This window comes from Mchenga conophoros, linkage group LG8 (genome assembly GCF_057382185.1).
Source record: "Mchenga conophoros isolate Kocher_MC1m ecotype Shallow Benthic linkage group LG8, M_conophoros_male_GT1.1, whole genome shotgun sequence".
Taxonomy (NCBI): Eukaryota; Metazoa; Chordata; class Actinopteri; order Cichliformes; family Cichlidae; genus Mchenga; species Mchenga conophoros.
Window position 1 is genome coordinate 18179783 of NC_140533.1, and position 144179 is coordinate 18323961.

Below are 144179 nucleotides of genomic sequence, written 5' to 3' on the forward strand. Positions count from 1 at the left end.
CACTGTGTTCTGGCTCTGCCCCGGGGCGTCCTCCTGGTGGGACATGGCTAGGACACCTCACCCAGGAGGCATCCTTGTCAGATGCCCAAAACCCTCTCAACTACTTGGGATGTGGAGGAGCAGCAGCTCCACTCTGAGCCCCTACCGGTTGTCCAAACCCCTCAACCTATTTCTAAGGGAGAGGCCAGCCAGCCTTCTGAGAAAGCGCCTTTCTGTTGCTTGTATCTGCGATCTCGTTCTTTTGGTCACTACCCAAAGCTCGTGACCATTGGTGAGGGTAGGGATGTAGATTGACCGGTAAATTGAGAGCTTCACTTTTACGCTCAGCTCTCTCTTCACCACGATGGACAAGTACAGCATCTGCATCACTGCAGATGCTGTACCAATCTGTCTGTCAATCTCCTCCTCCCTTCTCCCCTCACTCATGAACAAGACCTAGATACTTAAACTCTTCCACTTGGGTCAGTAACTGGTCTTTGACCCAGAGTGGGCACTCCACTCCACTCAAGGACATTGACAGAGTGGTTGCGAAGCCACTCCTTTGTTATCTTGGCTGCTTGCTTAGGGTCAGTGTCATGTAGGAAGTTGAACAATCACCCTAGTTCAAGGTCCGGTCTGTGTGGCAGGTTATCATCAAGGATGTCTTTGTGCATTGCTGCATTTATCTTTCCCTCAACTCTGACTCATCTACCGCTTCCTGCTGGCGAAGAACATCCCACAAGATGATGCTTCCACCACCCCGCTTCACTGTAGGGAAAGTATTGGCCAATGGATGAGCTGTGCCTGGTTTCTTCCAGACATGACGCTTGGGATTCAGGTCAAAGAGTTCAATCTTTGTTTCAACCGACCAGAGAATGTTGTTTCTCATGGTCTGAGAGTCCTTCAGCTGCCATTTGGCAAACCCCAGGTGTGCTCTTTCATCTCACTAGTTTACCATACAGGCCTGATTGGTGGAGTGCTTCAGAACTGGTTGTACTTCTGGAAGGTCCTCCTGTCTTCACAGAGCAACACTGGAGCTCTGTTGTTGATCACCTCCCTGATCCCTTCTACCTCAGTCACTCAGATGTAGGAAGAGTCCTGTTTGTTTTAAACTTCTTCGATTTACAGATGATGGAGGCATTTGTGGTCTTTGGAACCTTCAATGCTGCACAGGTTTTTCTGTACCCTTTCCCACTGAATCTGTTCCTTGATACAATCCTGTCTTGGAGGTCTACTGACAATTCCTTGGACTTCATGTCTTGGGTTGTGCTCTGATATCCACTGTTTGCTATGGGAGGTCATATAGACAGGTATAGGCCTTTCCAAACTATGTCAAACCAACTTTCTTTTTAATACATTTGCAAGGATCTCAGTCAAACTTTTTTTTCACTTTGTTATTATGGTATATATTTTGTGTAGGAGTTTTGAGATAAAATAATACATTCTTATTCCAAAAATTGAATAAATGTAACAAAAATTAAGGCAAATGTGGAACAAGTGAAGCGCTGCGAATACTTTTCACTGTAACTCCAGCACAATCGATCCATTTTATTAACCACTTGTGCTATTCAGGTCACACGGCACAAAGTATTGGGAGAAAAAAAAACAAAAAACAACAACTTACTGGCCGGTCTGTATTTTGGGGGTGGGGGAGAAGTACACTCCAAAACAACTCAAAACAAAGTGAATCTTGTATGTTATTTATTTCATTTCAGATTTACAAGTTATTTCACATTTCTTTAAAAAAAAAAAAAAAAAAAGGCTAGCAACTCTCCGGTGTTACAGTTAGCAATAAAACAATGCAAGAAAACAACTGCATTTATGGTACAGCCTCTTCAGAAGTGTAGCCTCTCCAATCACGACCACCCTCAGCAAGCAAAGTCTTGAGCTTTTATTATAACAGTCTCACCCAACTCCCTATTAAGAATAACCAAAGCCACCTCTACACCTGGCATTACAATGTGATCTGCAACTAGATAATTTAATGATGGGAAAGTATAAGGAATGCAGGTGTAATTTTATGCACTGTGATTGGTATGTAATCAGACAATCCAGGGCACATTTAGAGGTGCTTGGCTTGCACTCTGATTAGATCTGTTAGTGTAAATGCAGTTAGAGCAGCCTAACAACATTAAGTTAAACAAAATCATCTACCCTTCAAGTTCTGCCTCTTCCTGCTCACATCATTAAACTGAAATGTTAAGCAGAACCTTCAAAGTCTTCTATCTCCTCTTTCCAGAAATAGATAATATTAATTTCTGGACACAAAGATGGCCAACTTGCAAAGATAAAAGATCCATCTTTAACTTGGGAACTAACCAACCAACCTGCATATAGAGACAACGTCAGGACACGGTCAGATGATTTTATACAAGGGCTAACTGCTAACTCCAAAATGTCACCTGTCACTATCAAGATAACTTACACATGCTAATGTCAGGTGCTTATGCTGCATTACGACAAAAAGATTAAATCGCTCTACCATTTGTAATTTAAGGATTAATATTTTTGGGTACTTTTTTTCCCCCCACTGAATATAGGCAAATGACAGGAGTAGAAAACGTGTGTGCATATATAAATATACATATTCTACACACACACACAAACACACGCGCGCACACACACACTCCAACAATTCCAACAACCTCAGCATCATGCTTCAAAATCATTTATAACAGCATTCGATCATCAGAGAGATGCTAAAGATCAACAGGGAGGCGGACAGACAGAGAAGGGAAAGACAGAGAAGAAGTAGTGAGGGATCTTGGGAATTCCCTCTAGCTTATGATTTGCTTTACAAAAGTTCCTTTAATCAAACGGGATGCAGATAATCTCATCTGTAATCTCAGTGTGGAAGTGGCGAGTGGTTCTGCCCTCTCCTGCCTCTCTGGCTTTTTGCTACATGCTGTCCTTAAAATGATGTTCAGGGCTCGTTCACCAAGTTCGTTTTTTCTTGCTTCTTAGTTGCCGCCGCAGCACCGGCTGCTGCTGCTGCCCTGAGGGTTAGTTTGTTCTAGATCTACTCCTGTCCTTGTCCGCCCACCTTGTCCAGCTGTACCCTGGGGCTCGCTCTTCGGTAGCTTCTTCGCTACAGGGACAGGGGAACAGATATTTCAAAATAAAGCTACGAAACACCAAAACAGCACCAAAAGGTGACAATAAAACAATACAGGTTTGTTTTTTTAATCTATCACATATGTTAGGTTAATTTGTGATTCCAAACTGGTCAACTGGAATATGTGACTAAATGCATTACTTACCTATAGCCATGAAAATTTCATTGACATTCATAGCGGTCTTGGCTGAGGTCTCCATAAAAAGCAGACTGTTGTCATCGGCATAGGCTTGTGCCTCCTGAGAACACGATTTAGATATAAAAGTTAATCAACAAATTCAAATGAAACCTCTAAATATCAGATTTTTTGCTTATATTAAGTCCTCTATATGCATCTTTATACCTGAAACTCGACAGCTCTTTTGTTTGCGATGTCCGCTTTGTTGCCAGCCAGAGCGATCACTATGTTGGGACTGGCCTGCCTTTGAAGCTCCTTCACCCAATTTTTCGCACGATCAAAAGTGTCCTGAAAAACCAACAAACTTAATTTGCATTTCCCCAAAGTATTTAGCACTACAGCTATCTTTAATGTTGGTCAAACATGTTTTCTTTTTTTAAATTTCATACTAGCATAGCTGATGTGACCTCAAAAAGCCCACAAGCCCATGAACACACACACACACACGCATATGTTTAAAATTAACTTACACTGAGTCAAAGCACACCCTCTGTCATGTATGTAAAAATAATCTTAAATATTAGGTAAATACAACTGCAGGTGAGAAACAACACACAACATGTTACACCGTGTTATTATTTATTTAACTAAAATGCAGAAGCAGTGTGTAAAAAAATTAAGCACACCTCATCTTCTCTATGATGTTATCAGTCTCTCACATCACTGTGGAGGAATTCTGGCCCAGTCTATATTGCTTTGCATATGCAATGCTTTTTAAGCCCCTACCACAACATACAATGAGGTTGAGGTCCTGACTTTGACTGGGCCATCGAGGCATCTGAGTTCTTTTCTTTTTCCAGACATCATTATTATAGATCTGCTGTTGTGCTGGGAATCATTGTCCTGTTCCATGACCCAATTTTAGCTATTTTTTTAACTGTCAGAAAGATGGCCTCACATAGGACTCTAGAACAGGGGTCCCCAATCCCAGTCCACGAGGGACGGTGTCCCTGCAGGTTTTAGATCTCACCCTGGGTCAACACACCTGAATCACATGATTAGTTCATTATCAGGCCTCTAGAGAACTTCAAGACATGTTGAGAAGGTAATTTATCCATTTAAATCAGCTGTGGTGGATCAAGGACACACCTAAAACCTGCAGGAACGCCGGCCCTCGTGGACTGGGATTGGGGACCCCTGCTCTAGAATAATTTGGTATACTGATGAGATCATAGTTGAATAAAGAACCGCAAGGTGTCCAGCTCCTGTAGCCGCCAAAAGCCCAAATCACCCCTGTGCTCTCACTTGGTATGAGACGTTTCTGCTGATATGCTGTGTTTGGTTTTCACAAAAGTGGTGCTGTGCATTATGGACAAGCATCTCCACTTTGGTTTTATCTATTCAAAGGACATTGTTCCACACATCTTGTGGTTTGTTCAGTGCATTTGCTGGAAGATTAGAAACTGTGTTTAATGTTTTCCACATGTGAATATTAGTTTTACTGAGAATAATAAATGTAATTTGTTTGGAAATGACATTATGACCCTTTAAAATCATCGCTGATGTCTTTCCTCCTTGGCATTGTAAACACACACCCGAATGCTCCAGACCAGAAAATTGAAAAGCACCTGCTTTTACAGACGTGCTCACACTTACTAATGATCAACTAAAGTGCCGCTATTTACACTCTTAATTCCTATGGAAACAGTGAGGATGTACTTAGTTTTTCACACATTGCTTTTTCATTTTGGCTTAGTTTTAGTTAAATGAATGTATCATGTTTTGCTATTTATCTGAGGTTGTATCTAAATCATAGTTACAGGTTAATTGCAAAAAACCAAACAAAAATAAGTGAGGATCTTGAATCCTTCAGTAAAAGCCAAAACACACCTTAACAATTGTAACTGTTTTTTCAGTGATTTTTTAAAAATGATCACTGATTATCAGCATATTTTGCATTCTTCCACTTTTGGGAGCAACAAAACAATGAAACAAATGAATTAAACAAAGCAGTATCTGCAAGCATCATACAGTATGTCACGAAACTGAGTACACCCCTCACATTTTTGCCATTATTACCTAAACCACTGGCAACAAAAATGAGTAAACCCCTAAGTGAAAATGTCCAAACTGTGCCCAAAGTGTCAAGATAGATTTTGTGTGGCACTAACACTGCCTTAACTCTATTGAGCGTGGAGTTCACTAGAGCTTCACAGGTTGCCATGGAAATCCTCTTCCACTCCTTCATAATGACATCATGGAGCAGGTGGATGTTAGAGACCTTGCGCTCCTCCACTTTCCATTAGAGGATGCCCCACAGATGCTCAATAGGGTTTAAGTCTGGAGACATGCTAGGTCTGTCAAGCAGCTTTACCCTCAGTTTTTGGAGGTGTGTTTGGGTTTGTTATCATGTTGGAATCCTGCCCTGTGGGATAGTTTCTGAAGGGAGGGGATCATGCTCTGCTTCAGTATGTCACAGTACATGTTGGCATTCAGGGTTCCCTCAATTATGCGTTCCTCAGTGCCAGCAGCACTGATACAGCCCCAAACAATGACACTCCCACCACCATCCACCATGCTTGACTGTAGGCAAGACAAACTTGTCTTTGTACTCCTCACCTGGTTGCTGCCACACACCCTTGACACAATCTGAACCAAATAACTTAATTTTGGTCTTATCCTTGTCCTTAGTCTGCTTGTCTTCAGCAAACTGTTTGCCGACTTTCTTATGCATTATCTTTAGAAGAAGAAGAAGCTTCCTTCTGTGAGGACATCCATTTGATGCAGTGTGAGGCGTATGGTCTAAGCACTGACAGGCCTTAATGCCTTCAACTTCTCCAGCAATTCTGGCAGCACTCGTACATCTATTTTCAAAAGACCACTGGGTATGACGTTGAGCATGTGCACTCAACTTCTTTGATCAACCATGGCGAGGTTTGTTATGAGTGGAACCTGTCCTGTTAAACTGATGTATGGTCTTGGCCACCGTGCTGCAGCTCAGTTTCAGGGTGTTGGCAATTAGAGCAGGGCGATATGGCCAAAAATATTTATCACGATATATATTTGAAAATTTGCGATAACGATATAACCGACGATATAATTGATGCGAGACAAAATACAACTCCACAACATTACTAGCGCAAAAAGACAACCTTCCATTTATTTTCACTTAAACAAGAAGCTGGTTTTTATGTACATTAAAGCTTTATAAAAATGTAACAGTGCAAATGCAAATTCCTTGCTGAAAGTTTAACCAAAAGGCATTTCCAGTAGAAATGGGCTGACACATCCTGAGCATAACCATGTATAATATCCACTGAAGTTAAAAAGAGGTGCTTTGCAACATTAAACTGCAGTGTGCAGTACGTATTTTTCGGACCATAAGGTGCACAGGATTATAAGGCACATTAAGCGAAACAAAGCAGTCAGATAAATCAAACTTTATTAAACTCATTCTTCTTGCTTCCTCCACTTCTGTACCATTGATTCATTAATGTTGAATTCTCTGGCAGCTGCTCTATTCCCATGTTGTTGCAGTATATTAATGACTAACCTCGTATTGTGGATGGATTATCTCAGTTGTTCTCCTGACTGAAGTTTGGTCCGTTTACAGCATCCTGCCATGCGATTGCATTTGTCTCTAACCATGAAGAACCTTCACGTTAACTTTTATAAGTGGAAAAGTGTTAGTGTTCGTCCTCCAGCTTCACTGTTTATGTTATGCTAACATAGCTGTGTCGCTAGCGATCACGTAGCACATCATTATATACCAGCTAGCCCAACTTCAGTAACCCTACAAACGTCACTGCTGTTTAGTTTCCTGTCTTCATTTATGTTGGAAGTGATAGCAGAGCTGTACGTTTGATTTTTTTCAGAAATCTCTCAGTCAGAACATGCAATATCATGCTTAGGTAACTAGCGAAACTAGCGAGCTAACTTCCGCTAGCTTCCTGCTAACTTCTAACTCCGTTAAATGTAATAACTTTTGTTTTCATGGATGCCTGGAAGTTAAACTTTATAGTTACACCTGGTAAAGCAGCAATGCTGATCGTTTTATTAAAGATGAAAGAATTTAGACAGTTTTTAACTCTAAGTGATGCTGCAGTGTTGTTTGACCTGAAGAATACGGAGTTTAGGACCCAGATTACTCCCAGATTTAAGAGCATCTTAGTCCGACAAATACGGGAATAACAACGGCCCGCTTGCATGTTCTGCAAAAAAATGTGCTTTGTTGTGTATCTGACGGACAAACACCAAACCAGTTCCACATCACGGAAGTTGCACCATTTTTACAAACCAATTCTGGTTCATCTGTTTCACTCAACAATCGGCCATGTGCGTATGAAAACAAAGGCACTGCGCATGCGCGTTTTACTCCCATTCTATCGCGATATTTCATTTTCCTATCGTTGCCTAACATTATACCGGTATTACCGTGAACGGTATAATATGGCCCAGCCCTATTGGCAATATTCTTATAGCCTGAGCCATCTTTATGTAGAGTAACAATTCTTTTTTTCAGATCCCCAGACAGTTCTTTACCATGAGGTGCCTAATAAACTTCCAGTGACCAGTATGAGAGAGTGTGAGAACAATAACACCAAATTCAACAACCTGTTTCCCATTTACACCTGAGACCTTGTGAAACTAATGAGTCACATGACACCAGGGAGGGAAAATGGCTAATTGGGCACAATTTGGACATTTTCACTTAGGGGCGTACTCACTTTTGTTGCCAGCGGTTTAAGCAATAATGGCTGTGTGTTGAGTCATTTAGAGGGGACAGCAAATTTTCACTGTTGTATAAGCTGTACATTGTATCAAACTGTCATATCTTCAGTGTTGTCCCATGAAAAGATATAACTAAATATTTACAAAAATTGGAGGGGTGTACTCAGTTTTCTGAGATACTGTAAGTGTTACCCTGTGGGTGAAACCTACTGTGTTGGTAATGTCATAGACCACAATCGCTGCTTGAGCCCCTCTGTAGTACATTGGAGCCAGGCTGTGGTAGCGCTCCTGACCCGCTGTGTCCCAGATCTCAAACTTCACAGTGGTGTCGTCAAGGCAGACAGTCTGAGTGAGGAAAGCAGCTGCAGAGAGAATGAAAACGTAAACAATAAATAAATGAAACACTCAATCTTCCTAGAAGACTATCCTGTTCACATCTGATCTGAAGATAAGTTAGGAGGCATTGCATCACTTCAGATTAGCTTGGGCACAAATTTATATAATTCTAAATGCCACATCTATAGGTGCATGACCTCTGTGTAGGATAACACGCCACATCACAAGACTCGTATCATCTCAAACTGGTTTCTTCAACGATCAGTTCACTGTACTTAAATGGTCATCACAGTCACAAATCTGAATTCAACAGGGCACCTTCTGGATGTGGCTGAACAGGGGTTTGCATCATACATATGCAGCTGAGAAATATGCATCACCTGTGTGATACTATCATGTCAATATGGACCAAAATCTCAGAGTAATGTTTTCGGCACTAGTAGAATCTATGCCATGAAGAACTAAGACAGTTCTGAAGGTAAAACGAGGCCCAACTTGGTACTAGCAAGATGCGCCTAACATACTGACCAGTGAATGCATGTTCTTTATGTGAACAGCTTTTATTTTGATGAAACATTTGCCAAATGTCAGCAATGTTATTTAAGGAAAGCTCTTCTACAGATGCTTGTTTTTAAATGACATTTAACATTTGGGAATACTTGAGAGGAATATGAAAGGCACATTTACCCATGTGAGTTATCAAACCTGATACAGCACTAAGATTCCTAAATTTCAAACAATATTCACTTAACATGCAGACAGCAACATAATCTACCTAGAGAAACACCTACAGCTTCCAAACAAAATCAGTTTCCTTCATTTAGAAGCGTGTTTCTCACCTCCAATGGTGCTCTCCTGGAATTCGTGGAACTGCCCTTTGACAAAGCGCAGCACTAAGCTCGACTTCCCCACCGCTGACTCCCCCAGCAGGACCAGCTTGAACTGGCAGATTTTATTTGCTGCTGCAGCACCATTAGGCCTGTTTGCTCCTCCACCACCACGTCCAGCCATTGACAGAGACTGTTAGGAAACAAACTAAATACTCGGAGTTTGAGAAGGGTTGGAAGTCCACGCACCGATTGTGAGCGAGGTCAGAAATCACACTCCGGGGCGACAAAAACAGCGGCGATCCAGGCAAGCCTGAAACATTTTTAGAAAAATAAACTGAACCTTTTTTGTGGGTACATTTTAGGAATACATATCTATAAGTGACTGATTTTTACGTTAGCTTGTAGATAACACTTGTTTTTTCATACCTCTGCTAGACTAACGTTTGTTTATCCCCGATTATAGCGTAGAAACAACGCAGTATCCATCATATAAGTTATTATTAATTACGTTATAAAGCCTGTCAGCTCTTCTATCAGACAATACCGAACTGACACAAAAGATTCAGATCAGTCGCTGTCATGTGAAGTTCATAACCATAGATCGACATGCAGTCTGTTCACTTTTTTAACTGCTAAAAGTACAGCTGAGCAGGTCTCCGCCACAGTTATCTGAAATTATTTGTTAGCAGCAGCAAATGTTGTTTGGTTAAAAAAAAATAAACACTTAAATGATAAAATGGAAAAGGGCACCACATACAGCCTTGAACTCTCAAACACTGATATCGATATCGGCCTGAAAGACCTAGTCTGGCATGTTAGTAACAGCTGACGAGTTAAGCTAAAACAACCTAGAAATGGCTCCATTCTGTTTTTAATGCTGTCTCACAAGCTGAAATGCTTCTGTAGTCAACAGGACACTAACAAACAATTTAAGTGTGCGTATTTGTAGTTATAAGTCCAAAAGCACCGGGTGAACCCGCTAGTCCTTTAACTTTGACCGTCTATACGGACAAAAACACCATCAGTCAGACAGTTAGCTCGGAAGCTAAAGCTCGTCTGTATTAACGACGATCAAATCAGTTCATAATGCTAATCAGCTAACAGGAAGTTTTGGGTTTCTTACCGAAAACGAAAAAACAAGATTCGCTGTACCGTGTGTAGAGTGACTTATAACGATGTTATTTCTCGTTAACAGCGTTTTCTCCCGTTCCACTAAAAGACTTCCAGCTTCTGTGGAATATATGCTTCCGCCTTCAGTAACAAAAATACTTCCTGGATTCGCTTGTCATGTGATGTGATGTCACAGCCAATCAAATACGGAGATTGCAGAACGTCAGCAGGAGCTAGCTCAGTCCTGTACTATTTTTAAAATGATCAATGACAGAAACACTTGCAATGACTTTTAGAGGAAGATTATTTCGCAGTGCTTGGGTAATTTGCAACAAAGGTTTAAATTCAAAAACTCATACTCCAAAAAAAAAAAAGAAAAAAAGACTTGATCCAACTTTTCATGACATAATTGACATTATTTATTATTATTATTATTATATCCTTCTGGATGTTTAGTAAGCTAGAAATACAATTAGATGTTATGCGATTTAAAAGACACATTTGTGTAGCCAAGGGATTCATTAATTCTATTTATATTTTCAGAGATACTTACACAATTAACGAAGTATTTTCTTCTTTCCTAATAACTGGTTGTGCCACCCTTGGCAGCACAAATTGCAGTCAAGCTTTTGCAATAACTGGTAATGATTCTTTCACAACTCCGTAGAGAAATTTTGGCCAACTCTGCTTTGCAGAATTGTTTTAATTCAGCTACACTGGCGGTTTCTTGAGCATGAATGGCCTTTAAAGTCATGCCAAATCATTTCAGTCGGATTTATGTCCAGACTTTGACTCAGTCACTCCAAAACCTTTCTCACATTTTGAAAAACAAAAACATTTTTCCTGTGACTCTTTAGTAACAAAGGTCATCTCTATGCAGAAACAACACATGGTTAAATGCCACATGGTGGTGCAATTGGAAAGCAAATAACATTCGGAGGGATTTGGAACACACTCAAAGATACAACCGTATTTTGTTTTGCAGAAAATGTAAGTTATTGTCTGATTTTGCTTTCTTTTCTCCCCTGAATTATAGTTGTATTACAATAAAGTGAAGTAATCTATTCTAAGGAACACCAGACTAACAAAGGATTTGCAGTTATTGATGGCCATAAAACAGTGTAAGTGTATAATTAGTTGATTTTATTGTGAAAATTGTATTACACAATGTGTGGGATTGGATTATTTATTCGCTGGAAAATATTGTGTATGATAGCCATTTATCTGTTGCACAGATCAGCTGAGCAGCAAGTGGCAGATGATACACCGGGCTGATTCATTATCCTGCAGTCATTTGACTTCATGCAACCTTTGAAATATCTGGGAGCTGTGGAAACAAGGAAAACAAGGTGGTATGAAATCATCTGTTGTAACTGATTTAATTTTGTTCTTTTTTTTCCCTGCACACTAAACCAAATGAGGGTTTTGACTTACTAGATCCTGCATAAATGATGGCACTGGTGCAGACATTGTTAAAGCCATGGCAGGTCTCCACAGAGTTTGGGCAGTGTCGCAGACCTCCACAGTAACACTTCAGAGCTTCACCTGGGAAAAAAAATAAATCAGGTTTAATCACTGTAGCAAAGCATTTTCACAGCCAATAATTTAAATACAGTAAATAGAACAGTAGCAGAGTCTCCCAAATGTGCCTCATTGACAGATATGGAAAATGATGCATATAGAAACAGGCTGAAGCTTAACTCACTCTGGCTGATGACCAGCAAAACCAAAACAGCAACAATCACAGTCTTCATGTCTTCAGGATGCCTCGCCTCACTGCACCAATCTCTGTATGAAAAAAGGGAATAAATGTGAGAAGATCAAACTCTTTAAGCTCCACCATAATCCACATATTGAAGGACAAACACATCCCACCTGATGAATGATTCTTCTGGAGAGTGATTCCTCAAATGTGTGACAGCTGGGTTTCCATCCTCCTTTTTTATTTGGTCTTGTTGTGCAAGCGTGCAGAGTGAAATATCAAGATCAGACTGTGATGCTGCAAAAACACACCGTGACACCACTTGACTCATCAAGAGAATGTGCAAATATATTTGCACACCAGTTGTTCTGTTTGTATAAGCAACATATGCAGCGCAAAGTAACAACATGATGTGAGGACACGTATAAAGCGCAATCAGCCAATTTGGACCAACACTGCAAATAAATAAATAAATAAATAGGTGAGCAAATTGTAACAGGGTATAAAGAACATGATAAAACCTCGTCAAATACAGAGAATTGTTTAGTTTGACGATTTGTTATTGATCTTGGAAATACCAGAGTGCAATCATAAGGGACATTTTCAGATCAGTGTGTCCCTGAAGAGTTCCAGTAAGAAATCAACTAGAGAAGTTGTTTTACAACATAAACAAACAGATGAAAAATGTCTGAAAAACACATCTTTTGAATACTAATAAAAAAAACCCTGAAAAATAACAAAAAAGGGTTTTAAAAATAATCATAAAGTGTTAATGTAGAACTGAGAAGAGATTTAAAAAAAAAACAAAAAACCTTTTAAAACACGATTTTGATTTTGTCAAAGTTGAAAACTGCCAAGTAAGCCCATGGAGTCTTTGTAACAAGACAATCAGCATAAACCCAAAAGGTCTTAGCATACATACAGAGCTGTGCAAAAGTCTCAAGTCACTTCTCTTTGTTTATGTTTTGTCAGGAAAATGTGAAAATGCAGACATATATGGAAATCCAGTATACATTTACAAAGAGTTTAATTTTCCATCAGGTTCCACTGAGATTCGAACTCAGATCACTGGATTCAAAGTCCAGAGTGCTAACCATTACACCATGGAACCACTTCTCAAAGGCTGGTGTCACTAAAAAAAACAGAGCTTTTATTTACTGAGTATTGGCATAATATAAAATGAAAAATAGAAGCAGTGTCACGTCACCCCTCATTACTTTATGTTTTCTTGGAAAATTGGAATTTGGTGCAGCGATTTATTGAAACATCTGAAAAGATAAATTAAAATGCAGCATTTAAGGAAAAAACAGAGTTTGTACAATTCTAACGAGCTTGAAAATCAATATTTGGTATGATCACCTTTATTCTTTAACACATTCTGAACTCTTTTAGGCAAGCGTTCTTGTAATTTCTTTAAATAGTCTAGCTCTCCAGGCTTCTTGAAGGACATTCAAAGCTTTTCTTTGGATGTTGGTTGCCTTTTGTTCTTTTCTCTGTTAAAATGATCCAAAACTGCTTCAAAAATATTGAGGTCCAGACTCTGGGGAGCTCAATCAATGACTGACAGTGTTACACTTCCCAACACCACTGGCTGAATTGCAGCCACAAACCATGACAGAGTCTCGACTGAGTTTCAAAGGTTTAAAGATTGCTGTAGACACTCTCACTACAACACATCTCCCTTGACCTCCTCTGGGCATAGTGATGATGATTTGAACAAAAAAATTTGTAATTTGGATTCATCTGGATTTGTTGATTTTCAGTCCAGTTCTTATGTAACGTGGCACACCTCAACCTGTTCTTCCTGTTTGCCTTGGTTAAGAAAGGCTTTTTGACAGCCAACCATCCACTGGGACCATTTCTGACAAGGTCTCAGCAAACAGTAGATGGATCAACTGAAGGGCCTGATGTATGTGTCAGGTCTGCTGGATTTTTTCTTACTTCTTAATGTCCTTCAGATACTGTTCACCTGCTGTAGATATTTTTTAGGCCTGGAACTTGTTCGGTCTTCTCTATTTGTCCAATTTCCCTCTATTTTAAGGACACACTGGACACCGTGCTGAGATATGTCACGTTTTCAGCTAATAGCTCTTTGGGATTTGCTTTGTTGTTGGGAAAATTCTAGTTAGTTTGCATTAACTTTGACATTTTTCATAGATTCTACTAAAGAAATGGGAACAAATTCTATGTTTGTGTGAAATGGATTTTTTGGTAAGTTGTCTGTTAGGTATACTGCCTTTTTATGATTCATAGTCAGCATTAAGTACAAGCTTACATCTGGTCTTGTCTGTTCTTTGCAATTTCTATCCCACTTAACTCATAATGTAATTTCTGTCAAGTAATGAAACCAAATGAAATCCTCTAGTGTTGGCTAATTAAATACAAACATATAACCTGTGTCCTTACTTTTACCATACCTCTTACACATAAGACTAATTCAGGAATATAACATACTGTGCATGAGGTATAGTATTGGAGTCAGTACATCATACCAACTCATTATGTTGCACTGTAAATATCAGATCTTTTATATCAGTGTTTTTTTTTGTATGTATTTATTTAAAAACATATATACAAACATCTGTAAACAGTCTCTTTGTGTTTGTGTCTGTTTTGATCATTTTCTTTGTTTAGTCGTTCCAGCCTTTCAGAGGGCTGCGGATTATTTAATTTTCTAACACCCATGTAACAACGCTTTGATGCATTTTCCCAATAAATGAATAACAAAAGGATATTAATAATAATCTAAATATAGCTTCCGTTTCTGGCTAAAGCATAACCTTTTGACTGACTGACAATTTTAAGTCACATTTTAATGTCCTCAGTGTTTCAGTTTTTTGGTTAGTTTCCTATAACAGCTTTTTGTATGTAAAATCAGAAATTATTACTTTAACAAACCACTGACAAACCATATTTCATGATGAGCACCTTTCTAAATTGGCCATAACAAACCTAGTTAGTGTTCAATAAATAACTAATAGTTCAAAAACATTAATGTAATGAAGTGATGTTGTCATTTAAGAAAAAACCCCAATTAATTCTCTAGAGAATAGAAAATAATACAAATAAGAACTGATATAAAAGCCAAAGATAAAATAAACTGCTCTTTATTATGAGAACACCAGAATGCACACTACATGACAGTAAACATGTTTACAGGCATTAGTATCTGTTGCACAGATCAGCTGAGCAGCAAGTGGCAGATGATACACCGGGCTGATTCATTATCCTGCAGTCATTTGACTTCATGCAACCTTTGAAATATCTGGGAGCTGTGGAAACAAGGAAAACAAGGTGGTATGAAATCATCTGTTGTAACTGATTTAATTTTGTTCTTTTTTTTTCCTGCACACTAAACCAAATGAGGGTTTTGACTTACTAGATCCTGCATAAATGATGGCACTGGTGCAGACATTGTTAAAGCCATGGCAGGTCTCCACAGAGTTTGGGCAGTGTCGCAGACCTCCACAGTAACACTTCAGAGCATCACCTGGGAAAAAAAATAAATCAGGTTTAATCACTGTAGCAAAGCATTTTCACAGCCAATAATTTAAATACAGTAAATAGAACAGTAGCAGAGTCTCCCAAATGTGCCTCATTGACAGATATGGAAAATGATGCATATAGAAACAGGCTGCAGCTTAACTCACTCTGGCTGATGACCAGCAAAACCAAAACAGTAACAATCACAGTCTTCATGTCTTCAGGATGCCTCGCCTCACTGCACCAATCTCTGCATGAAAAAAGGGAATAAATGTGAGAAGATCAAACTCTTTAAGCTCCACCATAATCCACATATTGAAGGACAAACACATCCCACCTGATGAATGATTCTTCTGGAGAGTGATTCCTCAAATGTGTGTCAGCTTGGTTTCCATCCTCCTTTTTTATTTGGTCTTGTGCAATTGATGCGAATCTAGTGTATCATTAACTCAAAACTTCATGTGGGTTTTTGCACAAACACAGAGTGAAATATCAAGATCAGACTGTGATGCTGCAAAAACACACCGTGACACCACTTGACTCATCAAGAGAACGTGCAAATATATTTGCACACCAGTTGTTCTGTTTGTATAAGCAACATATGCAGCGCAAAGTAACAACATGATGTGAGGACACGTATAAAGCGCAATCAACCAATTCTTCTGACCTGTTGTGTAATATTTGCATTGCTTTTGCATGCTCAGTGTAATATTACCTTGAACACCTGAAACACCCACATGGTGGGTCTTGGAAAACACACACTGACACAACTTACAGGGAATGCACAATATGCTGTTGAAGGAATAGCGTCATATTCCGATGTTTTCCAACAGATTTTCCAGTTAAACAACCTTTGCTTCTGTTAGAAAGTGTAAATAATGAGTTAATAATGAACCAAATTTACATAAAAATGTAGATATGAAGAATTACTCTGTTCCAATCAGCAAAGAAGATCATTTGTTTGCTTATTTTCTTGTCTGGGAAGTTTCATCAACAGCTTCTTTTAAAAAAACACAATTATTGTACATTGACTTATATAATCAGATTGAGTGGCGAGTAAGGACGAGGATAAACCAGCGCTCACCAAAAACCCGTTGCATTCAAAGGCCCTAATGAGACGCAGAGCAGCTGCAAATCCTCTTCTTTTAAGAAAGCACGGTGCTGACTTTGTGTTCTTCTGTGGTCGTCTGAAATTTTATTCAACTTGTGGACACATTCATGTTTCTAAAAAACATCTTTTTTCCTCTTTAATCCTTTCTTCAAAGATATCAAAAATGAAGCCATTTATTTCAAAGCTGAACTGCTGCAGCCCTCTCGTTTCTCATTTTGTTAAACTCGGGGTTGCAAATTTAACTTAATTATTAAGAAATAATCAGACAAGACAATCATCAAATTTCCAGAGTAATAATAAAGTAAACTAAGCAAATACAGTGATGTCTAATAATTGTGAGTTTTGGTCTTTTTCAGGCATCAGTACTAATCACCTAATAACTAAACAGAAAACGTTTTAGGAAAAAACGCAAAAACACGACTTTTCTTGGCATATAAAAGTCTTTATACTGATATATGTAAGCAATACCATGAGATTTGAAAACCACAAATAACCTGTCAAATAACAGCAAAGCATCGTAATCCAAATCCAAGAAAATTCAGAGCTTTGCCTCAGTGAAAAATAATCCAGTTTCTTTTTCTTTTTTCTCAAGCTTTGACACAAATAACCGGTAACTGCATTTTCTCCTTAAATAATTCCAAAGCAATTTTCCAAAGCTTATGCCGGTCTCCTGACTGCTGATGGCTTATTGCAACTAAGCAGTCATATATAGCACACAGTATGCTGGTTATTCTGACATGTTTTCTGTCTCTGAAATATCATTTGCATAAACAGTGGTAAGTGTGACACAACAGCAAAGGACACAGTTGCACATTTTCTGCATATTTATTTTGTCAGCCAGAGAGAAATCATTCAAAAGTTCCTGAATACTCTGAAAATTCTATAAGTGTCATAAGTTCATCTTTTTGTCCCTCGGAGGCATTTTTATTTCATAAATTAAGACCAGTTTAAATATTTAATGGGACCCACTTTATTTTTTTTCTTTGAAGCTAAATCTTTTTATTTATGTTTAAATTATGAGCAGCTATGGTGTGTTTATTATAAATGCTTGAGGAAGATTTTCTTTTGCATTGTTTTGCTCTATTTAACGCTTTAGTGAGGAAAAATAGGAAATTTTGATGTTTTAAGACTGCTTTAAAAGGAGATACTAACATAATTATAACTGAAATCATAAGTAAGTACTGTGTACTGGTTGGTGGAGTTTAAATATTAGATACTTATTGTCCAAATATTCACAAAACAACCCAGAAGGCTGAACTGAGAAAGACATTCAATTAAAAACAATAAACAATCTATGCCGTGTGATGCACATACTCTACTTTCTACATGCAAAGTGAGGCATGTTTCATTTTTGTTCCTCTGTATTCTTAAAACAGCAAATCATCCTCACCTGTCTGCACATAAATACAGCGCCTGTGTACACAATCAACTGGTTGTCATGTAGAATGCTTACACATTAATTTGGAAACCTTTTCCGTAGGAAAAAGAATAAATTACTTTACCATGCAAGGAGGTAACAGGTATTATCAACTGCAAGTTGTTCTGAAGATGTTGGAAAAAATACACAATATATATACTGGAACCCACTGTCGTGAGCTTTTTTCTTTTTTAGACACACTTCAGTAAAGCCAAAATGAAGCACAAAATACATGCTTTTGCATAGAAATAGTGTAAATTGCGTGGAGTTTGAGTAATAAGGGAGCATGGGAAGTAAAAGGTGGGGAAACAGAGCACACATCGACAGTCTCTGCCAGAGTCTCAGAAAACACTGTTGCATGAAGAAGTTGCATGTTAGAAATTTCGTGTTGGGTTCTGCTTTGTTCCAGTCTGCTGCTGAGATGTGGAAATATTAATCCGTGAGGTCCAGGCACCACGACTGCTCTGTGCTCTGAGTCTGAACGCCGATGCTGGACCGTCGTGAAGATGCACTTCCACTGTCCCTGCTTTCCAAAGAGCCTGTGTTTCCCAGTAGGCATTCCAGACTGGTGTGCTCCACCGCAGATGGGTCACCTAGTGGGAGATGGGGCTCAATAACATCAGATTGTAATGATCCTGAATCCACAGAACTCCCAAAAGGCTGGCATGGTAATGTGGGTGGAGAGGAAGAGACAGGGTGGAGAGAGGAGTTTGAATCCTTAATTTGGAAGATTGAGGTATCCTGGATCAGAGGGTGAGATGGCGGGGTGGACATCAGGACACACATGGCCTCATTTGAGGCTTTTAAAGGATTAAGGTTGGCATAATGACTGGGTGATGTGTCCAGCAGGCTGTGTGTGGACATTCCTGTAGGGACACTGGACAAAAGGCAAGAGTATTCATCATTATCACTGGGAGGCTGCAGGCACAAAGTGGGCTGGGACTGACTGATGGTAATTGAGCTAGCACCGAGGGGTCTGTTGTCTTCATGTCCAGCATGAGGTGGAAGGCCTGGACTTCCTCCATGGAAGCCTGGGCTGATGCTAAGAAGTGATGGGCTGGTCCACAGATGTGCAGTCATGCTCTCAGAGCTATGACACGGGACAGATTTAGGAGAAGATTTTGGAGAGAGTGTTGGACAGTGGTTAGCAGGCAGACTACAGGACTGAGGCCGCTGGTGGCTCTCTGTTGGGGTTTCAGTAGTTCCACTGCAGCTCCAGTGGCCAGCGGCTGGGGCACTTTGGTGGGAATAGTGGCTCTGGGGAACATTATGGAGGTGGAAAGCTGAACTATGACTAAAAGGCATGCCGCTGTTGGAGGCTCTGGGAGAGTTGGACGCCATTTGGACACCACACGGATGGGAGGGGAAAGAGGCATTGTAGTGATGAAAAGATACGTGAGCCTGGAGGATGTGCATCATGTGGTGAAGGCTCTTGGTGAGCTCAGAGACTTCCTGGTTTAACGTGCCCATCTGTGGAGAGAGCACTTACAGTTTACATGTGACATTTAAAGACTTCCAACATATTCAATGTAGGTAAATTTTCAAGGGAAACATTAAGGTAACAAATGATAAGGTTCTATCGCTGCTTAATTAATGAATTAATCAGCTTCTCTCTTTAAAGTTTACTCTCGGGCTGATGTCCAGCTATAACTTTCTGATGACCTTCCGAGGACTGTAAAAAAGTTGAAATCCCCTCTTGAAGAGATGTCTTCTAAAGCACTTGTGAAATCAAGGAAGAAGAGCAGGTAAGTGACCCTAGCAGAGAATAAAGCAGACAGAAAGCTAAGGATATACAAAATGCAGATGGGGGCCAAAAGGGCCACAAGTAGAGAGAGGTTGTCAACTATTTTTTAAATTGCAGAGTCAGCACTACCAGCCATCCTCTGCATTGCAGAAGTGCCCTGCTGATTAATTAATATTGACTTCAGACAGCACCCATCTGGATACTCCTGCTGCACCTGCTTTCTCTCTATTTACATTCAGATTAAGAGAGCAGGGGGAGACTGAGGTATAGGCCGGCATCAAGTCTGCTTCATCTCACTTTATATTTTCCCTTTACATACACCAAGCAGGCCGATAGTAGATGAGATGCTACAAATTTATCTGTGTGACAAAAAAAGTGAAGCTTGTGATTCTATATTTTTGCTTTTTACATACAACATAGAATAAGATGGATTTTTGTTTCTTAATTATTCCTGTGTTTCATATTCAGTCACTACCAAAGACAGAATGTATGATAATAAGAAGGAGAGCACTGAGCAAACTGCTCTGGATCTGTGAGAATTCACACTCAGGGCTACATTATCCTCTGTGCTATCAATTTTAATTTGGGCTAAGGGGCTGTAGCTCACCTGAAGGTTGAGTTGACTGATGCTCTGCCTGACCTCCTCCGTCTCCAGGAGCAGAGCAGGATTATTTTGTGTGGTGTCTTGGGAAACGAGGGGAAGAAAAATAGGAGGAGTTTTAGCTCCCAGGAGGATTGATCAATTTTAATATAAAGAAAAATTATGTTGCATGACCCCAGTATGTGCTGATAGAAGTTATACATGCATGTGTAACTATGTATGTTTAAATTTCTCTATAAATGAAACGTCATCCAAATTTCACTTAAATCCCCAAAATAGAAACATATTTTTTTATGATGGACAAAAATAAGTGATCCTTCGCTTTGAGTGTCTGGTGTGACCCTCTGACTCCCAGGAGTCATTGCCATTCAATGCTTTTGGTAACTTTTGATGAGGAATCTACCTGGAGGAAATTTAAGCTTTTCTTTCATCCACAAAACATAGTTTTAAACAGCTTTGTGGTGCACACAGACAGTTCTCTTTCCTTACAGTCCTGCATGCACACCGTTGTTGTTCACTGTTCTCTTGATGGTGGGCTCATAAACATGAACATCATTATTAGAAGGGACTTCAGCTACTTAGATGTTACCCATGGTTTCTTTGTGAGCATCCTCTATCTGTACACCGGACAAAGATCTCGACTTGACTGACCAGTGGCTCCTCGTTGTTCCCATGTTGAGACTGAAACACCGGGGAGGACAGAGCTCTAAATCTCTTTTTAAAAAATACTAAAGGGGAGCCGAGTCATGATTGTCATTCTACTGACTGAAAGAACCTCACTCTAATTTCACATGCAAATTTCCAACTATTCTTAGAGGTTCACATTTTCCTGTCAACAGGTATCTAACGTTTCCTTATTCTTCCTAAAAAAAAGAGACCACGTGATTTATTTTTCATTTAATTTAGTCCTTCTTTTCTTCTTTTATGACTTGCAAGAAAAAAGGATGATATTTTAGGCTATAGTTTTACACAAATACAGAAAATTCACAAACTGTACATGCATTAATTTATCTGTCTGAGGTGGGTGGGATGTGTTAGTTGTAACAGCAGTTTTGTGAGCTGTATAGAGAGTTTAATTTGCTTTTCTGCTGGAGTGCATAATGCAACACATATTTGAAAATTTCTTTATATTATGCAATCTAATACAGCTGCACATTGCACTGTGTTACATAGTGTTTAACTTTACAAAGACTGGTTTTGCAGTCTTTGTAGAAAGTGCTTTGGCTTTCTATATAACCTTGGTCTAGTATCATAGTGTCCACAAGCAAGCAGATGATGATAGGCAGACAGGAATAACTGTCTGCAATCAAAACAGAAACTGGAGATCGCCAGAGAGGAGCTAAAGAGATGCAAGTTGCAAGACTATGCTACCAAAGCACTCCCCTTAATAAGCAAATTAGCTGAATCTCTACTGAACTGAAACTGATAGTAATCCTAGGAGGAAAGCAACCATGCGTGGAGATTGAGGTCAGATGGCCAGAGCCCTGCTTTGACCTCAGTTGTCCTTTAACATGTTCTCTGACTCTGTGGACACCTGGCTGTCATTTCATTCTGCTGCGCTCTCATATTCCCCCTAAAGCAGGCAGACCTGCCTTGTGGTATCCACTATTTGAACTCCTGAGTTTACCTCCAGCCATCTGGCACCCAGGTGACCCTAGCAGCTCGTGGGTGGTTTGACTTACCTTGGGTGCTGCTGCTCTCTGAGCTGGCATTAGGCCTGCTGTGCTCAACGTTGAAATGGAACGTACTCCCGTTGTCTTCGATGCCATCTACAACCCTGGCGAGAGGGGTGAAGAGGAGGGAGACCGGAGTTAATGTAACAGTAGAGCTTTTTCAATTATCACTGGAGCCAAGAGACGACCGAGCGATGTGCCATGAGAGCTGCTGCTGGCAGACGCCCATGTGGGTTTGAACATGAAGACAGCAGCACAAGTCTGGAGGGGCAGACACCTGAGCTCTGTGAACCAGCACTTACCCATACCTAGAACTTACTGGGTGACTTAGGGATGCATTATGAATACAGATAGCGGGATCAGGAGTATAAGGTATGATGGTTATGAAATGCAGTAACATCTGTTGAAATATGCAATGCAAATACACTCCATCTGCAGCTTTCTGCTCAGTCCATTACTGCAAAGCCTCATTCAGATGCTCTTGGAGATACTATGACTGTATTAAAATCAAGGTGACTATATAAACATTCAAGAAATACGTGTGAAATTGTTTTGAAGTAGAAAGAAAAAATTATGCTCCTTATGTATCATCAAAACACACATAGAACAGCCGTAAAGTACTTTAGTTAGTATTATAGTTCCTGAGTACATATTATTATTAAACCGCATGGAATTGTATGACATTAATTTAGCCTTTGCGTTTTTACTTATGTTCTGGCTGAGGCCTGAAATTAAATATGACTACCTGGGACTAAGATCCGGTGGCCCAAAACAAGTGACAGTTGGAATGAGCAGCTTTGTAGGCTTTTGCTCAGCTCCTGACTCTCCCTCAGCTGCAGTTGATGCCGTGCTCGGGGCTGAGACAGGAGTCGTGTGCTCTTTTTTCGAAGGTGGCTGAGGGGAGCTCTGTCCTAGGAAGCCACGGCTAAGGTTCGGCGAACGGCAGCGTCGCAGGGCGTTGAACTGCCGTAACTCGTCCCCCAGGAGGTTCCCCAGGGAGGTGCGGCGAACGGGGCTGGTGAAGTTGGGCAGCAGGAGGTTGCGGCGGGAGCGCGTGGCTGGCGACAGGTGGAAGGAGTCGTCAGGGTCATCAGTCTTGGTTTCCACAATAGAAGGAAGCCTGGATTGCTGCACAAAAAGAAAGTACAGTATGGAGAGTTAGCAACTAAACTGTACACTCTCAAAATAGTAAGATAAAAACAGTAAAGTGATGATAGTTAACTCTGCTTGTTAGCAAGATCAGTAAGAAGACCTATTTGCTTTTGGATGGTGTATTTGAACTTGCATTATAATTTTAACTGAAATGGGACTTTGTCTTGATTTAGTTAAATGGTTAACTCTTTGAGTCACATCTGGATCTGGATCCATGAACTTTTTCGAAGGCTTCTTAACTATTGAAAGATTATAGGAGCTTATTTTTGCAACTGGAAAAAAAATCTGCTACTGTGAGTCAAAATCTCAGTTTATTTTTAAGTCAAGTCAATAATTTGACCTTAGGGGTAGGTTTAGGGTAAGGGTCAGGGTCTGGGCTACAGATGGTGTTAGAAAATAACTAAAAATTGACAAAAATCTTGAAATTTCACATTACCAGATTTTGAGATAATAATTAAAAATTTTAACTTGAGAATGGGGAAAAAAAAAAAACTTTTTTCAGACCCATAAGAATTTATTTTTTTCTCAGTGAGAGGAAAAAAAGCTTCTACTGTATGTAATATAGATAAAATGTGCATATCTTGGAAAATTCATCTTAAATTAAAGCAAGAATAAATTCAGATCCAGACTTAAGATTCAGCTCTTATATTTATCTCTTTATATATTTATGCATAACAAACACCAAAGAAGACTTTTTTGTTTTATCTTTTTTAATGAAAAAACAAAAAAGAACTAAAACATATCTTAAAAACTGTTCTGTTCAAACTATCTGTCAAGTTTAAAACATCTAATATGGTTTAAAGCTGCCGATGAGGACAATTATGTATTTACAGCTGACAGTATGTCCATCATTAATTTACTAATGTTAGAAATGTGCTGTGCTTCTGCCAACAGAACTGTATTACACAGCCGTTTAAAACAGACAAAGTGAGCACTGTAAATAGTGTTTTAATGATACAGCAATAAAGCAGACTGATAAGTTCAGTACACAGTAAGCAAAGTAGCTCATAAGAGTTCCCATTAAAGGAGCTATTGACCCAGTTAGTGTGCCAGCTTGAGAGACTGAGCTGCTTTCATGTAGGGGAAGTCCTTACACAAGTCCCCCCAAAGTACTCACTAGCATTGCAGTAAGTTCCAGAAAAAAATGGTGGATGAAATCTCAAAAATACACAGCACACGTAATGACAACAGCTGTTCCAAGGCACTGCCAGCTGTAGATTAAAATTCAATACCAGCAGTATGTTAAGGAAATCTGAAAATGTGAAACCTGACTAGAAGGATACTGAATTTGCACTGAACTCACGTGTGGAAGCCTCGGTGACTTTGAAAATCTTCGGAGGCCCTGCGTTGACAAAAAAGAAAGACACAAGAAAGAAAGTAAGGCATAATACCTTCATTTATTCATTCAGCCTCCTGTGTATCAAACCCTGAACATTTTAGATTAACTGTTGCAGTGAAATCCCAAAAAATGAATACATTTCACTGGTTCCTTTTCTGTAGCAAAAGTGTCTAAATTCAAATTTGTTAGTCTCTCTTTCATCCACTGGTGCCACTAATTAAATGAACTTGGCCAGCGATGCAGCCACATGAGCTGAATTACATGCTCAATCTTCTTTCTACGCTCGATTGCGCCGGAATTCCAGGGGAAGTTTGTCTTTCCCTGGTGTGTGTGTGTGTATGTATGTGTGTATGTGTGTGTCTATGGCTAGAAAGTTTTAGCAACTTAGCAATCACCAGCTGGGTGGCAAATAAAGCTGTGGTAGCGTGAGTCCTTCCCTTGTGTGTCAAAAATGTGCTTCTGACAACATGGCTAATGTGACAGCACAAGCCACAGCCTGCCATTCTAGCAACATCATGCCAGCGATGCACTTTGACGAGGGAAACCAGCGAGGACGTGAATTAAATTTAATCTTTTGTTAAAGCACAATGCTGAGGTTAAAAAAAAAAAGTGGTGCTATGTGGGAGGCGAAGGGAAAATCTGTTGAAAACAGGGGCAAACACTCCTCATAAGGAAACTAACCCTGGAGCAAAATGGGATGATTAACCAGCCAGTGAGAAACATTGGTTTCAACTTACATTAAATGTCAAGTCAATTAAAGGAGCACTAATGCAACAAGTGTCCCACATAGCAAAGTAGGTTTGCAGGGACAGGGGATTCTGGGAATTTCAGTCACAAGTATGCTATCTTGCACAAAAAGGGACGGAAGCAGCAAATTATGCCTGACTGACTTATAAAATTACACACCGTATCTGATTATCAAGTAAGTAGAGAGGGTTTTGCATAGTAGAGAGCTTTTCTTTTTACTTCTAGAGTCTAGAAAATCTCAAACTGGATCTACTGGGTCCAACAAGTTGAAACAGAGTTATCCCAAATAGAGCTGTCTATGAGCTCTCACAGTGGAAGATGCACTTCCAGAGACATTAATGTGGTCTGTGGGCGGGTCATCTGAGATAGTAGTCGTCTCTGCGAGACGGTTAGAATCGTCATGCTAAAAACTCAAAGTTCGGGTGGCAAATAAAGCTGTGGTAGCTATATATAACTAATATCATTTTTGTATACTGTCATCACTGCTTAGCAGCGGGTATCTTTGTCAACTTTGTTAAACTGTTTTTGTCAATTTGAGGCTCCAAAGGGAGCCACATCCCCATAACTCAGACCGACCGGCTTGTTCTTCACACGCCATGACTACAGACTACTTAACCCTCCCTGTGGCGACACGGTCATTATAGCCCAACAAATTTTGACACTCTGCTGGATCCCTGGTGGTGGAGTGACCTTCCCACTCTGCCCAGTACAGCGCAGTCATCCCTGATCTTTCAAAGCTCACCTCCCTTAAGAAATAAGCAACACTCCTGGGTCCTAGACCCCAATTACAACAAACCATTCAACCTGACCTTAAACCTGACAACTCTGACACATCATTACTTTTACTGTTAATGTTTTGAAAGTAAGTCTGCCATTGGGTGTTGAGTTGGTAGAGTGCACAGCATTTGCTATGAAGTGAAGCAAGATCCAGGCTGGACAAATAACTGATGAGCTTTAAGTAACTAAAGTAACTACGCAGTGTAATCCTCCATAAAGCCAGTGAGAGCTGCGGGTTCACAGCGAGTGCTTTGGAGTGATTTATGTAATAGCAAACTTATAATAATACCAGTATAGAGTGTTTTTTACATAATTGGCTGATGATTACAATTTCAGTGTATCTGACTTGCAGTTGATGTTTTTAGTTTCTCCAGCTGAGACACTCAGCTTGGTTTGCTGAGTAAAAAAATGTTACATTTTCTCCCCAAACTGCTAAAAATAATTTCACTGACAGCAAAGCAACAAAAGCTGAAATTAAATTATAGAATTGACAGAAAAAGAAAAGTCTTTTTCCATCTGTCATTCTGCTTTTTCTCCATTTACAGAAGATAAAGTAGTCCCTTGTGGATACCTTATATTGTAATAAGTATTCCTACAATCTGTTTCTTTGGCACTGTTTCACTGCGACTGACTGATTACTGTGCTGTCAGTATATAATACTCAAGTTAGTCTCAGGAGTTAAAGGACTTCCCTTCCTAGAGGAATTCCCATCTTAAAAAGACCCACTGTGAGGATGCCGATGAGACCAGTACAACTGTGAGTGTGTGTGTGTGTGTGGTCTGGAAATCATGTAGCAAAATAATTCCTTCATCCTTGCAGGGGGGTGGCTGTCCCCTGGCTTTGTGTTTGAGCAAAAACCCTGAACAGATGGCATGAGAGAAGTGCTAGTACTCACGATCAGCCATGCTTCAGAGAAGCCTATCTAATTTAGAAAACATAACTTATGTTTAAACACATACACAGTTTCTGCATAACTAAACATTCATTCTTAGGTCACAGGTACTTCTGCTATATATATATATATATATATATATATATATATATATATATATATATATATATATATATATATATATACCAATATATGCAATGGTTACTTAAAGGTGGGATTTTGCTCTTTGATGTTGCCTCATGGAACAAGTCTACCAAACACAATCAGTCTGCTTTGAAGTGCTGATTAATACAATTAAAGTTGTTTTCCCTGAGCCTGACTGACAAAAAGACATCTGCTAATTAACACAACCAGCACAGATGCCTATCGCGTCCCAAACTAAACAAATCAACCTAAGAAAAAAGAGAAAAAGAAATGATTAAGGCCAACGAGAAAAGTCAGATTCGAAAAAGAGAAATGCTTGAAGCAAAAAACATAATGTTTGAGAGGGGGAGGTTGCGGATGTCCTTGGAGATCTTTGTCAGTTTTGTCAGTCACACATGAAAAACTAAATCAGTTTTGTTTGTAGAGTTCAATTAAATATCCAATGAAGCCAATTACTTTTTTCTCCAAGGTTAAAATCGTTCAATGCTTAAGTTTGGATTGTTAAAACGATTACAGAATAGTAGCTGAAGATATGGACCCATGTGGATTGGCAATGGCAGCATTTGCTACTTGCTAGTTCCAACTTGTAGCTGCTTTTATCTTCATTAATGTCTTAATTCTTCATGGCATAGAATGACATCCCAATTTAGGCATGCTGGTTTTTCAGGTTTGAAGGCACCGAATCAACACCAGTATGTTGTGTGTATTTGGTACCTCGTCCTGGCTGCCTTCACGAAGGTTATAGGTGAGGTTGTTGTGGATGTCGGAGGTAAACACGCTGCCATACTCGGGGTATAGTTCCAGCACCTCCTTCAGGCCACGCACACTGATGTACTGGAGATCGCAGTAGGTAAGCGCCTTCACATCAGCATTGGTTTTGATTACCTGGTCTGTTCCAGGCAGGTCGGAGCCAATCAAATCTCCTTTCCCTAAAATCCAAAAGATGATAAATTCCCTGTTACACTTTAAAGTACAAAAAATATCAAATAAATAGAAAAAACATGATGCAAAAAATGCAATCTGACAACAATACAGACCTAATATAGCCAGCACCATGCCATCCTTCAGCACCTCTAGAGAGCCAGAGCAGACGAAGTAGTTGGCATGCAGCGCATCACCCTGACGGATGAGATACTCTCCCGGGACACAGAATGAGGTTTTTATATGAAGAGAGAGTGAGCGCAGGCAGCCGCGGCTGGCCCCCTTAAAGACCGGCAGCTGGAGGATGTCCTTATTCAGATGCATGGCGATATCGGCCCGCAGCTCATCAGGGAAGTCATGCAGGAGCTGGGGATTTGTGACAGATGTAACGAGGTGTGACACTGATAAGTAATTAGTGAATGGACTGTGTTGCCACCAGTCACCCTCTTTTGAATTTCAATAGGATATCAATTGATGGAGTATAGGGAACCATGTGCTGTGCACAAACAATTACAGCTTCAAAGGGCTGGCAATGAATTTTAGAGCAGAGTTCATTGTTCAATTGCCATCGAAAACAGTGCTGTGAAGTTCCTTGAAGGCAGATAACAGCATGTACAAAGATATTACATGACAGCAACAAGAAAGGGACTCCTACCTCGTTGGCATCTATACCATTGTTGACAGACCATGTGGTCTGGAAGTACTCCAGCATGCGCTGTTTAAGCTGCTGGGACAGACGGTGGACACGAATAAAGTCCTTCAGGTCCTTCATACGTGTGTGGTAGAGAGAGCGGCGCGAGTACATACGCTGGATGATGGCGGTAACATTACCAAAGACCAGCGCATGCATCAGTGCTGTAATAAGGACAGAAACAAAGGTGTAAATATAAAGGTGGGATGTGTAAAGATGTAACATATTACAATTTCAAATCCTATTTTGAAGTGTGGGCCCAAAGATATTCTTAAATTCTTAAGTTTTACCTCCTGATTACAAAAAAGGTTAACAATATTAAATAAAAACGAAAGAAATAAAAGATTTAAGTCTATTGATCCTTTATAAAATGTTTGTTTTTTAACATATTGAAATACATTAAGTGGATAAAAGCACAGGGTTACCTACAGATTATACCTACATGAGTTTCTTGGTCATGGATACCCATGCAATGAAGCTCCCACTGCACAGTTTTGTGTTGATGTTAATGCCAGATGAAGAGGTTTGCAGAGCATTGGTGACTTTTACACATCTAATATTCCATGATCCCCATTCTTTCACACATTTGTAAAGGCAGACTGCATTACTACATGCTTGAGTTTATACACATGTGGCAATGAGACTGAAAAAACTGAATTCAAGGATAGAAACATGTGGTTTAATACTTTGTTTTTTTCTCATAAAGTGTATATTATATGGCTCATTGCCCAGTCATGATCTACTTTTGATCCACAAAGAAGCCACAAGTTACAATTCTGCTTTCATCACCGATCAGAAAAGCAGTAAAACAAACACTTATTATGTATCTTCTGATATGCTGCACCAATAATTGCCATTTCAGCTGTTTCTGGGTTATGAAGACGACGGCAAGCTGTGTCTTAAAGGCCAGCCAAGCCATTCAACTCGATTCCTGCTGAATTTGTTGTACTTGCATGCCAAACAGAAGCAGCGTTATGCCAGGATGCCAGAGGGAGAATGTACCCCGGTGTCAGACGTACCGCCGATGAGCATGATGCAGATGGAGAAGATCTTCTCAGCATCGGTGTTGGCACAGACGTTGCCAAAGCCCACACTGGTCAGGCTGCTGAGGGTAAAATAGAGGGCAGCGATGTAGGAGCTGTGCACTGTTGGGCCGCCCACTGTGCTGTTAACGTAGGGCGTCTCCAGACGTTTGCCCAGCTCATGGAGCCACCCTTGAAAGAGAAGGTTAGAGAGTAGCGTTGACAGAGCAACGTCCAGAAGTTTAACCTCTTGTTATTTTTATGTGGGTGGTAGTGGCAAGATCGGAGTGCAATGTGAGAGAAATACAGAAATGTATGTTTGTGCCTGCATGTGGGTGTCTTTCTGTGTATTAGAAAGAGATGATCAACAGCGTCAGGAGCCAGGTATGTTGGCTATAATTAGACCTACTCCTCCAGGGATAAATAGTGCTAAGCCTTAATTAGCGGCTGTGACTTCACCTCCCTTCAGCCAAAATGTACATACAAAAGCATGCATCATTCATTGACACATCAGCGTGCTGCTTGCTACCAGCCACTTTTTTGTAAAAGCTTTTGATCTGGTTTCAGGCTGTTCTTATTAGAGCAGCAGAGTACTGTCTCACCACAGAGCAGAGCTAGACACCCAATAAGTAAGCAATTACTATTTATAGCATAGTAGGGACAAAACAAATGCCTACTCAGTTTTTGCAGGAAACAGCCGACTTACACACCTATTAAAACTGAATCAAATCAGAACAGGCTTCGCTTATGTTCTGAGAAAATGTTGAAATGTCTTAATGTTTCGCCCTTGCTAGATGAAACACCAAAAATTCAACAGATCGGACTTCAGCAAGGCCACAACTAGACTCACCTATGTCCCAATTATCATTGGTCTCTAGTTCTTTGCGCCCAATCATGTACCAGATGCAGGCCATCCAGTGAGCCAGCAGGGCAAACACAGACATCAGCAAGGTTAGCACCATGGCGCTGTACTGGGAGTAGCGGTCAAGCTTCTGGAGCAGACGAAGGAGGCGCAGGAGGCGTACTGTCTTAAGCAGGTGGACTAAGGAGGTCTGAGGCAAATATGGGAGGAGAGGTGACAGAGAAAAGGAGAGAAAGGAAAGAGAGTAGAAAGCTAAATATCAAAATATCAACACTCAAACACTTTGTATTGTTTGTGAAATGTAGTACATATGGTTTACTTGTCACATAGGCAGCCAAACTGCAACAACAGGGCAGCAAGTTATCAGTTTAATGGTAATGCTGACAGCCACAGATGGATGCGGGGACAAAAAAGAAGGCTGGACATATGATTGTCCAGTAGTACTCACCACTGTGATATTGAATGCGTACAGCAGGTCAAAGGGCAGGGCAGCCACCAGATCCACAAAGAACCAGGTGGTGGCGTAGTGGATGCAAATAGAGCGTGGCTCATACACCACCTGGCCTGACTGGCTCACATAGGTTGTGCGAAAGTTCATGATGATGTCTGAAAATATGTAATTATAAAAAAAATAAAATAAAACAAATAAGCAGGCCTGAAATATGACAGAAAACACTCAGTTCATAAAGAGCTTCAAGGATTGCCACTAGAAGCCTTTCAAGGGGTAAAAAGTCAAGCACCACAGCCTACGTGAACACTGCTGCTGACCATGTCGGTCCCCGTATGACCACAATGTACCCATCTTCTGATACAATAACACACCATGTCTCAAAACTGGAATCATCACAAACTGATTTCTTGAACATGTGCTCAAATGGCCTCCACAGTCCTAAGATCTCAATCCAACAGAGAACCTACCTGGTGGAACAAATCTGCAGTAACTGTGTGATCCTATCGTGTCAATGTTGAGCGAAATCTTTCAGGAATGTCTAAAGTTCCTTGTTTAATCTATGCCACAAAGAATTAAGGCAGGTCTAAACGAAACGGTGGGAAAATTATTAAACATCTGGGATGCTTCATAGTTACTTTACAATTTCAGGGTCTGTATGCAAGAAACATATAACCTTGACGTCACCACATGGCAAGCATGTAACATGCAAACTATTTGAATTAGCAACACCTCAGTTGAGATGAAAGCTCATCGTTGGATGCACATTTTATTTTTCATTGAATATTTAGCATTTATGGGAACACAATAAATAATTAAATAATTAAAAAAAAACCACAAACAAATACATCAGCATTAAAAAGATGTTTCATTACACCGTGTTCCTGGAGCGAATTGAGCCCCTTTCATGCCCCTTTCAGCTTTAATATGGAATTCATTAATTATTCATTTAACTAGAAATGGGTAGACTCTAAGTAAATGAGCTTTCAGAAACAAGCAATCTCATGCCCGTTTGTGCCAAGTTGATGGCATCAGGAATCTGACATAAACTCCAAACCCATGCTCAGAGGAGCGTGTTGCAAGCCAGCCACCTTAATTTATCCCTTGGGTGCTTTATTGAACTAAGAAGAGTCCCTCAAAGAGACCAAGTACATCCTGAAGGGACTCCTAAACCCAGGTAACCTGAATAAGAGGGGACATTTCTAAGAAAAGGCTGCTTGGATTGTTTTGGTTTCCATGGTGCCATAGATGGCACAAATGGATAGATGTTGGAGTAAAACCTTACGTCAGCATGTTGAAAAATGCTTCGAAAACACCGAAATGTGATCATGTTTTATCTTGAGCAGGGATACGGGGACATCTTTGGAATACTGATAAAGTCTAATTTTGACAAACCAGTGTTATGGACCAATATTTGTTGTGTCACATCAATTTTGCATTGGGTAAATGTTGAAAAACAGTGTTAAGAATACCTAAAAGCCTTTAAAACATGTTAGTTATGTTTAATAAAGAATATTTATTTGTTTTCCTGGAAGAAAAGGAGAGTAAATAATAACAAAACACCAAAAAGGACAAAAAAAAAAACATCAATACTGTCATTAGATATTGACCAAATTGTTACACTGGAATCTCTCTAGAGTTTCATAATTGATATGTTTTTAATCTAATCATCTTTCCCAATTACGTCTTTAAAAACTTACCTATAATAAAAAGCATTTCCACTGCAATGTCACTGACAATAGTGGAGCGTGCAGCTGTGATGGCATCATCGTGTGGCGTGAAGCTGACATTGTAGGGCACGGTGACAGCCACGTAGAAGGTAGCCAGCAGAATGAGCCAGTCCCACAGCGCTTTCGAAACACTGTAGTGGAGCAGGATGAAGCGTGACTTCTGCACCGCTGCCACCTTGTACTCCGGTATTGCAGGTTTGTCCATCATTCTCTGTAAACAAACAGGTGAATAAAGTTTCAAACTTTCAAGCACAACCTCTAATATTCCTTCAAACATGTACGATAAAGGGAAACCACAGCCTCGTGAATTTGAAGCTTTACTTGATAAATAACCAAAACACACAAAGTGCACTTGAGGAGCTGCATAAATGAATAACTGGATAACCAGATGGTCACGAGGTGGAGTATTGTGATGGACACCACGGTGCCAAGATTTAGCAGAAACAGACAATGTAAATGTCAACACCCTCTCTTGTGCGCTGACCGCTGATGATTCACCGTGGTAGGCAACTCAAGTGAAACAGATATGGTAATGCTGCTGGTTATCTCTTCTCCTGTACCCAGTGATAAGACCTCTACAATGTCTGGGCAGTAACAACACAGTGAGTGTCTATAATTTCACACGTGGCTCGGCTTCACACTTCCAAATGTCATTCATGCTTCAAATCTCAGGTATCCAAGTGTCGTGGTAGTTATGTTGTTATGAGAAAAACGCGGCATACCACTAGATTGACCGTGCATTGCAGTTATCTTTTCTCACATTTTGAAAATCCAGTGGTGAAAAGTATTGCAGATGAAATGGGAAGCCATTCAAAGCATAATGAGACTGCAACTCTCCAAATGGGGCCATGCACTTGCCACATAATAGCCTTAACCGTGTTTGGGAGACATGAGGAGAAGCTGTTACCTATGACAGCGGTGAGAGGGGAAAGAAAAGGCGAGATAAATGAGCAGTAATCCCATCTAAAAACAGTGTGAGCACTTTGGGAACAGGTGAACCCAAAAGAAGAAGCTGGTTAATTAAGGCTTAATGGGAGATTTCGTGTTTGGGCCCTGATGCTGCCTGGGCACCTCAGAGGAAAATGACAGATTCTATTTGAGTAATTGGAAGACAACAGGCAACGTTTACTTAAAAAAAAAAAGGAGAAACATCAGAGAGATGACATACTCCAGTGTTTCCAAGGAAAAAAAGGATGATCCAAGTGTTCCCTCAGAAACCACGTATTAAAAGATTGTGCAAAAGATTTTATTATCACACTATCAGTGGGTTTTCTGGTCTCTGTCTAAATCCTTTTCTATCATCAACAGCTGTGTCCACTCTGATGACAGTTCAAGCAATGTCAGCGAAACCCTGACTGTTTCCTTTTTTCTTTTTTTTCATTTGCCTTACATCACAGAGGTCGCAAAGCCCACCAGACTTTTGGTTCTCGATGCAGGGAGTCGAGCCACATCGCAGTGATTAGGAAAGAAAAGCCTAGCATTTGCAGGCACGCATGGGAGTGCATGTCACACAGCTACAGCTGGTCTTCACACATCATTAACTCAAACTGTAGCCGTTGGGGCTACTGTTCCAACTACATCTCCCAGAGGTCTTTGAGCTTAGGAGATACACATGGCTTAATATGCAACCCCCTTCACCCTCAACCACAAACTACTACATAGCAAACTTAGTGTTGAAATGGCCACAAACATAATTCAAATGTCACAACAGGGCATTATACTGTCTAGATTATGCATTCTGATTGAGTCTGAACTTATTGTGCAAATCCTGGATAACTGCGCGTAATGGACTTTGCAATATTATGTTCAGCTTGGCAAAATCAGCAATCAAGGTGTCGTCTACTTAACTGTGTAACAACAAGAGACTGGAGATAAACATTCACGGTGAGTAAAGAAATAATAAGTAAAAAAAGAAAGAGAGAAAGTAAGATGTGAAAGCTCAGGTCAGTTTTTGTGTTTGCTTCACAACTTCAGGAGGCTCCAGACGGCACTATTTTTCCAATTATGTGAAAAGTGGCAACATCTCTCCCCTGGGACGTGGAGCTGCCTGAAATCAAGTCTGATTTGCTTGTCAGTGTGCTTCAGTTTTATTACACACTACAAATATAACAGATTTGTAAACTTTCTGTTTCAAAATCACAATTCTTTAAGCAGCAAGTTGCCACCTCTGCTTCGGCTTTCTGGCTGTGGTCCCATTTAAAGATCTGGAGTGTGTCTACATGTGTTTGAGCAAAGCTACGGATCCTTGCCTGACAGGTCGATGAGCTACAAATAGAGATCTAGTCAAAATAGATATGGCTGGCTTGATGTGGAGGCAGAGCACACCATTGTTAGCTAACAGCTACTAAGATACAGACAGTGAAGGAGGAAAAAAAAGAAAATGTATTAATAGTCAGAGTAAAGCAGTGGAGGAAGGATATTGATTCTTTACTTAAGGAGAAACATCAATATCACAATAAGTAAGCCCTGCATTCAAAATATGAAAAGTATCAACATGCCTTAAGGATCAACAGTACCATACGCAGAAATACAGGACTGTGCAAAAGTCTTGACCCACTCCTCATTTCTTTAAACTTTGTTTGGTGAAATGTGCAAACACACATGGAATTATTATTAGTTATTCTTCTACACATACTCAACTCTCTTAGTCAAGCTTTCTTGTAATTTCTTTAAGTAGTCTTCAGGATTAGTTCTCCAGGCTTCTTGAAGGACATTCAAAGCTCTTCTGTGGATGCTGGCGACCTTTTGTTCTGTTCTCTGTCAAGATGATCTCACACTGCTATTGAGGTCTGAACTCTGGGGAGGCCAGTCCATGACTGATTGTGTTCCACTGTGTGTGTTTTTCAATCCAGCTATGCTTTTACTGCATTGGCAGTGTGTTTGGGATGTGGGTTTTTTGCATTCATCATATCATCAGATCCCTAACACCACTGGCTGAAATGCAGACCCAAAACATGACAGAGTCTCCACTGTGTATTAAAGATGGTTCCTTTACTTTTCTGAAGTCCTTTGAACCCAGAATTTCACATTTGGATCCATTACTCTATAAGAGCTGTTGTTTACTTCTAGTGTAATTTAGCACACCTCAGTCTTTTCTCCTCATTTCTCTTCCTTAAGAATGGCTTTTTTGATTAAGCCTTAGTGAATAGTAGATGGATCAACTGAAGTCCTGGCACTTGTCCGGTTTCCTCATGTATTCTGAAAAACGCCAACTCTTTTGGCTAATAGCTAATCTTGATAGAGCAGAAAAACTGTTTTATGCCTGTGCTACATTTGGTCCTTTTCATAGATTTGACTAAACAAATTAAAATGAAAATTTTTAAATGTGTTTTCTAATAAAGTGCCTAAGAATTCAATTTAAAATTGTTTGTTTGCTAAGTTGTTTGTTAGCTGTACTCACAACACTGGTGTATCCCTTGGTTTCGGTGCCTTTTTGATGCTTGAATGAGCTAAAGGTAAATGTTAACATTACTCTGAAAATGGTCCAGTACAAGAGCTGGGCTGAAAATTAGTGAAAAAGGAGCCAATATCAAAAAAATATATCTTATTATTATTAGACTTCATTAGTATTATAAATCACATTTTTCTGTTATTTCAGCTGTTGTATCATTCTGGAATATTGCCCTTTAAACTGCTGCTAACCTCACAGAAAATGGAAGTGTTTGAGTTAAGTGTACATACTCAAAATGTAAGCATTACATAAAAAAAAGTTTTAAAAGCAAAGTTCAGTATGTAAGCTGCACTAGCAAAGAAGGGCGAGACAATTTAAGTAGAAGAAAATGGGAGTATATGCAGAAAGACAGCAGGATGAAGCCAAAACGAGATGAGGTTAGAGCATGGGTTAGAGTGACAGATGGAGAGGAAGAAGAAATGCAGAGAACGGTGGTTAAAGCTAAAAAAGAAGGGGGAGTAGGATGGGTGATGGTTTGGGGTAAGACGTGCATTTGATCCACTTATTCAATATAAATGAACCGATGTAGTTCACACGGCTATGTTATGTTGACTTTTTCAAGTCAAGCAAAACTGGTTTCAGTGTCTTCATTTTTTTTTAAACTTTTTTCTTTTATAGTGAATTCACTGCCCTTAAGTACTTTTGCTATGGTGCCTGAATTTTCACATAACATCTGCACAAATGTAGAGTTCGCTGTACTCATCAGTGGTTATGTTTTGGATTTTGTTTCCCACCTTTTCCATTTTTTCCTTTTAGCACATATTCAAATGTAGCTGAGGCCAAAAACACTGCCTCCAAAACATATATATAAAATATATATTTAAGATAGATAGATAGATAGATAGATAGATAGATAGATAGATAGAACATTTAGCTATTTAGGAAACAGGACTGTAAGAAAATACAGTACAGTGTATTAAATAATCTTCTGTATTGTTTTTTTCATATATTTTTCTCCCATTTTTAAATTTATTTTTCTAACATTTACCATCAGGCAAATGTACGTAAAAAAAAATAAGTACGAAAGTACAAAAAGAAAAAAGAAACAAACAAAAAATTTGACAGCACTTGGATTTTAAAATTAAGCATTGCCAAACACTAAAATAACTGCATGAACAAAACAGAAAGCAGCATCTAGAATATTCCATCCAATCACTTCTTAATGTATTATTTGTTTATTTTGTCATTCAGAGAAGCACATTCACTTATTAAAATGATAGTTAATGTGCAGCAGTGTTATGTAAATGTACAGGCGGGTGCATTAACAGGTCTCTAAAATGAACCCCAGTGCCTACAAAATTGTAGTTATAAAGTCTGTTTGTGAAGCCAGTCAATTAATAAAACTTACATACAAATACAATATGTGCCAAACTGTGCAAAACCCAAATAAAATTAACCGAACATGCACTCAATGCTGAGATGAAAAAAGTCTGCTCATGCAAATAAACAAGCAGACACATTTCATCTGGTCTGTTGCATTTTATTATTACTGCTTTGAAAATAATCCCTTTACAAACTGCTTTTTTGCTTTGTTTTTGACACTGGTGATGTCTGAAAGATAAAAGTGACTGAAAGACTCGCGCAGACACCATCCAATGAGCTGTCAAAGAAACACAAAACAAATAAAATGTCGCTTTTATTCTAAACAGCAGATGTTTCTGCTTTGCATCAACACATGCTCGTTGCGTCCGCGTTTATAAGACTGCATCATCACATGTTGGCTCAGAAAGATATGATGCTGCTGGAAATTGCCTTTTTATGCGACTATCAGTCCCTGAGGTCACGAATAAATTAGGCAAGAGCACTGGCTTGTGTGGGCTTTTATTGTGCACTGAAGTCACATTTTAACTCAAAAGTTTAAAAAAAATAAACTAAAATTCAGCCTCCGTCTTTGGCTTTGCTGTGGATTTTAAACGTGTTGCATTCACTGGTCTGCTGATGTGCTACTTTTCATACACACCTGTCTTCCCTTCGCTGCAATAGGAGTTACATATCAGATCGTGAGCTATCGATTGTTTCTCTGCAACTATTTTGTCCCTAGCGAAGATGCCCTTGGCTCGGTGTTCATAGGAAAAGAATAATCTAATCTCTCTGGGAATTTGCTCAACACTTTAAAACGATTATTCTGGTAGTAGAGGTGGAGTAGGGGAATAACGGAGGTTTGTAAAAAGTGTGTGCATGTGTGAGAAGGGGAGGACATGAGAGACAGAAATGTGTTGAATTTGTATTAATATCCCTGAGAAATGACTTAAAAATACATCCTCAAGAGCTGGCATAGAATCTGAATGTTGATTTTATGGTCATATGTTGCTCTCTTCTTTTGTTTGGATGTTTTTGTGAAATGTGTGTGCACTTTCAAATGTGTGTGTGATCGGTGCGCGTATGGTATCAGCACTGGCATCTGTAAGTAGGTGGAAAAGGAGTGCAGCAGGAGGCTTGGCAGATGGAGGGAGGTGTAGCACACCGATTCCAATGAAGGCACCCGCAGGTCAGGTTTGAAAGCAGCAGTCGAGATTTTGATTTTGGAAGTATTAACAAGATGCGGGTCAGCTGCATGCAGCAGAGTATTATCACTTCGTTTTTTCCTATTTTTCTTAAAGCCCGCAGTTTTGGTGCTGTTTCAACTGAGTGTAAACATGCTTGATTTCTCAATTAAATACCAATGTGACCCTTTCAAAGTGCTGGCATTGTCTTATCCACGCTCTGATTGGTCATAATTATTTAAAAGTCGACACTACTACCTGCAATGTGAAGTAAATGTCTTGTCTCTTGGGTTCTTAGTAACAGTTTATTTTATTTTCTAATATAAATGAGCTTTCAGTAGTCAGTTATTCTGACTTTTACTGTAACTTCTTATATTTGAGCAGTATATACCTGCAAAATTATGTGCGGTGAAATTAAAAAAGGGCAATCCTGTGTGAGATTCTCGTTTCTTTTAAAGGTTGGCCGTGTGTCACTGCTGTGGGAGCTTAAAATTCAGTGTCAGGTGAGCGACATAGTGTAAAAATGGCAGAAACACTTTAAAAATAATGATATTCAGCTGTAAAGTTTTACTGGGCCACTCAATTTTTGGACTAAAATTAACAAGTGCTTTGGTTTCAGGCACTTAACAGCTAAATGATCCTCTAAAAACACGCACCACTTTTTATTCAAAAAATGTATTTTGAATGTTTTCTGCCTGAACCAGACGCAGATGTCTCACAGGTTCACTCGAAAAAAACCAAAACCTTTATCCCTGAAAAGTTTTGAATTGCTTTTAGTCCCTTGTGATCAAACACATATTTGAAGGACAGGTTTGAGTGCAGACTCGGTCAGTAACCGAACCTCTGTGGGGAATGAGTGGGATTATCTCAAAATGGTGCTCTGTCAGAAAAACTGCTCCCGTTTGGATCTGAGGGCAAAACAGAAGCTTGTTCTCATGAATATCACAGCATGGAGCGAGGCATGACTTTTTATTCAAGCCTATAAAAGCCTTTTTTATGTAGAAATAATAACCACAGCTAAAGGTCTCTAAAGGCCCTTGAAACACACACATACACGGAAAAAAAAAAATAGACAAAATAGTGGTATTCCTATCTACAAAGGGCTGGCAAAAGATATGATATCCAAATGATCCAAAATTATCCTAAAACAGAAAACAGGGAATTTATTTAGTTACATTAACATATCAGCCAGGTTGCTCTTCTAATCCATTTACATTCTATTTAAATTTATAGATTACATTAATGGCCTAGTTGCAATTTAAGTGAATGCATGCTGGTGTATAGCAGCCTCCATAGACTTTAAATTAAAAATGGATGTAGGCACTGTGAAATCACCAAAAATTAAGCTAACGAAGCAAACTTAAGCATCCTTTAATCCTTATTTGTTTAGACTGAGAATTGGACAAGTAATATATTTGGGATGTACATGCTAAAAGAAAATCAGAGAACATTAATTATTTGTTGTATTTTTATCTTTAAGTTACATATAAAAATTTGAATTCAGCCTCTCACTGTTGTTGACATGGCCTGTTTTGTCATACAGAAAGACAGTGTTTGGCCCACATTTAGTTTACTGGGATCTGGCCAACCAAACTCTGACTGGGGGGATTTTTTTATCCAGCTGAATTAGGCTGTGCCACATTGATTGACAGGTGTTGTGAACAGGCAGCTGAAGCCCACAGCGATCTGCTGGGCCTTACTCTGGATCCTGTTGGAGCATACTGAAGCATTTTTAATGGATTACCTGATAATATTATGGCTTGTTGTCCAACAAATTTGTGCAATACGTAGCCTTCATTTGTGGCTATGTGCAGTGCACCTGTATAGTTTGTGAATGCAGCTTTCTAACCTAGCTTAGCTGGTCAGCTTGGTGAGCACTCACCCACATTAAGGTTTTTCAATCAAGTGACATTTTGTACGTCACAATCATGGTGACAATGAAAGAATCAAGTGAATAAGGCCTTAGTCACACAGCTCTAGTGACCAGTCAGTGATCGCCATATTTCTAATGGCTAATGTTGGCAGATAATATTGCTAACTGTATTTTCCTGGAAGTGATGGACTAATCTACAAACTACTGGCAGCTACTGTAGATGGACTGTAAGTGTGAAAAGTATGACACAAACTGGAACCAGGAAAATTAAAAGTTGTGGCTTTTGCTAAGCTTATTAGCATCTTAGACATAATAGCTAGCTTGCTGTCTAACCACTAAACTGTTAAAGATTTTCCACCTGCAGACATTTTTTGACTATTTTTAACTAATTATTTATTTCCAGTATTGTATATATGTATGAAGCTTATTCTCTGTTGATTACTTAACCTTTATGTAATTGTTATGTAGCTATTTTTCATTTATTTAATGCTTTGGAGAACAGAGAAGGTATAGAGTGCCTTTCCTGATGCTGCTTTCAACTGACAGATTACTTCGAATAAAGAAACCAAAGTTAAAAAAACAAAACAAAAAAACAAAACATAAATTCACATAGAATTGTATAATTTTGTCCACTTGATATTATGAGAAATAAAAGGAAGGGGAAAAAAATCATGACACTGAAAGTGATTTGTGGCAACATGAAACCTTTGAAAGTGAATTATATCTGGTGACGTGAAGCAAAAATGAGTGGAAGTAACTGCTGGTGATATGAAGAGGATGGGGCGCACAACAAACTTTCAGGTGAGCGACTAAAAAGACTACAGGTGAGAATACAATTGACTGTGCATTGCTAGAACCTGCTAATAAATGAATTAGAGGGTCAGCTACCCAACTTTAGGTAGTTAAATAAATGTGAAAATAACTTTCCCAGGACTCTGTATGATACTTTAGTGTTACACAGAGCAGCCTTATTTGAAGCTGAGAGTAGAGGTTATTTATGAGAACAGACCTTTGCCATAATAACCTATAACCCAAAGGTTTGGGAGGTGTCGGCATGTTTTTAAAAAAATTATTAGAACGATGCATTCAGCTTAATCTATGACCAATAGCCCCTCACCAGCAGTGAGAGCCATCTTGCAATCAACCACAGTTGTTGCACTGACCTTGCTCTTTGTCCATTTAAATCCACCAAACAACAGCTTGCATACAAAAAAGTAGGATTAAAACAGCACCAAAAATAGCAAAGTCATAAGTTTAATTTTTAACAGAGCTAGGCCACACTCTTGGAATCTGGACCAAGACTTCCCTGATAATGTCCTCTTAAAATCTCATGTTTTAGATGTCAGAATTAATAATTTAAGCTCAGGTGTGAAGGTGCTGCATGTCTAAGCAACTTCTGCTTATCTTTTTAGATGACATGCAGGGAAAAATAGAAAAAAAACCCATCACATCCAGTCAAATATGAGTGATAGAGGTATACTCACTCCACCCAGGTTGACCTCTCCTTTGCCTCCACTGGAGAATTGGCTGGTCAGCTGGTACAGCATGGTGTGTCCATGCTTCCTGGCCTCACTGAAGTGAGAAGTACTCTTCCCCCTGTGCATCTTGTCCTCTGAAACTGTCACACAGATTCAGTTAAGTCGCAAGGCTGTAAACTTTGTTGTGAGATGGCGATATATGAGAAAAAAAAACCAGTGCCATCCAACTCAATATCTGAAGTTTTTCTCTGGTGTAGTTACACAACTAAGACACAAAAACACAAGCTCCACTATCCTAAGACTCTTATCCAAATTCATGTTGCCAAAACAAGGGCGTATTTCCCCTGGCATTGGTATTTGTGGCAGACTGTGTTCAGGTTCCACTTGAAGACACATTGCGGCTTGAATCAAACTCCCAATTAGAAACATCTGTCTGAGTTCAATGAACAACTGCCAGCCCAAACAAAACTGCTGTGTAGGATGTGACAGTGATGAACAAGAACACACAGAGAAAATGAAAGCTAGGGGCTCGAGCATGACCCGCTCGTAAATCATGCTCTTAGTAAGCAAATAAAAGCAGTTTCTCCCCCCCCCCCCTAAAAACAAACCTTTCAACTTACATTCCTTCTTGCTGTTGAGGCGGCCCTTTTCGTAGGTGTCAGTGATGTCTTTGAATGAGAAGAGAAAGAGAACCATTTCGCCCTTCTCGTTTTTTATGGGCACAATGTCCAACAGACACCAGAAGGCCACACCTGCAACAGAAGCAGAAATGATCATTTAGTAATAGTTTTCCTTTCACCTCATTTGGAGAATGGAGACAAATGCTCATCCTGTGCCGTGTAGAGCTTTAAAGAAAAGCTGGTGTAGCATAAAAAGGGATTTGAATAATATGATGGCATATTAATTAAAGAAAAAACCTGTTTGTACCTCCAAATAAACTTTATGAAACAATGTGCCCACTGGAGAAAAGAGATGGAAGAGGTACAACATTTAGTTGGAGAGTTTGTTTGGCTGTTTGTCTTTAATTCCTCTTTCCTGCTTCCTTCTTTGTTCTGCTCCACCCTCTCTCCTTCCTTTACTCTCCAGCATCCTCGGGTCCCTGCTTCCCTTTTATTTATTTCATTTGGGGGGATAGTTGTCCTGTTTATTGAAGCTTTTCTTGTTTAGTTTTCGTTCTCTTTATTGATTTAATGTCGTACAGCCTATTGTGTAGCTGACCCAGACTCCTTCCACCTTTTGATGACTTTAATCCAGACCAGATATCAGTTTGAGTCCCATTGGTAAACTGAAAGATGTTGGCATACTCTTTATATGTTGTATTCCCTGAGATTAGTTGAGTTGTTTTTGCTGGTTGTCTTTACTTTGTGGCATTTGTGTGGTTAGACTCTCTGTGGACTTTCTCTTTGTACTTGTTTTCAGTCTCAGTGAGGCTCACAACTGATTGTTTTCTGTGTATTTGGGGCCTTATTTAGTCACTGTGTCCTTGGTATTTATTTATTTATTTTGGAAAGTGTGCATTCTTCCTGTCTTTCTTTAAAATCTCTTTATGGCTCATCACACTGGTTTTTTCTATATTTGTGATCCCTTTGTATCCTGTTGGTTGTTTTGTGGTGATTCTCTGGTTGATTTGAATTTAATTACGCCAAACCTTTGTGGTCTAGAGGTCCTGATTGGCAATCAAATTCACGTGGGGTCTTGTGCACCCCATTGCCTTAATGGCATCAGTTTCTCAAGCCAAGGTTGTGCAATTTCACATCATGTCACCATCGCTGAACTGTGGCTACTTGTCATATCCTTGGCATATGGCATAGCCTTTCTATAAATATGCCCCAAATTAGCTGTAGACAGTGATCTGCAGGATAGAACACAAAGTGAAAGAGAAAGTTAGAGGGTTGGATATAACAAGTAAGAGAGGGAAGGAACAGCACAGATCCAAGACCCCACCAGAAACCAGTATGCTCATTAGCAGACTCTGTAGAAATTGTGCTCTGCCACCAAACAGATGTTTCACATCTTCTTTAGTGTCTCTATAGTGTGCTTGTTCGTGTGTCAAACACAGACAGGGAGGAAAGAAGGGGGAAGAAAACATTGTAGATGGTGGTGTTTTAGTGCAAGCCTGTCAGTGTAAATACAACAGGCAGCAAGCCATTTGTGAGTGTTTGTGCTTGCAAATTGTACACACTAGAGGAGTTTACGTGTAGTGAATTCCTTCGGTGACAGACTTCTTTATATACTCTACCAGTCGTGAACATTTGCCAAGTGAGATTCTAGCTTTCAAACTGCATTTTCCTTTTTGACTTTCACAGTCTTTGTTCTAGCCTTCTGCTTTTTTGGTGTCTACTTTTTATTAACTGTGGTGAATTAAAAATCAGTTTTAGCAGCAGTTCCTTACTTTTACTTGCTTTACTCTAAAAAAATAAGAAATAAAAAGATTAAAAGCAGTCGTGTTTTTGTTAAAGTCCAGATTTGACAATCCAATTGTATAATAAGCAGTTCACACACCCTGAGGAAGCAGGTTTGAGCCTCTGTCGAATGAGTATAATCCTGCGTGCCAATCAATGAGGCTTAAACAGTGTTGTATGTTCTCTCCTAATGCATGACATCATATTCTGAGTCAGAAGGATTAGCCAGAAGTTAGAAGGAAGGAGGTAATTCAAGACACTACGTACAGTACCTTATCCTGCATTAGCTGTGGAAATAGGGTACACAACTCCTCTCAGAACCTCTTACTCTGCCTTAATCTTATTGTTTTGTATTAATTATAATGAAAATTGAGGAACACCAACTCTCTAAAAAGCACGTAGGGCACTGCTTAACCGCTCTTTTAAATTCTGCATTCATAATTCAACCAGAACATTGAGCTCTCATCTAAAAATAAATGCACTCTTCAAAATGTTGAAAAAAATGTTTTTTTCATTTTGATCAGGCTGCTGGTTGATCAAAACAAAATAATGTAGTTAATAATATTGGAGCAGCTGGGATCTACTTTATTTCTACAGCTTCTGCAGTATGCACCCACCGTTCTTCTTGTAAAAGTGGACCTCAGCCTGGTACTCTTCTCGGCTCTCCAGAGCCTTCTCCATCTGTTGGGCCACTTGCTCGCTGGTGTCGGCCCCGTACAGGAAGCGGCAGCTGCAGTTCTTCTGCATCACCTCAGTTCTTGTAAAGCCCGTCAATTCGCAGAAGCCATCTGAGCAGTACACAATGGGGTACCCACGGTGACCCTGGGCATTACCCAGCAGGAAATTACTGTCTGTGATGTGGAACATGAGAAGGTAAAGATGTGTTAGAAGTATAGAAGCAGAGGTAGATTTTTTTTACATGCGTTTGTGAAACAGAGAGGTTTTTGATATGAATGTCAGTAACAAGCAAGGCCGAGCTTCATGCATCATGTTTAGCCTGGTGTTTAATACATTATCTCTTCTTCACACAGGGAATCAAAGTCCAGTTAGTTCTTTGAATTTACGTCAAAGCTTTTCAAAGAAAACATGAATCAGAGTTTAGTGTGGATTCATTTTCAGCCGAAATTAATTTCCCCAAGCCTTCATCAGGTCATTTTGGATCTTTGATGGTGGTTATTAGGAATGTTGAATGATACTGAAAGAAATTGACATCATGCACTGCAGACAGTATGACATAAAACGATTTTCCCACTGGGCTTTAGGCTTACTGCTAATTTGAGGATATGAACCGAGAAGAGTCTTGACTCTTCAATTTAAAAATCGAGTGGATAATAGAGAGATGGAGGAAAATGGAAATGTGCCAGTGGAATATAAACATAAATATGAAGTATGACTGGAGAAAGAAAGCAAATGCTTTAAGAATGACCAGTATAAAGCCACACTCAATTTCACCTTTTCAATTTCATCTCATAAGGTGCCAGAGTGAGTGACTCAGTTTAATTTGACTGAACAGGTTCATTTACCTGTTTGTTCTATGTTTGACTGATGTGATGCCACATTTATGGAGCTGCAGATTAGAAAATACAGTGTACTTCAGTGAAAGCTGCAGAACATCTAAGCATGCAAATGTGACATTGACGTGGTGGAATATTTGCTTTAGTTTACATGTGGATCGTATGATGTGGTTATTGCCTCTGCACTTGTTTAATTCTGCAACAAAACAGCTTTGCTTTGGTTCCATTTCAGCACCACGGACAGCTCTTGTTTAGTTATTTCTGCAGGACATAAAGCCACAAAGCACGTTCGTCGGTCTGAGATCTTATCCCAGTAACTCAAGGCTGTAGTATTCAAAGGCTCTACATTTCTTCTGCATATCTACATATGTTAATCTTGATGACAGGATAGAGTTTGATGTCACATGTTCCCTCGCTTGCTACAAGCATGTGACCTTGCTGCAGTGAGGTTCCTTTGTATGGCAAACATTTTGGTTATGTGTATACCAGAATGACTTGGGTTTTTTTTAGTGTGTTGCATTACATCCCACATTTTCTAAATGCAATACATAGAAGCATACACATTGTTGCGATGATAAAAAAGTAACCATATTATATAATGTTTATTTAATCTGGATAATGCTGGGTATTTTCAGTCACTGAGCTGATATTACCACTTTGTTTTCCTGATTCATTTCCTCTTTAGGACACACAGTCAAACCCATATTTCAGTCTCTTTTCACAACTTTGCAACAAAGAAGAGAAAACAATCATCAGTCTCCAGTTTTTGTATCCTTACAAATGCTCAGCGAGTGTCAAACAACCACCAGCTTACACTAGATTTGTGACTCCTCACCTACAGGCTTCCAGGCAGAATGTGGTGAGTGAAACATAGTCTGGTAGAAAATGACTTCTGCAGACAAAATAAACAGCCTGAAGCTAGAAACATTAACAGATACTGTAGCTGAACCTGTCAGCACAAAAAGTATGGCTTTACTACTTTAGATTGCATTATGTTGTTCATAAGCAGTAGATACAGCGTGGATCTCATAGAATAGATGCTTCAGATGTTAGAAAACACACTACTTTGACTTTAAGGGTATGTAAAAATATTTGTGGTTTGAAATCTGCTTTACTGAAAAGGTCATTCATCTTTATACTGAATTTGCTGTAATAATCCAGGAAGTATTTATGCATATTTGCTCATTATTTCTTTGAACAAGTTACCATTGAGGCCTCAGCAAAGTAACTGACTTGTCTCTGCTGTCAAATTGAAAACATCAAACTGCAGAATTTGTGCCCAGAGAGTAAGAGGCAGCACACAGACAGACAGACAGACCGATAGACTGCTCTGTATGCTCACGATTCCACAGAGAGAAAGTCTAAGAAGGAGTATTAAACAGCTGCTGCTGCACTTTCCACAATCTAGCACTTTAATTGGCCGGGCTGAACAGAAAGCAGTCCACAGGGGATGTCTTTTCTGAGCGGTGACAACCTTTCTTGGGTGTGCAGCGAGCAGCAACTAAACTGTCACTGTGGAATTATAGAAGGAGACAGGCATTAGTCTGATCCATCAGCAGGCAGAGGAAGTTTTATGCCAGTCTATGCTATGGCTTGATGGTGCTCAGCAAGGAGAAATTGTACTATTTCTGTTCCATATTCTGCTGCAGATCTTTGTGAACAAAGATTCACACCTGTTATTTTTTTATGATACTGTATATTCAGGTTTTTTTTCTGCAGGTAAAGTCACAACTCTGAATAGAAAGCATCCTAAAAAACTCAGTCGTCCCCCCCCCCCACACACACACACCCGGTTTCACATCTTAAAAAAACCCTTCACCTGAGAAACAATGGCGGAACAAGATGTGATTGCCTATCCAGCTGGAAAAAAAAAGAAACATGGCCTGTTTTTCATGTTCTATAAATTCCTAACACTCTAACTCAGTGAGCCAGCAAGTGTCAGAGAGCAACCGCATTCATCTCTGGTTTATGTAATGTTTACCTAAGAATAGGTACATCTCTACTCAGCATCCCTAAATCGGTCCTCTAAATAGGTCAAGGGCAGGGGTAGTCATTAATCACTTTATAAGGAAACATTAGAACCAACGGGCCATGAAGGGAAAAACTTTTATGCTGTGTTTGGAGGTGTGCAAAGTTTCATGGATGGGCAAATGGAAAGGTTTTCTTAAAGTGCACTAAAACTTTTAAATGAATTAGCATTTTATTTCAAGTTCCACTCTTTCAGTCATCATGTAGGTTTTTGTATTCATTCACTAATTGATGATTAAGTCAAGCAATTGTTGTTGCTGGTGGTGTGAGATAAGGGGTGTTGAACCTGTGGCTTTTGCCCATCTCTACTGACTCCCTGTGAACCTCAGTTAAGGTGGTATGCAGTGATATAGAACAAAAAAAGTACAGTATCTAGTTATGGATTTCAAAATTTTTAAAAATTAAAAACACAGAAGAAAATGGAGAATTTAACAGCGTGTGGACAGATTTGTTTGCTTTCACCACCAACGCTGCTGGCTTCCTGGTATGTTTGATCTGCTGCTGGACTTTTGTCAAAATCAAATTGAAACTTTCCTATTTTTTGTTTACTTTTACTGTATAAAGCTAATAGGCTGCTAATTATTTTATTTTATTATCAAAGTAGGCTCTGAGAGGTGCAGACCTTCAAAGCTGCTTTACTAAGTAGTTGTATACTATACATGCTATTGGATAGTTTTTCCTCCACTTCATTATTGTCCAGTTTTGTTTGTAATTTAAAAAATAGCTATTTCACAAATGCAAAAAAACAAACAAAACAAAATAAAAATTTGACGTTCTTGTCATTTAAAGTGTCAAATAATCATAAATAACCCACTGCAGAGTAGTCATGTGGTAAAAGGTTTTAAATATTTACAGCTGTCAAAGATGTTTTAAATGATTTTTAAATGAGGTGCTGTCACCTTCATTAAGAAAATATATGCTTTATTTATCCTAAATTTGGGAAATTATTTTGTTACTGCAGGTGAAAAAGACTAACTTGCTGAATAACATGTGCAAGTCTCATAAACTTTTATTTCCCACAGAGATTATTTTATGCAAATTAATCCAAAATCCTACTGGCTTTTGGTCAACGATAACCATTTTATTTCCTGAATAAAGACCTTTCACCTTATTTATTTCAGTTCTACAGTCGCATGTTTATTTCTTCATTAATAAGTTAAGCTATACAGCAACCACATGAACCGCACTGTAAACAGTTTTGTCTGTGCATGCGTTTGTGTGGCTGTGACAATGCCTCAATTCTTAGTCTGTAATCCTCTGAGGGATATTGCTTCCAGTAGCCGCTCAGCTGACTCGCTACAACTGTAATCTGACATGATGACACTACATGCTACTGCTAACATCAAGCAGCCGGCCTCGTGTCCATATAAGAGTTCTTCTGTGCATAAAAGACTGATGAAACCCAAGAGGCCTGGCCACTTCCTCAGAAGCTAATTACCACTCAGTAGCATGTAATTACTTATTGGGGCAGATGGGTGAGAGCACAAGAAGGAGTGGGCTTGCAGGGGGAAAGGGTCACTGGTTTGACAAAGAGGCACGTGGGAAAATCAGTCACTTTGATGTCAACGATTAATAAAGATGTTTGAATTAAACGCAAAGACAGAAAAAAAGTATCTGTGCAGTCGTGATCTAACTCCCGTTAAAGGTAAAAAGACTGCAGCTCCGTAGCGCCTTTATATCAAGAACAGTGCAAAGTGCTTTACAAAGCCTCACACCCACTCACACCTAAATTCACACACCGATGGAGGCGGAGCTGCAATGTAAGGTGCAGACCTGCACATTAGAAGCAGATTTATTTCGGTGTCTTGCTTGAAAACACCGACATGCATGGAGTAAGCCACCTGGGGACTCAACCACCAACCTGAACAATTACAGCAGAGCCTATTCCAAATGTACAGATCAAACTTTGCCACCTGTTACCACTGACTTTTAAAAAAACAAAACAAAAAGAGCAGCAAAGGATACAGCCACAAAAGAGTCTCAGCTATTATCTGGCTTCTATTTGGTGTTGGTTTCTGCAGCTGCCTATTAAGACCCGCTCATCAGCTGGGTAACAATGAGCTCCGTGAGCGTCAGCCTGACATTCTTTCCTGGCTCCTCTTTGGTTCTTTAGCTGCCTTTTATTAGAAAAGTGTTTAGGGGGAAAATAAACCCACTTCTTATCTTTGCCGGCAGCTGCCCCGTGGTTACGCTGCCCTGCAGGGTGAGCACTGCTGTCAGTGTAAAAATGCTGCTGGGGAGGTCGTGTACAAGAGCTCAGGGAGGTGGAGTTGGGTATAAAGGATGGGCATCTATACTGTAACACACACAGGCAGAGCACAGTGCCACCAGTATAATGGAAACTCTGGTTTTTAGGCAGTGTTGAGGATGAGCATCCAGACTGCTGACGTGCAAAACAAATCTACAGCCAGAACTGCAATTGTAACTTCACCCTGACCTTTGATCCTTTATAATTGCCCTTCAGAAATAATAATAATAAAAAAAGAAAGACTATTCAAACCAACAAAGAGATTTTTTTTTTTTTTGAAAGAGCGTGATGTGGTTTTGTTGCCTTGAGCACAGGCACTCAGATACACACAGGGAGACATCTCCTTTTGGGAAACATGGACGCTGACATTGCTGTGAGCCAAATACTGTGCTGTGTGTGTCAAAGGTTATCCGACCTAACCTGCCCTGACATTTTGCTTACCGCAGGGCTGTTCAGCTGGGTAATTGTCTCAGACCAGGAACCGTTAAATTATAAGCAACTTAAAATTGCTTTCGCTTTAATAACTGTTATTCTTAAGGTCAAGCACAGCCACATCAATATTTATGAGGAGAAACACGCAAAAAAAACTCTTGGTGGAGAAATTACCCTGAAACACCCGGAAAATGCTCAACGTGAAGCTGCACGATAGATAATGACTGTAAGATTTGGGGCTTTTAAGATAATGTATTATTTGGTCCGTCAGAGCAAACAGATGCACAAAAGCACAACGTAGCCTTGTTTTGGATAGTGGAAATAATTACATGGACATGCAGGAATGTAATGATGAAATAACTGTCTCAGATGCTGCTCTTATTATATATGGCAGTCAAGGCAGGGGCTTAGTTGGAGTGGCACATTAAATAAAATTTTTGGACAATGTTTGACTGCGAGGCTGCTCACTCAGCAGGGGAGCTTCTTTTGGTTCCGCTGATCTAAATACATTCTTTACTCAGACTGATGGACTTAGCCATTTTTGCTGTAAGAAACTTTTACCTCGTCATCAGTTTATGTTTTAAACTGCATTGCATATTGCTTGTAAAAATATTAGATTTGAGAAGAAACTGGTGTTCAGTGTACAATGATGTGATACTATTAACTTATTTAACATAATAGAAATTGTAAAAGTAAAAGACTGCACAGGTTTCATATAGAAATCTACAAATAATTTTCCTTGTGTAAATAATGCATAAATAACACATAATACAATCAGTCACATCATTAAGCACAACTGTTCAACTGCTTGTTAGGGCAAATATCTAGCCAGCCAATTCATTAGCAGCAACTCAAAGCATTTTGTGCAGACATGTTCAAGACAACCTGCTGAAGGTTAAACTGAGCATCAGAATAGGGATTAAAGGGGACTTTGAATGTGACATGGTGCTGGTGAAAGACGGGCTGATTTGAATTGTTCAGAAATTCATCTCTACAGTTTTACAGATAATGGTGTGAAAAAGAGAAAGTATCCATTGTGCAGTAGTTCTCTAAAGGAAATGAGAAGAATGGCCAGAGTGGTTTGAGCTGATAGGAAGGCAACAGAAACTTAAATACCACTCGCTGTAACCAGGGTATGCAGAAGAGCATCTCTAAATGAACCTCGAAGCAGATGAGCTGTAGCAGCAGAAGACCACACCTGTAGCCACCTCTGTCAGCTAAAAACAGGAAACTAAGGCTGCACTTCACACAGGGTCACAAAAACTGGATCATAAGACTGGAAAAACACTGCCTGGTCTGATGAGTGCTGATTCTGCTGGAGCATTCAGATGGTAGGGTCAGACTTTGACGTAAACGACATGAAAATATGGATTCATCCTGCCTTGTATCAAAGTTTCAGGCTGGCAGTGGTGATGTAATGGTGTGGGGAATATTTTCTTGGCATAGTTTGGTCCCTTAATACTACCTGAGCATAATTTGAACTCCACAATCTACCTGATTATTGATGCTGACCATGTCTATTTCTTTATGACCACAGCGTACCCATTTTCTGACTTTCTTCTTCCAGAGGATAACGCACCATCTCACAACTCTCTAATTGGCTTCTTGAACATGACGATGAGTTCACTGTACTCAGAGGGTCTCCACAGTCATCAGATCACAGTCAAATGAGCACCTTTGGGATGCCGTAGAACGTCAGATTCTCATCATGGATGCGCAGCTGCCACATCAATATGGACCAAAATATTCAAACAAGGTTTCCAGCAGCAGGGAGTCCAACCTGGAACTAGCAACGTGTACCTATTGAAGTGGCTGATGAGCTAATATAAACTGTAATTGGTGAGTCAAGCCAAGGGTTATGTTTTCATGAAGAGTTTTTTTTTGTGATCTAATTGAACTTCTTTGACTTTATTTTCAATATTGAACAGTTAGTAAATGATGTAGCAGGTTTAATTGATGGTCTGTTGTCTTTGTGTAACTGCACATTTAGTGATGATGTGTTGGCTGATTTAAACTGAGACCTGCTACTTTTTACATGTTTCCTGCGCATGAAGATTCATTTTCAAATTTAACTGAATCTTGAGTTTGACTTGACTTAATTTTTTTAATTAATACAATTAATTTGCAGTAATTTAACATTAAAATAAGTCTTGTAAAAATAATTAAGAATCTTCTCCAGGCATATTTTAGGACTCCTAATACTGATTTTCCAGCAAAGCGAACTGGAGTATCACAAATCAGACAATTTTTTTCTTCCATCCTGAAAATATGAATGCAGGTTCCCTGTGTCTAAATTCTATCCAGTGAAGCTCAAACATCCAAGTGAAACCCACAAAAACAAACACTCTAATGAATGCTGCATGCACCAGACCGACGGCAGTTGGGGGCGACACAGAAGAGAGACTGCAGGTGCACGACCCACAATGCCACTTGTTTTAAGATGCTCTTTCCTGGAACAAGAGACCAGCTGCTTACAAGTCCTTAATTAGAAAGCAAGTTCAAGTGTTTTCTCTTTAGTCGACCATCTTTTTCTCCGAGTCCAAAGTGTTCGAGCATCATCCATGTCAAGTGGCAGGACCCTGTCACCCGGGCAACAGGAAGGAAGCTATTTTGAGCAGTGGGCACTCTGCCACTCCTGTAGGAGCCACAGCCTTATGGCAGGGATGAGAATGAGTTGGGGAAAAATTTTTTTAGATGCACGTCTCGCTAATGGCTACATGTTTTTATTGATTTATCTTTTATTCTGAATGAACGTTACACACTCAAAACCGGCACTACAGTATATATAAACAAATGACAAATTAAAGGAAAACCTGAACACTTAACTAACAGCAAGGGCATCTGGTGGGTTAGTTAACCCATGGGAGGTATCCTCTTGAGTGGTTTGGGTTCACTTAGAGGAAGGGTGATCATAAATAAGGCCTGGGGATTAGATTCAGCCCAACACAGACTTCATTCTGGTTCACTGAACGGCTTTGGAAAATGTGAAGTGCATAAAGTTTGGGCTTTTAACCATATTTTCATACGTTTCACAGCTCTGGCTACTGATAAAGTCCTTTCCTATGGCTATTCATACTATTTTAAAGTAAATTAGAGACGTGCTGTGGAAATTGCACTTCTTTTTCTTATTTTTATACATCTCAGGGATTAAAGTTGTAGCTAAACTTCTTCACGCTCACAGAAAGGGAAGTTTCACTGATCCAGCCCACTTAAGATCAAAATGAGCTGTATGTGGCTGCTGACTTAGAAAGAAGTGTCAAATCAATACAAAGTTGTTGTACTCTCAGCAAGTAAGGAAATATCTATTAAATGAGAAAAATCTATAGGGCGACTGTAAGACTTGTAGAATTAAAGCTAATGAACAATGAGGTTGATCTGAGGGCACTCAGTGGTCCACCATCCTACTAAGACAATATTTTTCCTTTAATTTGTCACCTGTTTACTGTCATTTGTATTTTATTCTGAAGTTTTAGAAGTGGGCTCAGCTCCAGATCTAATGGCTGTACGACCAAAATACAACAAGTAAATGTGGAAGAGTCCTATGACACCCTGAAACACCCTAAAGAGCACTGAATGTTTCTCAACATTACTGTCAACATTGAAATGTTTAGCTCAAGGGCACACAGGGACCTGTCTGACCTCCTGGCCCTCCAGCTGAACTGTGCAGTAGTCACATCATCTCTAGACTGAGTGCGAATCCTCTCGGCTCACAAAACTCCACTTTTGTATTTTCAGCTCCTTTAGTGCCCAGATACAAGAACAATTCGCGACGAGGTGAGTGCAAGTGTGCTTTAAGAAATTGAGAGATATCTCATTAGAATACCCGGCTCGCAAATTGAAGCTATAATTGCATACCCTGCACATCACTTACACGGTAATGTCTCCCATTTCACTGTGTTTATATTTCCCCAAGTGGAACGGAGACCGAGCTCTAAGAATCACAGCGAGCCATCCGTTCAATCTGGCTGCTGAAACCAGGCGAGGGAGGACAGGCTGAATCGACAAACAAACAAAACACAGACGTCCCCGTGGCATTTATTTACAACGAGCCGCAACCTCCCCTGAGAGGGGCACAAGGTGCAAAACAAGAGGCACGAGCTAAGCAAAAATGGCAGTGCTGCCTAATGGCTGCTCGGCTACTGTGAGGCTAAATGTGTGAAACAAATGTGAGATGTTGAGTGCAAGAAAACTTTTTCTTTTCTTTTTTTTTTATTCAAGTGGAACCAGCAGCAGATGCTATTTTAGTCAGGACATTTGTACTGATTGTGATGACCTGAGAAGAGCTGAATCCAAGTTCTGCCCAAGTTTAAAGCAGAGGATGAAGAGAAACAAATTTTAATTCAGGCAGTCGGGTCTCTCACAGTGAAAACACAGCACAGGAGTCTGTATTTGATTTGATGCCAGCCACAAAACTTCCATTACTTTAGTTTATTAGCTGTATTTTAAAAACTGACAAGAAAAGAGGAGACAAATGACCACACAATAGATTTAAATGAGGCAAAATCCAAGTCAGCAACCTAAACTACCAGGTTTTTTTTTTTTTTTCACTGAGTGAGGATTTATCAGAGAAGCTCAGCCTCACAGGACACTTACGTGTGCCATCGAAGCGTGTGGCGATGGTGTCTAGAAAGGTGTTCTGTGGGGCCAGGAGGCCCTTCATCACCGGCATCTTGACCCCGATTTAGGAAGGTCACCTGCTAGCTTGAGGTCACACCATCCCAAAGGCACAGCAGGTAGCTTCCAGGGAGTCTCAGCAGGTGCGTGAGACTTTGAGGGTGACTCTCTGGCACCAGCCGCAGGGATGCACATTTACAGTAAATGCTGCCACCCTTCCCCGAGCGATGCCTTCTCAGTAAATCAACAGCGTGGCTTTGGGAGGACTAAAATAGCTCACTCCAACAATGCAGAGGTTTGGGTGCAGTCTCGAAAAGGAGAAATTAAGAGTCACGGTCACGAGCAGCTGAAGAAGGGATCAAGTGCAACTGACTCTGAGATCCAAAGAGCTTCAAAACAGTGAGCCCAGCTGTTGCTTGTCTGCACCTTTCAGTCGGAGCGCCGATCCCGGCAGCAGTGTGGAGGAAGTTATCCTCCAAGTGCGCTGCGCTTTCCATTTAAAAGAGGACCGCAAATCTGTGCGACGAAAAATAACAGCATGTGTCTACACCTCTTTTCAGTGATGCTCAGTGATGTGTCAGGATGCTGTGGGGGAGTAGTTGCATCTTCTTGAGCGTTCTCCCCTCCTCGCTACTCTCCCTCTCCCTCACTCCTGCTCCCATCCGCGCCGGTGATATATCAGCCAATGAGATACAGGCATCCTCTGTAGGGACCTGTTTTCATCTGTGGTGGGGGTATAGAGAGAGAGAGGGGGAGAAAGAGAGTAAGGGAAGAAAGGGAGAGGTAGAGGAAAGAGGGAGGGGTGAGGCTTTGGGAGCATCTGACAGCACCATCACACCCAGCAGTGGTACTATCAGCACATGGCTTTTGTGGGCATGTCTGCAAAGCAAGGAAAGATGGATTACCTGCACATCGGTTAACGAAGCCTTTTGTATTCTGTTGGACTGTGTGCTGTATTGTCAAAGGAGCCTGGCTAAAGGGAGACTGTCAAAGTCCTCTAATTTATTTATTTTATCCAAGTTGCAGAGTAAAGGAGGCACAGCTTCAAAACACCGTTCCTAGAGTTTTTGTTTTTTTTTTGTTAATTTCCATCTTGACTATTAAAAATGAGGCTGGTTGCCTTTGCCCTGTCACCCCCTGTGGAGTATCCATGAGCGAGTTAAGACTCTGGGATAAAAGCCGCTAAGAGCGGATTAAAAGGATAAGCCTGGAGATGTTTTTCGTGACAACGCGATGCCAAAACCCCCAAACCTAACTCACTTTGACCCAAGAAAGCAATACGGCTTAGCCAACGAGGGGAAATACCTCTAGACAGTGAACGTTCTCATCGGGAAGATAAATCATCTCCCCTCCGTGTTCGAAGAATCCTGTCAAAATCAATCTCATTAAAATTGTAGTAATCGGGGAAAGACGATCCATTGCTATTAATTAATGTGATCAATATTAAATGTTGAACGTGAAACCTAATATTAGGGGTTATTTGGGGGGTCATGCAGCTAATATTATAAGCCTGTATTATTGTATTTTGATCGGTATGTTATTAATTTAGAAGGAGGTTTTCAGCATTTTTACTTAACTAGCACATTCATCAGTACATTTTAAATCACTGGTATATGTATGAGGTGCTGAATGAAAACCTACAGTTGCTTTGTTTTGTCAAGAAGTAAGAGAAAGACCTAGAATAAATCCTACAATCCTCCATATTCCAATTAGAAGTCAATAGGCCTCAAGAATGTTTTATTATGGCTGTTTTGTGACTCAAAAGACGTACAACACACACGATAATACCCACTAATATAGCAAAATAAGATAAAAAGAATGAGATCTTCCCTACATATTTTCTGTTCCATCCATCAAATGTGTCTCTATGCAGATTGGGAGTCAAGTAAACAAAAATGATGAGGAAAGAAATATAATAGAAATTTCTTGTGGGGGTTGGTAATCTTGGAAAGATTTAGCAGATTCAGCAGCAGTGTGGGTGTTTCCTCTCACCAGAAATTGCATTTTTAATCTTCTCAGTGAAAAAAAAAAGTACATTTGTTTTTATCTTGACTAACATTTCTGAAAGCAGCTGCAGACTTCTGAGAATAGCCACCTCAGAGAAGAGATGAAAGCTGTTACGTCCACCGAAGGTGGGTATTTTAGGGGATAATTAAACAAAACCACAAACACATTAAATGTTAATTGCTGGGAGCAGAGGTGAGCTGGATTTGGAGGAGAAACAAAAAAGGTGGAGAAAAAAAAAAGACAGTGAAAGTAAAAGAGAAGCTTGGAGGCTTTTAAGAGAGGATTGTTTCCTCTCTCGGATCCTATTCAAGCCTTGGCAGCCATTCACTGTTTTCTATTTTTAATGACATCTCATTGTCCCTTCTTCTTGTAGTTCATCCGTCGCTGCTTGTCACTAATAAAGAGGCTAATACATTAAACATGCTCACGATCATCTCCTCGGTCTAATGTGACAGAGTGACGCACACAGGGTCAGGTGAAATATTATCCCCAACTACATTTCCCATAGTTCTCAGTTTTAAGGGAACTGCTGGCGTGCTTGTAAAATTCACTTTGGCCCCTTAATTATGCACATAATAACATCTGAAAATCAATTCCTTGAATATTCTGCTGATTGAACTGACTGTAATTTACTAAACTTGAATGAAAATCCACAACCCTAATCCTGATTTAAATTGTATGCCAGATAAACTCAGCAGCCAGGCCGATTCACACATCCCGCAGCATCCCTTCTCTCACTTCAACACACTTCCCCCCTGCATCCCATTGAGAAGTCAAGCCTGCCTTTCTCAAATCTGTCTGTTTACAATGAATTAACTTGTGAGAGAACAGATGTGTGATCGCGGGCTCTGAGCGTTTGTGTGTCTGTAAATCCTCTGGGCGTATGAGGACGGCAGGCAGAGGAAGACACAAGCCATCTAACTAAACAACCAAGAAGAGATAGAAGGCAATCTGGAATGAATAAACAGCAAAGGGAAGAATGAAAGTACCTGCCAAGAAATACATTTTAATGTGAAACCACCCCAATAATGCTGTTCATATACACAACTGTGAAATACAAACAAACTAACCTTTTTTTTTTCTTTTTTTTTTTTAGGTGGATACTTAAGAAAAAGGCCTGAAATCAAACTAGTGCCATATTGTTTTAAGTTTTTCCATGCAGTGCTGTTTGCCAGCTTTCTTAAGCCAAAATGTAACACTTGTATATACAGTTGAGGCATTATGAAGCCAAAATAAAGCGAGAACGATGTCAAATCTCTGCTGAAATGGGGCGTTTCTAAAAATATTAGCCCACTTTGTGAACGAATCGACCTACAGGAGAGAAGCAGTCGGCTCAGACCGGGGCTTATTCAGACTCAGACTTTCTTTGAGGCTAAAGATGGCAACAGGAAAATCTCACAGAATCAAATAAGGATGTGAGGATTAGTCTAGTCAACATACATATAAATATGCGCTTTCTCCGTCTTCTTTGTCTGCTCCCCTTTTTTCCAAAACCTTGATTATTTATAAGAAGATGATATTAATTCAGACGAGAGCCCTCACAGTCAGAGCTATCAACAAGAATTCACTGCTTCAGTCAAGGCTGACAAGCAGTTAAATGCTGGACCTGTGGGAGATAGCATTATGCTGCATGTCTTAAATATTAGACTAGCTCCCTCTGGTGGTAACAACAAAGTCCTGACACTCCTATTGCACTATTGTTTATGATGTAACTGAAGAAATAAGCTGTACAGGTGGTGAACAATGCGAGCAGGCAGATACTGAAGGCTATCTTGATTTCATAAGCATCATCAGTTACAGTCTAAAGGCCAAGGATGCTTACCAGTAATCAGCTCTTCTGGTCTGATGGATCCACTTGACTCTAAGATGAAACTAGAAGCTGGCCAAATCTGCACAATCTGAAAGAGAACCACCTAAAAAACACGACTTCCACCAACAACCATATGATGTCAGATAATTAACTAAGCTAAAAATAGCATAATTACCTTCACCAGGACATGCTGTGACTGCTGTCTAACAATACTAAAGGGACCAAAAACACAAAATTCAGCCACATAACAGTAGCGTACTAGATTTAAATCTTGCCAAATGCTGCTTTAGTCATCACAGGTAATTTCACAAAATGGGATCATTAGATGGTGCAACATTTAGTAACAGATGGTATAAAATGAAAGCTTAAGCAACTCCATTAAAAAATGCAAGATATTAACAGCATGTTCTTTTGCTTTTCCTTTAACTGCCCAGAAAAAAAAAAACATTGGAGAAAAGTAAAGTGAAATTTATTGAGGAATGGCAACTGAAGCTTACATTTAAATACAGCTCAAAGATTTTCTCGTGCTGGTGTCACCAGAAAATTTCCACTGGAAATACTCGGGAAACTTCTAAATTGGGGGTTTTGTACAGATGAGACTTCGGGGATATTTTGTCAAAAGTCAAAAGTGCATTTTTATTGTTTAAAAATCAGAGTTAATGCATCGTGGTTAACATCTCCCACAGGCACACTTCATTAAGTCAGTCATAAATAAAAAACATCCAATATCATCAGTCTGTAAGTGATCTCAGGAAATCGTTTTGCCCAGAAGGAATTCAGCATATTCTTTCCTGCGCAGCACTCGCTGCATTTTGAACGTATTGGGTGAGGTGCTCGAGTACGCCATCATCTGCTTACGAAGTTTGTTAAACGCTCCCTCTGCCACCAGCTGCACTCTCATTGGCCCGATGCTGCCTTTGATACGGAAGGATTTGTAGACGGCCGAATCCTGCTGGAGAGAAATGTCCAGCTGGGAAGCAAGAGAGGAAACACCAAACAAAAAGACAAGGTAGAGTGATTTAATGACAGACTGTAAACATGCTGCCTGTTGGTGAACCTTCATTAGGATTTCTCTTACCTTATGTCGTTGTTCCTCTGTAAGCCTCCTCACACCTTTCAGCTCTAAGAACACCTGGTAGTGAGGGTCCGAGCCACCAATTGTATCTCCTGCAATGCCACAATAAATAAAATAAAATATGCTGCAAAGGGTTCAATAGTTTTCGCATCATATTCAACTTTCTTCTATGATTTAAGGGTATAAACAAGAACAAATATTACCCAGGATGCCGCTCTCAGCACAGCAGTAGTCAACCAGCTGAGCTCCTGGCCACTGAGTGACGGCCTTCTTCAAAGCACTGAGGAACAACGCTTCTGACACTTTCTCTCCTCGAACATTCAGCATCTGACCTCGTCTAATGGAGCATGGAAGCAAGGAGAAAGTATCGTGTCATGCTTTATACACACACACACACACACACACACACACACACACACACACACACACACACACACACACACACACAGTATAAGAAAAACTGTACTGCTGTCCAGTGCTGTACCTGTACTGAAACTCCACGATGGGACACTGGTTGTGAAATCCAACAACTTTTACAATGTCTCCGATGCGATATCTGTAACAAGGGAAATATACAGGTAAATATGAGAGTTTGTTATAGTTGTAATATCACATTTTAATTGCAGTGATGGTCATACAGAGCCATCGGACAAATCTGATTTTACACTCATTAGCAACTTTGTTAAGTACACCTGTTCAACTGCTCATTAACACAAATATCTAATGAGCCACTCAGAAACTTGGTGCACACAGAGATGTAGCCATGGTCAAGATAACCCACTGAAGTTCATACCAGGTGTTAAAATGGGTCAGAAAGTTGATCTAAGTGACTAAATGTGGCATGGTTGTTGGTGTCTGCTGGGATTTCACCACACAATCATGTCTAGGGTTTCCAGAGAATGGCACGGAAAAGAGAAAATATCCAGTGAGCGGCAGATCTCTGGTAGAAATGCTTTGCTGATGTCAGAGCTCAAAGGAGGGTGGCCAGACTGAGTTGAGCCTATAGGAAGGCAACAGAAACTCAGATAATGACTTGTTGCAACCAAATTATCAAGAAGAGCATTTCTATAATCACAGTGCATTGAACTATGAAGCAGATGGGTACAGCAGCAGAAGACCACATCAGCTGCCACTCATACTCTGCAATATTCTTGATATTTATTTAGAATCACCTCTGTTAATTCTTGATATTTATAATTGAGTGATTTGTATATATTAGTGCTGTTTCTTAAATTTGTAAAATCTGTAACATACTGTATTGTTTAGTCTGTTACTGTTACCGACTTGGAGCAACTGTAATCCACATTTATTCCCACAAGTAATCTGATTCTGAAGAACAGGAAACTGAGGCTATTATTCACATAGGGTCACCAAATTTGGACAAGATTGGAAAAAGTTGCCTAGAGTTTCATTTTTTGCTCCACCATTTGGAGAGAGGATCAGAATTTGGCATAAACAACATGAAAGCCTTGTTGTAACAATCGTTCAGGCAGATGGTGGTGGTAGCATAATGGTGTCAGGGATATTTTCTTTGTTTCCTTGGTACCAAGATCCTTTTAAACTCCACAGCCTCCAACTGAATAGTGATGCTGACCATGTCCATCCCTTTATGACCACAGTGTACCCATCTTCTGATGGTTGCTTCCGGTAGGATACCACACCATGTCACAAAGCTCAATCAAGTCTCAAAATGGTTTCTTGACCAATGAGTTCATTGTACTCAGATGACCTCCACAGTCACAGAAGTCTCAGTCCAATAGAGCATTTGTGGAACGGGAGATTCCCATCATGTCAACACTGACCAAATTCTCTCTGGAATGTTTCCAGTACCGTGTTGAATCTTTGCTGTGAAGAATTAAGAAAAAAGGATGTCCAACCTAAAAGTAGTGAAGTGTACCTAATAAAGTGTTACATATCAAACATGAACTCTTCCATTTGATTCTTAAACAGATTTAGAACATGTTAAAATGCAGTGTGACCCATCACAATCATGAGGACGTAAACATACAGCTGCAGTTATTTATATTTGTTTGTAGATGAAATCGAACCTGTAAAGTCCTGAAGCATTTGTGACAAGCAGCTCATAGTTTTCTCCCTCCTTCACCTCCTCCATCAGCAGAGTGTGAGGGGCCTCCTCATCCAGGCTGCTCTCTGGGAGGAACTCGCAGAACATTGAGCGAGGGCACAGCAAGTAACGTCTTTCTGACTCCTGAGGCCACAGGTTCACCCCAATTAAACCTGCAGGGGCACAGATAATGAGAGCAAATGCTGACCTCATCCACATATAGAAACCCTACAAATGCCCAACTGCAACGGTTTTTAATTAAACAGCTTAAAAATGTAAATGAAGGCTCTTACCTTCAGTAGCAGCATAGAAGGGCGAGTAGAAAGGCACTCCTTTGCAGTAACTCTCCCTCAACATTTCACCGTAGATCTGATTGGAGCCTGAGTCCACTGCCAGGACCAGGTTCAGATGAGGCCACAGGCGCTTGGCAATCCCCCTGAAGCCGTCCTGGAAGTGGGCCCGGAGCTGGGCAGCTCTCTGTGGGTCTGGCTTCATTAGCGCTTCAAGCTTGGCCCTCACTTTGGGCTCCAGAGACAGAGCAGTGCTGATTTTCCCCCGTTCAATGTCCTCCACAAGTTCCTGCCAACGCTCCTATGAGATCGAGAGCATATTAGGGAGAAATGACTTGCCCAAGCCTTTATTCATAAAGCAATTAACACAAATGTTTTAATCAGTCAGTGGGAGCTAAACACCTGACTCAAGATTTCATCTTGTTTTACTAAATGATGTCCCAGTGAGAACGAAATGAGGCACATGTGAAGGACAACAACAGCCTGCTACTGCTCAATGAAACGTTGTCTCTTAAAATAGACAAGAAATAACATTGCTAATGCTTTTCTTTGAAGGATGGAATGGATGAATTACTTTACATACTTTACGGTTTCCCATTAAGTCCTGTTTTTATGCCTCTACTCACATAAAAAAGAAAGAAAAACACAAAAACAACAAAAGTAACTCATTCCTGACAAACAACTGGGTACCTGTAGGGCACTGAAGGCATAGAAAACTGTGGAGGCGAAGTTGGACTCCAGAGTTCCCACATTAGGATCTTTCAGCGCAAAAAGAAGATGCAAATAGAGCGTGTCCTTCTCACCGGGAACCTGAAGAAACATAAGATTTTATTACCGAATCGGTCACACAAAGGCTGACCACTTGTTAGGCTTGCTGATTGTACCTTGAAGGCAGGTGCTGGAGTCGTGTACAGGTTTAGGATGTGGCGTGAGGAGGCTGGTGTCGAGGAGTTTGGTCCGATGGGAATTCCAGCCTCAGACTGCCGAAAAGTAGGAGTGTAAAAGAACTTGGTGGTGCGTTGAAGGCTCTTGGTCTCAGGGAATGCCTGCTGCATGGCATCTAAGCACACAGTCACTCCCTGATGGAAACACACAGCGAGTATTATTAGTAAAATTTCCTTGCGCAGCGCATGGGCTACACAGTCATCATCATCATCAAGCAGTGACTTCACCTGCAGGAAGAACTCAGTGTTGGTGTCCTTAGTGCTGAGCAGCATGGCACTGGATCCTGATGTCCCGGAGGTCATGGCCAGAATTAATGGCTTCTCTGCAATGATGAGCTTCTCTTCTCCAGCTGCGATGCGGTTGATTAGGTCTTGATAGTGCGTGTATGTAGTAATAGGATGGTATGCCTGAAATTCTTTAATATCTAGAAAATAAACAGATTTCATGATTTAAATCAAAACTGTATTGACACCTCTAATTTATCTTTCATCATTTGAGCTTATTTTAAGCACAAGTATCAAACAGTCCCCAATTTCAGCATCGCAATTCTCAGGACCTGCTGCATTGTCCGTGCCCATCAGGAACACTGGGACATTTCCCAGTATACTCAGGGTCATTTAATACCCTGGCCTGCTGTGAATAGTTTAAACAGCAACATTACAACAAGCAGAAATGAGTTGGTGGTACTCTCAGAAACCACATTCTCATCCACAGACTATATGATACTGCTGCTATATGTGCACAGGGCATAGGCAGGTGAACCATGGACACAAGTAAATGCACACTCCAGCAAGACACACAGCACGCAGCAGCTTCTATATCAAAACTATTTAAGTGAAGCAATGAAATTGTGGAGGGGAAGAGAAAGAGAAAGTCACAAGGAAGCATCTTAACTCTGTGGTAGTCAGGATAATTTTCATCTCAGATGATCATAGAAATAGTGTAGTACTTTTTACATCTATACTAAAGGTGTTGTAGTACAGGAATGAAAGGAGTGATACTAAAAAAAATATGAATGTAACGTTAATAATACACATATAAACATAAATGATGGTAGTTGTATTTGATTGCATCTGGCTACAGGTGTACAGGCTACATGTGTTTTCAGTGTCAATTATCTGACAAAAAAATGAAAAAAACATGAGAAAAATAAACAGATTTTGACTTACAGTATTATTATTCTTCCCTCCAATATTTCCTACAAATATTACTGTAATAACATAAAATGAATTCATTTGGAAACCCTTTGGCACAACTAAATAACAAATCAGCACATGGAGTTAAGTCTACAAAACGAGCCAAATTCCACTCAATGCATGAAATGCTGTTTCAGTCACCTGTACGCTGAAAATGTCTCGGGGACATTTGTTCATTGAAAACAATAAATTTGATGACACAGGTTTAAAACAAAATAAAAAGAAATTTTAAAAAAGCTTGACTTGCTCACAAAACAATAAAAATTGTGAACAGATAAATGCAGCTTTGATTATATTTGGAAAGCAACACGTTTAAAATAGGAATCAAATCAATATGAAATTGTGATTTGTTGCCGTTATTTAAGGACTCTGGGGTCTGGTGGCAGCTGGTGGCACGAGTTTTTTCCTTTAATGTGTCACCCCGGTCTTCCCAAGCGTTAACACTGAATAAGCACAAATGTCTTCACACTACCTGCTTGCTAAACTAACGCCATCTACTTCGCTGCTTACCTTTTATTGAGCTGAAGTCGTACTGTCTTCCATAATACGTATCTGCGCTTTTACGCAAGCGCTTCAGCAGAGTCTCCTGTTGGACTTCTTTGACTTTGAGTGTGTCTGCTTCAAGTTTCCTTCTCTGCCGCCTGCCCAGCCAGCCTACAACCTTCACCGCTACATGCTGGCTCAGAAGGCTGCTTAACGTCCGGTTTTCAACCTTTATCTTCAAGATTAATGCCATCCCGGCCACAGAGCACAAACCGATGACAGCGGGGAGAGGGGTCGGCATGGCTGTTACACAAGACACACAAAAACACAGAGGAGCCAGGTGGGGCGCTGTTAGTCAGCATTAGACCGTTACTTTTCTTCTCATTTACAAACAAGAGTACGCAGTCTACCGTGAAAGTGCGCAATCCTGTCGAGACAAGATGGTTTTTATTTCGCTATTTCGCGCACTCATTCACCGCTTACCGGGAATCTGTCCGCTGATGGCCAGGGCGACCGATGAAACCGCAAAACAAAGCGGAAGTGCAACGCGAAACCAAGAGGAAGACATCTTGAGCATTAAATAAGATGTGACGTCCCCGTGGTTATAATAATTAATGTCTATAAAAAGCCTTTGGACTGCATTTCCACGCCCAAGAAAGCATGTCAACTTTTACTTTCGCCGCTGTCTGTGCTGCTTCCGTATTTGGGTCAGAACTAGACGCTGATTGGTTTGACTAAATCATGACGTAATAAACCTGGAAATACCAACAAAAAAAAACAACAACTTATATTTTATTTATCTGTTTTTGCTTTAAATGTAGCACCACTGCCTGGATAATGCTATAGCGTCCGTGGTTGTGATTGCACAACAAAGACAATCAATCTGCAAGTTCGATTCTTATTAAATATTTCTTACATAAAACACGGAAGTGTGAGGGTTTGTGGACATCTATACTACCAGTCAAAAGTTTGACCACACCTCATTTAATGTTTTTCTTTATTTTCATGGCTATTTACATTGTAGATTCTCACTTAAGGCATCAAACTATGAATGAACACATATAGAACTATGTAGTAAACAAAAAACTGTTTTATATTTTAGATTCTTCCAAACAGCCACCACTGTTTCAGTCCCTGAAACAGTCACATGGGGGAAGGGGGGCACACCTACACACTGTAAAATAGTTTCAGAAAACTGTGAAGAAGTCCATGATTTTCAAAAATGTCTTATCTGTGCTTCAGCATAAAACAGCATTTTCTGACTGTCAGGATTTTGCATCTTTCAGTCTAACGTGCTTATGTATGTCAGATATGTTACACAAAAAATATACAAAAAAAGGACCCTGGGATGACACCCCAATGTCAGGTGTCTGCCTCCTGCTGGTTCCAGTGCCCAACGTCGTACAGGAACGTAAACAGCAGTGAGGTTTGTGGGGTTACTGAAGTTTGGTTAGCTGGTATATAATGATGTGCTATGTCATAGGTGTCAAACTCTGGCCCGTGGGCCAAATTTGGCCCGCAGCTTAATTACATTTGGCCCGCGAAGCCATGCCAAATTACTATCAGAGCTGGCCTACTGGTATTACACAGCTAATATATATATTGTTTAGTATTAAGCTTTGCTTGTTCCATATTCAGTTTTTCAGCAAAACGTGTTTGAGTTCATAAGAAAAGATTCATTCTTATATCTGGAGGAAGTATTTTTTTAAATAAATATTAACGTTAGCCCGCGACTTTGTTCCATTTTTGAATTTTGGCCCACTGTGTATTTGAGTTTGACACCCCTGTGCTATGTGATCGCTAGCGACACAGCTATGTTAGCATAATATAAACAGTGAAGCTGGAGGACTCAGTCGCTAGATGACGTCATCGCCTAATTTGCATAATTGGTCATGTAATTATAAAGGACCCTGTAGGAGAGAGAAATAACATCATGGAAGAGACATAAAGTCAGTAAAAACACCCTAAAACCATTTAGTATATATTTAAAACCACACATTAAATTTCTTTATCCGGACTTAACGTTGTTAACAAACTACATTAATCAAAAATGGACATAGCAAGCATCACCAGACAGCTTCAGTCGATTTTGGATGTAGAAGATGGAGGTAAGGCTCTGCAAGGACATCCGATTTCTAAGTTAGCAATAGAATAGAATAGAATAGAATAGAATAGAATAATCCTTTAATTGTCCCACAAGGGGAAATTTGGGTGTAACAGCAGCAAGAAAGACACATACAAACAAACAGTACACAAGACACAGAACAGAAACATACACAATTTTTACATATTTACATCAAGGACAATGGTTACCAAAAACAGAGTACTGTACCGTTATTAAATTAAATAAAATTAAATACAGATAAGAGGCAAACCCTGCTTATAGTGTGAATGGGTTGATAAAATAGAGCAAGTTACAGCGCTGATGTAAAACTCTATGTTTGTTGGGAGCAGTTTTGATTGTACAGTCTGACAGCTGCAGGGAGGAAGGACCTGCGGAAACGCTCCTTCATGCATCTAGGATGTAGCAGTCTGTCACTGAAGGAGCTCTGCAGTTCAGCAACATTTACATGCATGGGGTGGGAGACTCTGTCCATCAGAGATGTTATTTTGGCCAGAGTCCTTCTGTCTCCCACCAACTGCACTGGGTCCCAGAACAGAGCTGGTCTTCCAAATGAGTTTATCCAACCTCTTCCTCTCAGCTGCCGATAAACTGCTGCTCCAACATATAACACTGTAAAAAATGACAGATGCCACCACAGAGTCATAGAAGGTCTTTAAAAGCGCTAGCTGGACTCCAAATGACCTCAGCCGCCTCAGCAGGTAGAGTCTGGTCTGTCCCTTCCTGTAGAGAGCATCAGTGTTGTGGCTCCAGTCTAGTTTATTATTCAGGTGAACACCCAGGTACCTATATGTAATGTATGTTTGCACTGATTGCCGATCACGCTTCAACTGAGTCCTCCTCGGTCAGAAGGAATGGTACTCCACAGTGATGTAGTTCAAATAACTTTAATAAGGAGGTGGCAGATGACATCAACAGGATGTACAACGCTGTACATCCTGTTGATGTCATCTGCCACCTCATTACGGTAGGGAGGCAATTGCATCACAGTATTCACATGCAGGTAAAGGGGGTGTGAGTATGTATATGGGTGTGTGTGGTCATCTGTAAACAGAAAGAACAAACATTTGTATTAACCACTATGGATAGCAGTGTACCCCTTATACAGTACTGTGGGTTTCCAGCGTAATGTTATACAATCTGCCATAACCTCATGGCCACTAGATGGCACCCTAAGACCATAAATGAATTTCTGGCTCGTATATACATTGGCAAACCAGACCTCTGCAGATTACAACGATTCAGAGAATAAACATAGTAAATAGTTACATCCACCTACAACCACAATGCTTGACAGTAAGTCGTATATGGAATGAAATATGGGCTGAACACAAGGCTGCCTGTAGTAGGCCAAAAAAACGCATCTTAGCGATAGCAACGGGACTAGCTTCTTACGTAGCAAATTACACAAATAAAGTCAAACAAGCATCACTCTCATCTTACAATACTCACATGGTAAGCACGCACACAGTATTAACTCACACGGGAATGCAAGTAAATACGTTACTCCACCGACACCCCTCTCATCTGTGCAGAACTGCGCTGAACACGTTCCCAACCGGAAGTACAGATACCGAGGTGCATCATGGGTAACGTAGTATAAAACAGCTACAGTAAACAAGCAGACTTTTAACACTATAAGAGTCCACTATCTCAATGTCCACTCCCTGGATGTTCACCGGTGTCAGTGTGGTGGGTCTGCGTCTCCGGAAGTCCACCACCAACTCCTTGGTTTTCCCGGCATTGATCAGCAGGTGGTTCTGCTGGCACCAGTCCGCAAAGTCCAGAGTGTACTGTCTGTACTCTGAGTCGTCCTCACCTGTGATGAGGCCAGCTATGGCAGTCGTCAGAGAACTTCTGTAAGTGGCTAGCACAGTTCCCTGTGGGGCCTTCATACTGCAGACCAGCGTATCAGAGACACAGCCCTGTGTCCTCACATACTGTGGGTGTTCTGTGAGGTAGTCCAGTATCCACTGGGACATGTGGTGGTCCACTCCCGATAGCTCCAGCTTGTCCCTCAGAAGTCGTGGCTGGCTGGTGTTGAAAGCACTGGAGAAATCAAAGAACATGATCCTTACAGTGCTTCCAGGCTTCTCCAGGTAAGTCAGAGCTCGGTGCAGGAGGTAGATGATGGCGTCCTCCACCCCAATGCCAAGCTGGTAAGAAAACTGCAGCGGATCCAATGAAGACCTCACCAGGGGGTGCAGATGGCTTAGAAGCAGCCTCTGGAGGGTTTTCATCAGATGTGATGTCAGGGCTACCTACCTGAAGCTGCTGAGGTCCTTAGGATGGGAGGTCTTTGGTACCAGTACCACACAGGAGGTCTTCCACAGCTGTGGATTTTTCCCCAGCGACAGGCTCAGGTTGAACAGATGATTGGAATGGTGTATTTTAGTGCATTGATTTATTTTAAACAAAGCAATGTACAACTACCGCTTCTCCCGACCTGCGTTATAGTCAGTGCGGGAGCAGCGGCTTCGCTCATGCGCAATTAATTTGCAGTTTGGACGCGTAGGTGTAAACACCTGCTCTGACAGCAGCTGGGGGCAACTGCTGCGTTAGGACCGCCGCCTGTGAGTGCTTTGGCACGGGCGAGGTGCCCACGGCAGCTCCCGCTGCTTGTAAGAGCGATACGTGCTTTCACGTCAAAAAAGTCGTAATAAGACTCCAATAACACCAGAAAAAGTCACCAGATTTGTTGCTTTTTAGAGAAAAAAGTCAATAAGGGGGTCTGAAAACTCGCTAGATGTAGCGACAAAGTCGCTGCCGTTAAGTCCTCCGTTATTTGTTTAGCTAAACAAGTAACTTAACACTGGGTTACAGCCAATGACTGTATACAGTCATTGGTTACAGCACCATAGAAGTATATACAAAAAATACAAGCCTCCGTTATTTATTTAGCTAATATGCTAGTAGCCAATGTGCTTTAATCTAACTCGGCTTCCCACCATCTTACATTTGTAAATAAAAATACAAAGAAGTTACCTTTAATACCTTCGACTAGTATAATTTCACTCCACGTTAACAGGATGGCTCTTTAGACAAGCGCTGTTGTTCAGTCCGGAGCTTTCTATGTAAGAGCAAGCCGTAAAACTTGAAAACAAAAAGTAAATAATAAAAAAAAGGAGAGTGTGTTGTTTGTTAATTGTCGCGGGCCCGCCGGTGCCCGACGGTGAGACAGCGGGGCTGTATCCCAAGTGCGGTTGCACCCCGAGTTTTTTCCTGTCTGGGTTGCCATTCCTGATAACAGCAGGTTAATATTAAGGTTAGCTTAATGGTTAATACTAACGTTCAGGGAGGTGAAGGTTCAAGACGTTTTGTGATGTCACGGCCCGTATGCCTTTGAAGTCTTAGAACGTGAGCTCATAAATACCCCCAAGGTAAGGCACTCTACTTTACTGCACCTAGTGTTTTAACGTTGAATCGATAGTCGTCTGCAAATATATGGCGCTCAGTCTTCAGTCATACAAATTCTTCAGACACTGATGGCTTTGAGGAGCTTGACAGATATTATTTAGAGCCTGATGGGTTCTTCTTACCGATATCTATTTCCAGAGATGAACAGTCTGAGGTTCCTAAAACCAGTGTTTCTGTAAATGCCTATGAAAATGAACAGGCAACCACCTCTGAAATAGATGAGGCTCCTAAAACCAGTATAAACAACTTTGAACATGAAGAGTCTCCCACCAGTGAGAATTACAGCACTGATTTATTCAATGGCGTCCTCCCCAAACCTTCAGATATGAACAAATCTGAAGAGAATGAACAAAACGCTGACCAAGGAAGTTTTCAAAGAGAAGACAAAGAAACTTTTTTTTCCAGAGTTCAAACAAATCTTTCAGCTCTGTCTTCCATTATTACAGCTCCAGTTGAGTCGGTTGGGCGAGGAGTCATTTTTGTCACCAGGCACATTTTTAATATTGGTCGAGCACCATTTACCTCACCCACTAGTGAAACGGAAAAGTCACCCACCTCTGAAACAACTGAGGTTCCTTCACCGAGTGTTTCTGTAAACAACTTTGAATACGAACAGTCATCCTCCAGTGAAACAACTAAGATTCCTACAACCAGTGTTAATATGAACAACGCTGAAGATGAAAAGTCTTCAGCCAGCGAGAGTTACAACACTGATTTATTAAATGCCATTCTTCCTGAACCTTCAGATAACGGACCCGAAGATAATGAACAAAATGTTGTCCCAGGCAGTCTTCAAACAAAGGAAGAAGAAACTATTTCTTCCAGAGTTCAAACAAATGTTTCAAATCTCTATTCCTCTTGTAGAGTTCCAGATGTGCCAGTGGGCCTTAGAGAAGCTTTTATCTCCAGGCACCTCCTTAATATTGATCGACGACCATTTACCTCAATTATTCCAAATCTCTATTCCTCTTGTAGAGTTCCAGATGTGCCTGTGGGTCTTAGAGAAGATTTCATCACCAGGCACCTCCTTAATATTGGTCGAGCACCATTTACCTCAATTACCCCAAATGGCAACTGCTTTGATAAGTTATGAACTTGAAATCTGATTTAGTTAGTGTCGGGGGTGCTGTAGTGCAGGTCACCTACCAGGTTGGTGATGGGATGCTTTAATCTACATGCCAAATATCCTTGTGCAAGATATTGACCTCAAGTACCTCTCTCTCATGCGTCTACCGGAGTCCGAATGTTTTGCGAAATCAATTTTTCCACACAGCCAAATTCACTGCAGATACAGACTGCTCCGTTACATCTATGTCCACTGTGAATGACCATCTTTGAACAGAGGTGGTGGCATAGGGCACCAACTGTCTGACATCTATAATCCAGTGTTGAGATACCTTCCCAGAAGCCGTAACGCCCACTCACATCTTGGGCCATTTGACCTCAGGAAATCACATGATAGGTTGGGGCTAGGTTTCACAATGAGCTCACCCGAATCCTTGGTTGCTTGTGACCTACACCCGTTTTCACACTTTGGCTCGTGTCATTAGGGAGAGGATCATTAGAGGGTCCATAGTCCCTCTTGGGCAGACACTCCCACAGGCCTTAAATCTGAGACACTCCACCATTTGACCCTAGAACTGAAGAAATTTCTCGGATGAGAGGTGAAACGTCTTCAAGCAACTTAAAGAAGTTTAAAGAAGTTTCCAAGCTCCTTAGACTACAATGACCTGGATGACAGAACCTTCACAGATATCCATTACAAGTTCCTTCACCAACTGGATCTCAGCCTGCAAAAATACATAGCTCTAAACCTCAAATCTCACAAATGTGCTTTAGATGTGAAGTAGAAGTCAGTTCCTTTCTGTACTGCAACTTGGTCACGTTCATTTATCAGATAGTTGAAGAAAAGTCTCACCACTCATCAAAGTGACTTCTTGAATCTCAGCTGAATATGTGTTGGTAAAGAAGAGGTGTAATAGTCTGCCAATCTGATCAGTTGTAAAGGTGTCTTGATCTGCTAGCCTGTCATGTGGATTCTGTATCAACAAGTGCAAATGTGTCAGGATGGCCGAGCGGTCTAAGGCGCTGCGTTCAGGTCGCAGTCTCTCCTAGAGGCGTGGGTTCAAATCCCACTCCTGATATTCTTTGCTCATTAACCGTAAGATTGACATGATATGTCATGTCTTCTGTCAATAAAGGAGTTGCCACCAAATGGCAACTGCTTTGATAAGTTATGAACTTGAAATCTGATTTAGTTAGTGTCAGGGTTTCTGTAGTGCAGGTCACCTACCAGGTTGGTGATGGGATGCTTTAATCTACATGCCAAATATCCTTGTGCAAGATACTGACCTCAAGTACCTCTCTCTCATGCGTCTACCGGAGTCCGAATGTTTTGCAAAATCAATTTTTCCACACAGCCAAATTCACTGCAGATACAGACTGCTCCGTTACATCTATGTCCACTGTGAATGACCATCTTTGAACAGAGGTGGTGGCATAGGGCACCAACTGTGTGACATCTATAATCCAGTGTTGAGATACCTTCCCAGAAGCCGTAACGCCCACTCACATCTTGGGCCATTTGACCTCAGGAAATCACATGATAGGTTGGGGCTAGGTTTCACAATGAGCTCACCCGAATCCTTGGTTGCTTGTGACCTACACCCGTTTTCACACTTTGGCTCGTGTCATTAGGGAGAGGATCATTAGAGGGTCCATAGTCCCTCTTGGGCAGACACTCCCACAGGCCTTAAATCTGAGACACTCCACCATTTGACCCTAGAACTGAAGAAATTTCTCGGATGAGAGGTGAAACGTCTTCAAGCAACTTAAAGAAGTTTAAAGAAGTTTCCAAGCTCCTTAGACTACAATGACCTGGATGACAGAACCTTCACAGACATCCATTACAAGTTCCTTCACCAACTGGATCTCAGCCTGCAAAAATACATAGCTCTAAACCTCAAATCTCACAAATGTGCTTTAGATGTGAAGTAGAAGTCAGTTCCTTTCTGTACTGCAACTTGGTCACGTTCATTTATCAGATAGTTGAAGAAAAGTCTCACCACTCATCAAAGTGACTTCTTGAATCTCAGCTGAATATGTGTTGGTAAAGAAGAGGTGTAATAGTCTGCCAATCTGATCAGTTGTAAAGGTGTCTTGATCTGCTAGCCTGTCATGTGGATTCTGTATCAACAAGTGCAAATGTGTCAGGATGGCCGAGCGGTCTAAGGCGCTGCGTTCAGGTCGCAGTCTCTCCTAGAGGCGTGGGTTCAAATCCCACTCCTGACATTCTTTGCTCATTAACCGTAAGATTGACATGATATGTCATGTCTTCTGTCAATAAAGGAGTTGCCACCAAATGGCAACTGCTTTGATAAGTTATGAACTTGAAATCTGATTTAGTTAGTGTCGGGGGTGCTGTAGTGCAGGTCACCTACCAGGTTGGTGATGGGATGCTTTAATCTACATGCCAAATATCCTTGTGCAAGATATTGACCTCAAGTACCTCTCTCTCATGCGTCTACCGGAGTCCGAATGTTTTGCGAAATCAATTTTTCCACACAGCCAAATTCACTGCAGATACAGACTGCTCTGTTACATCTATGTCCACTGTGAATGACCATCTTTGAACAGAGGTGGTGGCATAGGGCACCAACTGTCTGACATCTATAATCCAGTGTTGAGATACCTTCCCAGAAGCCGTAACGCCCACTCACATCTTGGGCCATTTGACCTCAGGAAATCACATGATAGGTTGGGGCTAGGTTTCACAATGAGCTCACCCGAATCCTTGGTTGCTTGTGACCTACACCCGTTTTCACACTTTGGCTCGTGTCATTAGGGAGAGGATCATTAGAGGGTCCATAGTCCCTCTTGGGCAGACACTCCCACAGGCCTTAAATCTGAGACACTCCACCATTTGACCCTAGAACTGAAGAAATTTCTCGGATGAGAGGTGAAACGTCTTCAAGCAACTTAAAGAAGTTTAAAGAAGTTTCCAAGCTCCTTAGACTACAATGACCTGGATGACAGAACCTTCACAGACATCCATTACAAGTTCCTTCACCAACTGGATCTCAGCCTGCAAAAATACATAGCTCTAAACCTCAAATCTCACAAATGTGCTTTAGATGTGAAGTAGAAGTCAGTTCCTTTCTGTACTGCAACTTGGTCACGTTCATTTATCAGATAGTTGAAGAAAAGTCTCACCACTCATCAAAGTGACTTCTTGAATCTCAGCTGAATATGTGTTGGTAAAGAAGAGGTGTAATAGTCTGCCAATCTGATCAGTTGTAAAGGTGTCTTGATCTGCTAGCCTGTCATGTGGATTCTGTATCAACAAGTGCAAATGTGTCAGGATGGCCGAGCGGTCTAAGGCGCTGCGTTCAGGTCGCAGTCTCTCCTGGAGGCGTGGGTTCAAATCCCACTCCTGACATTCCTTGCTCATTAACCGTAAGATTGACGTGATATGTCTTCTGTCAATAAAGGAGTTGCCACCAAATGGCAACTCCTTTGATAAGTTATGAACTTGAAATCTGATTTAGTTAGTGTCGGGGGTGCTGTAGTGCAGGTCACCTACCAGGTTGGTGATGGGATGCTTTAATCTACATGCCAAATATCCTTGTGCAAGATACTGACCTCAAGTACCTCTCTCTCATGCGTCTACCGGAGTCCGAATGTTTTGCAAAATCAATTTTTCCACACAGCCAAATTCACTGCAGATACAGACTGCTCCGTTACATCTATGTCCACTGTGAATGACCATCTTTGAACAGAGGTGGTGGCATAGGGCACCAACTGTGTGACATCTATAATCCAGTGTTGAGATACCTTCCCAGAAGCCGTAACGCCCACTCACATCTTGGGCCATTTGACCTCAGGAAATCACATGATAGGTTGGGGCTAGGTTTCACAATGAGCTCACCCGAATCCTTGGTTGCTTGTGACCTACACCCGTTTTCACACTTTGGCTCGTGTCATTAGGGAGAGGATCATTAGAGGGTCCATAGTCCCTCTTGGGCAGACACTCCCACAGGCCTTAAATCTGAGACACTCCACCATTTGACCCTAGAACTGAAGAAATTTCTCGGATGAGAGGTGAAACGTCTTCAAGCAACTTAAAGAAGTTTAAAGAAGTTTCCAAGCTCCTTAGACTACAATGACCTGGATGACAGAACCTTCACAGACATCCATTACAAGTTCCTTCACCAACTGGATCTCAGCCTGCAAAAATACATAGCTCTAAACCTCAAATCTCACAAATGTGCTTTAGATGTGAAGTAGAAGTCAGTTCCTTTCTGTACTGCAACTTGGTCACGTTCATTTATCAGATAGTTGAAGAAAAGTCTCACCACTCATCAAAGTGACTTCTTGAATCTCAGCTGAATATGTGTTGGTAAAGAAGAGGTGTAATAGTCTGCCAATCTGATCAGTTGTAAAGGTGTCTTGATCTGCTAGCCTGTCATGTGGATTCTGTATCAACAAGTGCAAATGTGTCAGGATGGCCGAGCGGTCTAAGGCGCTGCGTTCAGGTCGCAGTCTCTCCTAGAGGCGTGGGTTCAAATCCCACTCCTGACATTCTTTGCTCATTAACCGTAAGATTGACATGATATGTCATGTCTTCTGTCAATAAAGGAGTTGCCACCAAATGGCAACTGCTTTGATAAGTTATGAACTTGAAATCTGATTTAGTTAGTGTCGGGGGTGCTGTAGTGCAGGTCACCTACCAGGTTGGTGATGGGATGCTTTAATCTACATGCCAAATATCCTTGTGCAAGATACTGACCTCAAGTACCTCTCTCTCATGCGTCTACCGGAGTCCGAATGTTTTGCAAAATCAATTTTTCCACACAGCCAAATTCACTGCAGATACAGACTGCTCCGTTACATCTATGTCCACTGTGAATGACCATCTTTGAACAGAGGTGGTGGCATAGGGCACCAACTGTGTGACATCTATAATCCAGTGTTGAGATACCTTCCCAGAAGCCGTAACGCCCACTCACATCTTGGGCCATTTGACCTCAGGAAATCACATGATAGGTTGGGACTAGGTTTCACAATGAGCTCACCCGAATCCTTGGTTGCTTGTGACCTACACCCGTTTTCACACTTTGGCTCGTGTCATTAGGGAGAGGATCATTAGAGGGTCCATAGTCCCTCTTGGGCAGACACTCCCACAGGCCTTAAAGCTGAGACACTCCACCATTTGACCCTAGAACTGAAGAAATTTCTCGGATGAGAGGTGAAACGTCTTCAAGCAACTTAAAGAAGTTTAAAGAAGTTTCCAAGCTCCTTAGACTACAATGACCTGGATGACAGAACCTTCACAGACATCCATTACAAGTTCCTTCACCAACTGGATCTCAGCCTGCAAAAATACATAGCTCTAAACCTCAAATCTCACAAATGTGCTTTAGATGTGAAGTAGAAGTCAGTTCCTTTCTGTACTGCAACTTGGTCACGTTCATTTATCAGATAGTTGAAGAAAAGTCTCACCACTCATCAAAGTGACTTCTTGAATCTCAGCTGAATATGTGTTGGTAAAGAAGAGGTGTAATAGTCTGCCAATCTGATCAGTTGTAAAGGTGTCTTGATCTGCTAGCCTGTCATGTGGATTCTGTATCAACAAGTGCAAATGTGTCAGGATGGCCGAGCGGTCTAAGGCGCTGCGTTCAGGTCGCAGTCTCTCCTAGAGGCGTGGGTTCAAATCCCACTCCTGACATTCTTTGCTCATTAACCGTAAGATTGACATGATATGTCATGTCTTCTGTCAATAAAGGAGTTGCCACCAAATGGCAACTGCTTTGATAAGTTATGAACTTGAAATCTGATTTAGTTAGTGTCGGGGGTGCTGTAGTGCAGGTCACCTACCAGGTTGGTGATGGGATGCTTTAATCTACATGCCAAATATCCTTGTGCAAGATACTGACCTCAAGTACCTCTCTCTCATGCGTCTACCGGAGTCCGAATGTTTTGCAAAATCAATTTTTCCACACAGCCAAATTCACTGCAGATACAGACTGCTCCGTTACATCTATGTCCACTGTGAATGACCATCTTTGAACAGAGGTGGTGACATAGGGCACCAACTGTGTGACGTCTATAATCCAGTGTTGAGATACCTTCCCAGAAGCCTTAACGCCCACTCACATCCTGGGCCATTTGACCTCAGGAAATCACATGATAGGTTGGGGCTAGGTTTCACAATGAGCTCACCCGAATCCTTGGTTGCTTGTGACCTACACCCGTTTTCACACTTTGGCTCGTGTCATTAGGGAGAGGATCATTAGAGGGTCCATAGTCCCTCTTGGGCAGACACTCCCACAGGCCTTAAATCTGGGACACTCCACCATTTGACCCTAGAACTGAAGAAATTTCTCGGATGAGAGGTGAAACGTCTTCAAGCAACTTAAAGAAGTTTAAAGAAGTTTCCAAGCTCCTTAGACTACAATGACCTGGATGACAGAACCTTCACAGACATCCATTACAAGTTCCTTCACCAACTGGATCTCAGCCTGCAAAAATACATAGCTCTAAACCTCAAATCTCACAAATGTGCTTTAGATGTGAAGTAGAAGTCAGTTCCTTTCTGTACTGCAACTTGGTCACATTCATTTATCAGATAGTTGAAGAAAAGTCTCACCACTCATCAAAGTGACTTCTTGAATCTCAGCTGAATATGTGTTGGTAAAGAAGAGGTGTAATAGTCTGCCAATCTGATCAGTTGTAAAGGTGTCTTGATCTGCTAGCCTGTCATGTGGATTCTGTATCAACAAGTGCAAATGTGTCAGGATGGCCGAGCGGTCTAAGGCGCTGCGTTCAGGTTGCAGTCTCTCCTGGAGGCGTGGGTTCAAATCCCACTCCTGACATTCCTTGCTCATTAACCGTAAGACTGACATGTCATGTCTTCTGTCAATAAAGGAGTTGCCACCAAATGGCAACTGCTTTGATAAGTTATGAACTTGAAATCTGGTTTAGTTAGTGTCAGGGTTTCTGTAGTGCAGGTCACCTACCAGGTTGGTGATGGGAATGCTTTAATCTACATGCCAAATATCCTTGTGCAAGATACTGACCTCAAGTACCTCTCTCATGCGTCTACCGGAGTCCGAATGTTTTGCAAAATCAATTGTTCCACACAGCCAAATTCACTGCAGATACAGACTGCTCCGTTACATCTATGTCCACTGTGAATGACCATCTTTGAACAGAGGTGGTGACATAGGGCACCAACTGTGTGACGTCTATAATCCAGTGTTGAGATACCTTCCCAGAAGCCTTAACGCCCACTCACATCCTGGGCCATTTGACCTCAGGAAATCACATGATAGGTTGGGGCTAGGTTTCACAATGAGCTCACCCGAATCCTTGGTTGCTTGTGACCTACACCCGTTTTCACACTTTGGCTCGTGTCATTAGGGAGAGGATCATTAGAGGGTCCATAGTCCCTCTTGGGCAGACACTCCCACAGGCCTTAAATCTGGGACACTCCACCATTTGACCCTAGAACTGAAGAAATTTCTCGGATGAGAGGTGAAACGTCTTCAAGCAACTTAAAGAAGTTTAAAGAAGTTTCCAAGCTCCTTAGACTACAATGACCTGGATGACAGAACCTTCACAGACATCCATTACAAGTTCCTTCACCAACTGGATCTCAGCCTGCAAAAATACATAGCTCTAAACCTCAAATCTCACAAATGTGCTTTAGATGTGAAGTAGAAGTCAGTTCCTTTCTGTACTGCAACTTGGTCACGTTCATTTATCAGATAGTTGAAGAAAAGTCTCACCACTCATCAAAGTGACTTCTTGAATCTCAGCTGAATATGTGTTGGTAAAGAAGAGGTGTAATAGTCTGCCAATCTGATCAGTTGTAAAGGTGTCTTGATCTGCTAGCCTGTCATGTGGATTCTGTATCAACAAGTGCAAATGTGTCAGGATGGCCGAGCGGTCTAAGGCGCTGCGTTCAGGTTGCAGTCTCTCCTGGAGGCGTGGGTTCAAATCCCACTCCTGACATTCCTTGCTCATTAACCGTAAGACTGACATGATATGTCATGTCTTCTGTCAATAAAGGAGTTGCCACCAAATGGCAACTGCTTTGATAAGTTATGAACTTGAAATCTGATTTAGTTAGTGTCAGGGTTTCTGTAGTGCAGGTCACCTACCAGGTTGGTGATGGGATGCTTTAATCTACATGCCAAATATCCTTGTGCAAGATACTGACCTCAAGTACCTCTCTCTCATGCGTCTACCCGAGTTCGAATGTTTTGCAAAATCAATTGTTCCACACAGCCAAATTCACTGCAGATACAGACTGCTCCGTTACATCTATGTCCACTGTGAATGACCATCTTTGAACAGAGGTGGTGGCATAGGGCACCAACTGTCTGACATCTATAATCCAGTGTTGAGATACCTTCCCAGAAGCCTTAACGCCCACTCACATCCTGGGCCATTTGACCTCAGGAAATCACATGATAGGTTGGGGCTAGGTTTCACAATGAGCTCACCCGAATCCTTGGTTGCTTGTGACCTACACCCGTTTTCACACTTTGGCTCGTGTCATTAGGGAGAGGATCATTAGAGGGTCCATAGTCCCTCTTGGGCAGACACTCCCACAGGCCTTAAATCTGGGACACTCCACCATTTGACCCTAGAACTGAAGAAATTTCTCGGATGAGAGGTGAAACGTCTTCAAGCAACTTAAAGAAGTTTAAAGAAGTTTCCAAGCTCCTTAGACTACAATGACCTGGATGACAGAACCTTCACAGACATCCATTACAAGTTCCTTCACCAACTGGATCTCAGCCTGCAAAAATACATAGCTCTAAACCTCAAATCTCACAAATGTGCTTTAGATGTGAAGTAGAAGTCAGTTCCTTTCTGTACTGCAACTTGGTCACGTTCATTTATCAGATAGTTGAAGAAAAGTCTCACCACTCATCAAAGTGACTTCTTGAATCTCAGCTGAATATGTGTTGGTAAAGAAGAGGTGTAATAGTCTGCCAATCTGATCAGTTGTAAAGGTGTCTTGATCTGCTAGCTTGTCATGTGGATTCTGTATCAACAAGTGCAAATGTGTCAGGATGGCCGAGCGGTCTAAGGCGCTGCGTTCAGGTCGCAGTCTCTCCTGGAGGCGTGGGTTCAAATCCCACTCCTGACATTCCTTGCTCATTAACCGTAAGACTGACATGTCATGTCTTCTGTCAATAAAGGAGTTGCCACCAAATGGCAACTGCTTTGATAAGTTATGAACTTGAAATCTGGTTTAGTTAGTGTCAGGGTTTCTGTAGTGCAGGTCACCTACCAGGTTGGTGATGGGAATGCTTTAATCTACATGTCAAATATCCTTGTGCAAGATACTGACCTCAAGTACCTCTCTCATGCGTCTACCGGAGTCCGAATGTTTTGCAAAATCAATTGTTCCACACAGCCAAATTCACTGCAGATACAGACTGCTCCGTTACATCTATGTCCACTGTGAATGACCATCTTTGAACAGAGGTGGTGACATAGGGCACCAACTGTGTGACGTCTATAATCCAGTGTTGAGATACCTTCCCAGAAGCCTTAACGCCCACTCACATCCTGGGCCATTTGACCTCAGGAAATCACATGATAGGTTGGGGCTAGGTTTCACAATGAGCTCACCCGAATCCTTGGTTGCTTGTGACCTACACCCGTTTTCACACTTTGGCTCGTGTCATTAGGGAGAGGATCATTAGAGGGTCCATAGTCCCTCTTGGGCAGACACTCCCACAGGCCTTAAATCTGGGACACTCCACCATTTGACCCTAGAACTGAAGAAATTTCTCGGATGAGAGGTGAAACGTCTTCAAGCAACTTAAAGAAGTTTAAAGAAGTTTCCAAGCTCCTTAGACTACAATGACCTGGATGACAGAACCTTCACAGACATCCATTACAAGTTCCTTCACCAACTGGATCTCAGCCTGCAAAAATACATAGCTCTAAACCTCAAATCTCACAAATGTGCTTTAGATGTGAAGTAGAAGTCAGTTCCTTTCTGTACTGCAACTTGGTCACGTTCATTTATCAGATAGTTGAAGAAAAGTCTCACCACTCATCAAAGTGACTTCTTGAATCTCAGCTGAATATGTGTTGGTAAAGAAGAGGTGTAATAGTCTGCCAATCTGATCAGTTGTAAAGGTGTCTTGATCTGCTAGCCTGTCATGTGGATTCTGTATCAACAAGTGCAAATGTGTCAGGATGGCCGAGCGGTCTAAGGCGCTGCGTTCAGGTCGCAGTCTCTCCTGGAGGCGTGGGTTCAAATCCCACTCCTGACATTCCTTGCTCATTAACCGTAAGACTGACATGATATGTCATGTCTTCTGTCAATAAAGGAGTTGCCACCAAATGGCAACTGCTTTGATAAGTTATGAACTTGAAATCTGATTTAGTTAGTGTCAGGGTTTCTGTAGTGCAGGTCACCTACCAGGTTGGTGATGGGAATGCTTTAATCTACATGCCAAATATCCTTGTGCAAGATACTGACCTCAAGTACCTCTCTCATGCGTCTACCGGAGTCCGAATGTTTTGCAAAATCAATTGTTCCACACAGCCAAATTCACTGCAGATACAGACTGCTCCGTTACATCTATGTCCACTGTGAATGACCATCTTTGAACAGAGGTGGTGACATAGGGCACCAACTGTGTGACGTCTATAATCCAGTGTTGAGATACCTTCCCAGAAGCCTTAACGCCCACTCACATCCTGGGCCATTTGACCTCAGGAAATCACATGATAGGTTGGGGCTAGGTTTCACAATGAGCTCACCCGAATCCTTGGTTGCTTGTGACCTACACCCGTTTTCACACTTTGGCTCGTGTCATTAGGGAGAGGATCATTAGAGGGTCCATAGTCCCTCTTGGGCAGACACTCCCACAGGCCTTAAATCTGGGACACTCCACCATTTGACCCTAGAACTGAAGAAATTTCTCGGATGAGAGGTGAAACGTCTTCAAGCAACTTAAAGAAGTTTAAAGAAGTTTCCAAGCTCCTTAGACTACAATGACCTGGATGACAGAACCTTCACAGACATCCATTACAAGTTCCTTCACCAACTGGATCTCAGCCTGCAAAAATACATAGCTCTAAACCTCAAATCTCACAAATGTGCTTTAGATGTGAAGTAGAAGTCAGTTCCTTTCTGTACTGCAACTTGGTCACGTTCATTTATCAGATAGTTGAAGAAAAGTCTCACCACTCATCAAAGTGACTTCTTGAATCTCAGCTGAATATGTGTTGGTAAAGAAGAGGTGTAATAGTCTGCCAATCTGATCAGTTGTAAAGGTGTCTTGATCTGCTAGCCTGTCATGTGGATCAACAAGTGCAAATGTGTCAGGATGGCCGAGCGGTCTAAGGCGCTGCGTTCAGGTCGCAGTCTCTCCTAGAGGCGTGGGTTCAAATCCCACTCCTGACATTCTTTGCTCATTAACCGTAAGATTGACATGATATGTCATGTCTTCTGTCAATAAAGGAGTTGCCACCAAATGGCAACTGCTTTGATAAGTTATGAACTTGAAATCTGATTTAGTTAGTGTCGGGGGTGCTGTAGTGCAGGTCACCTACCAGGTTGGTGATGGGATGCTTTAATCTACATGCCAAATATCCTTGTGCAAGATATTGACCTCAAGTACCTCTCTCTCATGCGTCTACCGGAGTCCTAATGTTTTGCGAAATCAATTTTTCCACACAGCCAAATTCACTGCAGATACAGACTGCTCCGTTACATCTATGTCCACTGTGAATGACCATCTTTGAACAGAGGTGGTGGCATAGGGCACCAACTGTCTGACATCTATAATCCAGTGTTGAGATACCTTCCCAGAAGCCGTAACGCCCACTCACATCTTGGGCCATTTGACCTCAGGAAATCACATGATAGGTTGGGGCTAGGTTTCACAATGAGCTCACAATGAGTTCAAATCCCACTCCTGACATTACTTGCTCATTAAACATAAGACTGACATGTCCCTTCTTCCTTCAATAAAGGAGTTGCCACCAAATGGCAACTGCTTTGATACGTTATGAACTTGAAATCTGGTTTAGTTAGTGTCGGGGGTGCTGTAGTGCAGGAAGTGGTGCTCCGGCGATGTCTGCAACGCCTTCTGGTCCGAGGCAGAGCAGTTCCCGTACCAGACTGTTATACAGTTGGTCAGGATGCTCGATAGAAGTTCACCAGGATGTCTGATGACAGGTGGTTCTTCCTCAGAGTCCTCAAGAAGAAGAGGCACTGGTGAGCCTTCTTGACCAGCTTGGAGCAGTTGGTCGTCCAGGTGAGATCCTCGGAGATGTGGACTCCCAGGAACTTGAAGCTGCTCACACGCTCCAAGCTGTCCCCTTAATGTGGATGTGGGTCAGCATTCCTCCTGTAGTCCACGATGAGCTCCTTGGTCTTCTCGGTGTTAAGCAGCAGGTTGTTTCTGTCGCACCACTCAGCCAGACGATCCACTTCCTCCCTGTAGGCGGCCTCATCGTTGTCACTGATGAGGCCAATCACCGTGGTGTCATCTGCAAACTTAATGATGGTGTTGGAACCGTCTGCAGTCGAGGGAGTAGAGGACTGACTTCTCCAGGTAAGTCAGAGCTCGGTGCAGGAGGTAGATGATGGCGTCCTCCACCCCAATGCCAGGCTGGTAAGCAAACTGCAGCGGATCCAATGAAGACCTCACCAGGGGGTGCAGATGGCTTAGAAGCAGCCTCTGGAGGGTCTTCATCAGATGTGATGTCAGGGCTACCTACCTGAAGCTGCTGAGGTCCTTGGGATGGGAGGTCTTTGGTACCAGTACCACACAGGAGGTCTTCCACAGCTGTGGAACTTTCCCCAGCGACAGGCTCAGGTTGAACAGATGATTGGAATGGTGTATTTTAGTGCATTGATTCATTTTAAACAAAGCAATGTACAACTACCGCTTCTCCCGACCTGCGTTATAGTCAGTGCAGGAGCAGCGGCTTCGCTCATGCGCAATTAATTTGCAGTTTGGACGCGTAGGTGTAAACATCTCCTGCTCTGACAGCAGCTGGGGGCAACTGCTGCGTAAGGACCGCCGCCTGTGAGTGCTTTGGCACACTCACTGGTTACAGCACCATATAAATATATACAAAAAATACAAGCCACCGTTATTTATTTAGCTAATATCCTAATAGTCAATGTGCTTTAAGCTAACTCGGCTTCCCACAATCTAACATTTGTAAATAAAAACACCAAGAAGTTCCCTTTAATACCTTCGACCAGTATAATTTCACTCCACGTTAACAGCATTGTTCTTTAGACAAGCGCTGCTGTTCAGTCAGGAGCTTTCTATGTGAGAGCAAGCCGTAAAACTTGAAAACAAAAAGTAAATAATAACAAAAGGAGAGTGTGTTGTTTGTTAATCGTCGCAGGCCCACTGGTGCCCGCCGGTGAGACAGCAGGGCCGTATCCGAAGGGCGGATGCACCCCGGGTTTTTTCCTGTCTGGGTCGCAATTCCTCGATAACAGCAGGTTAATATTAAGGTTAGCTTAATGGTTGATACTAACGTTCAGGGAGGTGGAGGTTCAAAACGTTTTGTGACCGAATGAATTTCAAAGAGTAAGTGTACTGTGACGTCACGGCACGTGTGCCGTGACATCACATTACAACGCGAGCTCATAAATACTCATCTTAGAACGCGAGCTCATAAATACCCCCAAGGTAAGGCACTCTACTTTACTGCACCTAGTGTTTTAACGCTGAATCGATAGTCGTCTGCAAATATGTGGCGCTCAGTGTTCAGTCATAAAAATTCTTCAGACAGAGATGGCTTTGAGGAGCTTGACAGATATTATTTAGAGTCTGATGGGTTCTTCTTACCGATATCTATTTCTAGAGATGAACAGTCTGAGGTTCCTAAAACCAGTGTTTCTGTAAACGCCTATGAAAATGAACAGGCAACCACCTCTGAAATAGATGAGGCTCCTAAAACCAGTATAAACAACTTTGAACATGAAGAGTCTCCCACCAGTGAGAATTACAGCACTGATTTATTCAATGGCGTCCTCCCCAAACCTTCAGATATGAACAAATCTGAAGAGAATGAACAAAACGCTGACCAAGGAAGTTTTCAAAGAGAGGAGAAAGAAACTTTTTTTCCAGAGTTCAAACAAATCTTTCAGCTCTGTCTTCCATTATTACAGCTCCAGTTGAGTCGGTTGGGCGAGGAGTCATTTTTGTCACCAGGCACATTTTTAATATTGGTCGAGCTCCATTTACCTCACCCACTAGTGAAACGGAAAAGTCACCCACCTCTGAAACAACTGAGGTTCCTTCACCGAGTGTTTCTGTAAACAACTTTGAATACGAACAGTCAGTCACCCTCCAGTGAAACAACTAAGATTCCTACAACCAGTGTTAATATGAACAACGCTGAAGATGAAAAGTCTTCAGCCAGCGAGAGTTACAACACTGATTTATTAAATGCCATTCTTCCTGAACCTTCAGATAACGGACCCGAAGATAATGAACAAAATGTTGTCCCAGGCAGTCTTCAAACAAAGGAAGAAGAAACCATTTCTTCCAGACTTCAAACAAATGCTCCAAATCTCTATTCCTCTTGTAGAGTTCCAGATGTGCCTGTGGGCCTTAGAGAAGATTTCATCACCAGGCACCTCCTTAATATTGGTCGAGCACCATTTACCTCAATTATTCCAAATCTCTATTCCTCTTGTAGAGTTCCAGATGTGCCTGTGGGCCTTAGAGAAGCTTTTATCTCTAGGCACCTGCTTAATATTGGTCGAGCACCATTTACCTCAGTTACCACACCCACTAGTGAGACCTCTGAAACAGCTAAGGTTCCTAAAACCACTGTTTCTATAAACAACTTTGGACATGAAGATTCTCCCACCAGTGAGAGTTACAGCATTGATTTATTCAATGTTGGTCTCCCTGCGGCTTCAGATAACAGATCTGAAGAGAATGAACCAAATATTGTCCAAGGAACTCTTCAAAGAGAGGGCAGAGACTCTGCTGTTTCTAGATTTCACAGAAATCTTCCAGGTTTTAATTCCCTTATTACAGCTCCAGTTGTGCTTGCGGGCCAAGGAGTAGGGCTGGGCCATATTATACCGTTCACGGTAATACCGGTATAATGTTAGGCAACGATAGGAAAATGAAATATCGCGATAGAATATGAGTAAAACGCGCATGCGCAGTGCCTTTGTTTTCATACGCACATGGCCGATTGTTGAGTGAAACAGATGAACCAGAATTGGTTTGTAAAAATGGTGCAACTTCCGTGATGTGGAACTGGTTTGGTGTTTGTCCGTCAGATACACAACAAAGCACATTTTTTTGCAGAACATGCAAGCGGCCGTTCTAAGATGCTCTTAAATCTGGGAGTAATCTGGGTCCTAAACTCCGTATACTTCAGGTCAAACAACACTGCAGCATCACTAAGAGTTAAAAACTGTCTAAATTCTTTCATCTTTAATAAAACGATCAGCATTGCTGCTTTACCAGGTGTAACTATGAAGTTTAACTTCCAGGCATCCATGAAAACAAAATGTATTACATTTAACGGAGTTAGAAGTTAGCAGGAAGCTAGCGGAAGTTAGCTCGCTAGTTTCGCTAGTTACCTAAGCATGATATTGCATGTTCTGACTAAGAGATTTCTGAAAAAATTCAAACGTACAGCTCTGCTATCACGTCCAACATAAATGAAGACAGGAAACTAAACAGCAGTGACGTTTGTAGGGTTACTGAAGTTTGGCTAGCTGGTATATAATGAGGTGCTACGTGATCGCTAGCGACACAGCTATGTTAGCATAACATAAACAGTGAAGCTGGAGGACGAACACTAACACTTTTCCACTTATAAAAGTTAACGTGAAGGTTCTTCATGGTTAGAGACAAATGCAATCGCATGGCAGGATGCTGTAAACGGACCAAACTTCAGTCAGGAGAACAACTGAGATAATCCATCCACAATACAAGGTTAGTCATTAGTATACTGCAACAACATGGGAATAGAGCAGCTGCCAGAGAATTCAACATTAATGAATCAATGGTACAGAAGTGGAGGAAGCAAGAAGAATGAGTTTAATAAAGTTTGATTTATCTGACTGCTTTGTTTCGCTTAATGTGCCTTATAATCCGGTGCACCTTATGGTCCGAAAAATGCGTACTGCACACTGCAGTTTAATGTTGCAAAGCACCTCTTTTTAACTTCAGTGGATATTATACATGGTTATGCTCAGGATATGTCAGCCCATTTCTACTGGAAATGCCTTTTGGTTAAACTTTCAGCAAGGAATTTGCATTTGCACTGTTACATTTTTATAAAGCTTTAATGTACATAAAAACCAGCTTCTTGTTTAAGTGAAAATAAATGGAAGGTTGTCTTTTTGCGCTAGTAATGTTGTGGAGTTGTATTTTGTCTCACATCAATTATATCGTCGGTTATATCGTTATCGCAAATTTTCAAATATATATCGTGATAAATATTTTTGGCCATATCGCCCTGCTCTACCAAGGAGTCATTTTTGTCACCAGGCACATCCTTAATATTTGTGGAGCACCATTTACCTCATTGTTCAATCATTTTTCAGCAATTATTCAACGTAGGTTTCCCCATGGAGCTAATTCAGGCCTGATTCCTACAATCAGAAGATGGTTAGATATAATTTCTTGGATGACTTCAGTAATTGGTGCACTTGCACTTTTAGTTTTACTTATAATAGTCATCATGTTAATTCACTAATTCTAACAAACAAACATGAAATTCAGTATCCTTAGCATAAAATTACATCACAATTATGCCCCCAGCCAGTCACAGCAGAAGGCTGCCCCTCCCTGAGTCTGGTTCTGCTGAAGATTTCTTCCTATTAAAAGGGAGTTTTTCCTTCCCACCGTCGCCTTAGTGCTTGCTCATAGGGGATCGTTTGATTGCTGGGGTTTTCTCTCTAATACTGTGGGGTTTTAAGCTTACAGTACAAAGAGCTTTAAAGTGCCTGTTCTAACACAGCATTATTAAATAGACTTTAAATGGCTTCAACTGAAAAAACATTACTTAATAAAAAAAATAAATCAATAAATAATGGTGTGTGTTTGTTTCATTTTCTATACCAGGGTAAGTGCTAAAACTTAGTGGGTTATAATTTATGTAGCTTTTAACAGATTATTGTTGTTTCAAATGTGACTGTGCTGAGTGGCCGTGGCACTGTGCGCACTTAAGTGATATTGGTGATTGGAAGCCAGTGTTTTAGTCTTCTCCTTTTTTTCCTGATTAGTTTATTTTATACTTTATTTTTAAGTCTTGGATCTATTTTTATGGGTCGCTCTGGTTTTAAAAACAAATTTAAAGCTCTTACTGGTCATTAACACAAATGCAGCGTTTACCTGTACAGGGATTGACCACTAGAGGTCCTTTTACTCAAGGTTTACATTCATCAGCAACTTCCTTGACAAATGCTAAATGCTGATCAGATTAAATAGGATTATCAAGGGACAATACATTTTGTTCTTAATATCATATTATTTCATCTATCATGTCTTTTCTATGATTCATATTTTATTGATGAGACCGTCGAAAGCGAGGTAGCAAATACTCAAAGATTAACTAGTTAGGACATGTGATTTCTACATTTCTACAGTTTTTTTACACGGTGGTCTTTGGCATGTTATCTTATTTTTGGTGAATAAAACAAAACCACCAGTGAAATTTTTTTTAGATTTAGTAAATTGTAAGTAAATTTTAACTCATGCAGTTGTAGCCCCTTTAAACAATCGTTCGTGTCCTGCAGGAAATGGAATACCAAATGAACTGACTAAAGGGGGTGCCTGTAAAAATTCCTAAGGTTCTTCTGCCCACTGGTGCTGCTGCAGCTGATTTCTATCAACAAGAGGTGGGATCACCTGCAAAGAGACTGCAATTTTTGGTTTGGGGCCTTTCCCCTCTGAAGAAGCCAAACAGTGGACTGAAACTGTTTGTGTCTCATTTTGATTTGTGGTCACTGTACCAAAAATGTGGTTCATCATAATTATGGAACATTTAAAGATGCAGTTATATTTCTTATTGACATCACCAGAAATTGTGTGTGACTTCTTATGGTGGCGTTCAATAAAGAAGTATAATTATTTTTAAGAAATACAAAAAGCCATTTACTATAGCCATTTACTATAAGCTGCTTCTATTTAGAACAGTTACAATATTTTGTTTGATTTGATTTCTTGCAATAAACAGAGACAATTTGCAATTCTCTAATTCTTTGTAACAGGTCCTTTGTAAAGAATTCAGCTTTTGTGTAAACACCCAAGTTCACCAGATATCTGGGAAACAATGCAACAATTTATTTTAATAATTCTATAATGAAGTGTTAAATTGCAGTTAGAAGCTACTGCTCCAAACCTCGTAATAAACATCAAACAGGATTAAAACCTCAGGACAACAAAGAAAACAAGATGACATCATTACACAGAAAACCACACATCAATTAGAACAAGCAAATGTGTTCTTAAAAAGCCTCAGAGGTTGCAGGTTGTTACCTCTGAACAGTTTCACCCTGGTTCTTGGATTCCTCAGGCCTCCAGAGACAACACCGGGACTCAGTAGTCAATTCACAACACTTTTATTCATCCACACTTATTAATACAGCTTATGGAAAGGGAGATGTACAGGAACCCCAGAATTACTCTGCAGATCTCAACTTCGTTGTCTGTTACACACAGTTTTATAGAAGTGACCCCCATTCTATACGATGTGCCATAAAACTAAACACTGTGTTTGTATGTTTGTGTGCGTGCGAGCACGCGAGTGCCTGCGTACCTGTGTGTAAGTGCATGTGTATATATGTTTATGTACCTGTGTGTACGTGACTTCCTGTGGGTCATAAAAGTCCATCTCCCTTTCAAGCCAAAGTTATCCAGTTACAAACATTTAGATCCCCACCCAGGTATCCCCTGGGGAATTTCCACTCAGCTTTAGCTTCTCTTTGTCCTGTTTTCACAGCTCAAGGTGGGGAGGGTCTCTTACAAGTTTACTCCTAAGTTTATGTCACGTTTAGGCCTATATTACATCCAGGGCAGTGTCAGTGTCTCTACTATACTTCTACATCCTATCTAGCACATTTCTAAAACCTAAAATAAGCTACAAATATCTTCAAGTTCCTCTTTCTCTGTAGGATAACCAAACCAATCAAACCAAGTGCTGTGGTGGTGATATGAAATTCAACCTTTGCAGCCTCTGTAGCTTTCTAGTAACACATTTGCCTTTTCCTTTTCAAACAATTTTACATGAGTTACACATTATGTCTCTTCAAAGAGAGTCAGAACAGCATGGAGACCCTTAACCTCGTGTACCTTACAATCAAATTCTTCTCTGCATTTAAAACCATGATCTGCAGTTAACAGCCACACTGCTCCACACATCCAACATCAGCATCCGACTAGAGACTTGCAACATGTGGAAAACTGGGCTTCTCCATAAGAGCTAGAAGGTTGAAAAAAATAAAAGAAGAAGAAAAATATATTAGTTACTTCAACTGTAAACTAAGAAATTTAACTAAAAACAAACTTTTGAACTTGCTGTAACATTTGCAAATGAGGCAGATGAAGGCATCCTTTACAGAATGTGTGTGCGGTCTTTGCAGTTTCAGATTTACGGTCAAAGTGATGTCTTGGAGGTAGGGCTGGGCGATATGGCCTAAAATTAGGGTTGCCAACTCCCTGAAAAATAAATAAGGGACACCTCGTGGCCAGGGCCGGGCAACCCAGTTGTCTTCACCCTTCCCAGTGTGGTAGCTCTTTTTTTGTGTGTGAAATTATTTTTTTAACCATTTGACTTGAAGTTGATTTAAGCAGATGCATATTCTTTGTGATATGAACACATGGGAAACAAATGATCCTTTAGCCATTTATTTTTAGCTCAAAATGAAAACATTAACACAGTAAAACAGGTCTCTTTCTTAAACAGAAGCCTGTCATGCTTAACTTTTGAGAATATAAGTAAATCTTTCTTTAAAAGAACTCTGTCCTGCTTAACTTAAAATTATATAAATTAATAGAAAACAATAGAAAGAAAAATATTCTTGTAACTGTGCACATATAGTGCATTTAGTACAATTGGCTTCAGTTGAGGTATTATTTCAGCTTTTCTAATGCTAATCAGCTGCTCCTGTTTGTAAACCCGCTTGTTCCCATGATTACGCATCTTAACTCACCATCATTATTCATCTATGTATTACTTTTATGTATTAGTGATCTATTTGTTGTAATCATCTATCCTTGCAGTTGTTTATTACACAAAATATGGTAAATGGCCTGTATTTATATAGCGCTTTACTAGTCCCTAGGGACCCCAAAGCGCTTTACATATCCAGTCATCCACCCATTCACACACACATTCACACATTCAAAATAAGTTATATTATCACACTTCTGGCCACATAGCGCTGATATTCACTGCACATGCCCATATTAACTTTTTCCAGCCAGGTGTTTTCCTTTTCCCATTCCTCCCTGTGCTTTTGCAGCCTATTTTTCTTTCTCTGAGCGAACAAACATTGCTGCTCTAATGCTGGGCTCACACTGTGCGATTTTTGGCCAATTTTGAGACGATTTCTGAGTCGTGCGACCGATTTGGTGATCAGACCGATTTTGGCCTTCATCGTGCGTCGTGTAGTATACGTGGGGTAACGAGAAGCGATTAACACCTCACGACCAGCTCCCGATCATCAATCGCTCGTGAGGGTGTCACCGCAGCCGCTCACACTGCTCACGCGCAAACACGTAAACGTCGGTGAAAAAGACGGAGCAGCACGGCTGTGCAGCGTGTGATCTGGACACAAGCCATGGAGGCACAACTTGTAGAACTTTGGAAAGCTCATCCGAGCCTTTTCGATGTGGCATCACAAAATTATCACGACCACAACAACCGTGAAAACAGTTGGATTTACATTGCTGCTCAATCACAGCTGCCTGATCAATGTTTTTCATTAGCAATTTAGCAAAGTTGATGGTGGTGGTGTGCGTGTCTGTGTGAGTGAAAGACAGAGAGAGCGAGCGACAGATTTTCTGTTATAACCTTCATGTTATGGAGGCACAGTGTGAGCACTCAGGTCGCATCAGAGCATCGGGCGGTATAGTGTGAGAGTACATCGTGACATACGAACTTCTAACCCCTGCGAGTCAATCGTGCAGTTTGAAAATCGCACAGTGTCTGCCCAGCTTTAAGTGTACTGTCATCCGAGACTTGCACCGCAGTGTCGGCGTTTGTTTCCCTGTTGGCCATGCTTGTTGTTGTGGTCATCTGTTGTCTTCCGGTATTTTCTCTGTAAGCGACCTTTCCTCGACCAATGAGATAATCTGAATTGTCATACTCGAATTGTCATAAGTGTGCTGTCAGCTCATTGGTCACAAAGCAGGAGAGGGGCTGGGAATTATGTTTTCAAACAAAGCGTTAATTCCATTAACATTTATAGACTACTTTTGATTCTCACTGTATTACGGGACAAAGTGCGTCCCTTATTAGCTCAATATGGGACGTGTACTTTTGTTTCGAAATACGGGACGATTCCGTATTTTAAGGGACGGTTGGCAACCCTACCTAAAATCCATATCATGGTATACTTTGAAGCATGTGCGGTAACAATATATATCGCGATATAATATTTTCTTCACTGCAGCATTACCGAGAGTTGAAAAACTGTCTAAATTCTTTCATCTGTAATAAAATGATCAGTGTGGTTGCTCTACCAGATGTAACAATTACATTTAATATCCAGGCATCCATGAAAACAGAATTTACGAAATTTAACAGTTAGAAGTTAGCAGCAAGTTAGCTCGCTAGTTTCCACCTAAACATAATATAGCATGTTCTGCCTGAGGGATTTCTGAAACAAATTAAGACGTACAGCTTTGCTATTACTTCCCAAATAAATGAAGACAGGAAAGTAAACAGCAGTGAAGTTTGTAGTGTTACTGAAGTTTGGCTAGCTGCTATGTAATGATGCGCTACGTGACCGCTAGCGACACAGCTATGTTAGCATAATATAAACAGTGAAGCTGGAGGACAAAGTCGCTAGATGACGTCATTGCCTAATTTGCATAATTGGTCATGTAAGGCAAGGCAAGGCAAGTTTATTTGTATAGCACAATTCAACAACAAGGTGATTCAAAGTGCTTTACAGAGACATTAGAAACAAGAACAAATAAAAAGCATGATTTAAAATTGATTAAAACAAGCAAATAAACTAACTAATTAACAAACAAACAAACAAACAACAGTATATAAAATCAAAACAGATAAAATCAGAACAGTAGATAAAATCAGTAGTAAATGTAAGTTTTGAAATTTAAGCTTAAAGTGTGGGTTTGGTGCTTTATTCAAATGCAGCTGAGAACAGGTGAGTCTTCAACCTGGATTTAAATAAACTGAGTGTTTCAGCTGATCTGAGGCTTTCTGGGAGTTTGTTCCAGATATAAGGAGCATAAAAGCTGAATGCAGCTTCTCCGTGTCTGGTTCTGACTCTGGGAACTGATAAAAGACCGGATCCAGATGACCTGAGGGATCTGGAAGGTTCATACTGGGTCAGGAGGTCATTGATGTATTTTGGTCCTAAACCATTCAGAGCTTTATAGGCCAGCATCAGAACTTTAAAGTCTATCCTCTGACGGACAGGCAGCCAGTGTAAGGACCTCAGAGCTGGACTGATGTGGTCCACTTTTTTGGTCTTAGTGAGGACTCGAGCAGCAGAGTTCTGAATGAGCTGTAGTTGTCTGACTGATTTTTTAGGTAGACCTGTAAAGATGCTGTTACAGTAATCAAGCCTACTAAAGATGAATGCATGGACTAGTTTTTCCAGGTCCTGTTGAGACATCAGATCTTTTATCCTTGATATATTCTTGAGGTGATAGTAAGCTGACTTTGTTATTGTCTTAATGTGTTTTTCTAAGTTTAGGTCTGCATCCATCACTACACCCAAATTTCTCGCCTGGTTTGTGGTTTTTAGATGTATAGATTGAAGTTCTCTGGTGACCTGTAATTGTTTTTCTTTGGCGCCAAAGACTATTACCTCAGTTTTGTTTTTGTTTAGCTGGAGAAAATTGTGGCACAACCAGTCATTGATTTCCTCAATGCATTTACCAAGAGCCTGTACAGGGCCTCGGTCTCCTGGTGACATTGTGATATATATTTGTGTGTCATCTGCATAGCTGTGATAGTTTATTTTGTTGTTGTTTATAATCTGTGCCAGTGGGAGCATGTAGATGTTAAACAGAAGGGGTCCCAAGATGGAACCTTGGGGAACTCCACATGTGATACTTGTCTGCTCAGATGTGAAGTTACCTATTGATAGGTTTGTAGCTTGTACCTATCCGCTGGAACGTTGAAGACAATATAATTACACTGCAAAGCAAGACACAAGCAGGCTGGTTTACTCATGCATGAGGGAGGTGTCTGGCTGGAGCCAAGTGTCATCCCACCACTTGACCTCCGTCAGAGACTCTCAGCCAGGCTCCCCATAGCACTCCTTTTATTGTGGTTACATGAATATGCATAGGTTCATTAACATATGACGTCTACATACACACAAAGAGTACCTTGCCTGTGTGTGTGTGTGTGTGTGTGTGTGTGTGTGTGTGTGTGTGTGTGTGTGTGTGTGTGAGAAATCTGTGTGAGGTCAAGATGTGACCCTGTGAAGACTCCCCAAGGCTAGTGCCAGGACGTCTAAGTCCATCTAACAAAAGGCTCTTATACTTAAACAGATATACGTGTGCTTGCTATACCATAAATCAACAAGAAAAGAGAAACTCTCCTAGGGAGTATGTGATTTATACCAAGGACACTCTAGAAGAACGGATGCACTCCCTAACACACAGAGCTGTTACTTTAGGATGAAACATCCTTTCAATCCACCAATGATTATATACACTTCTAAGCATATATGAGTAAATATTTCTAAGCATAAATGACAATCAACAATACAAATCTAACACCTATTGATACAAAGTATTTCCTGTTTTCTAAGTATGTTTTGAACCAGTTTAGTACAGTTCCTGAAAGACCTGTCCAGTTCTCCAGTCGTTTGAGTAATATGTTGTGGTCAACTGTATCAAATGCTGCACTGAGATCCAGTAAAACTAGGACTGACATTTTTCCACTGTCTGTATTCAGACATATGTCATTAAACACTTTGGTCAGAGCGGTTTCAGTGCTGTGGTTCTGTCTAAAACCTGACTGGAAGGCATCGTAGCAATTATTCTGTTTTAAGAAGTAACTGAGCTGTTGAGAAACTGCTTTTTCAATGATCTTACTTAAAAACGGGAGATTTGAGATCGACATATTCAGCATATGTCAAATCACCCTAAATTACTGAAAAAATACACAGTTTAACAAATGTATTAGCAGTTATCTCATTCCTCATTGATCTCATCTCATGGCAAACTGCATCCTACAAGCAAACAAAGAAATTGTTAATTTAATAGTGAAAATAAGAAAGTAACATTTTCAAAAACATCTCAGCTTGGTGGTGCTTCCTGCGGGTGTGCAAATCACATGTCTCTCTGCAGGGTGGTTTGAGCTCTGCAGGGCGTCATGAATGTCTCTTCCAGATGTTTCCATCATTGTCCATAGGACCAGAGTCCAAATGTATGTAGAATAAACATTCAAACATACCAGTTGGTTTTGTTGTTTGTCAACATGGGTCTCAGCTATTTCCAGAGCTGCAGACCTCTCAGCACTCTAGTTTTATGGCCTCCCATTACCTCACTTCAGGCCTTCGTCCTGTGAGGGGGATATTTATGACTCCTTCATTGTCCACGCTCTGCAGAGAAACACCTCTGTGAAAACGGTGCAGGGTTCAGTTGTCTTACTGCTGTTATGATCCCAGCAGCCTTCAGAGTGTCATCGTATGTACAGTATAGTGGCACCGCATTAGGTGATGTTCATAGGAAACTGCTGTCATCACCACCATAGCTTCTGGTTCCTGTGCTTTCACAGAATCATGATGTCATCCTCGAACTCCTTCTGCGCTGTCGATGGAGCTTAGCACGCTCCTCATCCCTCGAGTTTTCATGTTCCAACGCTGCTGAAGGTTTAAGGCAGAGCACGTCATACACCTTAGTTGTCTTCCTCAGCGTCAATATTGAATCTTTCATTTTATTTAAAATCTCCTGGAAGCTCAGTAGCACAGCTCTCTGTGTCATGTCTGCTGTGCTGAAGATGATCTCTGATCCTCCTGAAGCCTCTCTCCTGGCCTCAGCTCCCATCTTGTGGACGATCCTCTCAGGCACTCCTTTTCGTCACGCATAGTCCTGATTTTGGGCCTGCTGGATCTGTCTCAAAACACTCAGCTTCTCCGCCTTCCTCCTGGTTCAGCTGATTCAGCCGTCACGCCTCGCACTTGGTTGCCTTAGAGTTGATCAGAGGCTGGAGGTTGAAGTGCGAGCTTACCCTACGGGGGCTCAATCAGCACTCCCCCCTCACCACTGAAACAACCAAGTGTGAGATTTCTCTATTGTGCTGTCTTGGGGGTGCTGGGGTTTCCTGGGACCTCGACCTCTTTGCAGTGGCTCCAAGGTCTGATCTCATGATGGGCCCCAACCAGCTTGACCTTTGACCTCAACCACTGCCTGGGCTATGCCTGGAATGTTTCTTGCTTCTCACTGCTGCACCTGTATTTCAGAAAAACTTCTATTTGGAGAGCATGTCAACAATCATCAAACCACATTCTTTAGTTCAGTGAACTTCACTTATAGGCCATCAAAGCCTCATCTGAACATGGATGCACCACTTGCATAGGTTTAATACTTGTAAATAAACGGCTAATCACACAAATCACTGCAACAATAATAGTAAACATTGTTTAATGTTAATTCTGGACCCCACCTCTTGACGCATGGACACTCTCATGCGTCAACTCACCAAACCTGGATCCCTGTCTTAAAAACTGGCTCCACCAGGAGCCTGCATACACAAGATCTGGAAATAAAATCAAACTTCACACGTATAAACAATTATATCAAAAGAGTAATAAGCATTCAGCACGGGCAAGACAAGTGTCATGTGCAGGTTTTCTCAAATCATTAAATCACTATTATTACCATAATTCGCCTCAAACATGGATCATCCCATGTGCTCAGTTAACATTAATGTAATCGGTGACTTCTCTTAAGCAAAGTCACTCCACTCACATATTATTATTATGGGCTCAAAGTGGCCAGCAAAGAGCCCATAATAAACTATTCCATAAATACCGTAATCTCTTATTTGTTTTACTCATGTCACTTGTCCGTTTCAGCTGAATCTTCCACAGCATTCTCAAAGAAACAAACATTAGCAATACACATTGACTGTGGTCAGATGGAGGTCAGACACAGGTCAACAGGTTCCAGAGGTGCCATAAAAACACCATAAAATCAACCATCAAAGTAACGTCACATTTTCCCAAAACACAGTGTAACAGCATCACCACTCATAACCTGTAAACACAGTTTTCCTCACACATAAACCCAAAAATCCTGTAGTAGGAAAAACATCAACCAGGTGTCCTGGTATAAATCATGTGAGCAAACCACATGAAGAACTGTAATGCTCGCTGAATCCTTTTTTTTAGGCTGGGACATAATTGTCCCAAATAAGTGGCTTTCTCGATCGGTCGTATAGCACTTTCAATTCCCGACGTGCAGATCTGCTTAAAGAAAAGAAATAAACAAACAAAATCAGTGCCTGTTCAAAAGATAAAAAATGAAAAATAACAAATTATCAAACCAAACTTTCAGTGCACTGTGAAAGTATCAAATAAAAAGGCCTTGTTAAGTCATGACACAAGCTCCTCATCAACTTCACAACAGGAGAAGAATCATCAGCTAGATTCACTCCAAACCAACCATCAGCTGCACAACACACAACAGTCTAATGTCTTATTAACTTATGAGTTTAATCACCAGGTCTGTGCTCTTCACTCATTTAGGCCACAGATCTATTTTATTCAATTTTCCTTTTTCCCTTCATCATAAAACATGTGACATGCTGTCATGCACTTCACAAAAGACGTTTGTTCTGACGTATTCAGAGTTGTATATCTAGATACAGAATTCACTCGCACATCAAAGCAGGAAACTCAGTGTTTTAGAGTTTCCACTCAAACACATCTCATTCACTCGTGCTAGAATTCAGTCACCTTTCATTAATCTAAAACCGATCAACTAATTTGCATATCAGCCATTAACCCACTAAGTTGACAGGACAACAGGAAAGCATGTTCAAAATAGTATCACAAAAGACAATTTCCCTCATACAGTAAATTACTTGCTGCATCAATCAAGCAGGAAGCTTCTCCCAATTTACCATTTTAACACTAAATTTATTGCCTGATCACTGATTTATCAAACCAGGATTTTTTTTTTTCCCCCACAAAGGTTAAATTGTTGTCCTGCAACTTGGAGAGTCAATTTTTTTAGGATAAATTCAGTATTTGATAACAAGTGTCTGCTAAATTGACACTATTTTAACACTGATGAAAGATAACAAACTAATTTTCATTGCAGGTTTGTGTAATTAGACAGGTCTAATGCATGTCTGTGGAGCTGCATATCCAGCAGAGCATGTTCTTAAAGCTGCCTTTCCTACACACTTCTCTGCTATTATTTGATCATTTCTTAACTAATGTGCTATGAGTCTTCATGAGTCATTTTGTGTTTGGAATTGTTAGTAAAGTTAATTCATGTTCTGCTTGTTTGTGTGATTTTGTATGTTTCTATTTGTTTCAGACTCCTTCACAATTTTCCAACTTAAGCAGTCAGTTTTCTTTTCCCCAGATTTGCTAACCCAAATTTTGATTTCCCACATTTAATAACAGCATTCCTCTGTGTTTCCACTTACTCTCACTCTGTTGTCCTCTCCCACTTGCAACAGTCCCCAGCCGGCAGTTCTCCTTCAGCTTTGTCCTGTGTTCCACTGTCTCTTCTTGCCATTTTACTCCACAGGTGGCAAATGTCAAACTCCAACAGTCTCCTCAGTTCTCCTCGAAAGTTTTCTTCACATGCATAGTGAAGTTGCAGCTTGTTGTAAACACAGTGCCATTCATCCGATCAGTCAGGATGATGGGTTTGCTCTTCTCTGATGCTGTTTGTCCACATTGCTGCTGCTTGCTGAGACTTTTTGCTCAGGACTTGATGCTGTCTCTTTATCTGCCATGTTATTGCTTTGGAGCTGCATTCTTCAGGGAGGAGTGAGCTTGCTTGTGAGTTTGTGAGGTTGAGAAACACATTGCGCTGTATATAAGTCAGCCAGAACTTGGCCTGCATGTTTCCAATGATGTTTAACTATAAATTTCTTCCGTCCGACCGCTGCATGTGGAAAATTGATACAGGTCTGCTTTTCACCTGAAAGTGACAAACTAAGACATGTTCATTATCATCACTGCTTAATCAACACACATCTCTCTCTCTCTCTCTCTCTGTCCGTGTTTGTGTGAACAATCCTTTCTTAAAGCAGAAAATGACATTGTAGTTGTTTTTTGGCTGATCAACACAAAACCTTTTTCCTATGATTATTTTTCTTCGTCTACAATGTAATTTGTCTCTTTTTCACTCTTTTTTTTTTTCCTTTACAATAGCTTGTGATCCGCAAAATCACTGCTCTCACTCACAATCAAAGGCAATTACTTTTGCACAGTGCACAAAAACACTGTGATGTCAGACACATTCACACTCACTTTTTCATCTGCATAAATAAATCATATGGCTGGAGATATGTGCCATGGTGATCCATAGGCATGATCACCAGTTTATTTAATTATTTTTAATCCAACAAAACAAATAAACAAAAACATGATGCTGATGCTACACACACACACTAGTCAAGGTGCAGAAAAACTGCTCATGGAAACGCTGCACACTCTCTGTTTCCCCTCTCTTTGAGTAGTTCTCAGACAGCTCTTGATCTGATAATGTGTAGCTTGCTCATCAGCTAAAAAAAACAAAAACAAAACTGCAACGCGACATCACACAGTAGTTGCAGCATATTAGTTGTTTTCACAGATGTGCTCTATATCTCAACAATGGCTCATAATAAGACGACAGTCTTCCACACAGGTCAAGTGCCTCTATGCACTTCATGAGTTTAAATATTTACCTATATCACTTCACCTCACATGTCATTGTACTGAATTTGAGCAACCACAAGCTTAATGTAGGTTACTTTTAACAACTATCCACCTCAATGGTTTGGCACACAGGCTGTTGTCGAACAGGGCAAGCTAAAGAGTTAACATTTTGTGTCAGCAAGGGGTGGGGGGAAAGCCACCCACCAGAGCACAGCTGCTGATGTGGGCTGGCCTTTTCCACACACTCCTGGCTGCTTAGGAGACCATGATAACAACAACAGTCGGTGTCGCAGACCACGTGTTCTACTCCGCACACACTCACACAACAACAACAACAACAAATATCCTCACTCACAACCAACAAAAATTAGGCCTATTGTCTCAACGCAGTCTCACACAGTGACCACGTGCTCTGCCGCACACAGTGGCAAAGACTTACATAGCAGTGATCACGCGCTTTATCGCACACAGTGATAAAGACTTTCAACGCAACCTCACACAGGGGATGCGTGCTTTGCTGCACACAGCGGCAAAGACTTACAACGCAACCTCACACAGTGACCGCGTGCTTTGCTGCACACAGCGGCAAAGACTTAAACTTACTCGGTGTTGCTTAGCGTGTAATGTAGCCTCGAATCCCGCCGATCGTCATTCATCGAGGAGAAAGGACAGACAGTGAATCCACAGGAACTTCCTGGCTGACGTCAGTCTTTCAGCGTGCCTCTCCCCCCCCCTCGGTGAATGCGATCCCAGGGATCCGGCATCGAAGGACCAATTAATGATAGGTTTGTAGCTTGTACCTATCCGCTGGAACGTTGAAGACAATATAATTACACTGCAAAGCAAGACACAAGCAGGCTGGTTTACTCATGCATGAGGGAGGTGTCTGGCTGGAGCCAAGTGTCGTCCCACCACTTGACCTCCGTCAGAGACTCTCAGCCAGGCTCCCCATAGCACTCCTTTTATTGTGGTTACATGAATATGCATAGGTTCATTAACATATGACGTCTACATACACACAAAGAGTACCTTGCCTGTGTGTGTGTGTGTGTGTGTGTGTGTGTGTGTGTGTGTGTGTGTGTGTGTGTGTGAGAGAAATCTGTGTGAGGTCAAGATGTGACCCTGTGAAGACTCCCCAAGGCTAGTGCCAGGACGTCTAAGTCCATCTAACAAAAGGCTCTTATACTTAAACAGATATACGTGTGCTTGCTATACCATAAATCAACAAGAAAAGAGAAACTCTCCTAGGGAGTATGTGATTTATACCAAGGACACTCTAGAAGAACGGATGCACTCCCTAACACACAGAGCTGTTACTTTAGGATGAAACATCCTTTCAATCCACCAATGATTATATACACTTCTAAGCATATATGAGTAAATATTTCTAAGCATAAATGACAATCAACAATACAAATCTAACACCTATTGATACAAAGTATTTCCTGTTTTCTAAGTATGTTTTGAACCAGTTTAGTACAGTTCCTGAAAGACCTGTCCAGTTCTCCAGTCGTTTGAGTAATATGTTGTGGTCAACTGTATCAAATGCTGCACTGAGATCCAGTAAAACTAGGACTGACATTTTTCCACTGTCTGTATTCAGACATATGTCATTAAACACTTTGGTCAGAGCGGTTTCAGTGCTGTAGTTCTGTCTAAAACCTGACTGGAAGGCATCGTAGCAATTATTCTGTTTTAAGAAGTAACTGAGCTGTTGAGAAACTGCTTTTTCAATGATCTTACTTAAAAACGGGAGATTTGAGATCGGCCTGTAGTTGTTCATTTGTGTCTTGTCAAGATTGTCCTTTTTCAGTATAGGTTTGATTACAGCAGTTTTTAGTGATTCTGGAAACACACCTGATAATAAAGAAAAGTTGACGATCTGTAACAGATCTGACTCTAAAGTCTTTGAGACCTTTTTGAAAAAACTTGTTGGCAGGACATCTAAACAGCAGGAGGAGGAGTTCAGTTTACCTAAGATGTCCTCCAGGTCTTTGCTGTTAATAGGTTGAAACTGTTTCATGGTGTTTAAACAGTTTTTTGGTGGACACAGTACATATCCTGGATCTGCTGTTGATGTACCAATTGCTTGTCTAATTTTTTGGATTTTTTCAGTGAAGAATTTGGCAAAGTCATTGCAGGCCATGGTCGAATGAAGTTCAGCTGCCACTGACACAGGAGGGTTTGTTAGCCTGTCAACTGTAGAAAATAAGACCCGAGCATTATGGCTGTTTTTAGTGATGATGTCAGAGAAGTAGGACCTCCTTGCATTCCTCAGTTGTAAATTATAATTGTGAAGTTTCTCTTTATAAATGTCATAATGAACCTGGAGGTTTGTTTTTCTCCATCTGCGCTCAGCTTTCCTACACTCTCTTTTTTCATTTTTCACCAGTGTGGAGTTTCTCCATGGAGACTTTTTCCTTCCAGAGATAACCTTCACCTTAATGGGAGCAATAGTGTCCATTACATTTAACATTTTTGCATTAAAGCTATTGACGAGCTCATTGACTGACCCTCTGGACAGGTCAGGTGTTAATGGGAAGACCTGGTTAAAAATTGCACTACTGTGTTCAGTTATACACCGTTTTGTGATCACTGTTGTTGATATATTTGTGTGAGCTGAGATTTTACTTTCAAAGAAAACACAGTAATGATCAGACAGGCCCACATCAGACACAGTAACCTTTGAAATGCTCAGGCCTTTGGAGATCAGTAGGTCAAGAGTGTGTCCTCTATTATGTGTGGCCTCTGTTACATGCTGAGTCAGCCCAAAGTTGCCCAGAGTGTTACTCAGGACTTTAGTCCCTTTGTCCTGAGGGTTGTCCACATGAATGTTAAAATCCCCAGCAATAATTACACAGTCAAAATCAACACAGATCACAGACAGCAGTTCACTGAGGTCATTAAAAAAGTCTGTGCAGTATTTGGGAGGCCTGTAAACATTAAGAAACACAACTTTGGATGGGGCCTTCAGCTGTAAAGCCACATATTCAAAAGACTGAAAACTTCCAGGAGATAGCTGCTTACATTGAAATGATTCATTAAATAAGACAGCGACCCCCCCTCCTCTCCTGCTCGCCCTGACCTCACTGATAAAACTGTAGTTAGGAGGGGTCGTCTCGATGAGAACAGCTCCACTGTTACTTTGGTCCAACCAAGTTTCAGTTAAAAACATAAAATTAAGGCTGTGCTCAGTGATTATATCATTAATTAAAAATGTTTTCCCAGCTAGAGATCTAATGTTTAATAAAGCCAACTTAAGTGTTTTAGAGGTATTACTTGTCCCCTCGTGTTTGGGAGCAGTCTGTGGCACACAAGGTATGTTTACTATGTTTAAAGATCTTTTAGAGTGCAGCTCTCTGTGTTTTGACCAGGCCACATGTCTCCTGTCACCTAAAAGTACAGAAATTTTAAAACCTTCTAGTAAATAGGGTCCCAGCTTCTCCTGGGAAAAGTCATCACTGCCATAGTGATGACTTTATAATTAATTATAAAGGACCCTGTAGGAGAGAGAAATAACATCGCGAAAGAGACATAAAGTCAATAGAAACACCCTGAAAGCATTTAGTATATATTTAGAACCACAAATTTGATTTCTTTTAGCAATTATTGTTTTTGTTAATGTCACAATCCCAACCCCCCTCCTTTATCCAGACTTGTGACCTGGAAAACTGACCCGAAATAGGCACTCTGGCAGAGTTACTTTTTTGTTTATGTGTCTGTGTGTGTCTTTTACAGAGTTTTAAACCTTGGGATCCACAAAAAAGCAAGAGTAAAAGACGAACACTTTTTAAACATAATGTTGTTAACAAACTACATTAATCAAAAATGGACATAGCAAGCATCACCAGACAGCTTCAGTCAAAATTGGATGTAGAAGATAGAGTTAAGGCTCTGCAAGGACATCCGATTTCTAAGTTAGCAATGTTTGGAATGGTGTATTTTAGTGCATTGATTTATTTTAAACAAAGAACAATATACTTCTACCGCTTCTCCCGACCTGCGTTATAGTCAGAGCGGGAGCAGCGGTTCCGCTCATGCGCAATTCTTTTGCAGTTTGGACCCGTAGGTGTAAAAAGCTCCTGCTCTGACAGCAGCTGGGGGCAACTGCTGCATTAGGACGGCCGCCTGTGAGTGCTTTGGCACGGGCGAGGTGCCCACGGCAGCTCCCGCTGCTTGTAAGAGCGATACGTGCTTTCACGTCAAAAACTCGTAATAACACCAGAAAAAAGTCACCAGATTTGTCGCTAGTCGCTTTTTAGAAAAAAGAAAAAAAAAGGGAGGTGAAGGTTCAAGACGTTTTGTGACCGAATGAATTTCAAAGAGTAAGCGTACTGTGACGTCACGGCACGTGTGCCTTGACGTCACACTGCCGTGAGGCTATAAATATGAGCTCGCGCCTTAGAACGCGAGCTCATATTTACCCCCAAGGTAAGGCACTCTACTACACCTAGTGTTGAAAACACATTTTAACAAAATTAACGCTGATTCTATAGTCTTCTAACAATCGTCTAAAGGTTAGAGCATATAGTTTATCTCTACTGAACCCTATCTCCTCTGTTTACAAATATGTGGCGCTCAGTGTTCAGTCGTACAAATTCTTCAGATACTGACGGCTTTGAGGTGCTTGACAGATATTATTTAGAGCCTGATGGGTTCTTCTTACCGATATCTATTTCTAGAGATGAACAGTCTGAGGTTCCTAAAACCAGTGTTTCTGTAAACGCCTATGAAAATGAACAGGCAACCACCTCTGAAATAGATGAGGCTCCTAAAACCAGTATAAACAACTTTGAACATGAAGAGTCTCCCACCAGTGAGAATTACAGCACTGATTTATTCAATGGCGTCCTCCCCAAACCTTCAGATATGAACAAATCTGAAGAGAATGAACAAAACGCTGACCAAGGAAGTTTTCAAAGAGAGGAGAAAGAAACTTTTTTTTCCAGAGTTCAAACAAATCTTTCAGCTCTGTCTTCCATTATTACAGCTCCAGTTGAGTCGGTTGGGCGAGGAGTCATTTTTGTCACCAGGCACATTTTTAATATTGGTCGAGCACCATTTACCTCACCCACTAGTGAAACGGAAAAGTCACCCACCTCTGAAACAACTGAGGTTCCTTCACCGAGTGTTTCTGTAAACAACTTTGAATACGAACAGTCACCCTCCAGTGAAACAACTAAGATTCCTACAACCAGTGTTAATATGAACAACGCTGAAGATGAAAAGTCTTCAGCCAGCGAGAGTTACAACACTGATTTATTAAATGCCATTCTTCCTGAACCTTCAGATAACGGACCCGAAGATAATGAACAAAATGTTGTCCCAGGCAGTCTTCAAACAAAGGAAGAAGAAACAATTTCTTCCAGAGTTCAAACAAATGCTCCATATCTCGATTCCTCTTGTAGAGTTCCAGATGTGCCTGTGGGCCTTAGAGAAGATTTCATCACCAGGCACCTCCTTAATATTGGTCGAAGACCATTTACCTCAATTATTCCAAATCTCTATTCCTCTTGTAGAGTTCCAGTTGTGCCTGTGGGCCTTAGAGAAGATTTTATCTCTAGGCACCTCCTTAATATTGGTCGAGCACCATTTACCTCAAATATTCCAAATCTCTATTCCTCTTGTAGAGTTCCAGTTGTGCCTGTGGGCCTTAGAGAAGCTTTTATCTCTAGGCACCTGCTTAATATTGGTCGAGCACCATTTACCTCAGTTACCACACCCACTAGTGAGACCTCTGAAACAGCTAAGGTTCCTAAAACCACTGTTTCTATAAACAACTTTGGACATGAAGATTCTCCCACCAGTGAGAGTTACAGCATTGATTTATTCAATGTTGGTCTCCCTGCAGCTTCAGATAACAGATCTGAAGAGAATGAACCAAATATTGTCCAAGGAACTCTTCAAAGAGAGGACGGAGACTCTGCTGTTTCCAGACTTCACAGAAATCTTCCAGGTTTTAATTCCCTTATTACAGCTCCAGTTGTGCTTGCGGGCCAAGGAGTCATTTTTGTCACCAGGCACATCCTTAATATTTGTGGAGCACCATTTACCTCATTGTTCAATCATTTTTCAGCAATTATTCAACGTAGGTTTCCCCATAGAGCTAATTCAGGCCTGATTCCTACAATCAGAAGATGGTTAGATATAATTTCTTGGATGACTTCAGTAATTGGTGCACTTGCACTTTTAGTTTTACTTATAATCATACTTAAAATAGTCATCATGGTAATTCACTAATTCTAACAAACAAACATGAAATTCAGTATCCTTAGCATAAAATTACATCACAATTATGCCCCCAGCCAGTCACAGCAGAAGGCTGCCCCTCCCTGAGTCTGGTTCTGCTGAAGGTTTCTTCCTCTTAAAAGGGAGTTTTTCCTTCCCACCGTCGCCTTAGTGCTTGCTCATAGGGGATCGTTTGATTGCTGGGGTTTTCTCTCTAATACTGTGGGGTTTTAACCTTACAGTACAAAGAGCTTTAAAGTGCCTGTTCTAACACAGCATTATTAAATAGACTTTAAATGGCTTCAACTGAAAAAACATTACTTAATAAAAAAAATAAATCAATAAATAATGGTGTGTGTTTGTTTCATTTTCTATACCAGGGTAAGTGCTAAAACTTAGTGGGTTATAATTTATGTAGCTTTTAACAGATTTTAACACATTCTATACGATGTGCCATAAAACTAAACACTGTGTTTGTATGTTTGTGTGCGTGCGAGCACGCGAGTGCCTGTGTACCTGTGTGTAAGTGCATGTGTATATATGTTTATGTACCTGTGTGTACGTGACTTCCTGTGGGTCATAAAAGTCCATCTCCCTTTCAAGCCAAAGTTATCCAGTTACAAACATTTAGATCCCCACCCAGGTATCCCCTGGGGAATTTCCACTCAGCTTTAGCTTCTCTTTGTCCTGTTTTCACAGCTCAAGGTGGGGAGGGTCTCTTACAAGTTTACTCCTAAGTTTATGTCACGTTTAGGCCTATATTACATCCAGGGCAGTGTCAGTGTCTCTACTATACTTCTACATCCTATCTAGCACATTTCTAAAACCTAAAATAAGCTACAAATATCTTCAAGTTCCTCTTTCTCTGTAGGATAACCAAATCAATTAAACCAAGTGCTGTGGTGGTGATATGAAATTCAACCTTTGCAGCCTCTGTAGCTTTCTAGTAACATGTCACGGGGTGGAAAGGGACAAGTTATCTAAGTTTTTCTACTATGCATGTTTTAGTTACCGTCAAATTGTCCTGGAGAGACTCCGCCCTTTCCCCCGTCTTTACTAATTGGACACACCTGAGAGGGAAGGCAAGGTAATTTACAGAGTGCTCAATGACACATAAGAGGGTTGGAGTTGGCGTTCGAGAGGGGACATGACCAGCGACTGGGGACGCGCCACCACGAGCGACTAGGGACGCGCAGCGAGCAGTCAGACGGCAATAACGACAAGAGCCAGCTTGTGCACTGCGGGAGAGCAGAAGCAGTGAGACAGCTGGTGCCAATTGCAGTTTTAAAGAAGCGGCGGGCGGAGTTGAGAGCTCTGCCCACCCGGGGTAAGTCTTTGACTTATCCCTTTTTATAAAGTAAAACTGTCGAAAGGAATAGTGACTGCCGCTCCCTCTCTTCCTTCAGTGCACCGGGACGTGGAATGCGGGGAGGAAGGCGAGGACTCCACTGGGTTTCCCTCTTTTACTACTACGCTGGATTTCTTAGTTTTTTGTGACTTTTATGCCGTGGTGGATCCCACTGGACTTTTAATGTTGTGTTTTATTGATTTTTATTGTGTTATCCCTTGGCCAAGGTTGTTTTAATTCATTTTACATTTTTAACTATTTAAATATAATAAATTATATTTTTAATCTTACAGTTTAAATTATGTGCTTTCCCTTGGCGGCTCCACTGCTCTGCCCGTTTTGAGAAAGGTTTCCTTCCTTTTAAAAACACAAAACATCTTGGAAATAAAATCAGCCTTTCCGCTCCGTTACAAACACATTTGCCTTTTCCTTTTCAAACAATTTTACATGAGTTACACATTATGTCTCTTCAAAGAGAGTCAGAACAGCATGGAGACCCTTAACCTCGTGTACCTTACAATCAAATTCTTCTCTGCATTTAAAACCATGATCTGCAGTTAGCAGCCACACTGCTCCACACATCCAACATCAGCATCCGACTAGAGACTTGCAACATGTGGAAAACTGGGCTTCTCCATAAGAGCTAGAAGGTTGAAGAAGAAAAATATATTAGTTACTTCAACTGTAAACTAAGAAATTTAACTAAAGACAAACTTTTGAACTTGCTGTAACATTTGCAAATGAGGCAGATGAAGGCATCCTTTACAGAATGTGTGTGCGGTCTTTGCAGTTTCAGATTTACGGTCAAAGTGATGTCTTGGAGGTAGGGCTGGGCGATATGGCCTAAAATCCATATCATGGTATACTTTGAAGCATGTGCGGTAACAATATATATCGCGATATATTATTTTCTTCACTGCAGCATTACCGAGAGTTGAAAAACTGTCTAAATTCTTTCATCTGTAATAAAATGATCAGTGTGGTTGCTCTACCAGATGTGACAATTACATTTAATATCCAGGCATCCATGAAAACAGAATTTACGAAATTTAACAGAGTTAGAAGTTAGCAGCAAGTAAGCTCGCTAGTTTCCACCTAAACATAATATAGCATGTTCTGACTGAGGGATTTCTGAAACAAATTAAGACGTACAGCTTTGCTATTACTTCCCAAATAAATGAATTGTAATTCAATCTAATTGTGTTTCTGCCCCTCCTCTTCCTCATTTTGTTGGAGCTGTGAACACAGTTAATGTGAATCTGGATTAATTTGTGCAAACAAGAAAAATCTACAGCTTTTTGGTCAAAGGTGCTCTTGTGATTTAAGCCGGGTAGAGTAGATTTATGTGTTGATGCTACCTGCTTCAGCTCTGGCTGCTGAGTGATATTTACACCCTGGCTGGATTACAAACTTTAACCATGTGCTGAACTTTGGCCCAGCGTTGATACCTCTTGTTAGTATAACGACCTCTTCTTAGCTTGTATGTATGATGTATGATGGTGGATAAATGAAATATACAAAAAAATTTAACTATATTACAAAAGAACATCTATCTTGGAAACATCAAATGACTGGAGCATAACTTGTCAACTAGTCCGAAACTAAGTTATGCAGGAACAGTCAAAGACACACCTTCTCATGTTTGAAACCATTGTTTGAAAGGTTCTTTGTGGCACCAAAAAAGGTTCTTCTATGGCATCAGTCTAAAGAACCACTTTCTATTCATTTCTATATAATTCTATTAGACAATAAAGAGTTATCTAATCTAATTATTCATTCAAAACTCTTATGCATAGCTGTATTTTATACAGCTCATACAGAATTCAAAGTACAGGTTCATGTGAGTATTTAATGTACGGCTCAGATCTACAGACTTTCAGAGTTTCTAGAGCAGACACAGAGCTCACGTCATAACAGGCTTCAGGCGCCATTTTAGTGACTTTAACAATATATTAAATTTTAATTTCGGTCTAGCTGACATTAGGTTATGTACGCAGCACGCAATTGAACCACATATTTTAGAAGCCAAAGGTTCAAATTAGCTGGGAGCACCTTCACTTAATTATAACAGTGGTTTTGTTGAGAAAACTGTTTCTGTATACCGGATACTAAATTGCGCTGACCTCAACGGCTAACGTATCTAGCTAATCGCTACTGTTAGCACAACATTAACAGCAAGCTACAATGACGAGTAACAAAAACAAAACAGTAATAAGGTTTTAATGAAAATGTTTTACCTTTTCTAACAGTCCCAGAATCCACAGCTTCAAAGTCCAGCAGGTACTGAAGACTGTTATCCGCCTCGCTGTCACCGTCCGTGAGTTTTTTTTCCCCGAAAGGTCAAGGCCCGCCGCTCGCACACTCTGTCTGCGCATGCGCATCCCAACGACTGACCCCCTAAGTCCGCTCCCGGGAGGTTATAGTATGACGTGTACTGACGTCACTCTCTCTCCCTGTCATTTATTTGGCTCGAAACACATATTAACAAATTGCTCAGTGATGAACAACTACTCAGATCATTTACCTAAGTTGTGATTTGTCAAAACGAAGTGTGTGTTTATTACACTGACATTCTGTTCTGCAATTGTTATTTACTTGTATCTTATAATTTGACTTTACATACTGCTGGGTGGTTTGTAAAGTTTACAATAATTAGTATTATCATTATGCTGTATTTCCAAAAATATATAATAATCTCAAAAGTAATGCCTTGGAGTAGAAAATGGTAATGCTTTATTAAAATTTAAAACTAAAGTACAGTATTTGAATGTGTGCATTGTGTCTACTGTTTGTTAACTCACCATATTCATAATGTGTTTGTGGGGTTAGGGGTGTGTGTGTGTGTGTGTGTGTGTGTGGGGGGGGGGGGGGGGGGGGGGTTAGGGTCTTTAGGCTTTGGCCCCCACCCTGCCACCAGTATATTTTTAAGCAAGTATTTCTAACTTTTATTTGAATATTCAGTTTCCTACCATCTTCTCTTAAAGGGTAATTGCCAGGTAACCTGCCCTCCCCCTTCGCACACACATGCACACAAAGAAAACACACAGTATAATTAACAGCCTCATTATAGTGAATAAATATTTATGCCATTTACACCATCAAACTTAGATTGCTAAGGATGAAGAACCTTTTGTTCTTTAAAGAACCATTTGTAATAGCTGAAGAACCATCCACAAAACAAAAAAGGTTCTTTGACGTATGATGGTTCTTTAAAGAACCATGAAGCCATCTGAAGAACCATTTAAGAACCATAATTTTTCTGAGTGCAGATTATTGTTGTTTCAAATGTGACTGTGCTGAGTGGCCGTGGCACTGTGCGCACTTAAGTAATATTGGTGATTGGAAGCCAGTGTTTTAGTCTTCTCCTTTTTTTCCTGATTAGTTTATTTTATACTTTATTTTTAAGTCTTGGATCTATTTTTATGGGTCGCTCTGGTTTTAAAAACAAATTTAAAGCTCTTACTGGTCATTAACACAAATGCAGCGTTTACCTGTACAGGGATTGACCACTAGAGGTCCTTTTACTCAAGGTTTACATTCATCAGCAACTTCCTTGACAAATGCTAAATGCTGATCAGATTAAATAGGATTATCAAGGGACAATACATTTTGTTCTTAATATCATATTATTTCATCTATCATGTCTTTTCTATGATTCATATTTTATTGATGAGACCATCGAAAGCGAGGTAGCAAATACTCAAAGATTAACTAGTCAGGACATGTGATTTCTACAGTTTTTTTTACACGGTGGTCTTTGGCATGTTATCTTATTTTTGGTGAATAAAACAAAACCACCAGTGAAAATTGTTTTAGATTTAGTAAATTGTAAGTAAATTTTAACTCATGCAGTTGTAACCCCTTTAAACAATCGTTCGTGTCCTGCAGGAAATGGAATACCAAATGAACTGACTAAAGGGGGTGCCTGTAAAAATTCCTGAGGTTCTTCTGCCCACTGGTGCTGCTGCAGCTGATTTCTATCAACAAGAGGTGGGATCACCTGCAAAGAGACTGCAATTTTTGGTTTGGGGCCTTTACCCTCTGAAGAAGCCAAACAGTGGACTGAAACTGTTTGGGTCTCATTTTGATTTGTGGTCACTGTACCAAAAATGTGGTTCATCATAATTATGGAACATTTAAAGATGCAGTTATATTTCTTATTGACATCACCAGAAATTGTGTGTGACTTCTTATGGTGGTGTTCAATAAAGAAGTATAATTATTTTTAAGAATAACAAAAAGCCATTTACTATAGAGTAAAGGGTGAAAGCTGCTTCTATTTAGAACAGTTACAATATTTTGTTTGATTTGATTTCTTGCAATAAACAGAGACAATTTGCAATTCTCTAATTCTTTGTAACAGGTCCTTTGTAAAGAATTCAGCTTTTGTGTAAACACCCAAGTTCACCAGATATCTGGGAAACAATGCAACAATTTATTTTAATAATTCTATAATGAAGTGTTAAATTGCAGTTAGAAGCTACTGCTCCAAACCTCGTAATAAACATCAAACAGGATTAAAACCTCAGGACAACAAAGAAAACAAGATGACATCATTACACAGAAAACCACACATCAATTAGAACAAGCAAATGTGTTCTTAAAAAGCCTCAGAGGTTGCAGGTTGTTACCTCTGAACAGTTTCACCCTGGTTCTTGGATTCCTCAGGCCTCCAGAGACAACACCGGGACTCAGTAGTCAATTCACAACACTTTTATTCATCCACACTTATTAATACAGCTTATGGAAAGGGAGATGTACAGGAACCCCAGAATTACTCTGCAGATCTCAACTTCGTTGTCTGTTACACACAGTTTTATAGAAGTGACCCCCATTCTATACGATGTGCCATAAAACTAAACACTGTGTTTGTATGTTTGTGTGCGTGCGAGCACGCGAGTGCCTGCGTACCTGTGTGTAAGTGCATGTGTATATATGTTTATGTACCTGTGTGTACGTGACTTCCTGTGGGTCATAAAAGTCCATCTCCCTTTCAAGCCAAAGTTATCCAGTTACAAACATTTAGGTCCCCACCCAGGTATCCCCTGGGGAATTTCCACTCAGCTTTAGCTTCTCTTTGTCCTGTTTTCACAGCTCAAGGTGGGGAGGGTCTCTTACAAGTTTACTCCTAAGTTTATGTCACGTTTAGGCCTATATTACATCCAGGGCAGTGTCAGTGTCTCTACTATACTTCTACATCCTATCTAGCACATTTCTAAAACCTAAAATAAGCTACAAATATCTTCAAGTTCCTCTTTCTCTGTAGGATAACCAAATCAATTAAACCAAGTGCTGTGGTGGTGATATGAAATTCAACCTTTGCAGCCTCTGTAGCTTTCTAGTAACATGTCACGGGGTGGAAAGGGACAAGTTATCTAAGTTTTTCTACTATGCATGTTTTAGTTACCGTCAAATTGTCCTGGAGAGACTCCGCCCTTTCCCCCGTCTTTACTAATTGGACACACCTGAGAGGGAAGGCAAGGTAATTTACAGAGTGCTCAATGACACATAAGAGGGTTGGAGTTGGCGTTCGAGAGGGGACATGACCAGCGACTGGGGACGCGCCACCACGAGCGACTAGGGACGCGCAGCGAGCAGTCAGACGGCAATAACGACAAGAGCCAGCTTGTGCACTGCGGGAGAGCAGAAGCAGTGAGACAGCTGGTGCCGATTGCAGTTTTAAAGAAGCGGCGGGCGGAGTTGAGAGCTCTGCCCACCCGGGGTAAGTCTTTGACTTATCCCTTTTTATAAAGTAAAACTGTCGAAAGGAATAGTGACTGCCGCTCCCTCTCTTCCTTCAGTGCACCGGGACGTGGAATGCGGGGAGGAAGGCGAGGACTCCACTGGGTTTCCCTCTTTTACTACTACGCTGGATTTCTTAGTTTTTTGTGACTTTTATGCCGTGGTGGATCCCACTGGACTTTTAATGTTTAACCCTCCAAACTTCACTGCTGTTTACTTTCCTGTCTTCATTTATTTGGGAAGTAATAGCAAAGCTGTACGTCTTAATTTGTTTCAGAAATCCCTCAGTCAGAACATGGTATATTATGTTTAGGTGGAAACTAGCGAGCTTACTTGCTGCTAACTTCTAACTCCGTTAAATTTCGTAAATTCTCTTTTCATGGATGCCTGGATATTAAATGTAATTGTTACATCTGGTAGAGCAACCACACTGATCATTTTATTACAGATGAAAGAATTTAGACAGTTTTTCAACTCTCGGTAATGCTGCAGTGAAGAAAATAATATATCGCAATATATATTGTTACCGCACATGCTTGAAAGTATACCATGTGTTACAGGAAAAATGATTCTATGTTTCTTTACCTTCTTTTAAATGTACAAAGATGCCCTTTGTCTATGGTTAGATTAGTTTAGAATTATCCTTTTAGACTTTCCCAGCAAAGACATATTGTTTTGGGACATATTGTTTTAGATTGTTTTATCTCTCACAGCTCTCTCCCAGCTCTCTGCTGACGAGACTAGTACCACATATGGAGTTGTTTATTTTATCTGTTTATTATTTTCTTATCCTGTTCTCACTGTCTCTGTGCTCTGTGCCTATAAAAAATGCCAAGCCACTGTGCATGGTGTGAGTTGTTTTCTGGCAGCTCACCCGTGTACACGTTTAGCAAAGAAAGTAACTTTGTCTCATTGTGTCTTTATTTCTCCTGGGTTTTTTACAGAGTTTTCTCCTAACACCATGATATGGATTTTAGGCCATATCGCCCAGCCCTACCTCCAAGACATTACTTTGACCGTAAATCTGAAACTGCAAAGACCGCACACACATTCTGTAAAGGATGCCTTCATCTGCCTCATTTGCAAATGTTACAGCAAGTTCAAAAGTTTGTCTTTAGTTAAAGTTAAGGAAGACTGGTTTCTGAGTTTCACAGCTGGGGTGGACAATGTTAAGCATCAGGCTTTCAAATGAATTAAAAGTCTGTCTTGGTCTTTCATTAATTAATAGGCTGGTGTGAAAAATTGCTGCCACACCGCCCCCTCGGCCTGTGCTTCGAGATTTCTGGTAGTTAGAATGACTCGGGGGTGCTGATTCATTTAAACTAACATAATCATCCTGCTGCAACCAGGTTTCTGTAAGGCAGAGTAAATCAATTTGTTGATCAATTATTAAGTCATGTACTAACAGAGACTTGGAGGAGAGAGACCTAATATTCAATAATCCACATTTCACTGTTTTACTCTTTGGTTCAGATGTGGATACTGTATTGTTCTTTCTTTGTAATTGTTTATGTTTAAGTTGTTTGTTGCTGGTTTTTAGTTTGTTTTTTGTCTGTTTGGGAGCTGACACAGTCTCTGTGGAGATGGGTTTTTGGGGGGGTAGCAGGAGGAGAGAAGCTGCAGAGAGGCGTGTAAGACTGCAACTCTGCTTCCTGGTCCCAACTCTGGATAGTCATATTTTGGGGGGTTTAATAAATTTGTCCATATTTCTAGAAATGAGAGCTGCTCCATCCAAAGTGGGATGGATGTCGTCTCTCCTAACAAGACCAGGTTTCCTCCAGAAGGTTTGCCAATTATCTATGAAGCCCACATCGTTTCTGGGACACCATTCAGACAGACAGCAATTTAAGGAGAACATGCAGCTAAACATGTCACTCCTGGTCTGATTGGGGAGGGGACCAGAGAAAAGTCCGACATTGTTTTGTCAAAGTTGCACACCGATTCAATATTGATTTTAGTGACCTCCGATTGGCGTAACCGGGTGTCATTACTGCCAACGTGAATTATGATCTTACTGAATTTACGTTTACCCTTAGCCAGCAGTTTTAAATTTCCTTCAATGTCGCCTGCTCTGGCCCCTGGAAGACAATTGACTATGGTTGCCGGTGTCTCTAGCTTCACATGTCTGAGAACAGAATCACCAATTACCAGAGTTTGACCCCCGGCGGGTGTGTCGCCGAGTGGGGAAAAACGGTTAGACACATGAACGGGTTGGTGGTGTACCTGGGGCTTCTGTTTAGGACTATGCTTCCTCCTCACCGTGACCCAGCCGCCCTCTTTCCCCAGCTGCTTGGGGTCTGCCGGGGAACAGCTAGCGGGGCCTACGCTATCTTCGGCTGCACCAGCTACAGGGGCCTGGCTAGCTATGGGTGAATGAAGGGTGCGAAGCCGAGTCTCCAATTCAGTAATCCTGGCCTCCAGAGCTGCAAATATGCTACATTTGTTACAGATATCATTACTGCTAAAGGAGGCCGAGGAGTAACTAAACATCTGACACAATGAGCAAGAAAGTGCAGGAGGGACAGGTGAAGTAGCCATGGTGCTAACGAGTCGGCTACGAGTAGGCAGTAGGGTAAATTTATTATATTACATTATATCCTCTTTCACATTAGAGCCACAACAGGACCCACTAGAACATAGGTGTCAAACTCTGGCCCGTGGGCCAAATTTGGCCCGCAGCCTAATTACATTTGGCCCGCGAAGCCATACCAAATTACTATTAGAGCTGGCCTACTGGCATTATACAGCTATATATTGTTTAGTATTAAGCTTTGCATGTTCCATATTCAGTTTTTCAGCTAAACTTGTCCATAAGAAAAGATTCATTCTTATATCTGGAGGAATATATATATATATATGTATGTATATATATATATATATATACATATATATATATATATATGTGTATATATATATATATATATATATATATATATATATAAATTTTTTTTCAATAAATATTAACGTTAGCCCGCGACTTTGTTCCAGTTTTGAATTTTGGCCCACTGTGTATCTGAGTTTGACACCCCTGCACTAGAACATGGGACCAAGTAAAAGTGCAATATAAGAATATTCTACAGCATGGTAATATTTATCACTTATATTGCTTTTAGTCTCTTGAAAAGAGACCCTGAAATAATCTGTTTGTTTGTTTATAACAGCAACCAAGAAAAGGGCAGAGCAAAAAAAGACAGGTGGTGGTCCTGCACCCCCTCGTCAACAAGTTGGTTAAGTAAATAATACCCTCACGGGAAAATCGATATCTCTCTATGAGCACACTGTCGCGCTGAGCTAAAGGATCCTGTCTATCCCGCAATATGCTGAATTCTGAAAACTCTCCTTATCAATCTTGCACCTTCCGCAATGGGTTGCTCGAATGATTAATAGTACATTTCCCTTTTTTTAGGAAATGACCTGTATGTATCTGTATGAAATCAATGAAAGGATCAAGTACTGCATTATCTTTAGTTACATTGATAATATTTATTTATGGAAAAACAGTGGAAAAATATCGCTGTTGCTTTCGTATAAATGAAGCGGACATACCTGAGTGGCCGCGATCTAATCCTGTTTACATAAAGTAAGCCTGCTCCCAAGCAGGTTTACGCTTACGGATCTGTTGCTATGACAGCAAGTCCCGGATGAGCTTCGGAGAACCGAACGATCCAAGATCACGCGAAATCGTCAACAATCAAATCCAGCTAACTTACTTAGCGAGGTACAAAGAACGGACCCCAGGAGACCTTTGCAGAAAGAAAAGACAGTGCGTTTATTTACAGTGGTGTCACTGGGTGAATATATATATACAAGGTGCTCGGGGAAGGGGTCTGGGGCTCCAGGGGGGAAGGGGAAGGGTCTAAAACCACACTCTGCTCTTTCAGCCAACAATCCCACTCCTTTTCCACCAGTCGCTCCTCTCGCTCACTCGGAAGTACAGGGACGGGTCCGGGGGGAATCTACGCACACACACAGAAAATCCAATTAGCACTAGATCACAGGGAAACTGACAGATTGCTGAAGCACTAACGCGGGTGACTCAACGTTCCAGCGACGAGTAGTGTAGGTCTGCCATCTTAAAAAGCCCTTCTGATTGTAGTAACCAGCGACAGGTGTGTGGGCCAGGGGCGGAGCCTGCAGTGAGCACCGCCGTGGCAGGGGAAAGAGGGAAAGAGAGAGAGAGAGAGAGAACAAAAACAAACATATGTTGCCTAACACAGAATCAGCCGGTGAGGCACAGGGACCGTGACAAATACTTTAAATAAATATATTAAATGCCCTTTCCTAAGGTTCCAATTAGTGGAAACAGAAGTCCAGAAAAATCTTTCCTGTCTCTCACGATGACTTTGCAGAGTTCCGGGAGAAATGCTAAAGCAAGGTAATTTATGTAAAGTCAAAATCACGCTCTCTCTCTCTCTCTCTCTCTCCCTCTTGCGCTACACACATGCATAAAGTATTAAAAGTCAGTTTACTTGACTAATACATTAAGCTGTTTGAAAGCCTCCAAGACATCACTTTGACCATAAATCAGCTATCTGAACCTGCAAAGACTGCACACACACAGCAGTAAAGATTGATGCCTAGCTCCATTCTGTAAAGGACGCCTTAATCTGCCTCGTTTGCAAATGGTACAGCAAGTTCAAAAGATTGTCTTTAGTTTAATTTCTTACTTTACAGTTGAAGTAACTAATATATTTTTCTTCTTCTGTTTTTTTTAACCTTGTAGCTGTTATGAAGAAGGCCAGTTTTCCACATGTTGCAAGTCTGTAGTCGGATGCTGATGTTGGATGTGTGGAGCAGTGTGGCTGTTAACTGCAGATCATGGTCTGAAATGCAGAGAAGAATGTTATTGTAAGGTACACGAGGTTAAGAGTCTCCATGCTGTTCTGACTCTCTTTAAAGAGATGTAAATGTGTTATTCATGTAACACTGTTTCAATAGGAATAGGAAAATGTGTTACTAGAAAGCTACAGAGGCTGCAAAGGTTGCATTTCATATCACCACCACAGCAGTTGATTTAATTGATTTGGTTATCCTACAGAGGAAGATGATCTTTAGAGGACCTGCAACCTCTGAGGCTTTTTAAGAACACATTTGCTTGTTCTAATTGATGTGTGGTTTTCTGTGTAATGACATCATCTTGTTTTCTTTGTTGTCCTGAGGTTTTAATCCTGTTTGATGTTTATTACGAGGTTTGGAGCAGTAGCTTCTAACTGCAATTTAACACTTCATTATATCCATCCATCCATCCATCTTCATCCGCTTTATCCGGGGCCGGGTCGCGGGGGCAGCAGCCTAAGCAAAGAGGCCCAGACCTCCCTCTCCCCAGCCACCTCCTCCAGCTTATCCGGGGGAGTACCAAGGCGTTCCCAGGCCAGCCGAGAGATATAATCTCTCCAGCGTGTCCTGGGTCTGCCCCGGGGCCTCCTCCCGGTGGGACATGCCTGGAACACCTCACCCAGGAGGCGCCCAGGGGGCATCCTTGTCAGATGCCCGAACCACCTCAGCTGGCTCCTTTCGATGTGGAGCAGCAGCTGCTCTACTCTGAGCCCCTCCCGGATGGCCGAACTTCTCACCCTATCTCTAAGGGAGAGGCCAGCCACCCTTCGGAGGAAGCTCATTTCCGCCGCTTGTATCCGCGATCTCGTTCTTTCGGTCACTACCCACAGCTCGTGGCCATAGGTGAGGGTAGGGACGTAGATCGACCGGTAAATTGAGAGCTTCGCTTTTACACTCAGCTCCCTCTTCACCACGACGGACCGGTGCAGCGTCCGCATTACTGCAGCTGCAGCCCCAATCCGTCTGTCGATCTCCGGCTCCCTTCTCCCATCACTCGCGAACAAGACCCCGAGATACTTGAACTCCTCCACTTGCGGCAGGAACTCATCCCCGACCCGGAGTGGGCACTCCACCCTTTTCCGGCTGAGAACCATGGCCTCAGATTTGGAGGTGCTGATCCTCATTCCCGCTGCTTCACACTCGGCTGCGAACCGTTCCAGTGCGAGCTGGAGGCCCTCACCCGATGAAGCCAACAGAAGCACATCATCTGCAAAAATCAGAGATGAGATTCTGAGGCCACCAAAGCGAAAGCCCTCCGCCACTTGGCTGCGCCTAGAAATTCTGTCCATAAAAATTATGAACAGAACCGGAGACAAAGGGCAGCCCTGGCGGAGCCCATCACCCACCGGGAACGAGTCCGACTTATTGCCGGCAATGCGAACCAAGCTCTTGCAACGGTTGTATAGGGATCGAATGGCCCGTAGCAATGGGCCAGACACCCCATATTCCCGCAACACCTCCCACAGGACACCCCGAGGGACACGGTCGAATGCCTTCTCCAAGTCCACAAAACACATGTAGACTGGTTGGGCAAACTCCCATGCACCCTCAAGTATCCTGGAGAGGATAAAGAGCTGGTCCAGTGTTCCGCGACCAGGACGAAAACCGCATTGTTCCTCCTGTATCCGAGGTTCGACTAACGGACGAACTCTCCTTTCCAGCACCCTGGCATAGACTTTCCCAGGGAGGCTGAGGAGTGTGATCCCCCTGTAGTTGGAACACACCCTCCGGTCCCCCTTCTTAAAGATGGGGACCACCACCCCGGTCTGCCAGTCCACAGGTACTGCCCCTGATCTCCACGCAACATTGCAGAGGCGTGTCAACCAGGACAGCCCTACAACATCCAGAGCCTTCAGGAACTCGGGGGCGGACCTCATCAACACCAGGGGCTCTGCCACCAAGGAGTTGTTTAACTGCCTCAGTGACCTCGCCCCCGGAAATTGGCGGGTCATTCCCTTCGTCCCCAGACTCTGCTTCCTCCTCGGAAGACGTGTCAGTGGGATTAAGGAGGTCCTCGAAGTATTCCTTCCACCGCCTGACAATTTTCTCAGTCGACGTCAGCAGCGGTCCGCCAGCACTATACACAGTGCAGGTAGAGCACCGCTTTCCCCTCCTGAGACGTCTGACGGTTTGCCAGAATCTCTTCGAGGCAGTCCGAAAGTCTTTTTCCATGGCCTCTCCGAACTCCTCCCACACCCGAGTTTTTGCTTCAGCCACTGCCCGAGCCGCATTCCGCTTGGCCTGTCGATACCTGTCGGCTGCCTCCGGAGTCCCACAGGCTAACCAAGCCCGATAGGACTCCTTCTTCAGCCTGGTGGCTCCCTTCACCTCTGGTGTCCACCATTTGGTTCGGGGATTACCACCACGGCAGGCACCAACCACCTTGCGGCCGCAGCTCAATGCAGCAGCTTCGGCAATGGAGACGCTGAACATGGTCCATTCAGACTCAATGTCCCCAGTCTCCCTCGGAATGCTGTTGAAGCTCTGCCGGAGGTGTGCGTTGAAGATCTCGCGGACTGGGGCCTCTGCTAGACGTTCCCAGCACACCCTCACTACGCGTTTAGGTGCACCAGGTCTGTCCAGCGTCCTCCCCCGCCACCTGATCCAACTCACCACCAGGTGGTGATCAGTTGACAGCTCAGCCCCTCTCTTTACCCGAGTGTCCAGAACATATGGTCGCAGGTCTGCTGATACGATTACAAAATCGATCATCGACCTACGGCCTAGAGCGTCCTGGTGCCACGTGCACTTATGGACACTCTTATGTTCGAACAGGGTGTTCGTTATGGCCAAACTGTGATTAGCACAGAAGTCCAATAACAAAGCACCACTCGGGTTCAGATCAGGGAGGCCGTTCCTCCCAATCACGCCCCTCCAGGTCTCGCTGTCGTTACCCACGTGAGCATTGAAGTCTCCCAGCAGGACAACAGAGTCTCCAGGTGGAGCACCCTCCAGCACCCCCCCCAGGGACTCTAAGAAGGCTGGGTACTCTGAACTGCCACTCGGCGCATAAGCGCAGATGACAGTCAGGACCCGTTCCCCGACCCTAAGGCGCAGGGAACAAACCCTCTCGTCCACCGGGAAAAACCCCAATGTACCGGCAGCAAGCCGAGGGGATATTAGAATACCCACCCCAGCCCGCTGCCTCTCACCAGGGGCAACTCCAGACTGAGACAGAGTCCAGCCCCTCTCCAGGAGACTGGTTCCAGAGCCCAAGCCATGCGTAGAGGTGAGCCCGACTATATCTAGCCGGTACCTCTCAACCTCACGCACTAACTCAGGCTCCTTCCCCACCAGAGAGGTGACATTCCATGTCCCTATTGCCAGTCTTGGCAGCCGGGGGTCAGTCCGCCAGGGCCTCCGCTCCTGGCCGCCACCCGGCACACAATGCACCCGACCCCTATGGCGCCTCCTGCGGGTGGTGGGCCTGCGGGAGGATGGGCCCATGTCTCCTCTTCGGGCTGTGCCCGGCCGGGCCCCATGGACTAAGGCCCGGCCACCAGACGCTCGCCCTCGGGCACCCTCCCCGGGCCTGGCTCCAGGGCGGGGCCCTGGTAACCCTATCCCGGGCAGGGTAAACTGTTCCCTCGGTGTCCTTTTCATAAGGGTCTTATGAATTCATTATAGAATTATTAAAATAAATTGTTGCATTGTTTCCCAGATATCTGATGAACTTGGGTGTTTACACAAAAGCTGAATTCTTTACAAAGGACCTGTTACAAAGAATTAGAGAATTGCAAATTGTCTCTGTTTATTGCAAGAAATCAGATCAAACAAAATATTGTAACTGTTCTAAATCAAAGCAGCTTTCACCGTTTACTCTATAGTAAATGGCTTTTTGTTATTCTTAAAGAATTATACTTCTTTATTGAACACCACCATAAGAAGTCACACACAATTTCTGGTGATGTCAATAAGAAATATAACTGCATCTTTAAATGTTCCATAATTATGATGAACCACATTTTTGGTACAGTGACCACAAATCAAAATGAGACACAAACAGTTTCAGTCCACTGTTTGGCTTCTTCAGAGGGGAAAGGCCCCAAACCAAAAATTGCAGTCTCTTTGCAAAAATAAGATAACATGCCAAAGACCACCCTGTAAAAAAAACAACAAAACAAAACTGTAGAAATGTAGAAATCACGTCCTTAATCTTTGAGTATTTGCTACCTCGCTTTCGACGGTCTCATCAATAAAATATGAATCATAGAAAACACATGAGAGATGAAATAATATAATATATTAAGAACAAAATGTATTGTCCCTTGATAATCCTATTTAATCTGATCAGCATTTAGCATTTGTCAAGGAAGTTGCTGATGAATGTAAACCTTGAGTTAAAGGACCTCTAGTGGTCAATCCCTGTACAGGTAAACGCTGCATTTGTGTTAATGACCAGTAAGCAGTGTTGGGTACGTTACTTTAAAATAGTAACTTAGTTACATTACTAGTTACTTCTCTCAAAAGTAACTCAGTTACTTCAAGTTACTCGTTACTTTCAAAGTAACTAGTTACTAGGGAAGGTAACTTTGGTTTTACTCCGAATTCTCTTGTTAATGTGTTTCTTCCATAACTTTGCCAGTCTTCTAGCTTGCTTACTTGCCACAAGTGCACTGTGCCACCTACCAATAGAAAGGAAAAGATAATGTGCATATTTCCACGAGAGAAATCCCACGCCTGGACCGTCATTGACTACTGCCATGATTCTAGCCTACGTCACAGTGTCATGTGCGCCTTTTACATCCAACACAAAAACTGCAGTCGTGGTGCTTTCGATTGTACTCAGAACTCGGAAATTCTGCCTTCTGAATTGGAAGATGTGGGTAACACCAGACTGCAGATGAGCTGCATACAGGGCTGGACTGGGACAAATAAATCGTCCCGGGCATTTTGACTAGATGGCCCTATAATGACCCACCATTATAGGAAAAATCATAAATCCTTTGAATGAAAACAAACGCTGTTGTGACAGTGATGTACACTGTTTTGATGGTATATATGCATCAATCTATCAATCGTTTGTTGTAAGATTCAGATAATTATTTTTTAAAAGCTAGACATTTTAAATGAGAATAAGAAAGAAAAGTATTTCTTTGTGCCCCCCTTTCCCTTTTAATGCCCTACATGGACCCCTGGCAACACTTTGCTAGACCCGCCCCTGCATAGTTACCAGCTGTCAGCTACCTAAAAAAGGATCCTGGGGTTATTTGTCTCTCAGAAACAGTTCATAACTTCCCTTCAACTCATTCATGTCACCTAAAAGGTAAACCTGTTTCTCCATCACAGCTCTGATGATCCAGTAAGGACATCTCCTGGTTTCATCTTCATGTTTCCCTCTCACCAGATAACCTGTAACGGCGGATATGTAAATCTAGCTCATACTCACGTAATATAACGTTTGTGCTCTTATTTTGGTAACTTCCTGTGTGACCGGAAATGAATTGTTTAATGGTAAACAACTTGATGTACAAAAAGAGACGGAAGAAAACGGAAAACTAATGCTAACGGAGAAAAGGGAGAGAAGAATATAGTTACATTGTACAAAAACGAATGGTTCTAGCTACAGTCGACAGGGGAACAAGGTTTGTAATGTATATGATTTAATTTGAGCAATCTGAAATGCATAATATGTATTATATAGTTTAATAGAAAACGGTTAGACCAGCGTAATGAGCGGTTAAGATGCTGTTACATGAATAATATGGTAATTGTTTTATTTGTTTGTCTAGCTCTTACGTTGGTTCGTTGTCTGATACACGGCAAGGAATAATAAAGGTCATTCAACAACCATCAGTTCTGGCCTTCTCAGTTCGACTGGATGCTACATAACCAAACCATATCATGACCAGCAGCTTTCTTGCAGCTGTGGCTCCAGCAAACATCAGCTGATAATAGAAATCAATATTAAATAAATTCTAACAACAGCTGATCAAGCTTAAACGTGCTGCTGTTGTTTAGCGCGACATCCGCTGGTTTCCTCTTTCGGCGCAAAGTGAGTGATAAACAAACAAGAGAGCTGATCACTGATCAGTTTTCATGATCGAAGTAGAAACGGGAGAGGGAGGGGGAGAGGATGAAAGAAGAAGAGGCAGCTGTGCAGCGTAAACACAGAATAACTCCAGCTTTGTGCCTTTTCCATTGTAGCTGAATTACGGGACAAACTGTTCCTTTTCACCTCAATAAGAAACGCGTAATATTTTCTCTGAATACCAGACAGGACGGTTGGCAACTCTAATAACTTATGAACAAAATAAAGTTCAACATCATTAGCTTCATAGCACCACCCAGCTGTATAGAAACTCCGTCATGCTAGCTAGCACGCAGTACGGAAAAAGTCAGAATAACGAAAATAAACTCCACCTAAACTTGGTTCATATCTGACCCAGAGAGACTGCAGGTCATAACTTCTTACCTGAAGTTCAGTTCGCACTTGGACCAGCGGCCGCCTCGGGTCTCTTTTCCTTCTGCGTCCCTTTTCCTTCATCCACCTGCTGGCTTCCACTAAAGGGGTTACAACTGCATGAGTTACAATTTACTTACAATTTACTAAATCCCACGTGAAAGGCTCTTTCACATAGGATTTTTTTTTCACTGGTGGTTTTGTTTTATTCACCAAAAATAAGATAACATGCCAAAGACCACCCTGTAAAAAAACAACAAAACAAAACTGTAGAAATGTAGAAATCACGTCCTTAATCTTTGAGTATTTGCTACCTCGCTTTCCACGGTCTCATCAATAAAATATGAATCATAGAAAACACATGAGAGATGAAATAATATGATATTAAGAACAAAATGTATTGTCCCTTGATAATCCTATTTAATCTGATCAGCATTTAGCATTTGTCAAGGAAGTTGCTGATGAATGTAAACCTTGAGTAAAAGGACCTCTAGTGGTCAATCCCTGTACAGGTAAACGCTGCATTTGTGTTAATGACCAGTAAGAGCTTTAAATTTGTTTTTAAAACCAGAGCGACCCATAAAAATAGATCCAAGACTTAAAAATAAAGTATAAAATAAACTAATCAGGAAAAAAAGGAGAAGACTAAAACACTGGCTTCCAATCACCAATATCACTTAAGTGCGCACAGTGCCACGGCCACTCAGCACAGTCACATTTGAAACAACAATAATCTGTTAAAAGCTACATAAATTATAACCCACTAAGTTTTAGCACTTACCCTGGTATAGAAAATGAAACAAACACACACCATTATTTATTGATTTATTTTTTTTATTAAGTAATGTTTTTTCAGTTGAAGCCATTTAAAGTCTATTTAATAATGCTGTGTTAGAACAGGCACTTTAAAGCTCTTTGTACTGTAAGGTTAAAACCCCACAGTATTAGAGAGAAAACCCCAGCAATCAAACGATCCCCTATGAGCAAGCACTAAGGCGACGGTGGGAAGGAAAAACTCCCTTTTAAGAGGAAGAAACCTTCAGCAGAACCAGACTCAGGGAGGGGCAGCCTTCTGCTGTGACTGGCTGGGGGCATAATTGTGATGTAATTTTATGCTAAGGAAACTGAATTTTAAGAGAAAAATGATGCAACAGCATGTGCTGTTTGTTTGTTAACTTAGTGATTTACGATGTAGTGTATGAAAAATGGTATAAAAGTAAAAATTACAATTACAAAAATCACACATATTACTGTACCTATTATACAAATTGGACTTAAAAGTCTTCTGATTGTTTGATTCAGGGCTGAAATTCCTGTCTGGGCAAGGGAAAACACATATTGAACAATTGCTGTGAACAGATTGTTCAATAAGGTAAATGGTGCTAGACAAATATTAAGGATGTGCCTGATGGGAAAAATTGCTCCTTGGCCCACAGACACAACTAGAGCTCTAATAAAGGGATAAAAGGCTGAAAGATTTCTGTGAACTCTGGAAAGAACAGTTTCTTCATCCTCTCTTTGACGACTTCTTTGGACAATATTTTGTTCATTCTCTTCAGATCTGTTATCTGAAGAGTCAGGAAGGCCAACATTGGTGGGTGAGGTAAAAGGCACTCGAAAAATATTAAAGATGTGCCTGTTCACAAAAAATATTCTTCGGGCCACAGACACAATTGGCATTCTAATGAAGGAATAAAAACCTGAAAGGTTTGTGTAAACTCTGGAAACAATAGTTTCTTCGTCCTGTCCTTGAAGAGTTCCTTGGGCAACATTTTGTTCATTGTCTTCAGATCTGCTATCTGAAGAGTCAGGAAGGCCAACATTGAATACATCAATGCTGTAACTTTCATTGTTGGGAGACACTTCATGTCCACAGTTGTTTATGGAAACACTTGTTGTAGGAACCTCAGTTATTTCAGAGGTGGGTAAGGTAAAAGGCACTGGACCATTATTAAGGACGTGCCTGCTGACAAAATGTATTCTTCGGCCCACAGACACAATGCTGTAAATCTCATTACTCAAAGACTCGTCACGTTCAAAATTAATTAGAGAAACATTCGTTGTAGCAACCTCAGTTGTTTCAAAAGTGGGTGAACGTTCAGTTTCACTAGTGATTAAGGCAAATATTGCTTGACCAAAATTAACGAGTTGCCTGGTGACATAAAATGTTGCTTGGCCCACAGAGTCAACTGGAGCTGTAATAACAGAAAAAAGAGCTGAAAGAGATGTTTGAAGTTGGGAAAAACTAGCTTCTTCTTGCTCTCTTTGGACACTGTCTGGTACAACATCTTCAGATCCATTAATATCGGAAGATTCAGGAATGTCACCATTGAATAAGTTAGTGCTATAACTATCACTAGCTGGAAACTCGTCATCTTCAGTGTTGTTCATATAAACACTGGTTGTAGGAGTCTCATCTGTTTTAAAGGTGGGTAAACATTCAGTTTCTCTAGTGGGTGAAGGAAATGGGGCAAATGGTGCTCGACCAATATTAAGGAGGTGCCTGGTGATAAAAGCTTCTCTAAGGCCCACAGGCACATCTGGAACTCTACAAGAGGAATAAAGATTTGGAACATTTGTTTGAACTCCAAAAGAAATAGTTTCTTCTTCCTCTGTTTGAAGACTGCCTGGGACAACATTTTGTTCATTACCTTCAGGTCCGTTATCTGAAGGATCAGGAAGGACGGCACTGAATAAGTCAGTGCTGTTGTAACTTTCAGTGGTGGGAGACTCTTCAGGTTCATAGTTGTTTGTAGAAAGACTGGTTGTAGGAACCTGATCTGTTTCAGAGGTGTGTGCATTTTCATCAGTGTTTACAGAAACACTAGTTGTAGGAATCTCAGATGTTTCAGAGGGGTGTGATTGTTCATCTCTGGAATTAGGTATCAGTAAGAACCCATCAGGGTCCAAATAACATTCGTCAAGCACCTCAAAGCCGTCAGTATCTGAAGAATTTGTACGACTGAACACTGAGCGCCACATATTTGTAAACAGAGGAGATAGGGTTCAGTAGAGATAAACTATATGCTCTAACCTTTAGACGATTGTTAGAAGACTATAGAATCAGCGTTAATTTTGTTAAAATGTGTTTTCAACACTAGGTGTAGTAGAGTGCCTTACCTTGGGGGTAAATATGAGCTCGCGTTCTAAGGCGCGAGCTCATATTTATAGCCTCACGGCAGTGTGACGTCAAGGCACACGTGCCGTGACGTCACAGTACGCTTACTCTTTGAAATTCATTCGGTCACAAAACGTCTTGAACCTTCACCTCCCTGAACGTTGGTATTAACTACGGAAGCGTAGAGCTGCCACCCAGGCAAAAGAAAAATACAAGTGTATCACGTTATAACGTGAAAGGTTTATTGTTCTAACAAGATACTTTTCCTGTTTGTACAATATACTATCATGTTTGTACAATATACTTTTCACGTTTGAACAACATAATATCACGTTATTACAATATACATAATTATCACGTTCGTACAATATAATTATCACGTTCGTACAATATAAATATTATATTGTACGAACGTGATCATATATTGTACAAACGTAAAAAAAAATACCATTACAATAACATTTTTTATTGTAAGAACGTAAAACGTGTTGCATTCGGAAACCCAAATCCATGGTAGTTGTGGAGAGTGCACGCTCGTCAGAACTGGCACTTAACTTTGAATGCCCTGCTTTCAACATGGACACAAACACTGATAGCCCACTTCTGAGATTTCTTCGGAATCGTGGTGTACCTGAGGACTGTCTCTTACGAATGCTACAAGAACACGTAAGTGCACTCTTGAGGGGGAAACTTGTAAAACTCGCTTTTTACGAAGTTACAGCGTCTAAAAATGTGACATATTGCTAAGTTAGCAACCACAGCGGTTTTCGCTTCTCTCGCTTTGACTGCGTGATATGAACACATGTGAAACAAATGATCATTTAGCCATTTATTTTTAGCTCAAAATGACAACATTAACACAGTAAAACAGGTCTCTTTCTTAAACAGAAGCCTGTCATGCTTAACTTTTGAGAATATAAGTAAATCTTTCTTTAAAAGCACTCTGTCCTGCTTAACTTAAAATAATAGAAAACAATAGAAAGTAAAATATTCTTGTAACAGTGCACATTTAGTGCATTTAGTACAATTGGCTTCAGTTGAGGTATTATTTCAGCTTTTCTAATGCTAATCAGCTGCTCCTGTTTGTAAACCCGCTTGTTCCCATGATTACGCATCATAACTCATCATCATTATTCATCTATGTATTACTTTTATGTATTAGTCATCAATTTGTTGTAATCATCTATCCTTGCAGTTGTTTATTACACAAAATAAATTATATTATCACACTTCTGGCCACATAGCGCTGATATTCACTGCACATGCCCATATTAACGTTTTCCAGCCAGGTGTTTTCCTTTTCCCATTCTTCCCTTTCTCTGAGGGGAACAAACATTGCTGCTCTAATGCTGGGCTCACACTGTGCGATTTTTGGCCCATTTTGAGCCGATTTTTGAGTGATCGGACCGATTTTGGCCTTCATCGTGCGTCGTGTAGTATACGTGGGGTAACGAGAAGTGATTAACACCTCACGACCAGCTCCTGATCATCAATCGCTCGTGAGGTTCTCACCACAGCCGCTCACACTGCTCGCGCGCAAACATAAACGTTGGTGAAAAAGACGGCGCAGCGCGGCTGTGCAGCGTGTGATCTGGACACAAGCGATGGAGGCACAACTTGTAGAACTTTGGAAAGCTCATCCGAGCCTTTTCGATGTGGCATCACAAAATTATCACAACCACAACAACCGTGAAAATAGTTGGATTTACACTGCTGCTCAATCACAGCTGCCTGATCAATGTTTTTCATTAGCAATTTAGCAAAGTTGATGGTAGTGGTGTGTCTGTGTGAGTGAAAGACAGAGAGAGCGAGCGACAGATTTTCTGTTATAACCTTCATGTTATGGAGGCACAGTGTGAGCACTCAGGTCCCATCAGAGCATCGGGCCGTATAGTGTGAGAGTACATCGTGACATACGAACTTCTAACCCCTGCGAGTCAATCGTGCAGTTTGAGCAGGAGCTGAATAACGTGACTGAAAAAAATCGCACAGTGTTTGCCCAGCTTTAGGTGTACTGTCATCCGAGACTTGCACCGCAGAGTCGGCGTTTGTTCCCCTGTTGACCATGCTTCTTGTTGTGGTCATCTGTTGTCTTCCGGTATTTTCTCCGCAAGCGACCTTTCCTCGACCAATGAGATGAGCGGTAATCTGAATTGTCATACTCGAATTGTCATAAGTGTGCTGTCAGCTCATTGGTCACAAAGCAGGAGAGGGGCTGGGAATTATGTTTTCAAACAAAGTGTTAATTCCATAAACATTTATAGACTACTTTTGATTCTCACTGTATTACGGGACAAAGTGCGTCCCTTATTAGCTCAATACGGGACGTGTACTTTTGTTTCGAAATACGGGACGATTCCGTATTTTAAGGGACGGTTGGCAACCCTAGTGAGAGCAAGCCGTAAAACTTGAACACAAAAAGTAAATAATTAAAAAAGGGGAGTGTGTTGTTTGTTAATCGACGGTGAGACAGCGGGGGCGTAATCCCAAGGGCGGAAGCACCCCGGGTTTTTTCCTGTCTGGGTTGCCATTCCTCGAGAACAGCAGGTTAATATTAAGGTTAGCTTAATGGTTAATACTAACGTTCAGGGAGGTGAAGGTTCAAGACGTTTTGTGACCGAATGAATTTCAAAGAGTAAGCGTACTGTGACGTCACGGCACGTGTGCCTTGACGTCACACTGCCGTGAGGCTATAAATATGAGCTCGCGCCTTAGAACGCGAGCTCATATTTACCCCCAAGGGAAGGCACTCTACTACACCTAGTGTTGAAAACACATTTTAACAAAATTAACGCTGATTCTATAGTCTTCTAACAATCGTCTAAAGGTTAGAGCATATAGTTTATCTCTACTGAACCCTATCTCCTCTGTTTACAAATATGTGGCGCTCAGTGTTCAGTCGTACAAATTCTTCAGATACTGACGGCTTTGAGGTGCTTGACAGATATTATTTAGAGCCTGATGGGTTCTTCTTACCGATATCTATTTCTAGAGATGAACAGTCTGAGGTTCCTAAAACCAGTGTTTCTGTAAACGCCTATGAAAATGAACAGGCAACCACCTCTGAAATAGATGAGGCTCCTAAAACCAGTGTAAACAACTTTGAACATGAAGAGTCTCCCACCAGTGAGAATTACAGCACTGATTTATTCAATGGCGTCCTCCCCAAACCTTCAGATATGAACAAATCTGAAGAGAATGAACAAAACGCTGACCAAGGAAGTTTTCAAAGAGAGGACAAAGAAACGTTTTTTTCCAGAGTTCAAACAAATCTTTCAGCTCTGTCTTCCATTATTACAGCTCCAGTTGAGTCGGTTGGGCGAGGAGTCATTTTTGTCACCAGGCACATTTTTAATATTGGTCGAGCACCATTTACCTCACCCACTAGTGAAACGGAAAAGTCACCCACCTCTGAAACAACTGAGGTTCCTTCACCGAGTGTTTCTGTAAACAACTTTGAATACGAACAGTCATCCTCCAGTGAAACAACTAAGATTCCTACAACCAGTGTTAATATGAACAACGCTGAAGATGAAAAGTCTTCAGCCAGCGAGAGTTACAACACTGATTTATTAAATGCCATTCTTCCTGAGCCTTCAGATAACGGACCCGAAGATAATGAACAAAATGTTGTCCCAGGCAGTCTTCAAACAAAGGAAGAAGAAACAATTTCTTCCAGAGTTCAAACAAATGCTCCAAATCTCGATTCCTCTTGTAGAGTTCCAGATGTGCCTGTGGGCCTTAGAGAAGATTTCATCACCAGGCACCTCCTTAATATTGGTCGAAGACCATTTACCTCAATTATTCCAAATCTCTATTCCTCTTGTAGAGTTCCAGTTGTGCCTGTGGGCCTTAGAGAAGATTTTATCTCTAGGCACCTCCTTAATATTGGTCGAAGACCATTTACCTCAATTATTCCAAATCTCTATTCCTCTTGTAGAGTTCCAGTTGTGCCTGTGGGCCTTAGAGAAGCTTTTATCTCTAGGCACCTGCTTAATATTGGTCGAGCACCATTTACCTCAATTATTCCAAATCTCTATTCCTCTTGTAGAGTTCCAGTTGTGCCTGTGGGCCTTAGAGAAGCTTTTATCTCTAGGCACCTGCTTAATATTGGTCGAGCACCATTTACCTCAGTTACCACACCCACTAGTGAGACCTCTGAAACAGCTAAGGTTCCTAAAACCACTGTTTCTATAAACAACTTTGGACATGAAGATTCTCCCACCAGTGAGAGTTACAGCATTGATTTATTCAATGTTGGTCTCCCTGCAGCTTCAGATAACAGATCTGAAGAGAATGAACCAAATATTGTCCAAGGAACTCTTCAAAGAGAGGACGGAGACTCTGCTGTTTCCAGACTTCACAGAAATCTTCCAGGTTTTAATTCCCTTATTACAGCTCCAGTTATGCTTGCGGGCCAAGGAGTCATTTTTGTCACCAGGCACATCCTTAATATTTGTGGAGCACCATTTACCTCATTGTTCAATCATTTTTCAGCAATTATTCAGCGTAGGTTTCCCCATAGAGCTAATTCAGGCCTGATTCCTACAATCAGAAGATGGTTAGATATAATTTCTTGGATGACTTCAGTAATTGGTGCACTTGCACTTTTAGTTTTACTTATAATCATACTTAAAATAGTCATCATGGTAATTCACTAATTCTAACAAACAAACATGAAATTCAGTTTCCTTAGCATAAAATTACATCACAATTATGCCCCCAGCCAGTCACAGCAGAAGGCTGCCCCTCCCTGAGTCTGGTTCTGCTGAAGGTTTCTTCCTCTTAAAAGGGAGTTTTTCCTTCCCACCGTCGCCTTAGTGCTTGCTCATAGGGGATCGTTTGATTGCTGGGGTTTTCTCTCTAATACTGTGGGGTTTTAACCTTACAGTACAAAGAGCTTTAAAGTGCCTGTTCTAACACAGCATTATTAAATAGACTTTAAATGGCTTCAACTGAAAAAACATTACTTAATAAAAAAAATAAATCAATAAATAATGGTGTGTGTTTGTTTCATTTTCTATACCAGGGTAAGTGCTAAAACTTAGTGGGTTATAATTTATGTAGCTTTTAACAGATTATTGTTGTTTCAAATGTGACTGTGCTGAGTGGCCGTGGCACTGTGCGCACTTAAGTAATATTGGTGATTGGAAGCCAGTGTTTTAGTCTTCTCCTTTTTTTCCTGATTAGTTTATTTTATACTTTATTTTTAAGTCTTGGATCTATTTTTATGGGTCGCTCTGGTTTTAAAAACAAATTTAAAGCTCTTACTGGTCATTAACACAAATGCAGCGTTTACCTGTACAGGGATTGACCACTAGAGGTCCTTTTACTCAAGGTTTACATTCATCAGCAACTTCCTTGACAAATGCTAAATGCTGATCAGATTAAATAGGATTATCAAGGGACAATACATTTTGTTCTTAATATCATATTATTTCATCTATCATGTCTTTTCTATGATTCATATTTTATTGATGAGACCATCGAAAGCGAGATAGCAAATACTCAAAGATTAACTAGTCAGGACGTGATTTCTACAGTTTTTTTTACACGGTGGTCTTTGGCATGTTATCTTATTTTTGGTGAATAAAACAAAACCACCAGTGAAAATTGTTTTAGATTTAGTAAATTGTAAGTAAATTTTAACTCATGCAGTTGTAACCCCTTTAAACAATCGTTCGTGTCCTGCAGGAAATGGAATACCAAATGAACTGACTAAAGGGGGTGCCTGTAAAAATTCCTGAGGTTCTTCTGCCCACTGGTGCTGCTGCAGCTGATTTCTATCAACAAGAGGTGGGATCACCTGCAAAGAGACTGCAATTTTTGGTTTGGGGCCTTTACCCTCTGAAGAAGCCAAACAGTGGACTGAAACTGTTTGGGTCTCATTTTGATTTGTGGTCACTGTACCAAAAATGTGGTTCATCATAATTATGGAACATTTAAAGATGCAGTTATATTTCTTATTGACATCACCAGAAATTGTGTGTGACTTCTTATGGTGGTGTTCAATAAAGAAGTATAATTATTTTTAAGAATAACAAAAAGCCATTTACTATAGAGTAAAGGGTGAAAGCTGCTTCTATTTAGAACAGTTACAATATTTTGTTTGATTTGATTTCTTGCAATAAACAGAGACAATTTGCAATTCTCTAATTCTTTGTAACAGGTCCTTTGTAAAGAATTCAGCTTTTGTGTAAACACCCAAGTTCACCAGATATCTGGGAAACAATGCAACAATTTATTTTAATAATTCTATAATGAAGTGTTAAATTGCAGTTAGAAGCTACTGCTCCAAACCTCGTAATAAACATCAAACAGGATTAAAACCTCAGGACAACAAAGAAAACAAGATGACATCATTACACAGAAAACCACACATCAATTAGAACAAGCAAATGTGTTCTTAAAAAGCCTCAGAGGTTGCAGGTTGTTACCTCTGAACAGTTTCACCCTGGTTCTTGGATTCCTCAGGCCTCCAGAGACAACACCGGGACTCAGTAGTCAATTCACAACACTTTTATTCATCCACACTTATTAATACAGCTTATGGAAAGGGAGATGTACAGGAACCCCAGAATTACTCTGCAGATCTCAACTTCGTTGTCTGTTACACACAGTTTTATAGAAGTGACCCCCATTCTATACGATGTGCCATAAAACTAAACACTGTGTTTGTATGTTTGTGTGCGTGCGAGCACGCGAGTGCCTGCGTACCTGTGTGTAAGTGCATGTGTATATATGTTTATGTACCTGTGTGTACGTGACTTCCTGTGGGTCATAAAAGTCCATCTCCCTTTCAAGCCAAAGTTATCCAGTTACAAACATTTAGGTCCCCACCCAGGTATCCCCTGGGGAATTTCCACTCAGCTTTAGCTTCTCTTTGTCCTGTTTTCACAGCTCAAGGTGGGGAGGGTCTCTTACAAGTTTACTCCTAAGTTTATGTCACGTTTAGGCCTATATTACATCCAGGGCAGTGTCAGTGTCTCTACTATACTTCTACATCCTATCTAGCACATTTCTAAAACCTAAAATAAGCTACAAATATCTTCAAGTTCCTCTTTCTCTGTAGGATAACCAAATCAATTAAACCAAGTGCTGTGGTGGTGATATGAAATTCAACCTTTGCAGCCTCTGTAGCTTTCTAGTAACATGTCACGGGGTGGAAAGGGACAAGTTATCTAAGTTTTTCTACTATGCATGTTTTAGTTACCGTCAAATTGTCCTGGAGAGACTCCGCCCTTTCCCCCGTCTTTACTAATTGGACACACCTGAGAGGGAAGGCAAGGTAATTTACAGAGTGCTCAATGACACATAAGAGGGTTGGAGTTGGCGTTCGAGAGGGGACATGACCAGCGACTGGGGACGCGCCACCACGAGCGACTAGGGACGCGCAGCGAGCAGTCAGACGGCAATAACGACAAGAGCCAGCTTGTGCACTGCGGGAGAGCAGAAGCAGTGAGACAGCTGGTGCCGATTGCAGTTTTAAAGAAGCGGCGGGCGGAGTTGAGAGCTCTGCCCACCCGGGGTAAGTCTTTGACTTATCCCTTTTTATAAAGTAAAACTGTCGAAAGGAATAGTGACTGCCGCTCCCTCTCTTCCTTCAGTGCACCGGGACGTGGAATGCGGGGAGGAAGGCGAGGACTCCACTGGGTTTCCCTCTTTTACTACTACGCTGGATTTCTTAGTTTTTTGTGACTTTTATGCCGTGGTGGATCCCACTGGACTTTTAATGTTTAACCCTCCAAACTTCACTGCTGTTTACTTTCCTGTCTTCATTTATTTGGGAAGTAATAGCAAAGCTGTACGTCTTAATTTGTTTCAGAAATCCCTCAGTCAGAACATGGTATATTATGTTTAGGTGGAAACTAGCGAGCTTACTTGCTGCTAACTTCTAACTCCGTTAAATTTCGTAAATTCTCTTTTCATGGATGCCTGGATATTAAATGTAATTGTTACATCTGGTAGAGCAACCACACTGATCATTTTATTACAGATGAAAGAATTTAGACAGTTTTTCAACTCTCGGTAATGCTGCAGTGAAGAAAATAATATATCGCAATATATATTGTTACCGCACATGCTTGAAAGTATACCATGTGTTACAGGAAAAATGATTCTATGTTTCTTTACCTTCTTTTAAATGTACAAAGATGCCCTTTGTCTATGGTTAGATTAGTTTAGAATTATCCTTTTAGACTTTCCCAGCAAAGACATATTGTTTTGGGACATATTGTTTTAGATTGTTTTATCTCTCACAGCTCTCTCCCAGCTCTCTGCTGACGAGACTAGTACCACATATGGAGTTGTTTATTTTATCTGTTTATTATTTTCTTATCCTGTTCTCACTGTCTCTGTGCTCTGTGCCTATAAAAAATGCCAAGCCACTGTGCATGGTGTGAGTTGTTTTCTGGCAGCTCACCCGTGTACACGTTTAGCAAAGAAAGTAACTTTGTCTCATTGTGTCTTTATTTCTCCTGGGTTTTTTACAGAGTTTTCTCCTAACACCATGATATGGATTTTAGGCCATATCGCCCAGCCCTACCTCCAAGACATTACTTTGACCGTAAATCTGAAACTGCAAAGACCGCACACACATTCTGTAAAGGATGCCTTCATCTGCCTCATTTGCAAATGTTACAGCAAGTTCAAAAGTTTGTCTTTAGTTAAAGTTAAGGAAGACTGGTTTCTGAGTTTCACAGCTGGGGTGGACAATGTTAAGCATCAGGCTTTCAAATGAATTAAAAGTCTGTCTTGGTCTTTCATTAATTAATAGGCTGGTGTGAAAAATTGCTGCCACACCGCCCCCTCGGCCTGTGCTTCGAGATTTCTGGTAGTTAGAATGACTCGGGGGTGCTGATTCATTTAAACTAACATAATCATCCTGCTGCAACCAGGTTTCTGTAAGGCAGAGTAAATCAATTTGTTGATCAATTATTAAGTCATGTACTAACAGAGACTTGGAGGAGAGAGACCTAATATTCAATAATCCACATTTCACTGTTTTACTCTTTGGTTCAGATGTGGATACTGTATTGTTCTTTCTTTGTAATTGTTTATGTTTAAGTTGTTTGTTGCTGGTTTTTAGTTTGTTTTTTGTCTGTTTGGGAGCTGACACAGTCTCTGTGGAGATGGGTTTTTGGGGGGGTAGCAGGAGGAGAGAAGCTGCAGAGAGGCGTGTAAGACTGCAACTCTGCTTCCTGGTCCCAACTCTGGATAGTCATATTTTGGGGGGTTTAATAAATTTGTCCATATTTCTAGAAATGAGAGCTGCTCCATCCAAAGTGGGATGGATGTCGTCTCTCCTAACAAGACCAGGTTTCCTCCAGAAGGTTTGCCAATTATCTATGAAGCCCACATCGTTTCTGGGACACCATTCAGACAGACAGCAATTTAAGGAGAACATGCAGCTAAACATGTCACTCCTGGTCTGATTGGGGAGGGGACCAGAGAAAAGTCCGACATTGTTTTGTCAAAGTTGCACACCGATTCAATATTGATTTTAGTGACCTCCGATTGGCGTAACCGGGTGTCATTACTGCCAACGTGAATTATGATCTTACTGAATTTACGTTTACCCTTAGCCAGCAGTTTTAAATTTCCTTCAATGTCGCCTGCTCTGGCCCCTGGAAGACAATTGACTATGGTTGCCGGTGTCTCTAGCTTCACATGTCTGAGAACAGAATCACCAATTACCAGAGTTTGACCCCCGGCGGGTGTGTCGCCGAGTGGGGAAAAACGGTTAGACACATGAACGGGTTGGTGGTGTACCTGGGGCTTCTGTTTAGGACTATGCTTCCTCCTCACCGTGACCCAGCCGCCCTCTTTCCCCAGCTGCTTGGGGTCTGCCGGGGAACAGCTAGCGGGGCCTACGCTATCTTCGGCTGCACCAGCTACAGGGGCCTGGCTAGCTATGGGTGAATGAAGGGTGCGAAGCCGAGTCTCCAATTCAGTAATCCTGGCCTCCAGAGCTGCAAATATGCTACATTTGTTACAGATATCATTACTGCTAAAGGAGGCCGAGGAGTAACTAAACATCTGACACAATGAGCAAGAAAGTGCAGGAGGGACAGGTGAAGTAGCCATGGTGCTAACGAGTCGGCTACGAGTAGGCAGTAGGGTAAATTTATTATATTACATTATATCCTCTTTCACATTAGAGCCACAACAGGACCCACTAGAACATAGGTGTCAAACTCTGGCCCGTGGGCCAAATTTGGCCCGCAGCCTAATTACATTTGGCCCGCGAAGCCATACCAAATTACTATTAGAGCTGGCCTACTGGCATTATACAGCTATATATTGTTTAGTATTAAGCTTTGCATGTTCCATATTCAGTTTTTCAGCTAAACTTGTCCATAAGAAAAGATTCATTCTTATATCTGGAGGAATATATATATATATATGTATGTATATATATATATATATATACATATATATATATATATATGTGTATATATATATATATATATATATATATATATATATATATATATATATATATATATATATAAATTTTTTTTCAATAAATATTAACGTTAGCCCGCGACTTTGTTCCAGTTTTGAATTTTGGCCCACTGTGTATCTGAGTTTGACACCCCTGCACTAGAACATGGGACCAAGTAAAAGTGCAATATAAGAATATTCTACAGCATGGTAATATTTATCACTTATATTGCTTTTAGTCTCTTGAAAAGAGACCCTGAAATAATCTGTTTGTTTGTTTATAACAGCAACCAAGAAAAGGGCAGAGCAAAAAAAGACAGGTGGTGGTCCTGCACCCCCTCGTCAACAAGTTGGTTAAGTAAATAATACCCTCACGGGAAAATCGATATCTCTCTATGAGCACACTGTCGCGCTGAGCTAAAGGATCCTGTCTATCCCGCAATATGCTGAATTCTGAAAACTCTCCTTATCAATCTTGCACCTTCCGCAATGGGTTGCTCGAATGATTAATAGTACATTTCCCTTTTTTTAGGAAATGACCTGTATGTATCTGTATGAAATCAATGAAAGGATCAAGTACTGCATTATCTTTAGTTACATTGATAATATTTATTTATGGAAAAACAGTGGAAAAATATCGCTGTTGCTTTCGTATAAATGAAGCGGACATACCTGAGTGGCCGCGATCTAATCCTGTTTACATAAAGTAAGCCTGCTCCCAAGCAGGTTTACGCTTACGGATCTGTTGCTATGACAGCAAGTCCCGGATGAGCTTCGGAGAACCGAACGATCCAAGATCACGCGAAATCGTCAACAATCAAATCCAGCTAACTTACTTAGCGAGGTACAAAGAACGGACCCCAGGAGACCTTTGCAGAAAGAAAAGACAGTGCGTTTATTTACAGTGGTGTCACTGGGTGAATATATATATACAAGGTGCTCGGGGAAGGGGTCTGGGGCTCCAGGGGGGAAGGGGAAGGGTCTAAAACCACACTCTGCTCTTTCAGCCAACAATCCCACTCCTTTTCCACCAGTCGCTCCTCTCGCTCACTCGGAAGTACAGGGACGGGTCCGGGGGGAATCTACGCACACACACAGAAAATCCAATTAGCACTAGATCACAGGGAAACTGACAGATTGCTGAAGCACTAACGCGGGTGACTCAACGTTCCAGCGACGAGTAGTGTAGGTCTGCCATCTTAAAAAGCCCTTCTGATTGTAGTAACCAGCGACAGGTGTGTGGGCCAGGGGCGGAGCCTGCAGTGAGCACCGCCGTGGCAGGGGAAAGAGGGAAAGAGAGAGAGAGAGAGAGAACAAAAACAAACATATGTTGCCTAACACAGAATCAGCCGGTGAGGCACAGGGACCGTGACAAATACTTTAAATAAATATATTAAATGCCCTTTCCTAAGGTTCCAATTAGTGGAAACAGAAGTCCAGAAAAATCTTTCCTGTCTCTCACGATGACTTTGCAGAGTTCCGGGAGAAATGCTAAAGCAAGGTAATTTATGTAAAGTCAAAATCACGCTCTCTCTCTCTCTCTCTCTCTCCCTCTTGCGCTACACACATGCATAAAGTATTAAAAGTCAGTTTACTTGACTAATACATTAAGCTGTTTGAAAGCCTCCAAGACATCACTTTGACCATAAATCAGCTATCTGAACCTGCAAAGACTGCACACACACAGCAGTAAAGATTGATGCCTAGCTCCATTCTGTAAAGGACGCCTTAATCTGCCTCGTTTGCAAATGGTACAGCAAGTTCAAAAGATTGTCTTTAGTTTAATTTCTTACTTTACAGTTGAAGTAACTAATATATTTTTCTTCTTCTGTTTTTTTTAACCTTGTAGCTGTTATGAAGAAGGCCAGTTTTCCACATGTTGCAAGTCTGTAGTCGGATGCTGATGTTGGATGTGTGGAGCAGTGTGGCTGTTAACTGCAGATCATGGTCTGAAATGCAGAGAAGAATGTTATTGTAAGGTACACGAGGTTAAGAGTCTCCATGCTGTTCTGACTCTCTTTAAAGAGATGTAAATGTGTTATTCATGTAACACTGTTTCAATAGGAATAGGAAAATGTGTTACTAGAAAGCTACAGAGGCTGCAAAGGTTGCATTTCATATCACCACCACAGCAGTTGATTTAATTGATTTGGTTATCCTACAGAGGAAGATGATCTTTAGAGGACCTGCAACCTCTGAGGCTTTTTAAGAACACATTTGCTTGTTCTAATTGATGTGTGGTTTTCTGTGTAATGACATCATCTTGTTTTCTTTGTTGTCCTGAGGTTTTAATCCTGTTTGATGTTTATTACGAGGTTTGGAGCAGTAGCTTCTAACTGCAATTTAACACTTCATTATATCCATCCATCCATCCATCTTCATCCGCTTTATCCGGGGCCGGGTCGCGGGGGCAGCAGCCTAAGCAAAGAGGCCCAGACCTCCCTCTCCCCAGCCACCTCCTCCAGCTTATCCGGGGGAATACCAAGGCGTTCCCAGGCCAGCCGAGAGATATAATCTCTCCAGCGTGTCCTGGGTCTGCCCCGGGGCCTCCTCCCGGTGGGACATGCCTGGAACACCTCACCCAGGAGGCGCCCAGGGGGCATCCTTGTCAGATGCCCGAACCACCTCAGCTGGCTCCTTTCGATGTGGAGCAGCAGCTGCTCTACTCTGAGCCCCTCCCGGATGGCCGAACTTCTCACCCTATCTCTAAGGGAGAGGCCAGCCACCCTTCGGAGGAAGCTCATTTCCGCCGCTTGTATCCGCGATCTCGTTCTTTCGGTCACTACCCACAGCTCGTGGCCATAGGTGAGGGTAGGGACGTAGATCGACCGGTAAATTGAGAGCTTCGCTTTTACACTCAGCTCCCTCTTCACCACGACGGACCGGTGCAGCGTCCGCATTACTGCAGCTGCAGCCCCAATCCGTCTGTCGATCTCCGGCTCCCTTCTCCCATCACTCGCGAACAAGACCCCGAGATACTTGAACTCCTCCACTTGCGGCAGGAACTCATCCCCGACCCGGAGTGGGCACTCCACCCTTTTCCGGCTGAGAACCATGGCCTCAGATTTGGAGGTGCTGATCCTCATTCCCGCTGCTTCACACTCGGCTGCGAACCGTTCCAGTGCGAGCTGGAGGCCCTCACCCGATGAAGCCAACAGAAGCACATCATCTGCAAAAATCAGAGATGAGATTCTGAGGCCACCAAAGCGAAAGCCCTCCGCCACTTGGCTGCGCCTAGAAATTCTGTCCATAAAAATTATGAACAGAACCGGAGACAAAGGGCAGCCCTGGCGGAGCCCATCACCCACCGGGAACGAGTCCGACTTATTGCCGGCAATGCGAACCAAGCTCTTGCAACGGTTGTATAGGGATCGAATGGCCCGTAGCAATGGGCCAGACACCCCATATTCCCGCAACACCTCCCACAGGACACCCCGAGGGACACGGTCGAATGCCTTCTCCAAGTCCACAAAACACATGTAGACTGGTTGGGCAAACTCCCATGCACCCTCAAGTATCCTGGAGAGGATAAAGAGCTGGTCCAGTGTTCCGCGACCAGGACGAAAACCGCATTGTTCCTCCTGTATCCGAGGTTCGACTAACGGACGAACTCTCCTTTCCAGCACCCTGGCATAGACTTTCCCAGGGAGGCTGAGGAGTGTGATCCCCCTGTAGTTGGAACACACCCTCCGGTCCCCCTTCTTAAAGATGGGGACCACCACCCCGGTCTGCCAGTCCACAGGTACTGCCCCTGATCTCCACGCAACATTGCAGAGGCGTGTCAACCAGGACAGCCCTACAACATCCAGAGCCTTCAGGAACTCGGGGGCGGACCTCATCAACACCAGGGGCTCTGCCACCAAGGAGTTGTTTAACTGCCTCAGTGACCTCGCCCCCGGAAATTGGCGGGTCATTCCCTTCGTCCCCAGACTCTGCTTCCTCCTCGGAAGACGTGTCAGTGGGATTAAGGAGGTCCTCGAAGTATTCCTTCCACCGCCTGACAATTTTCTCAGTCGACGTCAGCAGCGGTCCGCCAGCACTATACACAGTGCAGGTAGAGCACCGCTTTCCCCTCCTGAGACGTCTGACGGTTTGCCAGAATCTCTTCGAGGCAGTCCGAAAGTCTTTTTCCATGGCCTCTCCGAACTCCTCCCACACCCGAGTTTTTGCTTCAGCCACTGCCCGAGCCGCATTCCGCTTGGCCTGTCGATACCTGTCGGCTGCCTCCGGAGTCCCACAGGCTAACCAAGCCCGATAGGACTCCTTCTTCAGCCTGGTGGCTCCCTTCACCTCTGGTGTCCACCATTTGGTTCGGGGATTACCACCACGGCAGGCACCAACCACCTTGCGGCCGCAGCTCAATGCAGCAGCTTCGGCAATGGAGACGCTGAACATGGTCCATTCAGACTCAATGTCCCCAGTCTCCCTCGGAATGCTGTTGAAGCTCTGCCGGAGGTGTGCGTTGAAGATCTCGCGGACTGGGGCCTCTGCTAGACGTTCCCAGCACACCCTCACTACGCGTTTAGGTGCACCAGGTCTGTCCAGCGTCCTCCCCCGCCACCTGATCCAACTCACCACCAGGTGGTGATCAGTTGACAGCTCAGCCCCTCTCTTTACCCGAGTGTCCAGAACATATGGTCGCAGGTCTGCTGATACGATTACAAAATCGATCATCGACCTACGGCCTAGAGCGTCCTGGTGCCACGTGCACTTATGGACACTCTTATGTTCGAACAGGGTGTTCGTTATGGCCAAACTGTGATTAGCACAGAAGTCCAATAACAAAGCACCACTCGGGTTCAGATCAGGGAGGCCGTTCCTCCCAATCACGCCCCTCCAGGTCTCGCTGTCGTTACCCACGTGAGCATTGAAGTCTCCCAGCAGGACAACAGAGTCTCCAGGTGGAGCACCCTCCAGCACCCCCCCCAGGGACTCTAAGAAGGCTGGGTACTCTGAACTGCCACTCGGCGCATAAGCGCAGATGACAGTCAGGACCCGTTCCCCGACCCTAAGGCGCAGGGAACAAACCCTCTCGTCCACCGGGAAAAACCCCAATGTACCGGCAGCAAGCCGAGGGGATATTAGAATACCCACCCCAGCCCGCTGCCTCTCACCAGGGGCAACTCCAGACTGAGACAGAGTCCAGCCCCTCTCCAGGAGACTGGTTCCAGAGCCCAAGCCATGCGTAGAGGTGAGCCCGACTATATCTAGCCGGTACCTCTCAACCTCACGCACTAACTCAGGCTCCTTCCCCACCAGAGAGGTGACATTCCATGTCCCTATTGCCAGTCTTGGCAGCCGGGGGTCAGTCCGCCAGGGCCTCCGCTCCTGGCCGCCACCCGGCACACAATGCACCCGACCCCTATGG

At 41.5% G+C, this 144179-nt stretch overlaps 4 protein-coding genes, 2 long non-coding RNA genes and 11 other non-coding genes across 21 annotated transcripts; 10 read left to right on the forward strand and 7 right to left on the reverse strand.

Annotated features, from left to right (window-relative positions):
* Positions 1–1663: 1663 nt before the first annotated feature.
* Positions 1664–10399, reverse strand: LOC146568567 (ras-related protein Rab-5C-like). Of its 2 annotated transcripts, none has more exons than XM_085284670.1 (6): positions 10262–10399; positions 9119–9419; positions 8154–8305; positions 3438–3560; positions 3240–3333; positions 1664–3067 (listed from the first exon to the last, which is right to left on the reverse strand). In XM_085284670.1, the coding sequence occupies exons 2-6, from the start codon at positions 9288–9290 to the stop codon at positions 2940–2942; spliced, it is 669 nt and encodes a 222-aa protein (XP_085140796.1). In that variant the 5' UTR covers positions 9291–9419; positions 10262–10399; the 3' UTR covers positions 1664–2939. The 2 variants fall into 2 exon arrangements, with proteins under 2 accessions (XP_085140796.1, XP_085140795.1); XM_085284669.1 differs by having other exon boundaries at positions 10233–10386.
* Positions 10400–11439: 1040 nt separating this feature from the next.
* LOC146568568 (uncharacterized) lies at positions 11440–12123 on the reverse strand. The gene is made up of 4 exons (XR_014893545.1): positions 12095–12123; positions 11925–12007; positions 11654–11764; positions 11440–11546 (listed from the first exon to the last, which is right to left on the reverse strand). It is a non-coding gene; the product is annotated as an uncharacterized LOC146568568 (long non-coding RNA).
* Positions 12124–12960: 837 nt separating this feature from the next.
* trnaq-uug (transfer RNA glutamine (anticodon UUG)) lies at positions 12961–13032 on the reverse strand. The gene has a single exon. It is a non-coding gene; the product is annotated as a tRNA-Gln (tRNA).
* A 2015-nt stretch (positions 13033–15047) lies between these two features.
* LOC146568570 (uncharacterized) lies at positions 15048–15657 on the reverse strand. Its single transcript, XR_014893517.1, has 3 exons — positions 15572–15657; positions 15301–15411; positions 15048–15193 (listed from the first exon to the last, which is right to left on the reverse strand). It is a non-coding gene; the product is annotated as an uncharacterized LOC146568570 (long non-coding RNA).
* A 1669-nt stretch (positions 15658–17326) lies between these two features.
* Positions 17327–55312, reverse strand: kcnh4b (potassium voltage-gated channel, subfamily H (eag-related), member 4b). Of its 2 annotated transcripts, XM_085284672.1 has the most exons (16): positions 55178–55312; positions 44980–45213; positions 42581–42712; positions 41967–42100; positions 32646–32886; positions 30946–31103; positions 30486–30687; positions 29633–29827; positions 28578–28777; positions 28039–28288; positions 27716–27930; positions 24406–24444; positions 22696–23078; positions 21960–22054; positions 20284–20360; positions 17327–19402 (listed from the first exon to the last, which is right to left on the reverse strand). In XM_085284672.1, exons 1-16 carry the CDS (start codon positions 55251–55253, stop codon positions 18365–18367), a joined length of 3669 nt encoding a protein of 1222 aa, XP_085140798.1. In that variant the 5' UTR covers positions 55254–55312; the 3' UTR covers positions 17327–18364. The 2 variants fall into 2 exon arrangements, with proteins under 2 accessions (XP_085140798.1, XP_085140797.1); XM_085284671.1 differs by having other exon boundaries at positions 27716–28288.
* Positions 55313–59484: 4172 nt separating this feature from the next.
* ghdc (GH3 domain containing) lies at positions 59485–110634 on the reverse strand. Of its 2 annotated transcripts, none has more exons than XM_085284674.1 (11): positions 65553–65756; positions 65097–65372; positions 63618–63814; positions 63330–63524; positions 63136–63255; positions 62449–62746; positions 62139–62328; positions 60575–60646; positions 60294–60427; positions 60094–60182; positions 59485–59985 (listed from the first exon to the last, which is right to left on the reverse strand). In XM_085284674.1, the coding sequence occupies exons 1-11, from the start codon at positions 65644–65646 to the stop codon at positions 59764–59766; spliced, it is 1887 nt and encodes a 628-aa protein (XP_085140800.1). In that variant the 5' UTR covers positions 65647–65756; the 3' UTR covers positions 59485–59763. The 2 variants fall into 2 exon arrangements, with proteins under 2 accessions (XP_085140800.1, XP_085140801.1); XM_085284675.1 differs by lacking the exon at positions 65553–65756 and adding an exon at positions 110504–110634 and having other exon boundaries at positions 59764–59985.
* LOC146568573 (uncharacterized) lies at positions 66038–69806 on the reverse strand. Of its 2 annotated transcripts, none has more exons than XM_085283398.1 (2): positions 68644–69806; positions 66038–67803 (listed from the first exon to the last, which is right to left on the reverse strand). In XM_085283398.1, exon 1 carries the CDS (start codon positions 69429–69431, stop codon positions 68775–68777), a length of 657 nt encoding a protein of 218 aa, XP_085139524.1. In that variant the 5' UTR covers positions 69432–69806; the 3' UTR covers positions 66038–67803; positions 68644–68774. The 2 variants fall into 2 exon arrangements, with proteins under 2 accessions (XP_085139524.1, XP_085139523.1); XM_085283397.1 differs by having other exon boundaries at positions 66038–68235.
* Positions 72670–72752, forward strand: trnal-cag (transfer RNA leucine (anticodon CAG)). Its single transcript has one exon. It is a non-coding gene; the product is annotated as a tRNA-Leu (tRNA).
* trnal-cag (transfer RNA leucine (anticodon CAG)) lies at positions 73817–73899 on the forward strand. The gene has a single exon. It is a non-coding gene; the product is annotated as a tRNA-Leu (tRNA).
* Positions 74964–75046, forward strand: trnal-cag (transfer RNA leucine (anticodon CAG)). The gene has a single exon. It is a non-coding gene; the product is annotated as a tRNA-Leu (tRNA).
* trnal-cag (transfer RNA leucine (anticodon CAG)) lies at positions 76106–76188 on the forward strand. The gene has a single exon. It is a non-coding gene; the product is annotated as a tRNA-Leu (tRNA).
* Positions 77253–77335, forward strand: trnal-cag (transfer RNA leucine (anticodon CAG)). Its single transcript has one exon. It is a non-coding gene; the product is annotated as a tRNA-Leu (tRNA).
* Positions 78400–78482, forward strand: trnal-cag (transfer RNA leucine (anticodon CAG)). Its single transcript has one exon. It is a non-coding gene; the product is annotated as a tRNA-Leu (tRNA).
* Positions 79541–79623, forward strand: trnal-cag (transfer RNA leucine (anticodon CAG)). The gene has a single exon. It is a non-coding gene; the product is annotated as a tRNA-Leu (tRNA).
* On the forward strand, positions 80688–80770 carry trnal-cag (transfer RNA leucine (anticodon CAG)). The gene has a single exon. It is a non-coding gene; the product is annotated as a tRNA-Leu (tRNA).
* On the forward strand, positions 81829–81911 carry trnal-cag (transfer RNA leucine (anticodon CAG)). The gene has a single exon. It is a non-coding gene; the product is annotated as a tRNA-Leu (tRNA).
* On the forward strand, positions 82968–83050 carry trnal-cag (transfer RNA leucine (anticodon CAG)). Its single transcript has one exon. It is a non-coding gene; the product is annotated as a tRNA-Leu (tRNA).
* Positions 110635–144179: the final 33545 nt, after the last annotated feature.

Coding starts and splice junctions, on each gene's coding strand:
- LOC146568567 (XM_085284670.1), bottom strand. CDS start 9,290: ATGGCTGGACGTGGTGGTGGAGGAGCAAACAGGCCTAATGGTGCTGCA. Junction 8,306..9,118: donor CCAGGAGAGCACCATTGGAG/GTGAGAAACACG, acceptor TTCTCTCTGCAG/CTGCTTTCCTCACTCAGACT. Junction 3,561..8,153: donor TCTATGACATTACCAACACA/GTAGGTTTCACC, acceptor TTGGTTTTTCAG/GACACTTTTGATCGTGCGAA.
- kcnh4b (XM_085284671.1), bottom strand. CDS start 55,253: ATGCCGGTGATGAAGGGCCTCCTGGCCCCACAGAACACCTTTCTAGAC. Junction 45,214..55,177: donor CACACGCTTCGATGGCACAC/GTAAGTGTCCTG, acceptor TCCACATCACAG/ACAGTAATTTCCTGCTGGGT. Junction 32,887..41,966: donor GAGAGGTCAACCTGGGTGGA/GTGAGTATACCT, acceptor GTTTGTTTACAG/AGAATGATGGACAAACCTGC.
- ghdc (XM_085284674.1), bottom strand. CDS start 65,646: ATGCTCAAGATGTCTTCCTCTTGGTTTCGCGTTGCACTTCCGCTTTGT. Junction 62,747..63,135: donor ATGCCTTCAGTGCCCTACAG/GTACCCAGTTGT, acceptor TCGATCTCATAG/GAGCGTTGGCAGGAACTTGT. Junction 60,647..62,138: donor AATGCTTCAGGACTTTACAG/GTTCGATTTCAT, acceptor CCCTTGTTACAG/ATATCGCATCGGAGACATTG.
- LOC146568573 (XM_085283398.1), bottom strand. CDS start 69,431: ATGAAAACCCTCCAGAGGCTGCTTCTAAGCCATCTGCACCCCCTGGTG.